The sequence below is a fragment of the Amphiura filiformis genome, chromosome 7 (assembly GCF_039555335.1).
Source record: "Amphiura filiformis chromosome 7, Afil_fr2py, whole genome shotgun sequence".
NCBI lineage: Eukaryota > Metazoa > Echinodermata > Ophiuroidea > Amphilepidida > Amphiuridae > Amphiura > Amphiura filiformis.
The window spans coordinates 5,766,083-5,906,062 of NC_092634.1; the positions used below are offsets into that span (position 1 = coordinate 5,766,083).

At 38.3% G+C, this 139,980-nt stretch overlaps 4 protein-coding genes and 1 long non-coding RNA gene across 6 annotated transcripts; 2 read left to right on the plus strand and 3 right to left on the minus strand.

Moving 5' to 3' along the window:
* Positions 1–1,035: 1,035 nt before the first annotated feature.
* On the minus strand, positions 1,036–15,218 carry LOC140156669 (centrosomal protein of 57 kDa-like). Its single transcript, XM_072179607.1, is given in 9 exon segments — positions 1,036–3,069; positions 3,072–3,210; positions 3,562–3,706; positions 4,605–4,825; positions 6,471–6,698; positions 7,876–7,953; positions 9,036–9,277; positions 9,852–10,031; positions 15,082–15,218. Coding segments are annotated over 9 exon segments (1,473 nt in total). The 5' UTR covers positions 15,206–15,218; the 3' UTR covers positions 1,036–2,953.
* Positions 15,219–21,897: 6,679 nt separating this feature from the next.
* On the plus strand, positions 21,898–49,318 carry LOC140156671 (protein FAM76A-like). 2 transcript variants are annotated; one of them, XM_072179608.1, is made up of 9 exons: positions 21,898–22,021; positions 33,024–33,088; positions 34,093–34,153; positions 35,346–35,504; positions 38,309–38,502; positions 40,469–40,552; positions 41,927–42,083; positions 42,833–42,934; positions 46,422–49,318. In XM_072179608.1, exons 1-9 carry the CDS (start codon positions 21,929–21,931, stop codon positions 46,578–46,580), a joined length of 1,074 nt encoding a protein of 357 aa, XP_072035709.1. In that variant the 5' UTR covers positions 21,898–21,928; the 3' UTR covers positions 46,581–49,318. The 2 variants fall into 2 exon arrangements, with proteins under 2 accessions (XP_072035709.1, XP_072035710.1); XM_072179609.1 differs by having other exon boundaries at positions 35,346–35,498.
* Positions 27,388–30,633, minus strand: LOC140156676 (uncharacterized). The gene is made up of 3 exons (XR_011859576.1): positions 30,423–30,633; positions 28,045–28,132; positions 27,388–27,500 (listed from the first exon to the last, which is right to left on the minus strand). It is a non-coding gene; the product is annotated as an uncharacterized lncRNA (long non-coding RNA).
* A 9,940-nt stretch (positions 49,319–59,258) lies between the features above and the next one.
* LOC140156673 (transmembrane protein 242-like) lies at positions 59,259–63,435 on the minus strand. Its single transcript, XM_072179611.1, has 4 exons — positions 63,307–63,435; positions 61,981–62,081; positions 60,992–61,135; positions 59,259–60,147 (listed from the first exon to the last, which is right to left on the minus strand). Exons 1-4 carry the CDS (start codon positions 63,428–63,430, stop codon positions 60,034–60,036), a joined length of 483 nt encoding a protein of 160 aa, XP_072035712.1. The 5' UTR covers positions 63,431–63,435; the 3' UTR covers positions 59,259–60,033.
* Positions 63,436–63,652: 217 nt separating this feature from the next.
* On the plus strand, positions 63,653–120,233 carry LOC140156582 (palmitoyltransferase ZDHHC9-like). The gene is made up of 9 exons (XM_072179520.1): positions 63,653–64,485; positions 67,299–67,459; positions 96,312–96,467; positions 102,385–102,522; positions 105,244–105,295; positions 110,274–110,376; positions 113,697–113,806; positions 114,914–115,067; positions 119,835–120,233. The coding sequence occupies exons 1-9, from the start codon at positions 64,196–64,198 to the stop codon at positions 120,231–120,233; spliced, it is 1,563 nt and encodes a 520-aa protein (XP_072035621.1). The 5' UTR covers positions 63,653–64,195.
* Positions 120,234–139,980: the final 19,747 nt, after the last annotated feature.

A 139,980-nucleotide genomic window follows, 5' to 3' on the forward strand; every position in this document is an offset into this window, starting at 1 on the left:
ATTTAGGTTACCCCATTTGAAATTCATACTCCCTGTGTAGAATATTAAGGTCATGTCTTTCATAGGGGGTGTATGTATTTCAACTGGAATTGCCCATTACACATTGAAAGCTGAATTGCAATGAGGTAAATAATGGAATGCAGATTGTACTGTAATGATCTAACTCCACCTCTGGGAGTATCCCTGAGAAATTGAGAGGGCATATATAAAGGGTTGTAGCTAGCCCATGTTGAGTGCAGGCTAAGTTTACTACCCAATTTATGCATTACAGCGCAGGCTCAGGGCACTATCTTTTTAGTGAATGTGAGGGATCAGGGAATAGAATATGAGGTATTACCCCCTTTTCAAATAATTTTTTATTTTGATGTCATTTTTTTTTTCATGTTGGTCGGCACCAGCCAGGGTAGCTACAACCCTGCATATACAGCATGTCCCAAAAGTAACTTAACATTGTAAATTTGCCATATCTCAAATATTTCCTACTTCATACCAAAATGGAGAACATATTCACATAGATTGATCTTTTAGAATTATTCTGATACCAAAAACAGCATTATTGATGACCCCTTGACCTTACTGCGTGACTGTACATATGTGTGTATCAAACCCACAAAAGCAAGCTCATATGTTTTTGTTCAAGCACATGAATGATGTGCTTCCCTGAACAATAGAGTTGGTTCACTCAATGCACACGCTACATTTAGGTATGAACATTCATGGATTACACGGCCTGGAGTAAGCGTGACTGCTGTTTCAAATTATAATTAGGATATATTGACAATATTAAACTTTACTTTAAAACAGTTGACGTGTAGATGAATTTCCTATAGATCAACGGATTCAGATCGTATGGTTCTTTGCCGAGACAAAGTTGGACAAACTCACTCAAGCAAAGTTTAAGGAACATTTTAATGTAAATTATGCACCCAGCCAAAATACAATCCAGCTACTAGTGCAGAAATTCCTATCAACTGGATCTGTTCATGATCTACCTCGGGCAGGACGTGGAAGAACAGGAAGATCGGCTACAAAGCCCAAGACGATCAGAACGTCGACTTTCAATGGAGAACAACGTACCGCGTACAACTGTTCATCGAATATTCAGAAAAAATCTTAAGCAATTTCCATATAAAATCCAGATAAAACAGAAAATGAAGATTACGCATTGAAAACAAACAAACAATCAAACAAACACAGCAAAATTAAACAAAACAGATTTTAAAACGATAACACGTTATATCGTGTTATCACGTCTCAAATGACGAGACTTATTTTGCGTTTATAAAAGTAGGTTTTACGGTACGGTAGATATCCATTAATTTCATGCCAAAGGGTCATGACCACATAGGCATGTTTGGTATCATAACATTTCTAAAAGAATTATCTACATACTGTGCAATTTTTGTAACGACACTATTAACCCAACGCAAGTTATGGCAAATTCACAATGTTAAGTTACTTTTGGGACATCCGCTATAAATGGTTCACAAGTTCTTCCCTAATGTATCAAAACGTTTTTTACGAAAAAAAAAAAATTGATAAAAGTTATTGGCAGCCTACTTTGTTTTACACACATGACCAATTTGCAATTTTTAAATAAAAACTGCATTATTTCTCACAAATGACCCATCATGACCAAACGTTACCATGAGTGGCATTGTATATTGGATCAGTTTTGTCAAACAAAATGTGCTACCAATTACTTTAGTCATTTTTAAACTGTAAAAAATGTTTTAATTTATCGGGGGGAGGTGGAGAGCTTGAAACTTGTGGACTCTTTGTACAGTGGAAACTCATTAACACAAAATTTCTGACACAAAATGTTTTTAGTCCCTTATAAATTATAATAACCTGATAACACAAAATCCTATTAACATAACTTAAATCCAAGGCCCTGGGAATTTTGTGCTAACAAGGTACCACTGCATATTATTATTAAAGCTATTATTGCAGTATACACATAATGAACAAACCTGTCTCCGATGTTTTCCTGTGTGCCAATTAATTAATATGTACACTATCAGAGACATAATAGCATGTGTAATGTATACTTGCACTCATTATGATTGCAAACAGTGTATTAAAATCTCACGTGCTGAAACTGTTTGAGCTAACCTAAATAGTCATTACTTGATTACATCTGGTAAAAAAAAGGTTTACTACAAATTAACCCCATGAGAACTACCTGCCGATTGACCAAAAAGAAGTTTTCATTATCAATTGGACCAATCAGCAACATTGTTAGAATAATTTCATCATGCAAAAGAATTGGGGTGAATTATTTGCAAAGCTCCATTCTGATTGGTGATTAAAGTAAAGATATCATATAATTGACCAATCAGAGGCAATGTTAAATCGACAGGTATTGCTCAGAGGGTTAAATTACAGATCAAAAGTACAGCTGCAAGAGCTTGTCCCAACAATTGTTGGTTCTGCAAGTCTGACATGTTAGGGCAAAGGTCACACTGACTGTCAAAATATAATTGAAGCTGACTACCTCAAAAATCATTAAAAAGTCAAGCGATTAAAACATAAAATTTCATTGCACATAAGTTATAGGGACCACAGCCTGATTGTCACAAAGATTATATGTATATACATGCCTAAAACTGGGCTATTTCAGTTGAAATCCACAATGCACACATCCCCTATGGAAGACATGACCTTAATCTCCCACACAGAGGGTGTAGATTTTAAACAAAGTCCCCAATTCAGGTAACCCCATTTTGAAATTCACACTCCCTGTCTCCCTGTGTGGCGAATTGAAATTATGACTCATAGGGGATGTATGGATTTCAACTGCAATATCCCAATAGAGAAACCTGTTATATATAAGACTGTAAAATTATTATTAATGAAACCACTCTCTAATTTTGGTTAATTTTCTACACATTATCTTCATGTCAGGGGAGGGGGATTTTTATGAACAGGAGTATATATTTTGTTGCAACCCTTAATCCCAACTAACATCATCTTTGCGTAGCGAGGTTTGCATGGTCCGCATGTCTCGTAGCACCTGAAAATTGTTCCGACTACCTCCGTCCCTATTATTCGACACCCTGATAGGGGCGCTTTCTTTCCTTTGGATTTGACCGTGGTGATTACTTGTACCTCTGCTGCTGTTGAGTTGGATTCTGATGACCGAGAAGAGGCTGGTCTTTTGGGCACTTTACTCTTTGTGGGTTTTTTATGACTCTTTTTCTTGGAAACCTGAAAGATTGAAAAAAAAAATATTGAAAATTGGTAAATTGGAAGAAATTGTACCTAAGACGTTTGATAAATGAAATGTAATAAGATGGACAGACTAGGGCAGTGCATCTTTGATTCAATAACTTTCTACACTCAGGTGTCGACTGCAGACGACAAGTTTAATTTATTTTTAATTCAAAAGTTTCAAAATTGTTAATTTTCATGACCATATTTGGAATCATCATGAAAAATGCATGAAAATGAGTACAAACAAGCCATAGACCCTAAGATACGATCATATAGTCTGGAGAAATCAGAAGCATCACAGCACTATCACCAAACGGTGTGACTCCTCCAACCCAAATAATTTACCTGTATTTTATGTCTCTTTAACCTGGCGATCTGTTCTCCTTTAGCCTCCATTCTGACCACTAACTCGTCTAACTCCCGCTCTAAATCATCTCTCATCCTGGTGTCCTCTGTCTCCTGTATCTGCTTAGCTAACTCATGATGCTCACTGTGTGAATGGACAAATGGAGAAATGTTTTAACATTGCCTCTGATTGGTCAATTACATGATATCTTCATTTTAATCACCAATCAGAATGGAGCTCTCATCCTGGTGTCTTCTGTCTCCTGTATCTGCTTAGCTAACTCATGATGCTCACTGTGTGAATGGACAAACGGAGAAATGTTTTAACATTGCCTCTGATTGGTCAATTACATGATATCTTCATTTTAATCACCAATCAGAATGGAGCTCTCATCCTGGTGTCTTCTGTCTCCTGTATCTGCTTAGCTAACTCATGGTGCTCACTGTGTGAATGGATAAATGGAGAAATGTTTTAAAACTTGTTCAGGAGGCTAGGATATCACAAGCCTTAAACCTCACTCATTGAGTTCTTCTATGTTCCTGATGTATTTCTTCAGACTCTCAAGTACAAGTTGTTCCAAAATGAACTTTTACATTGAGATGGGAGATTTGGCCCGATGCCAATTGTGACACGATCTGCTCCACGGGGGGCCAAAAGAGGCATTTTTGAAAATTGAGTTACTATAATTACTATCTTGTAGTAACATTAGGCTATCATATACTGAAAACACCAAAGGTCTAGCATATTTGGTTCTAAAGTTATGAGGTTTTGTGATGTGTATTTTATTGTTTTTTACTCCATATTTTTGACTTTATCTCAATTTCAAATTTGCGCCTTTGGCCCCTGTGGACCAGATCGTGGCACAATTTAGCCTGACTGATACCCTGTCATACCCATGCTTTGTGACAAATTACACCACTGTGAGTGCTTCCTGAAATGGAGCTATATATGATGTGGAGAACTAACCTAATAATGCCCTTGGTTACTTGGTATCATTTCATTTTGTTCCTCCATTTTCTTTCCTTCCAACCACAATACTTACAATCCCATTTGTCCAAATTCATCCTGTAATCCCAGTAGTAGTTCTGACAAGTCGCTATCTGACCCAGTGGACGACGACACAGAGTTGGAACGCCTAGGCCTGCTGATAGAGGGCGCTGGTCGTGTTAATGGTCCATTACCACACCAGGCTGGGTGATGTGTTTTCATCATGGCGATGACATTTTGTACGTTGGCTCCTACTGAGTGGCTTGGACTGGTAGACTGAAATGACAAACATTGGGTAATGTACATCACTGTGATTTCTGCATACTGAACCTCCACATATCACTGTGATTTCTGAATACTGTATCAAAAAAATGGCAAATTATGGTATAATTTACTTCAATCATTTCTTTTTTAAAATTTTTTTAATCATTAATATTTTGTACAATAATACTGATTTGAGGGGTCACGTTTTATACAGCAAAATTGGCCGATCAGTTGCGTTGAAAAGATGTGATTTGGTGACTGAATAGAAGGCAGCATTTTTTTATCATTATTTTGGGCAGTAGGTAGATACCTTGATAAACAGATTTTAAACAGTTCTCTCAACAAATATTTGACTTACTTGATATTTCATCCCACATCCATGGGAATTCATCAGAAAGTGATGTAGAGCGGTAAACACCTAGTCATGCGACTTGATGATCGGTATGTAGACACCAGATAGCACATGACTAGGTATTTACCGCTCTACCTCACTTTCTGATGAAATCCCATGGATGTGGGATGAAATATGTGACCATCCACCACGAAGTGTTTATTGCAGATTTTGTAAGAATGTAATTTTAGCTTTAAAATGACACCTCAACCATCGGACATCTGGAAGTGAAGTTATGGTTCATCAAAGGTCAAATTTCTTATATATTTTACATAGAAATCCATATACTGTTTTTGATTGTATTTCAAAATGGAAAATGCCGACTTTACGACCAGTTTGTGGTGGATAGGCACATATCAAGTAAGTCAAATATTTGTTGAGAGAACTGTTTAAAATCTGTTTATCATGGATATACCTCAACAGTTTAACCTTCACAAAAGGTAGATACCTTAATTGAGGCAATCCTAAATTTATGCGAATCAAGGATTCTCGCAAAATTCTCCTGTCCAAATAGATTTGCCAGCACTGTCATGAATTTCTAGGTCTGCTTACTCCCCATTCCTCTCCAAACAATGAGGAGGGATATGGTGCAAGTAACTACTAATTTTAGCACTTAACATTGATGACTAAAAGTAGGGTTAATGGAATGCAAAAAACAAATCCCTCATTTTCACGCCTTGAGATTGAGGCTTTCTTCCAATTGACAGAGACCGGTCAGTTGGCTAATATGTATAGTCAAGGGCCCCCATAATCACATACTTTTTGAAGTGTTATGCTGGTTCCATAACTATTCAAAAAGTAATGAGACCCGCTAACCAGCATCTTGCAAAAGTATCCATCTAATGCTAACTACCACATTGGACTAGTCCAGTTGACATATCGGAAAGATTCACCTAATGGTGCACTTGAGCTCATTTGCCTTGGGGTAAATTTCATGTGCAAATAGAAAGCTCCCTCCTCTGAATCCAAACAAGTATTAAGGTTCTGTGTCCTTATTTTCTGGTGGACATTTTACGGGAGGGCGCTGTTAGGTTGTGCCTAAAATTCCACTTATGTCAAGGGAACCCATAGCACCATTAGGCGAATCTTTACGGTACATACACCTCCTGTGGAAGACATGACTTTAATCTCCCTCACAGGGGGTGTGAAGTTCAAATGGGGCTACCTAGTCAGGTAATCTTATTTGAAATTCTCACTCCCTGTGTGGAGGATTAAACCATGCCTTCCATAAGGCGGTGTATGGATTTCAACTGGACCAGCCCATACCGTTCCAGCCACAAATGGTATCTGTCCCAAGTTGAGTCTGTAATGTCTTCCAGGACTCTGACTCCTACACCTGGACCTCGTTGTCCCTGTCACAGGTGCTGACGCCTTCTTGATGGGTGCTGATGAAGTCTTCCGTTTCTTCCTCTTGGTTTTCTTCGGCTTTTCCGCTGCTGGAATCCTTCCATCTGTGTCCAGGAGTATCCTGTTAGTCTCTGCTGCTGTGTGCAACTGGTGGCAGCAATATTAAAAACAACAATGGAACAATATTTAGGTTGGATGGTATTAAAGTAAATTTGAGGCAACTATCAAAGGCACTGCCAATACGGGATATCTCTTGCCAGGTTTCAGTGGTTGTCATGCAACTCTTGTTGCCACTCTCGCATGTGTACTGTGTAAACACAGAAGTGGGTTTTTGATTGGCTGAAACATCAGTGACGATATCTTTCAATTCCCACAATGCATTTCTTCAATTTCCATTTTCTGTACAGATTTGCTATCTAGTGCAATACGGGACAATAGTGACAAAAAGTACCTCAATGAACAGAGCACATCCAGATCTTGCAAACTGTTTATTTCTTGACTATCGACACATGTTTAGATGTCTATTCTCAACATGAAAACTAAGGGAACCTGTACAAAGTAATAAGAATGCCATTTGATGTAATGAGGCGATGCATCATGAGGACTCTGGGAAGGGTAATATATCATCTTTGATGAAGCAACTCCAAATCCCTCAATCTGTATTCATGGTATTGGAATTTCATAAATTTATTTATTTACAACATTTTTTAATAGAGGGTAGCCATTAATCAGTGCCAAAGCATTGCTTTCCATATGGGCCCTCTCTTGATGTAATTGGGACGGATTGGGCTGTCATGGTTTTGCACCCTACTCTTTTTCGAAACTCACTGTGATATACGTGTAGAGTACACAGGAATGACAGTTTAATGTCCCCTCCAAAGGACAGACTACTGTATAAGTGGTTAATTTTTGCGTAGTTATTTTTTCGCAATTTGAAGTGAGAGACACATTTTCGCGATTGCTCAGTCCTTCCCTATACTTGTAATACATTATTGCATATATTCGCGAGGTGTTATTTTCGCGGTTGGAGCTCTAATCACAAAATTCGCATAAGAACAAGATACAATTTTTGGCGGTGCTGAGCGGCAACATTGGCTATCATAGTCATGCCGCTGCAGCTCAGAGGTGTGCTGCTCCGCTTGCAGAAAAGAACAAGCGGCATGATGAAGCATCACGCTGCTCAATGGCAAGCGGCAGAAAGTATTAAACCAGCATTAGCTTTATTCCGTATCATCCCATAATGCAGTCTTTACCCTTGTTTAACTCTGCATGTCTTGCATGAAGGAAACATCAAAATACTTCACCCCATTTCTTTCATTCTTACCTCAGCCGCCCTATCTTGAAACATTTTCCGTTGGTGGCGCTCTTCTCGCACCTTGTCCTCCAACTGTCTAATTTTACTCTGAAATCAAAACATGGACATTTGTCTTTAAACATTGTATTTCAATTGAATCATCTGCTACTTTTGAAAGTAAAATTAGTATACAAAGCCAGGGTTATCAAAATTAAACTGCTGCAAAGTGGTACATTGTTGTTTTCTTCAATGTTTGCAATTTCTCGTGCACTATTTATAGGTTAGTAACTGTGCATTAATTATTTGGAGGGCACTCTGAAAAATCTAAATATCATTTGCCTTTGGAACTGAGGGTTATAATATTCCAAGGTCCAAAGCAAAATGTTAAGATTTTTCACAATGCCCTTCATATAACTGATGCGAAGTTATTAACCAAATTCATAACCGTTAATTTCAACTGCTCTCTTTTCAAAATTACAACATTATATTTTCAAAAATTGGTAACATTTAAGTCCTGATATTCAAGTACCGTATTGCAAAAGAGACAACCTCCTGCATATATGGGCTGTTCCAGTTGAAATCCATACACCCCTTGTGAAAGATATGACCTTAATCACCCAAGCAGGGAGTATCTCATTTATGTAACCCCATTACAAATTCACACTCCCTGTGTGGAAGATTAAGGTCGGTCATGTCTTCCACAGGGTGTATGGATTAGGCCTGTTATCGACACCTGATTTCTAATTCAACACTTCGTAAGGGAAAAAAATACGACAATCGACACATGTCGAAACTCGTAATGAGATTTAAAAATGCTGAAAAAAGTTGATAGATAAACTTAAAATCACACCGATATGAGTTACAATTGCCGCCTTCCGGTGTAAACATACTATCTGGTTCATACTACTTCCTGGTTTGGGTCAACTTTGGGAGGTAATTTTCAACTTTCTGATGAAAACATGATCGTACGGTAAGCTTATTCGGACAAATTAGCATGGAAATTTCATTTTTTCCCTTTTTGATATGTGTCCTAAAGGGTAGAAAAAGGACAATTTATTTTGACATGTTGGATTTAGGGTCATATCGATGATAATATGACACATACGATAACAGGCTTAGTATGGATTTCAACTGGAATAGCCCAATGAGGAAAGTAGCTGTGTTCCATGCACTAATGAATCTAATTATACCTCAGCAAGAGTCTGTGTAGCTTTCAAGCGGACATGTTCTCTTTCTAGCTCATCTAACTTCTTCATATGATCCTGTGTTTCAATCTCATTGACCTCTCTATCCTTTGTCACTCTCAATTCTTGTTTGTGCAACACCGCTTGCCTGTCCTGCTCCGCACTCTGGACCATTTTGCGCATGTATTCAAGCTGCTTTTCCAGGAGGGCGCACCTACTCTCTGCATTGCTTAACTTGGATTGAACCTCTGTGAGAGATAAGTCAAATATGTTATTATTTTTTTGATTCGGGTACCCCGTTATTAGAATTTTCTTTGTTTGCCGTGCACCTGTACAAGCCATCAGTTATTTGCTTTGGTTTCACTGAATGACCTCTGTTTATAAATCATCAAATGATCCTCCCCTGCCCCCCATGTCTCAGCAACTCGCCAGACTCGTCACCACCGGTATTGAAGTTTTTTTTTTTATGTTACCAGGGAAGATATGTTACACTTCCCACAATGCATTTCTTCCATTTCATTTTTCTGTACTGATTTGCTATCTAGTGCAACATGGATTGATAGTGACAAAAAGTACCTCAATGTACAGAGCACATCCAGATCTTGCACAATATGTTTATTTATATCGACCTATGCTTAGCCAGTCTATCCTCAACATGCATACAAAGGGAACCTGTACAAAGTAATAGGAGTCTCATTTGCTGCAATGAGGTGATGTCATGTTGCAAAGGATTCTGGGAAGGGTACGATACCTTCTCTAAGGCATAACTAAGTTGCTTCATGCTCTTCCCATACTATTGATTTAAAACTTTCATTCATGTACCTTGTGACTGCTTTGAAATTTCTGTCTGTGTAGTCTCTCTCACAGTATTCTGCCTCTGCAATACATCCCTGTAGTGTGTAGTCTCCGTAGCAAGTGACTTCAAGTTGTTCTCTGCCTGAACCCTCTCCAGCTCCAGACTGCGGATCCTGTCCTGCAATCCTCTCAAGGCTGACATTATAGCTGAAATGGAATGTAATATCTCAAAATGAGGTTTATTTTGGTTAAAAGAAACAACCCTAAAAATTATGTAAATTATCTAAAGCTCTTTTTTCTCCCTTTCTGAACTCCTCAAATCGGACAATGAAATGGAGCATTTCGAGGGTTGACAAACAGAAGGCCTTAACTCAAAAAGTGCCTTTTTGAGAAAAATGAATAAAATAATATTTTTCCATTGAGATGTGACCAAGTATTATTGTGCTATAGATGCAATAGGAAGTTGAATTGAGTTAAGGCTTAAATGATTTTAAGAATCTGTGGGTATTACAGATTATTTTGGTACCAAAATCTCAACATGGCCCAAAGTGAGTTAAGGCCTTCTGTTTGTCAACGCTCAATTTTATTCACAGCCTCTGTACTTACTTACCCCTACTTCTACATGTAGGGGTCAAGTTAGCTCAATCGATAAGGCGTTCGACTATGGTGCGAGAGGTTGCGGGTTCGAACCCTGGCGGTGCCTAGTTTGCTCTCGTGGAAAAATTGAGTTAGCTTGAAATTCCCCTGGACAAGGAACTTACTGCTAATTGTCTTGTTGTAACCCGTACGAAACTTGGGGAGCTGATCCTGGTTGCGATGGTTATTTGTGGAATGTCTAGGGTGTGCGCTCTTGAAGCAGCAAAGTCCCTGAATTGTTGTTTAATGGTTTACGGAATGATGTGGGGCCGTAGTGGTCAGCGACAACCTGTAAAGTGTGCTGACGCTTGTGGATCAACGTCTAGGCATTGTGCCTGTGCGTGGCGCACTATAAATCACTGCGCTTTTTTTTTTTAGTCTCTCACACAGCCTTAATGATCCCTGAATTTACCTGGGCTACTTCTAGTCTCTAGCACAGCCTTAATGATCTCTGGACGTATCCCTAGACTAAATCCTCCAGTCTCGAATATACGCACGGCCGCTACACTGTGCTGTATACGAGGACTGAACACCAAACGTGTTCTGAGCGTGGAGGACTTTTGAGCTCATTAATAAAGCGCAGCGTGCGACCAGCGCTTCAGCGTCGCATGGCGCATTGCCATTTAAGGAAATTTCAGCGGGTAAATTATCTTCCGACTAGCCCGTAAATAAAACAACTGTATTAAAGGAATTTTAATGAATTTTAAACTTGTTCTTTTTGTATGATAATTGCTTTCTTTCCTGCGATTTATATTCCCTAGGCCTATCAGTATTATATAATAGTATAAATACTGTTTAGTTTTAAATAAGCCTATTGCTTCAGTTATTGCTATATTTTCCTTTCACCATTCTGATTCTGTTTAATACTCTGACTTCTTCAATTTTCACTCGGCCATTATGTCGGTCCGGTTTTAATTGGGCATATTTTTGCTTTGTTTTCTTTAAACTTAGGCCCACGTTCAATTTTGTGGTTCATCATCGTGTGTAACAAATTTCATGCTAAATAAACAGCCCAAAAACTAACCTGGCGAAGCTTGAACATGAAAACAAATAAAGTGCTTTGTGTGTCGCCGAAGGCTCCATTGTTTTTGTGTTTTTGTTGTTGTTGTGAACTTGTTGTTTTTTAATTACTTCAAAATGGATGGTAGGCTTGTTTCTTATATTTGCTGTTACAGTGAACACTATTTATAACACAGTCCACGCTTATGCCGCGCCGTAGAGAATGTACAGCCGAGTTTTACGGTGCACCCACAGTAAAATAGAAAGTCAAATGAAATGTTTTAAATTCCTGTAGCATAATTGTTGTTGCGTGATGATGCGACTTGATCTAATATTTTATTGTATTTCATTCATACATACAAATTTAATACCGCTACCTGTCAAGACCATCAGAAAAATGCTTAGCCTTCTTTAACAGTAGATTTTAGAGTTTGAAAAAAAAAAAAATCATTTGAGTTTGTTTTGATTAAAATGAAAAGAAATTAGAAATATTTCTATTCCCAGGTACATGTACATCATTTGTACATGGTCGTTATTTATCGGGTAATTCGGGTTGTTTAGGGGGCTGTCATTTTCTTTGAAAGGGGTGGGTCATGAATATACTGGAGGGTGTCATAGCATTTTTGACCAAAAATAGGGGGGTTATAATTTTTTACACCAAAATTAGGGGGGGTTATCGGGTTATAGAATTATTAAGGGCTGGTGACCTAAAATTTTAGGCGTTCTTGTGAGCAATCTTTAACCTCTGATCAAAATGTATGCACAATCTATGATTCAAAATTTTAGTGCGCTCCATGCACCTTTTACACAGTCAAAATTTTAACGCGCTCCACACACTTTCTTCGCATTTAAGTTTTTTCGCTTCATGCCTTGTGGGGGATGTCATTTTCTTGACAGGGGTGGGGTCATGAATATGTCGGTGACTGGAGTCAATTTTTTTACGACCCCCCTATCACGAGCTAAATTTTTTACAACCCCCTATCGCGGGTCAAAATTTTTTATGACCTCCCTTCCGCCTATACAGACTGAAGACAAATTATTCATGTAAGGCGCGGGGCGTACCCAAATTTTAGAGCGGAGTGCGCGAAACACGTTAAAAATTTTGATCGCAAAAATCTTGCATTGTATAACAAAAGATTGCGCACACATTTTGGTTTTGAAGCTAAGGAATGTGGCATAGCCGCAAAAAATGTTGAGTCACCAGCCCTTAATAATTCTATAACCCCCCTATTTTGGTTGTTAAAAAAATTATGGTCTCAAAATTCTATGACCCCCCCCAGTATATTCATGACCCCCCTTCTGAAGAAAATGACAGCCCCCTTAGTTCCAGTGATGAATAATTTGTAGTCAGTCTGTGTAGGCGGAAGGGGGGCGGGCATAAATATTTTCGACCTGAGATAGGGGTTGTAAAATTCAGCCCGCGATAGGCGGGTCATGAAAAAATTTACTCCGGTCACCGACATAATTCATGAGTCATGACCCACCCCCCTTCCGTAGAAAATGACAGCCCCCTAACTTAGGGGGGTCATGAATATACTGGAAGGGGGGTCATACAATTTTATACCAAATATAGGGGGTATAATTTGTTAACACCCAAAATAGGGGGTTATAGAATTATTGAAGGTTGGTGACTAAAAATGTTCGCGCGCTCCGCGTGCATTCTTTTAGGGGGGTCATAAAAAAATTTGCCCGCAATAGGGGGGTCATAAAAAATTTACATAGGCCTATTCATGACCCCCCTGCCGAAGAAAATGACATCTCCCTTATTACGTTTAGCTATCACTGCTATTAAGACAAACAGCAGGGCGTGTTTGATAGGTTAAATTTAAATTTTGATATTAAATTTCCATAAATAGTTGACTTTCTTTTCATGAAAATAATGGAAACAATGTCATGGATGCAGCTCATGCTAGCATACTAACGCTGGGGGGTGGGTGAATATGCTAGGACTTTTAGTAGGCCCTATACTACAGTCATGACTTGCTAGTATATTTTAGGCCAACAGGGGCTAGGGCCTAATTATAGTCCAAACCTCATACGGGAGAGGAGAGGACATCATGTTCAACTACACTAGGCTACAATTGAATTGTTGTCATGTTTTTGCTTACCGTTTTTCTTTCGTAGGCCTGCAGCTTCTGACATGATGACACATATACTCATGCGGTACATGCCATTGGCGGCATTGGTGCTTGTTCAGTCAGATCTCGGCAAATAGTACTCATGTCCATGTCCATGTCACAGTCAGTACACCCGGGCAGTACACAGTCAATAATAATGATGACATGGCCATGGTAACACTGTCAACATCAGCGTAAAACTCCAGTCAGTGCCAGTACCATGTCCATGAGTATACCTCATGACTTTGGACATGTTGGAAGTTGGAACTAGCATGCAACAATCCCGGGCAAAAATCATGACATCAGGCACAGTCTAACAGATAAATTATAAAAGCAAATCAACTGATTTCTCCAGGTTAGCCTCGGGCCTAGGCCTCGCTGTGCTACGGCTATCCGCTAAATGTTTTGTTGGTACAACAATCTGCATGAATGATGGAGAGTCTTGCATGGAAGTCTCGGAATTTTGATCATTACATGATTGCAGTGACACGATATTTTCAAGTAGCAGTATTCTATTTTCAATACCAAGTCAGATGCTAGGCCTGTTATGTCTACAAGTACAATCAATCATTCAATGTGATGCCACATGTATGCCATGACATAGGCTTCATGGCCTAGTTGGTCAGAAGTAACACGGTTTGCATGTATGCACATGGTCATGGTGCATTGAATTGTCCGTTTTTGCACGGCAACTTGAGATGCAGACAGACATGCAGAAAGACACAGTCACTGCCGCAAGAATGAACTTGTTTTATACTAGAATAGAGTTGATTAAAATTGTCGTCAGCTGGGCTCAGACAGTACGTAAAAACAACATCATCACCATGACATGTAATAAAAGTATAGCATAAGCATAGTGTACACACATGCACATTGCGGTTGCACACACATGACACAGCAGCACTCCCGGCAATACTATCCACACAGATTCTTCCAAATCAGATTATGTACAACTCTTTCTTCACTTCTAGTTTAGTCCAAGCGATGTTTGAACACTTGCCGTTCATTATACCTTGTTTATTATTCCACAAATCTGTATATCCTGTCCAAAAATGTGTCTTCCACACGGCGCCGTGGTTGAATGTCGGCATCGGTGTTTAAAATTCCGACGAAATGGCGCTGATTTGAGTGATCTCTGGCTATATTTCATATATGGACTGTATAAGTCCATATATGGATAATAAGCGCTGAGATTTCAACGTACCAATTAGAGTTGCATTTTGCGCGACCCTGTATATACAGGGTCGCGCATGAAAAAGTCCTCCATAAAAATGCACGGATCGTTCTCAGGCCTCGAGCGAGCCGTCGCCATGTTTGTCCGCCATTTTGCGAGTGAGAGGCCGGGGACTCAGGCTAGACGTATCCCTACTTCTAGTCTCTGGCACAGCATGAATGATCAATGCTGTACTTACGGTACTTACCCCAAAGAGCCGTATATACAGCTTTATGACTTACCCCAACTAGAATTCTAGCATGTATCTTATTCTTAATAAGCCAGTACTTACCTCTACTTCTAGTCTCTGGCACAGATTTGATGATCCTTGGTGATTTTCCAGGTGCAGCCTGATCATGCAATAATGGCCTCCTGGTGGGATAGTCATGATATGATGAGGTGGATTCTTGTGGCATCTGAGATGTGTCATCAGCATCTATGGTGCTACCGTAATCGGTGCCAGTCATGCGAGTCGAATACGGTGATCGCAAAGTGCTTCCAGGATATGCTGGCCTTGATGAGTGCTGTGTAAGAAAGATCAAGGGTAAATTTAAAAGCTTAAAATGAACAAAGTTAAAATATAAGGCATGAAATCAGGGCTTGAATTTACAATGTACATGTAGAGCAGGTCTGGTAGCGATTGCCAGCTGAAATTATTATTGTAGCAACATGACATGTCTATGATGTCTAAAGCTGAATTTATACTCCAAAAAAAAAAAAAAAAAAGGTTTGTCTCATAGCTTAAATGCGCACGCATTTGTAAAATCATTTCACACGATTTGAAAAAAAAAAAAAATCCAGAAATTTTTTTATTAAAAAAAAAAAATTTTGTTTATAGTTTTTCCAGAAAAAATTGGGCGAAAATCAGACTTTTTTTCTCAAAATACCGTAAAAATATAGTTCACCACATAAACTTGTATGGCTCAAAATTCAGACCACTCGCCAATAAGTTTACTGTCATTGCGTATTTTGAAATGGTTGATGTTTAAAATGATCCCCGATTTCCGGTCGATTATTTTAGCTGGGAACCAGTCTAGCCTAACTTCAGTAAAAACATGATCACTGATTTCGATGTGATGTGGGACTTGCATAGGATTACACAGAGATATTTCTTGCCAAAATTTGACCATTTTTAGGCACGTTGGCCCTACTTTGTCTGCGTTATGTGAAAAAGGACAGTCTAAAGTAAGTATACGTGCAACGCTTTTGATGTTTTGGGAGACTGTGACTGAGGGATCCGAAGTAGTAGGTGACGGAGCCTATTCTTGATTGTAATATTTCTTCAACACGCTGCCGTACGGTAATCAGTAAATACGATGGACAGATAGTATCAGTTTGTGAATGAGGACATCATATAAGTTCCTTGTACTAGTAAAAATACAAAGTCGGGAATTTAAAAAAAAATAATCGCATTTCGCATTTGTTTATCACACCACTTGAGAGCTTTGAGACAAACCTTTTTTTGTCTTATTGGTCAAATACTAATTGTTTGTTCAAAAACCAATTTTGTTTGATTTCATGTCAATAAAAAGTACATTTTGAAACTGCTATCTTTCTTTCTTTCTTGTGGAATTTCCTCCTCTTGTATTAGGAGCACCTCCAAAGAGTTTGTAAGTGTTAAGCTCAGTTCACATCAACACAGAGTAGCACAATGTTCACCAAAAAGTTCCACATCCACATATAAGTTTACACTGGTAATATCACACTGGTACAAATTCACAAAAATATTCACATATCATGTATCTAGATAGAAAAATTATTTAATTTGTGTATATCGTGGAACATTCAACTACGCTTGTTATTACTCCGCGACTAATCATCGCCCCCATATCTTAACTTTGTAACTTAGATATTATTGTGTAGAGCCTTTTTGAAGCATTATTTCTCTACCAGACAAGCCTATGTAATTACAGGTAAACTAAAATTCGCCTCTCGTTTTAAACTCCTTCTCACACTGCCAAATTACTCAAGTCTTAGGATTCAGTGTAAAACCAATATTTGTAGCTATTTGTAGGTTAAAACTTAGTAAGAGATCCAGGTAAATACAGCTAGCTCCAATTCACGAGTGGCCAATGAATTGATCTTGTATCGATCTATCAAATACGGTATGCAAATGAGCCTAAATTAGGGGCGCACAACCAGAAATTGGCACCAACATATTGGATTCTGAAACTTTTGCTGAGCATGTTTTTCAAAATATTCTTCACTGTACTCATTGTCCTTTGAGTTGAGTTGAGACCAGTTGTAGTAACTACAAATTTCGAACGTTTGAGGACTTGTTCTCAAGTTGTAGAAGGTGCCATAGGGTGTCTTCAGTGTTAATTATTTTCATTATAAGGGAGTGTTCAGAAATACTTTGGTGGGGGGGGGGGCTGGAAATTTTTTTTTTTCATGTCGAAAATTTTTTACCCCCCCCCCCCTCTTCGTGAACCCAAAACTTTTTTGACCCCCCCCCCCTCTTAATGGACCTAAAACTTTTTTGCCCCCCCCCTCATATAGGTTCAAAACTATTTTGACCCCCCCCATCATAATTTATCATTTTGCATCAAATGGCAGAGGAAACATATAATGATACGGTACTAAAATTTGTATTCATGTGCAATTAAATTGTACCCATGTCATTGATATAAAATTATGTGGAATTGTGGAAATGTTTTAAAGTAGCATAAGTATGTTTATGCAACCCAGTATTAATAAACCATACATTTATGATTGGAATCAGTGGCGACTGAAGCATTACAATTTAGGGGGGTCGGGGATGAGTATAACTATTTTGTTCTGGTTTTACTGGCAGTGGCGAAGATTTCATTTTGACAATGAGGGGATGGGGGCAAAAGTATATAATGAATCCAGTACCATTTGACGACAGAATACGTGAATGGTACAAATGCGCGCAAAGCGCGCTAAAATTTTTGCCATTTGGAAGCTAAATGAATGCAATTTGATGCAAAAGTGGATTAAATACGCGCGAAGCGCTCAAAAATTTGTACTTTGGGGGTTAAAATGGCTAAATATGAGCTTAATTTGGTCAGAAACACACATACAGGCGTCAACATTGGGGGAATGATTGTATGGGCCATCCCCTGGGATCTACGGGACTTTTTGTTGCGGCGAAGCGCGCAAAAACAAGACTATTTTAGCCCAAAATACAGGGGCATAGCCAGTTTTCTTGGTGGGGGTGAATAAAATTTCGGGGCACAGGCGAAAAAAGAAATTGCAGTTGCAAATACATATGTGTACCCCGGTTCGCCAAGCTTCCTCCCCCTATAATTGTAATACAACATGATTTAGTTGTATATCAGTGATAATAAATCAATAATCTGTAACATGAAACATAAAAAAAAAAGAGCAAAGATATTGCAGATTTTAGTGATTTAAAGAGCTGACCAGAAAGAACTGACAAAAATCTCAAAATTAATTTATAGATGAAAATTTTGAACACTGGATCAAATGTACTTTTGTTCTGTTTAATATGGGAACATTTTAAATGCGCTCTTGTGAAAATTTTTACACCCCCCTCTACGTGCCGAAAAACTTTTTCTTCTTCTTCTTCCTATACACGTGCATACCTCAAATTGAGTATTGTCGCATGGGCTTAACGTGCATAGTTTTTTTTACCTATGCACGATCCTGGAACCTAGGATTGATTGCAGATATCAGAAGCGGGGATGGTCCCCCTTCTCTTTTCGAATAGCTCTGACACTTAACGTGCACAGGGTTTGACTCTTCCTGTACACGGGACCAGCGGCTTTACGTGACTTCGAATCACGGATGAAGCACATACACTACCTATATCTGCACGTGATAAGCAGTGTGTGGGGCGAGAAGAAATTCTTCAATTAAATTCTGAAATTAATAACTGAACTGAATGGAAGGATAGGAACTTTTTGGGAGGGAAGAGAATTTTCACCTAAGGCAAGCCCAAGGCTCGAACCCTCGTCGATCGTATCTCCCGGCCAGCAGCGCAACGCCTTAACCACTCGGCCATCTCGGCCATTTAACCCCCGTTCAAATACCCAAAAGTTTTTTAACCCCCCCTAATCAGAACTCCTAAAAACAACCTTGCGATTATGAGTCGGAGCCTGTTCCGCTCGGCCATCACGCTCCCAATAATATTCAATAATTATTGGAATTATTGGAATTGGAATTATTCCAATTATTTATTGGAATTGAGTTGAGACTGACTGAGCTGGCTTGTCATGTTGTAAAAATTCAATCTGTATCTGCATCTGTATCTGTCGTCGTCAGCAGAATCTCCTCTTGTACAGTACGACAGCAACTTAGCTCACTTCCGGTAATTTTTACCGGCGTGACCTCTGCTGTTACGTAACGTAATGTTGAAAATCAGGTGGCAAATACAGTTTTTCAGAAAACATCAAAAAATGGAATACACGAGTCGTTTCTCCTTCATTTCCATATTGAGCCCATAGATAAGATATGAAACATGAGTATAAGGCAAACAGTAACGTGTAAAAGTCCAATTATTGTGGAGAAAATGAATGTTTATTGTGCGCGAAGTAGTCTAAAAAATGAGAAAAAATGCTTGTCACGATCACCAAAATGGTTATATCTGCAACTATGAGCCAACGCCGGTCGTATGCTTTTCTGTAATGATAGATATTAGCTAACTTGAGCTTGTATTAAATTTTCAGCGAAAATGATTGGTGGAATAATCGAGTCGTAGGTTGGAAAGTTGCTTTCAAAAGCGGCTTCCCCTCGCAATAAATGCGTGACCATTAGTGACCAGTGTCCAGCAGGAAAATTAACAGCCGGCCTTGTCCATATAATCGATTAATAATTGTCACGATCGTCCAGTTGACTACAGTGATATTAATTTATTCATACAAAATACTGCCCTGTCTTATTAAATATCGAAGTCAATATAAAAGCGTAATTTCAAGCCATTTGACTGAACTTACAAACAGTTTATAAAAGATTATTGTTGAGCGAGACACTGAATTAGAAATAACATTGCAAACGATGCGAGAATAAGTTAGCAGGTTGTGATGGTCTAGTGGCTAAGGCCGTGCCTGAAGTGCGAGAGGTTGGAAGTTCGAACCCTACCATAGCGGGGTTTTTTTGTTGAAAATATTTATGATAGTAGTAAACAACTTTCAGGAAGGGTTTCTGATCATTTGAAGCAGAAAAAATGAGGTAAAATAAAAGAAAGCATTTTTTTTATCTTGACCGCTTATGGTGTTCTATTGAAGATAATTAAAGTTACTCTAGACAACGAAACGCTGATTCCAAGTATGTGTATGTCTGGGTAGGGTGTAAGAACGGTGAAAATTTCAAATAATATTATGCCAAAATATCAGGTTTGAAATTCGTAAATTATGGCTGACGCTATCTTATTTTTTAATATGTAGGCCTACGCATAAAGAAAAACATTGCAAGCGTGTCGCATAGAAATATTTTCAATTGATCATAATACTGACGGGCCTACACACATACACCATAGGCCTAACAGAACAAAAGAAAAAAAAAAAAAAATCGAAATGCTGTACTGAGGATTCGAACCTTCAACCTCTCGCACTTCAAACCACGGCGTCAACCACTAGACCATCACAACCTACTGTACCATACTCGTATCTTTTGTAATCTTATTTCTCATTCAGGGACTCGATCAACAATAAGATTTTTAAAACTGCTTTTAAGTTCAGTCAAATGAGATGATATTACTTTTTATATTGACTTCAATATTTTGTAAGTCAATGCAGTATTTTGCTTGAATAAATAAATATCACTGGAGTCAACTGGACGATTCTGACGATTATTATTTGATATAATGACAAGGCGGCTGCTATTTTGCTAGTGACACTTGTCACTAACGGGACCCGCACGATTGAGACACGGGCCGTTTTGAGAGTAACTTTCCAACCTACGACTAGATTATTCCACCAATCGTTTTCGCTGAAAATTTAATACAAGCTCAAGTTAGTTAATATCTATCATTACAGAAAAGCATACGACCGGCGTTTGCTCATAGTTGTAGATATAACCATTTTGGTGATCGTGACATGCAATTTTTCTCATTTTCCCTGCCACTTTGGACATGTTCAAGCTTCTTTATTTTCAATATTATTCAACTTTTACTCGCTTTTTTTGTTCTTTGCACAAATGTTTGGTATCTTATCCGTGATCATGGTACATAATTTAAGCAAAAAGCGACCTGTGTCTGGACAGTGTCTCCCATTTCTGGAGCTATTTCGCTAAAACATGTTTGCCGGCCAAATTTTCAACATTTAGTTACGTAACCCGTGTTCACCAACCATGCAACCCGTAAAAAATTTCTATCGAACAAAAGAGGTCACGAAGTTGCCGTCGTACTGTGTAGAGGCAACATCGGCTCGCCAACCTTGACTAAAATATTAAATAAAAGTCCTTACCGACAAAAATCGGGTGTCCATTGCACACTCAAAATGCAGTTACACATGAATTGAAGAAAACATACAATCTTCAGAAAGTCACTTTCAAAGTGTAAGCTTACTGCTTACTTCCCACTCGAGTTTTGATGAGACCGAGCCGATTATTATTTCATTTTAGGGCGTGTCATTTCCGGCATTATTTCACATGTAAGCTTATCTGAAAAGTTGATTCTTGTGAATATTCTGTTAAATATCAAACAATTAAACTACTGCGTATGATTAAAACCTGTGAACGGCGAAAACGTAAAACAAATACACGAAATAGCGTTTGCTTATCTTCCGAATTCGGAAATTTGAAAATCGCATTGTTGACTGTTTTACCGCCCTCTGTTGATGACAATTCGACAAGAACAAATTACTGCGCATGTGTGATAGTGTTTTTAAAATAAATATTTTGAATTCAGATTAAAGAAACCTTAGATTTTACATTATTTCAGAAGTTTGTATCAAATGTTTCAAACTTTTCAAAATATAATGATTAAAAATACCAGTTTTAAGTAATAAAATGTGGTAATTTTATGTTTAATTGAAAGTCACAGATCATTTTTATTTCTATAAACACCGTGAAGGTCAAATGAAATCTTTCCGGTCAAAATTTCATTCATAGAATACAATGGGAAACGAAGTAGTAAAAATTGTGTAAATTTGCACTTATATCGAACACAAATCAGTTGTTTTTATATAAATAAAGAGTTATATTTACTTAAGAAGATGTCTATTACAGCAGAAGCGCTTTTTGCTTGTACAAAGTGCAACAGTCGACATCCTTTTGATGAACTTTCTCAGGGACAACAACTTTGCAAGGTAAAAAAACCTGTAAAATGTCATTCAAGTTTTACATGCATGCATGTTTAAAACTAAAACGAACAAAGATTAAAAAGCACTCGCTTGCTCTGTTCAGTGCGAGTGCCTCAACTAGAGTGGTAATGATGATGGATGGTTATTGAGCGATTCATGCCCGCCGAGGGCTGAGGCTTGCCCTTTGTTGACGTGTACATCATGATTCATGACAAAACATGAAACTGCCGATTTGAAATGTAGGTTCATGAGCGCGTGATTGGTCAAGAGCCGGGCATAAACAATCTTCATGCCGGGTGTCACCGATGTACGCTCGCCGGGTAGGGAAAATGCATTTACATGAATTAAACATTACCCAAAAACATGATTATCTAAATTTAGATAATCATCATCATGTTTTTGGGCAACTAATGTTAAATTCTTGTAATTTTTTGTTAATATTATATTGATGATATGAAGAATCACAAAATGTTCTGGTACTGTACTATAGCGTTTTGGGTCAAGCTGGGAGAAAAAAATCCCAGGTCGACCAAAAATAGCGTATCGCGCACGATAGACCACCTAAGTTATCGTAAATCGGTTTCTCCCAGGTCGACCGTAAATTTTGGGTTGCCACATTCGGCCCGCAAACGCCAGGATTTTTAGCCAGGTGGACCCATGACAAGCATGCAAATAGCCCTACATACATACGCAAGCCTTGAAATAAGCAGGCGCGGGGAGCAAATTTACCCTCGTAAAGCCACCAATTGCTCCTGGTCCTTGTAAAATTCACATGAACCAGGAGCAATTTTCTAAAATAAATTGCTCCTGGGTCCTATTTCATAAAACTTAGGATTCATCCTAAGTGGGACTTAGGATGAATTGATTCTTCCTAAGTCTTGAACTCTTCCTAACTTTAGGATTGATCCTATCTTCTATATTATAAAGCAACTTAGGAAGAATATCCTTCCTAAGTTTCTTCCTAACTTAGGAAGGGGTCAGGAGGTATCCAAACTTTAAGGGATTCTTCCTAGAGTCCCTATCTTAGCTAAAAGCGTTAAAAAACATAATTTTTGTGATTTTGATGAAAATCAAGGGGAAAAGGGTTTAAATGAGTCTAACTCCGTTATTTTTTGAAACTTGGATCTGAAACTTTGCAGATATGTCAAGGTTGATATAAACTTACTATCTATAGTAAAATAATGTGAATCTTATATTTTCACTATCTTCTGTTGTCATGGTAACATGTTTAAAATCCACAGATTTGGTAAAAAATGAGTCTAACTCCGTTATTTTTAGGAACTCAAACCTGAAATTTTGCAGGTGTGTCAAGGTTGATCAAAGCTATACATATATTGTCAAAAAAGTGAAACATATATTTTCGCTATCTTCTGTTGCCATGGTAACATGTTTAAAATCCACAGATTTGGTAAAAATTAGTCTAACTCCGTTATTTTTATGAATTGAACCTGAAAATTTGCAGGTGTGTCAAGGTTGATAAAGGATAACCATATATAGTAAAATAAAGTGAAACATAAATTTTTGCTATCTTCTGTTGCCATGGTAACATGTTACAAATCCACAGATTTGGTAAAAAATTAGTCTATCTCCGTTATTTTTAGGAATTCAAATCTGAAACTTTACAGGTATGTCAAGGTTGATAATAGCTAACCATAAACAGTAGAGTAAAGTGAAACATATGTTTTCGTTATCTTCTGTTGCCATGGTAAGCGTGTTTAAAATCCACAAATTTGGTCCAAAATGAGTCTAACTCCGTTATTTTTAGGAACTCGAACCTGAAATTTTGCAGGTGTGTCAAGGTTGATCAAAGCTATACATATATAGTCAAAAAAGTGAAACATATATTTTCGCTATCTTCTGTTGCCATGGTAACATGTTTAAAATCCACAGATTTGGTAAAAAATTAGTCTAACTCCGTTATTTTTAGGAATTCAAATCTGAAAGTTTACAGGTATGTCAAGGTTGATAATAGCTAACCATAAACAGCAGAGTAAAGTGAAACATGTTTTCGTTATCTTCTGTTGCCATGGTAACGTTTAAAATCCACAGATTAGGTAAAAAATGAGTCTAACTCCGTTATTTTTAGAAACTCGATCATGAAACTCTGGTGTATCCAGGTTGATAAAAGCTTACCATATATATGAAAATAAAGTTAAACATATATTTTCGCTATCTTCTGTTGCCATGGTAACATGTATAAAATCCACATGTGTAATCTCCACCATACCCTTAAGCCTAACCTCATCCCTTCTACTTAACCATGTACCCAATATGCGGCGGAATTAGCAGGGGGACATGTCCGTCCCAGTCCGCTAAATGTTTGCAAGGGGAACGACGGGACGCCCCCTAAAAAATCATTTTAGAAGAAAAAATTAAGCAATTATTGCCCTGTGCATCTCCTTTTTAGCACAAAAAAACAAAGTTCCAAGTAGAAATTCTGCTACTTAAAAAATCCTAGCAATGCATACTAATTAAATGTGTCCCTGGCCCTATAGAAGCAAAAGTTATTAAATATACAACTTTATCCAGCTTTGATTTTTTTAGTATAACAAGTAAAATTCAATCCGGTACCCAAGTACATAATTAGCTGTTAGGTGAGAGCCTTACTTTGTGTATAAGGTTTTTTGGTGTTAACAGATTTGGTTATGATGAGAAAACAGGCATTTTGATGAGAAACAGCCAAAATGAAAAGAATTTTTGGATGAAAAAAAAAAGCTGTTTGTGGAGAGATAAAATTTTCTCATCGAGAGAACATAATTGACATGGAGGAACTTGAACACAAAAAGTGGGATGGCTTCTTTAATAGGCCAATCAAATTAAGGAAAATCAGGGTTTAACCCACCACTAACTGCAACAGAAACCATTTAATCACCATCACCATTCATTTCAGAAAAGTATAGGCCTATTATTATTAAAGAAAATATCAAAAGTCCAAGTAGTGGAACAGTGCCTAATTTGCATAAATCCAAAATGGCCGCTTATGCAGGGGTGAAATTTCAAAGTTGGTCAAATCAAATCTTGTAAGAAACCATACCAATGTTTTGCTCTCATCATAAGGATACAGAAAAAGTATAGTTTTTCCAGTGTCTGACATAAAGTTCTTGAGTTATAGGCAAACAGGTCAAAGGTCAAATTTTGGGTCCACAGTCGTTTACAATGGAAATATGCTCCAATTTTAATCCAACTGGTTGAGAGGAATACATTGTTGTTTTTAGCAAGATTTGACCAAATTTGAAATTTCACCCCCCCTGCATAAATGGCCATTTTGGATTTATGCAAATTAGGCAGTGTTCCACTACTTGGATTTTTGGGGACTTTTGATATACTTTTGTGTTATCTTTTGGGAGATGGATGCAATGTTTGCAAAATGGATTCTGTTGCAATTAGTAGTGGGTGATTTGGTCTATAACCTTAAGTAGTTTTTATACCAATTATCAAAAACACTAAAACACACAAAACATAATGCAACTTCAAATCATAAGTACATTTTGGAAATCATTTTATTTATTGCATAAGCGTTCACTACAAACTTGCTTCACATTTTGATTGTTATGATAACCTTTAGAGAAGCCCCACCAGAGCAGTTCTGGGGTGAACCAAATCTGCCATGTTATCAAATTAATCAGTGACAAGGTTATCTCTGAATTTGACAAGGGCTAATTGATGTTTTAATGTTATTGGCAATTGCATCAATTAGCACCTATCAAATTCAGAGATGACCTTGTCGCTGATTAATTTGATAACCAGGCAGCTTTAGTTCACCCAGAAGAACTGCTCTGGCGGGGTTCCTCTTTAAAGAAGTCTCCGACAATCACAACATTATGCCTTATAAGAAAAATAATTATCAAGCATGAATCACATGGTTTTATTTAAAACAAACTCATAGTGACCATAAACACGTCGAGTGCAATGACGTCTCAGTAATACAAGAAGGCGGACGACAATGGAGCACAAGTAACCATTACGTCATTGCACTTAGATAATTTTGGTGCAGGAATTTTGAATATCGCGTGTTGAGAGCCGACTGTTTTTATTCGTTTTTATGGTCAATATGAGTTTGTTTCAAATAAAACCATGTGATTCATGCTTGATAATTATTTTTCTAACATATAAGGCATAATGTTATGATTGCCATGAGACCCGTTTAATAGACATGGACCTTCATGTAGTAATTCTGTGCGAGGATTGGAGGAAGACATACTAATATTCTAATCTTAGTGGCCTTAGTGTTGGATCGGGGACCTCCTACACCAGTGTCAAAGACCAATGGACCCACCTCTCAATTGACTAAGAATGAGAATAAACTATATGAATTTCTGTTTTTACTATCATCAACTGTGTGTAGGAATGTCCAATATTTTGCCTTAATGGATAGGCCTACCGCAAATGTGCCAGCATGATTCAGCATCCACAACTCAAAATATTGAACCTGCCTTACCTCTATCACACCGTTCACACGGCTAGTAAAAACAACAATTCCTCCATCAAAAATGCTATTCAATTTTCAAAATAATACTGAGTGCCATTCTTTTACTCATAGAAAAGATAGGAGTGAAAATAAAATAGATATCATGGTGTTGCTGTATAAAGTGGACAAATTTGCATATTTAAGTGTTTCCATTACTGTTTTTAGGGGCTGTGCAATAATTATGAGCCTTGGTGGGTCAGGTGGGAGGGGGCAACACATTTTTGGTTAGCTGAAAGGGAGGGGGCGTGCAAATTTTGACAAGCCGAGTGGGGGGGAGTAAGCGATTTTGGCATACATTCATGGGGCACCAAAAAGGAAATGGTTGGAAATGCTTAAATATGCAAATTTTCCTGCTCGCTGTGCTCGCAACATGTATCTAGACCAATGAAGGTTTGAACAAGGGGGAGGGGCAAAGATTTTTGGCAGGCTGAGAGGGGCAAGCGATTTTTGGCAGGCCGTGAGGGGGGGGCAAGTGATTTTTGTAGAGCCGTTCGAAATTTCATTGCACATGCACAGCCCCCATGAATGTTAAAATCCCCCCCTTGGCTTGCCAGAAATTTCTACCCCTGGCTGCCAAAAATATCTCCCCAAAAAAAAAATTACTCTCCCACCAGAGCTCATAATTATTGCACAGCCCCTAATTGCTCTGCCACTTGAGAGAATATCACAACAATTTTTCATGTAACCATGGACATGAACAGTGTTATTGCACTTACCTGTAGGTGCATTTTGCAATTGTAAATTATATAACATTTGTAACTTTAAGTTCTAGTCCATCTTAAAGATAGTCAGGTAATATGTATTGCCATTTACTTCCAATTTTAGAGATAACTTTATCCAATCCTTATACTAATATTTATAGTGTCATTTAAAAATTTACTTTGTACCAGTCATGTAGCCGGGACGGGACATGTAGATTGCATAATCATCAAGAATATGATCAGTCTCTTGAGTCACAAATTGTGTTGTTTCTTCTGCAACCATGGCAGCTGTAAGGTTGATTTTTAAATCATGCCCCTGTAAAATAAGACAAAAATAGTAAGAACATATTAAAAAATGTGAATTAAATGGAAAACGTTTTGACATGTTTCTAAATAGGTTAGGTCTCTGGGTCTCAGCTAGCTAGCTATTATGCAATTTGCAATGAATTCTGCCAACGTGAATTTCAATTTATCGAATGAAATTAGTTAATTACCATCTAAAATTATTTTCCAACGCCTAATCTGTGAAACGTACTGCTTAAAATATAACCGACCAACTTTCTAAGTCATGACACAGACACATGTATTATTACATAATTTGTACTGAAGTCTGTTTACCTTTAAAAGATCCCAATTAATTTTATTTTGAATTTCTTTAAATTTTAAAAATAATTTTGATTTAAATCATGGACCTGATACTGAAAAGAAATACAAGGTAAATTTTTACAAGAGATTTTACCCCAATTCTCCAACATTCTTCATATTGTGGATTTCATCATTACATGTAAATAAAGAGTTCTAAATTCTCTGTTATCTTTTATCTGCATGGGTTTGCTGTTTGCATTCATTATTCTACTTACCATTGACAGATCCACTGACCACTGCGTCTTCACAGACTCTTCATAGAAATCAAACCAATCCACTTAACACATTGATAACCAGCATCAACTGCAAATCAAACACACAATTAAGCATTATGATCAGTAAATTTAAAAAAGAAATCAAACTTTATAAGGGGCAGCTTCAAAACTCGACTGCCAGTTGCCCACTGGGTCATTGGGCTCAGCTTCTAATCGCTAGTGTTCACTCATGTGCTGATGTCCACACAGGCACATTTAAAATCAACGGCACATTGAAATCAAGGATTTTTCAAGATTTTAGGCCTAGTAAAGCTTTACGAGGCCTAAAATCTCGATAAAATTCTTGATTTCAATGTGCCGTAGCTTTTACAGAACTTTGAAATCAAGAATTTTATCGAGCTTTTAGGCCTCCTAAAGCTTTGCGTAAAAGCTACGGAACATTGGAATCAATAAAAATTCTCAATTTCAATTTTATTGAGATTTTAGGCCTAATAAAGCTTTACGGGGCCTAAAATCTCAATAAAATTCTTGATTTTACTGATTTTATCAAGATTTTAGGCCTCGTAAAGCGTTTTGCGTAAAAGCTACGGAACATTGGAATCAATTAAAATTCTCAATTTCAATTTTATCAAGATTTTAGGCCTAATAAAGATTTACGAGGCCTAAAATCTCGATAATATTCTTGATTTTACTATTCCGCTAAAGCTACGGCACATTGAAATCAAGGATTTTATCGAGATTTTAGGCCTCCTAAAGCTTTGCATAAAAGCTACGCAACATTGGAATCAATTAAAACTCTCAATTTCAATTTTATCGAGATTTTAGATCTAATAAACCTTTACGAGGCCTAACATCTCGATAAAATCCTTGATTTTACTTTTCCATAAAAGCTACGGCACATTGAAATCAAGGAATTTAGCAAGATTTTAGGCCTCGTAAAGTTTTGTGCAAAAGCTACGGAACATTGAAATCAATTAAAATTCTTAATTTCAATTTTATCAAGATTTTAGGCCTCATAAAGGTTTACAAGTTTAAAATTCTTGATTCTACTGTTGAAAAAATTTAAGTTTAAGAGGCCTAAAAATCTTGATAAAATCCTTGATTTCAATGTGCCGTCTTTTAATTTATGGAACATTGAAATATAAAATCTTATCAAGATTTTTAGGCCTCTTAAACTTAAAGCTTTACACCCGTTACCATTGGGTGTTTTGACAGCATGAAATAAACCAAACAATTATTATTGCAAAATTTCTCCAAATCTATGCTAAGGCTACGCATGAAATAGAACCGAGAACAATATTGATCACGGGATGAGTACAAGTAGGAAACCAAATTTATTCCTGTGATTTATTTATCTGGCCAGCTATCATTCCACTGGATCGGGAGAAAATAATAAGAACCCCTTGGCCTTTATTCAATTTCGCTGACCTTTGTGTGCTAAAACACCCCTATTTTTCCAATTTCACAGACAATTTTGTCCATGGACAAGCCCCAAAAATGACCCCTTTTTCCTCGATTTTGCCCAGGGGGGCCACTTATATGCTCTTATGTGTTGTCATCATCAAGCAGACCCTAAAATTTAACACCCTTAACACGGATCGTAGGTATTTTCACATGCTCGTGAAAAAAGTACCCTTTCCCGTGGATTTCTGCTTGGTGATGACAACACATATGTATTGAGTGGCCCCGGGTGATTTTGGTAACGATCGTACGGTCAGTATTGCAAGTTGAGTAACCCCACCGGGCTTTACAAAGCCTAAACTAAAACTCTCAATAAAATTGAAGTTGACAATTTTAATTGATTTCAATGTTCTGTTGCTTTTACTCAAAGCTAATTACGAGGCCTAAAATCTCGATAACAGTTCTCATTGTATGCGTGTGAACGCTATCGGTGGAACAATAGTCGGGACATGGCAGTACATGCATGATTGAAAAAGGAATCGGGACATGGCAGTACATGCATGATTGAAACAACTTACAAGTACAAAATTATGCATTGCGTGCCTAGCCTATAAATAATATTTTAAATTACTCCCCCCTATTCCCTATCGCAATTTACTGCCTGAAAACTTCACAATTCCTGACCGTGATGTGTATGGTAAACTGTCTAAGCAAAAATAAAGGCCTATTCAATAAATACGAGTCTGCCGTGAAGACATTAAAAAGCTGAAGTTTACCCCTATACATTTGCATAGGGTTTCGTGTGCCTCCACAGAAGCTCACAGACGCTGATTTACTTCCTTTTAAATTTCACGTTTTCTGACATTTTTATGGCCAGACAAAAGCACATAGGTAAAATAATGTCATTTACTAGCAGAAAAATGAAGAAAAATCCTCAAATCATACATATAAGCCATGATTTGAGGCAATTTACTCACCATTTTCACTTTTGTGTGCACATTGAAAAAGCGGCCATCTTGGTTTCTTCTCTAGAGGAGCAAACTCATGAATATGCAAATTAGCTTCTTCCACAAATACATGGCATACTGTTGAACTATTTAGGAAGAATCAAAATAGGATTCTTCCTATCCTAGGATCAATCATAAGTCCTGACTTAGGATGAATTGTATTGGAACTCTTCCTAAATAAGTTAGGAAGAGTCACTTAGGATGAATCCTAAGTTGAGCTTTATGAAATAGGACCCTGGTTACAGTTTTGCACTTGATGCAGTCGTGCTGGTATTCTGTATTGTATATGCAGAAAAGGATTTAATATTGAAAATTGCTCCTGTTTCTTCAGAAATTGCTCCTGGTTCTTGTAAAATCCCAGTGAACCAGGAGCAATGTTCAAAACAAATTGCTCCTGGTTCCTGTCTGCTTATTTCAAGGCTTGTACATACGTGCCCCGACCATGGCGATATACCTGTGATGAGTATAAACCATTGTACGCATGTACGGCACGATTCATTCATAACTTTGTGCAAGCGCCGGTGTGACTTTTACGATATCAGTTTCAGTGTTTGGCATCTAAATTAATTCAGTCATAGGCCTACTCTCATTTTCGTATTTATTTAATAGAGTAGGCCCTATTCCAGGGGCGTAGCCAGCTTTTTTGGTCAGGGGGGGAAAAATAAAAATTTTGGGGGACAGACGAAAAAAATTACTGTTGCATCATACAATACATAGAGACAAAAGGCTTTATTGGGACGGTGTGCGCGCGTAGCGTGCAAAAAATTGATATTTTACACTATTTTCGCCCTTTATCAGGATGGAAAGGGCTTAATTTTTTGCAATATGTGGCGAAGCTGAAAAAATTGTGTATTTTCGGCTGAATTTGGTGAAAAGGGCTCCTTGCCCCTTTTCTTTTCCTTTGCCCTCCTGATTTTCCCTTTTATTTTTTTGTCAGACTGGGGCACTTTTTTCTTTCATTTTTTTTGTCAGGGGGGGCACTCTGCCCCCCTGCCCCCCCCCCTACATACACGCTACATACATGTATGTAACAGCGCGCATGATTGGTCGAGAGCTGGCATAAACTTTTAGTCATGAAAATATGAATGAACCCCTAATTTAGTCATGAAAATAATATTCATGAATGAACCCCTTTGCTTTGTATTTCGCTGGTTGCAATATCGAATCACATGCACTAACCTTAGAATCCCATACACCTGTTTATCGACACACTTGACTTGAGTCACAAGTTCATGTTCAAGGTAAAATACTGACACTTGCTGTGCAAACTTGAGATGAAATTAATATAATTAATAAATACAATTGTGCATTTCAAATTACAAACTTGTATGTGAAATGCATGGATCATTTTATTTTTTACAGAACAATTAATGCATTTACAAAAGTCATGAAATTATCTGATCTTATCCAAATACTGTAAGGTAGATCGCTATATTAAATGTCATCAATGTTTGGTAAAATACAAGCACGCTGGGCAAATCAATCGATCTCCTGAATAGGCAAATTTGCCTTGCCAAATGTTACAAACTGATGGCGATACCTATTCGGTGTCATCTTAGGCCTGAAACTTGTTTTCCTGTTTCTCGTCACTTTTTTCAGCTCTTCTCTTAATGAGGCAACTTTTTCATTATTCATTTTTTTGGCGATTTCCATTTCTCACAAAAATTAACCCCTTTGGCGCAAGGGCTTGTATACAAACAAGACACTTTCAAAAAGCTAGCGAAAAATCATTTTGCGGCCTGTTTTCACTTCGAAGAACACTAAAAGCATTTAGAAAATTTAATATTCTTAAGTACCGGTACCCTTGTTTACTACAATTTTGCCAAATAATGATTTATTTTTTTTAATTTTTGGTTCACAAAGGCGGGTGAAATCACAAAGTCACCCAAATAGCAGGTATAGAAAAAATATTAAATTCGTGGACATCGTGGAACATTCAACTACGCTTGTTACTCGCGACTAATCATGCTAACTACACGAGCGTACAACGCTACTCTATGCGTCCATATAAGTCCAAAACGGAGAATTTGTAAATATTGTAATCTCAATGAAATTGAGGACGAATTTCATTTCATTATGAAATGTTCCTTATATAACGATGTCCGTAATAGATTTATGACGTTAATAGATGATATTTTTGTTACAAACAATTCAACTGAAAATGATAAGTTTCTTCTTATCTTGGGTGCCAATGATTTTGACACCACCAATGCAGTTGCCAATTTCATTTATGCTGCATTTGAAAAGCGGGATTTAAATAATAGGCCTATGCCTAGTTAATTTATATTATATTCTTTATAGTTGTAAACTGTATTGTTCTTGTACTTTATTTGTATTATATATATCGTATTATTATATATGTTTTGACCATATCTTGTTGTAAGATGAATGTCAATAAAATCTGAATCTGAATCTATTAGCGAGGCTATCTGCGTACAACTGCTTACTACGCACAGCCACGCAAAGAGTATGTTCCATGATGTCCACGAATTTGATAATTTTTCTATAGTAACCCTTACTACATGGTACTCTACTTCATTATAAATGTTTGATATTTGTCTTTTAATACAGGAATGTCGAGGAGCATACCCGGTAGTAAAATGTACATATTGTAGAGCAGAATTCCAGCAAGAAAAGTAAGTGTCAGCTTGTCCTTAGGCATAAAATAAATTGCTTGATTGGTGTAACAGACAAAAATAATTGGCTTGTAGCTGTTTTTGTTAACACTAATTAGACCGTACTTTTGTACGCTAAAGATAACAAATTTTAAAATTTTCATGTTTTAAATTTTTTTTCAAATTACTATGAAGATCATAGAACTTCAAAATAGGTCCACAGGTTCCCCAAATCCTCCGAAAAAAATCGTGCAAAGAAAAAAAGAAAAATCGGTGCATCATCTGCTTTGACATGATATGATATTCAGGAGGAACCTTCCAATGGTCAATACATATATTATAACTGTATGTGGATGCCCTTGATTAAAATGCCAAAATAAGTGTCTCAGATTGGTGATTTTTAACCATTGAGAGCCTCAGAACTCAGGAGTTTCAGGGGCCATGACCCTCACCAGGGGCAATAAGATGGCCCCTGGACCCCACCCATTTTATACGCTTTGCACTTGCCTTGATTTTTGGTTAGCATTATCCATTTTTTGGTTTTCCGTTTTTTTTCTTCAAGTAATCGGTGTTGTGTTTTTGTCCAAGGTTGAATGTTGTGTACTTTTTTTTTAAACAGCAGTGTAAAGCGTGTGCATGCAATCTTCTGAATTTTATAAATTACCTGTGTGCTTATCGCCAAGCTACAAGCGTGAAGATTGTTCTACCATTGCAATGAATTATTTAAAATACTTATAATAGTAGCTCTTATGATGTTTAAATTTTGCATGTTTTTTTCCTATACCATTTTTTTAAAGCACCCATTCAGGAAATATGGGTTCATTTTCCCAACCCTTGTACATCTTGGACTGCTTAATAGCCTTTTGAAACCATACTTTGACAAGCTGGCCATGTGATATGTATACTTGAGAAGTGATTCTGAATTCCTTTGGTATAGTCTTAGCTACATTGTATATTAATTAATCATGTTTTTGATTTAGTTGATAACTATTTTATTGTTCTCCTCTTTATTCTTCCATTTGTAGCAAAAGTAGTACAAACACAATCTGCAAAAAGTGTGCTCAGAATGTAAAACTCTATGGAACAGTAAGTAACCCTAATCCTCCCCCAGCTTTTTCATCCAGCATAAAAAGACCATGTTCACACCAAAACGACTTGTTCTATTTTTAGGCCATCTTCTCAAAGCCATTCCCAAGTTGAAAAACAGATTTTACTATTATAATAAACTAGATTTCGCGGTTCTCGGGTTGGGTGGTTCAAATTATAGGGCTATCTCTATTATTACCAAACACCCGTTACCCATATACCCACCGGCACCCTGACTTTTTAAACTACTACATGTATGATATAGGCCTGCGCCTCTTCTTAGTGATCAAGACCCAACTTGGTCCTGATCCGATGAGGTGCACCTGTTAGTCACATGCACACTCTAATGCTTTCCGATGCCGCACTGCGCCCGTCGGTACTTCGCGCACATTCCTGTTGATACTCCGTGTATGCGCTCTGCGAGCACGCGATAGCTCCGTGCGTATGCGCTCTGCGAGCACGCGATAGCTCCTCTTGCACACGGACAGATGGACTAACTCTCAATGATTAGTATTATGATAAGTAGTTTTAACTTTACGTTGATTACAATTATTTTCATCCATTACGCATTCAAAAAGTTGCAGGAATATAAGATGCCATGTAATAAGGTATGCCTGTGTATGAGACTGATGAATATAAATATTGTTTTGAGACCGAGGGCTCCCTTCAGTGATATCATGTCACATGATATTCAGGGTATAATAAAACCAGCGCTCCCAAGCATTCAGTGCTCTTCCATACTCGGTGACCATCGAGGTAGGTTGGTCAAGATTCACCTCTCTACATACACACTACAAGCAACCACCTGCCTCTCCCAAATCCAACACCGGATCAGCTCACAAATCCCAGAAAAATCATTAGAATTCCTCTGAATTACGACAAGTGTGGATTGTTGCACGCCCTTATATCAGCTGAGACGCTCACTACTAGGTTGATTCCGTCACAATATGTTGTGCTAATACATTGTTGTCATTTTATTAACCCTATGAGAATTACCTGCCTATTGGTCAGAAATAAGTTTTCGTTATCAATTGGACCAATCAGCAACATTGTTAGAATAATTTCACCACCCAAAAAAATTGCAGTGAATTATTTGCAAAGCTCCATTCTGATTGGTGATTAAATTTAAGATATCACATAATTGACCAATCAGAGGCAGTATTAGTAATTTTTGTCATTGTTCTCTTTTCAGCCCAAACCCTGTGAATATTGCAGTGTCATAGCAGCTTTTATTGGTAACAAGTGTCAGCGATGCGCAAACTCAGAGAAAAAATATGGTCCCCCTCACACATGTGAACAGTGCAAGCAGAAATGTGCATTCGACCGCAGGGAGGAAAGGAAAAAGGTACATGTACGTAGTGGTGTTTACACACATTTTGTAACGTTGCGTACTTGCTCGAAACGACGTTTCTTGATTTTAAGTTCCATTTTGTTTTTGTTTCATTTTGTCACATTTAGATTTTTTAATTTCAGTTTTATTTCCTTTACATTTTAAGTTTTGTACCCCAAGATGAAAATAGGGGAATCAAATGAACTATTCCAGTTGATTATAAATGCATGGAAAACTAATGCATCTATAATATGTGATAGATGAAGAGTTAAACATTAGTTAATGGTTGCATATTAAGTAAAGGATAACAAACTGCAATTTTTTCAAAAAAAAAAAAAAAAACTGTGAATGATCCTAGCACTTCAAAATAGGTCCAGTGGTTCTCCAAAGTTGCGAAAACTCCCCCAAAAAAAAAACCAATTTTTTTTACCGATATTGGATCGGATATCAGTCTATATTATGAAATCGATATCAGATCGGTAGACAAATTTTGCCATTTTGATTGAACCCTAGAAGGCTAGTTCAGTCTTTCATTTTTTTTGTATTAACAGTTGACACAGAAGTACTTAGTAATAAAGTAACAAGTGTATTCAGAGATTCTATAAATGAAATACTACCATTAGTCTCTCCTGAAACTGTTTCCCACACAAATTAAATTAATATGTCTACAGACATTTGTCAAGTCATAGATTGTACTTGTTTTGTTTCCTACACTGAATTGAACGCAGGTAACAGTAGGCTACAAACTGTGGGTGAGAAGTGTTTTTTTCTCCTTTTCAGAATGATGTATTGCTTTTCATTTTCTTCTTTAAGTTGTCCAATGGTTTTAAAGTTACTTATTGGTTTCATTATGTTTTCAAAGTTACCGGTTGGTTTCATTATATTTTCAAAGTTACCTATTGGTTTCATTATATTAAGTTACCTATTGGTAAATGTTTTCTAAGTTACCAATTGGTTTCATTTTGTTTTCAAAGTTATGTATTAGTATCATTATATTATCAATTAGGTTCATTATATTTTGTAAGTTACCAATTGGTTTCATTATATTATCTTAGTTACCTATGGTTCATTTTACGTTTTCAAAGTTACCAATTGGTTTCATTATACTATCTGAGTTTATACTATTCGTTTCATTATGTTTTCTAGGTTACCTATTATGTTTTCAAAGTTACCTATTGGTTTAATTTTGTATTCAAAGTTACTGATTGGTTTCATTATATTTTCTAAGTTACCAATTGGATTCAGTTTATGTTTTGGTTTCTTTTTATTTTCAAAGTTACCAATTGGTTTCATTTTATTTTCAAAGTTACCTATTGGTTTCATTTTACATTTTCAAAGTTACCAATTGGGTTCATATTTTTTTATGTTACCTATTGGGTTCATTATTTAAGTTACCAATTGGTTTCATTTTATATTTTCAAAGCTACCTGTTGGTTTCATTTTATGTTTTTAAAGTTACCAATTGGGTTCATTATATTAGCATTTGGTTTCATTATATTATCTAAGTTACCAATTCATTTTATGTTCTCATAGTTACCTATTGGTTGCATTATATTTTCAAAGTTACCAATTGGTTTCATTTTATGTTTTCAAATTCAAAGTTACCGATTGGTTTCATTATATTATCAAAGTTACCTATGGGTAAATATTTTCTCAGTTACCGATTGGTTTCATTATATGTTTTCTTACAATGTAGTTACCAATTGGTTTCATTAGGTTTTCAAAGTTGCCTTTTGGTTTCAGTATATTCTTGACATTGCTTAGAAGGACACTACAGAAATTTAACTGTAAAACACTGAGCTGAATAAAAAAGATTTGCTTGCAATTTTGTTCAAACTTTTTATATTCTAATCATCAGTGTTTTTTTTTAAATTTATGTTACTTGCTTTCAAGATATGCATGTGTCACTTTTGTTTACCGAGTCACTAAGAGCGATAACATTCAGGGTTGTAGCTAGCCCAAATTATGTGCCTGCAAATTTGATTTATCCAATTAGAGTGCTGGCTCGGGTTATAATCGTTTTAGCAAACATTAGGAATCAGGTAATAGACTAGGGGTATCATGAACATTTTTGAAATCTTTTTATGATGAAAAAATTGTTTGATAAAAAAAAAGTAAATTGTTTTTATTATTATTATTATTCATACTTGGCAGTGGGGTTTGACCCCCACCCTTTTTATTTTACCCCCACCCTTTTTATTGAGGCACCCTTTATATTGAAAATTCCTGACCCCCACGCTTTATACTGATGAAGGCACCCTTTACACTGAAAATTCTTGACCCCCACCACTTTTTGCTTTTTCCCCTATTTGTATACATTGATGAAGTCACAGGCAATTTGGTTCAAAGTAAATCAAGTACACCAAATTCTGCACCTATCATCACACGATAGCCTAGTGGATGTAAACATGCATCAAATGGAATTTTATCTTGCGATATGGTTTGCTGGCAGTGGTTTGGCACTTTTTGTGGTTTGGCACTTATTCTTGGAAACTACATGTAGGATGATTTTATCATTCAATGAAAATATATTGTAAGCTGGCACTCCCACCCTTTTTATTTTACTCCCACCCTTTATATCAACCCACCCTTTTTACCAACAAAGTTTAAACCCCCACCCTTTCTTGGATTTTCCACATTTCCAAGTGGCACCCTTTAAAAAGGGTGCCCTGCCAACAGTGTTATTATTATTATTATTATTATTATTATTATTATTATTTCTTTTGAGTGCATGTCAGCGCTGATCGGCATAGCTACATCCCTGGCTTGAAAAAAAAAGAAGAAAAAAGAAATTCTAGTTTGTAATTCTTTGATTTTTCTCACAGGTTGATGGGAAGATTCTTTGTTGGCTATGCACCTTATCCTACAAGAGAGTTTTACAGAAAGCAAAGAAGAGGAAGTATGACCTGGTACAAAGTCATCATCGGAGTAGTTCTTCCTCAACCTCAGCTCAATCAAATAAAGAAGAACAAAATAAATCAAAAAGCAAAGAAGAAAAAACCAACACAGAAAAGTCAAGGTATTGTAGTCGTACATTTATTGATATTTTAGTTGTGTCATCAAAGGATCCAGGTTCAAATCCTGGTCACTGATGATAGTTCCTTCTGTGACAGACTAGAATTAAGAATAACACTCTTATCATACCAATAATAGTTGTATGAAAGTCCCATTCAGTGGTCCCAGCAAAAGTGTAAAAAATTAAAATTGTTTAAAAGTTAAGGATAAGTCATTCAAATTGTCATTTTTTAAATAAAATATTTGGCAAAAAATGAAGAAAGCAACATTTAGAGCATTATTGACAAAGTTGAAGCCCCATTTAAATGCATTTATTTACTGTAGTGTCAGTACATAAATTACAGATTCATATAAATGCCTTATTTTTTCTTAAATACACAGCTTTTGGCTGAACCACTAGCAGGCTATGTAATAGTTAGCACATCTATGACAATGACAAATGTACCAAAAAAAATGAATTTTGATGATTTTTACGATCGTCCGGATGAGCAAATCACTGAATGGGCCTTTAAGTCAAGCTAGTCATTTACTTGCATTCATTTAAACATTTCCAATCCATCCATATCACAGAAATAGACTAACAAGGAGAATCAGGACCCATTGCACTGATTGAGTCATTACGCGATGCAAATGAAAATACATCATAAGATTTGAAAAAGAATTCTTTTGTCGGCAAGCACATGAATACCTCAAAATTTTGCCCCCGTAGCTGACATCACCAATGTACAGGACGTTATCATACATAGTAGGGAGTCTGGATTTTCTCTCTCTCTATATCTGTAATCTATAGGGAACATTATGATTCTATAGCCAGTTTGGGCTATTCTAGTTGAAATCCATACAACCCCAGGGCCTAGATTTCAACGAGAATCACAGAATTCTCATAATGATTCTTGTAGGATTTGGTTGCGAGAATCAACATCTCTCATTGTATCATACAGTATGTGCAGTGACTACGATAGATTTGATTCTCGCAAACCCAAGACGAAATCTAGGCCCTGCCCCCTATGGAAGACATGGCCTTAATCCCCCACACAGGAGGGTTCACAGGGGATGTAGATTTCAAATGGAGTCACCCATTCAGATAACCCCATTTGAAATTCACACTCCCTGTGTGGGAGATTCAAGTCATGTCTTCCATAGGGGGTGTATGAATATCAACTTGAATATCCCAATGAAGCTGATCTTGTATTTACCTGAGTGTGACCTTTTTGTGCTCTTCATCTGGGGTGGTCCAATCTACCATAAAGTCCCATTGTTTTCAGACATACAGTAAGCCAAAGAATTAAGGTAGCAGTTGATGTTCATCCCTGTATATTCTAAACAAAGACAAATATGTCAAAATTAAATTGAGCAGTACTCTTTAGCTTTTATTTAAGGCCTTATTTGTTGAAATTGGTTGAGAATTAGATAGATGGTGTTCTACAACCTAAGGAAGAAGCAAAATCAAAAGTTGCACTTTTGTGTTCTAATCAATGGTAGCATGATGCTAGATTTAATGTACTAGTCAATGGAAGCATAAGAACGCTTTGTGTACAAATCAATAGGGCATGCAATGTCTTGAATGATTTCAATGAAGAGGTCTTAAATTTGAGCTAAAAGATGCAGCTATTGGCTGCTGCTGGTTCCAAGTATGACATCTGTCTCTGTTGAGGATATACAGGGGGTGAACATAACTGGCACCTTAATTCTTTAGCTTACTGTATATGCTAAAATATTCCCAAAAGGTTCAAATATTAAAGAAAATTAACAAAAGGTCAAATGTTTTGAGTAACAATGTTAAAAAACAAAACAAAAAACCCAAAAAAGTTCATCTTGGAGGGGTTAAAGTCCACTCAAGCATTTTTCTTGAAAAAATATGTCACCAATTTGTAAGTCTCGCATTGCCCCGCACCAAAAAAGTAATCTACCTGGCTACTATGCTGATCGCCGTATCTCATTTGTTTTTGAATACATTTGATTTATTGTAGGACAACAACTGAAACCGAGAATAAACGATCAAAATCCAGCACAGAAGACAGGCATTCTAGCAATGGTGTTGCTCCATCCTCATTGTGAGTATCATCTACATTACAATTCATGTTGTTCAGACCTCCCAACTGTCCCTCATTTTGAGGGACTCTCCCTCATTTGGGGTTTTCCAAAGTGAAAAAGAGGGACAGTCATTTGGGGTTTTCCAAAGTAAAAAAGAGGGACAGTCCTGCTTTCTGAAAATTTCAGTGATGGCAAATTTATATGTAAGAACAGCAGAAAATGATGCAAATTTCACTTTAAAATTTTGCTATAGCATTCTCTTTAGTCTATTGTGATAAATTTAGACCTGCAAAACCTTCCCTGAATTCTGAAAGTATTGCATACCTCAAGTCTTTGAATTTGTCGGTACCTGGTTTGTGTACATGTACAAGGTTTTGGCCTCAATGTCCCTCTTGTTGACTTCGCTATGTTGGCAGGTCTGGTTACTTATTTAGGCAGCAATTCATTAATACATAATGCAGCATGTTTCTACTGAGCGTTTCTACTGAGTGTGCAGTTTTTTGACCCATTATTTTCTTGGTACAAAATACCGATCATGATCCAATTACTGTTACCCAGCTTGTTTCTAGTTAGACCAGAAAGCAGTATCTCGCATGATGCACAGGATTTTTTTCTTTTTCGGGTAAACCAAATGTACAGCATATCAATTTTTGGCGTAAGCAAGGCATCACGGTCTTATACTAAATTTAAATGTCCAAGAACTGGGGCAGCTGAAACCCTACACTATTTTCGCACTGGCTGACAGCTTGTGCTGATCATTGTGTAAAAATGAACTGTCGCACACGATGCTTTGCAGCTTGTTTGGCAAATGAGGTGCCAATGTGATGATGACATGATTCAATTACCCAATCAGAACCCTACTTAATGAATATGTTGTAAACAGCACCAAATCGGGCAGTGCAACACTTTAGTGTTAACACTTTTTGCAACATGTTATGGGTAGTGCTTAAATTATTCACAGGGATAACACTAAAAAAAAGGTTGATTCAAATAAGGGGTTTGACCATGATTCCAAAGTTGCCTTTCCATTTTAACTCAGCAAATACTGATGCACTAAAAGAAAAGGAATGAGTAAAAATGGCCGTAGTCACAAATTAATTGATTACCAAGCAAATAAGTGGCATTGTAACACTGTGAAATTGCTTGTTCACATGCATTATAACATGGACTGTTCCGTTTGTTTAGAAATCTTTGAAATTTGTTAAGATAATGTATGTTTTTGTGAACAATACCCACTCATATTGGATAGGATTCCATGGGCTGAGTCTTTTCAGGCTGCACATTTTTGTGTTTCCCCATCCATATAAATAGGTAGACATGTTGCTGCCTAAAGCCTTGACCCCAGTGGTTATACTATAGGTAATAATTATACATCTTGTCACTCTTGATTGCAGATTTGCAGATAGAAATAGTTCCAAGTCCGATATGAATTTTGTGGATCCTGGTAACACAGACCACATGGTTGCAATGACACAACTAAGAGAACAGCTAGCATCATTAAAGAAACAACTCACTGAGAAGGAAAAGGTTATACTAGACAGGGATAAAAAGGTGAGAAGAGATAGATACATGTAAGCACCCTACACCCCCCCCCCCACACCCCCACACAAATGCACCAACATACCCTACAACTAGCCTCATTAAAGAAATAGCACACTGGGAAAGAAATTATCATACTAGACAGGGATAAAAAGGTGAGAAAAAGATATGCACAAACATCCTATGTGTAATCACCGGCAACCAAGTGTGTTTTTACTATCCAACCATGGACGCACACATTTATTAAATGATGAACTTAGTAACAATGACTTCCGGTTAACTTCTGGGTTTGCGATAAGATTTACAACGCCATTTTTGACCATGTGTGCACCTTGGTAAGCTTACTACACAAGATAGCATGGAAAATATCAGCATTTTTGAAACATCTTGGTTCAAAAAAGTGGTGGGGCGTTTTAATTGAGATGGGGCGACTATTCAAGGAAATTTGGTATGTTGATTCTGACATCTACTGTAAGCAACATCTATTCTTGAGATTGTTATTATGCTTGAGTTGCTATATCATATACTACACTGGCATTCAGAAAAGTACTGCACTGTTAATGAGCTCTGCACCGACCAACACTTAGACATGTAATCAGCCTATCAGATTTATCAGTCTGTTGTTATAATTGTGAGACAGTTGAATTCGCCAATCAGAACCTGTGTTTGCACAGTATACAAGTGTTGTTCTTCTCTGCCAGCAAATGTAATAATAATACATTTTCATGTATATGTTGTTATCTGTTTTATTTGAATCCCAGATTACAGAGCTTAAAGCAGAACAATTCCAGGTGGAGAAGGATCTTAGAAACAAGTTAACAACATTACAAAAACAGCATTCAGAAATGGTGGAAGATTTACAGGTAAATCAATAATATACCTAGATCACAACTTAACCCCATGAGAACTACCTGTCTATTGGTCAAAGCGCTTTACATTTATTCCGCTGTCGTTAGAATATGTTGGCTGCCATACAATGCCCAAGGCATGCTCATACCTTTGGGTGGCACCCAATGGACAATATTCCTAATAGCTCCCCATTTCACCCCTGGGTAGAGAGAGGCAAGTGAGATAAAGCGCCTTGCCCAAGGGCACAACAAGATGTCACCGCCGGGGCTGGAACTAGCAATCCTCAGATAGCAAGGCAAAGCCACATGTACTGATACATATTACTTCTAATCTACTACTGTAGCAATTTAACTCATTATTATGTTTTCAGGGTTATTAGGAGTTAAGAAAACCTAATAATGATAATATTGGATGGCTTATTTCGCATGATACCATAACATATCGGATTCGTCATACAAATATCGGACGAGCCAACATTTTTATGACTCATCCGATATGTTATGGTATCATGCTCAGCCATCCAATATTATATCAAAACTTGGTTTGTGATAGACCTCTATGTAAGGCAGAAAACATATGAAACAATTGGACCACTAACCTTTAATTGGGCTATTCCATTTAAAATCCACACCACCCCTGTGGAAGATTTAGGAAATATCTTCCACAGGGGGAGTATGGATGTCAAATGGAATGAATACAATCATTACATTAGATTGCTCCAAAGGCATGACATCCATCTCATCCTTGGTGATTTTAATGCCAGAATTGGAACAGATAGTCATCTTTCCCATCCTTGGGTGATTGGTCCATACTGCTACCATGATTCAACCAATGACAATGGTGAGCGTCTGGTCAACATTTGCCAGGAGTACAACCTCAGACCGGCCCAAATGAGATTCCCCCAACCCAGGAATCGTCTCTGGACTTGGACCCATCCAGCTAGATCAACCCATGCACAGTTAGACCACATTCTAATAAACAGCAAGTGGGTAAATTCTCTTCGCAACTGTCGAGCATACAATTCAGTAGAAGTGGACTCCGATCATCGTATTGTGAGCGTCCGTCTAGCTGCCAGTTTGCGAACAAGCAAAGGAAAACCTTGCAAGAGACCAAAATTCAATTGGAAGAAGTTGCAAGATCCCGATACAAAGGAGGAATTTCAGCTGGAACTAACAAACAGATTCCAGGTCTTGAGCATGGATGATGCCACACCCATCTCTGATAGGTATGAGACCTTTGAGACAGCAGTTCGTGAAGTTGCTGAGGAAGTTATTGGAAAGCAAAAGCCATGCGGACTGCCAAGTTGGGTATCAGATGCAACCATCAGACTTAAACTTGAAAGGGATGAGGCCAAAAGCGGTACTCCATTTGAAGTCTCGTCAATCTAGAGAAAGGTGGAGGAACTTGAACACCAGCCTAAACAACTCTTATAAATCTGATGAGCTTGCTACACTCAATAAGCAGATGGAAGACCTGAAGCTGGCCGATGCAATGGGGAATTACACCACCACCTGGAAAATCATACACTCGCTTTCTGGGAAGAACTCAAGGAAAGGGTAAAAGTCAAAAAGAGAGATGGATCAGCCCCAACCAGTGACCATGAACTGCTTGAGGAATGGAAGGAATATTTCAGCTCACTCCTTAACAACGACAGTGGCACAGCAGCTTCAGAACTTCCTGCACCAGCTGTTGAAGATCTTCCTATTATCACTGAGCCCCCAACTCGTGAAGAAGTAGTTGAAGCAATAGCAGCCATGAAGACCAACAAGGCAGCAGCATTGGACTGTGCTATAACTGCTGAAGCACTTCAGGGAGGAGGGGATAGCATAATTGATATGATTCTCAAATTCTGTATGGAAGTATTCTCAACGCTGACACCGCCACGTCAGTGGGTCACAAATGTCATCATTCCTCTACCAAAGAAAGGCGACCTCTCTCTCATGACAAACTACCGTGGTATTTCACTTATGTCCATTGCCGCAAAAGTGTACAACAAGATCCTTCTGAACAGAATCCGACCTCACATTGATCCTTTACTGAGAAGCAACCAGGCTGGCCTTAGATCAGGTCGAAGCTGTGCTCAGCAAATACACATTTTGAGGAGGATCATGGAAGGCTTCAAGGAGTACCAACTTCCCTTGACAGTCACTTTTGTGGACTTCAAAAAAGCCTTTGACTCCATCAACAGGTCCGTCATGTTCTCAGTGCTGCGGCATTATGGAATACCAAAGGTTGTGGTCAATGCCATCCAGGTGCTCTACAAGGACTCCAATAGTGCCGTTATGGTAGATGGAAGTATCTCAGAGCCTTTCCAAGTAACAACTGGAGTGCTTCAGGGTGATGTGTTGGCACCATTCCTGTTCATTATCCTGGTAGACTACCTCCTGAAGAAATCAACTTCTGGAATTGACGCTGGAATTGTTACCTACCCACGTCGGTCAAGCAGGTATCCTGCTAAGATGCTGAATGACCTGGATTTTGCTGATGATATTGCCCTGTTGGAATCTTCTATAGTCCGGGCCCAGTCACAGCTTACTAGGACTGCAACAGCAGCAGCAGATCTAGGCCTTGTCATCAGCGCACCTAAGACAGAATATATGACTGCAAACTGTAACGCCCAGCCAGCACTTGAAGTCTATGGTAGTACCATCAACCATGTCACAGACTTCAAGTACTTGGGTTCCAAGATGGGCTCTAGTGTTGGAGACCTAAAAGAAGAAAAGCACTAGCCTGGGCCGCTTTCTGGAAACTGGGCACGCCTTTGGAGAAGCCCATCCTGCCAATCGGAACAAAAATCAAGCTGTTTGAGACAACTTGTGTCACTATCCTTCTGTACGGGTTTGCAGTCATGGGTAATCACCAAGGACATGGAAAATAAGATCAATGCCTTTGCAACATCTTGCTACAGAATCATGTTAAACATCAAGCGTGTGGATCGGATCCCAAATGAAACCATCTACAATCTGACCAACACCACTCCACTGATTGCCAGAGTCAAGATTCATCAACTCAAATTTCTCGGCCATATACTGCGTCTTGAAGATGACGAGCCTGTGAAAGAATATGCCCTTTATATTCCACCACATGGGAAGAGGAAACCGGGACGACCGGACACTGTACTTACAGTATGTACAGCACCTCCTGGGAGATACTGAAGGGATGCTGCAGCCAAACAAAATTGTTTCGCTTGCCCAAGATCGCAACAGTTGGAGAAAGCTTGTAGTGGCCTGCTCCGCAGCCGACTGATGATGATGATGATGCTCCATTTTAATTTCATACACCCCCTGAGAAAGTTTCAACCTGAATCTTCCACACAGGCAGGGGAGTTTCAAATAGAGTTAGTTAATTTGTTAATTAGATTTCAAATTCATACATGTACTCCCTCTGTCGAAGATATTTCCAAAATCTTTAACAGGGGTAGTGTGGATTTTAAATGGCATAGCCCATTTTTATCATATAATCAAAATTTGAAACCAATATTCAACTTTTTTCATTTACCAGACAAAGAACCGTAGCTTGACCAAACAAGTAGCGCAACTGAGCAAATCCAACTTGAAGAACGAGAAGAAGAAATCCAACAATAGTAAGGACAAGGACAAAGACAAGTCTGAGGACGACAAAGACAGTAATAGTAATAAAGAAGACAGCAGTGTGGAATGAATTACAAGGTAGGCATTGACAGTAGCGTGGACATAACACAATGGACAACAGTGTGGTGTGAGGATATGAACAGAGGACAGCAATGTATTAAAACACAGGAGACGTTGTCAGCGAGGACAGATCAGACCAAGATCTGTATCCTGTGCTACCCGTTGTGGGAATGAGAAGTGACCATGTGTATTATTGAGAACAACTTAATTCAAATTGATATAAGTTAATTCTAAACTTGATTCAATTTTGGTCAGATTTTGAATAATGTGCTCAATTGAAGTGCGAAAGTTGTACGCATCAAGGCAGTATTGCATGCAACTTGTATTGATTGGTATAAATCAATCTTCTGCTTTTATTAAAAAGATATGTGCAGGAGTTGATACTTGGAATTCCAGAAACAAAATTGTTTTATGTGACGAAAACTCACTGAGCAGCAGATTCTGGTCATATGTGGATACAATGCTGTATTTTTACATAGCAACCGAATGTACATTTGAAACTTCTTTATAACAAACATTTTAAAATATTTTAATTCAGGTTGATCACTTAGTTTTGTTTAGAAAAATGATTCAGAAATTTTTAATCTTTTTATAAATTATCTGAATTGTGTCATTTCCTCCATTCAGTCACTGTTAATTATCCGTGTCACAATATATGCCATCCCTTGATGCACAAAGATTGGTTTACATCCATCGGGCTATTCCAGTTGAAATCCATACACCCCCTATGGAAGACATGACATTATCTAACACACAGGGAGTGTGAATTTCAAATAGGTTTGCCTGAATGGGTGACTTTATTTGAAATCTACACTCCCTGTATGGGAGAATAAGGTAATGCCGTCCTTAAGGGGTGTATGGATTTCAACTGGAATAGCCCGATGGAGAAGTGTATGTGACTCAGTCTAGTAAGATGAGGACAATGCCAATAAAGTTAGGAGCTGATTATGAAAAAATATACGCTCTTTATATGATGCAAAATTTAAGAAATTGACTTATAACGTTGTCCACATTTTGTGTGAGGGTCACATCAGAATGCCAGGCCTTTTGGAATAGGACCAACAGCACTTGTTGCTGGTTGTAATGTTTGTGAAAATGTTAGAATATTTAGTATGAAAGTTTTTGTATTGAGCTTCTGATGTCAGTATGCAAAGTATCTTCTTAAGTCATAAAGTAATGCTCTGACTTTGCCTTTCATAAGCTAAGGCTCGGACTTTGCCTGATTATGACAGCCAAAAAATGCATGTCAGTGTTTTCTAAAAACTGTGGTAAGATTGAAATTAAACCAAAAAAATGCAAAATTCATCTCACTTCCAGTTCGTGTATGAAGTATGGCTTAGGTTCAGTTGCCAGGTTGAAATTCAAAATGGTCGCACCCATGGCACCGCATGTTGTCATGATTTATGTGGGAGGAAATTGCACCTGTAAGTACATTTTGATGCAGAAATTTGATTTACTTAGTTATTGAATTTGAACCCAGAAGTGAGACGTATTTCGCACAATTTTTCGCCGATTTTAAGCTTGCTTAATTTTTTGAAATGCAATGGACATAAAAAAAAATGCAATAGATATGGACTATGTGTGTATACATAGGCAGCATGTATATGGACTATGTGTGCATACAGAGGCAGCATTTTGATAGTCATGTGTCAAAGCTCTGACATCACAGACTCTAGGAATGCAAACAAAGAGCAGTAGTGTCTCATGTAGTATCTTCCAGTCAGTATTAGTCATATTATTGGATGTATTAGACAGATAGCATTTTATATTGTTCTTCCCTAAGTGCACAAACTTGGACAAGCAAGCAAAGAGGGACAAGTTTCAGTTAGTGTCCATAGATAAAGACTGTTCAATGTAGGTTTAAAGACACAGGGTTTGATTGGAAAGTTCATCACCACTCCTTGTTTGAGTAGCTCTATGCAGAATTACATAAAGGGGGTTTGACCCTAACGACAGCATCATCACCCATTTTTCTTCATTAAAAATTAAGATTTGGTATTGGTTAGGAACTTACATCGTAACTCTGCTATATGATTTATATGGTAGAGTTATGATGAGTATAATCTTAACCTCCCACACAGGGAATGTAGAGTTCTAATGGAGCCATCCATTCAGGCAACTGCATTTGAAATTCACACTCCCTGTGTGGGAGATTAAGGTTATGTCTTCCATAGGGGTGTATGGATTTCAACTGGAATAGGCCATTTTTATGGGACTAGGGAAAGATTCATGTTATTATACGATCAGGTAATACCAGGGTAAAACAGTTTCATATTTTTCAAAAATGCTGTAAATTTCAATGCTGTATTTTACTTTTTAAATTTTTATTTCAAGAATATGATCTGTTTTTACTATAAACTATAATTTCACCAATTGGACATTATGCAGCTTGTATCTAGTTAGATATATGTTTTAGAATATTATTATTTGGCTCATTTTTAAAAGAGGATTTCAGAAAATGTTGAGCAGCTGTATCAGCCAGAGCAGTATCCAGCATTTTATGTGCATTTTTCTGTAGTGACAAATACTGTGCATTGGGATATTCCAACTGAAATCAATTCACCCCCCTATGGAAGACAAGACCTTAATCTCCCACATAGGGAGTGTGAATTTCATATGGGACTACCTGAATGGATGATTCCATTTGAAATTCACAATTCACACTCCCTGTGTGGGAGATTAAGGTCATGTCTTCCATACATGTAGGGGGTGTAAGGATTTAACTGGAATAGCCCATTTTTGGTTCTGTTCTCTGCAGGGCAAATTATCGGCCCAAAATGTTGCTTTGTTTGCGACTTCATTCTTAACATTTTGAGCAAAAGATGTATGTAACGTAATATGTTGGACTGTATTCTGACCTGTAGTCAGGGAAAACATGGTTTCCAGTAATTTGTCAGTTTTTTATCTTTTATCCTGCCTGAGGGGGGAATCTTTTAGGATTAATTAGAGTAAGTTTCAATTTTTTAAGTAAAGTATTTAAGCTTCCTTCTCTCCTGTTAAAATATTTAATTCACTTGGACCAGTTTCACACAGAGAAATTTCATGTGAAATCAGAACTTATGGGGGGGGGGGAAGAATGAAAATGACCTTTTTTATGCTGTTTCCCTCCAATTAACTGGGACAAACTTCTGTATTACCTAAAGAGTACCGAATGTGTGCCCTGTGTATAAAGACATGGTACATCTGCCAATTTGGTCGGTCGCTCATGGATGGCAAATTGTGCGTTTGTCGGCTAAAGCCTAAAATGGAACGATAATTGTGTCTGTAATGCTCTGCATGCTAGCCATAGGCTTCAACATAAAAAGTCCCTAAGTTTTGAGATATTTTCTCAAAATATCGAGAGCTGTCTTAAGAACCACTGAACCAATGCTAGACTTGTTTGTACTCATTTTAATGTATTTTTCATGCTGATTCTAAATATGGCCATGACAATTTACAATTCTGAAATTGTTACATTTAAAATAAAATTAGGATCATGTCGTCTGCAGTCGACACCAGCATGGAGAGGGCTGAGCTGGAGCATTACAAAAGTGAGACACATTATGAATTAATGTTTGCTTGGAGCATAACAAAATTATCTGAAGGAGCACTATTTTGCTCTCCCTCCATGAGGGACACACAAACCTGGCGGAGTCGGTACACTTTGGTTCTAACTCATTGGTATGGTCAAGTTTCTGTCCCTTGGAAAATGTTGCAAGTTCAGTTGCAAGAGCTTAAATTAAATGGGCTATTCCAGTTGAAATCCATACACACTCGATGGAACACATGACCTTAATCTCCCACACAGGGGTGTAGATTTCAAATGGAGTCGCCCATTCATGGAGTCGCCTGTTTGAAATTCACATTCTCTGTGTGGAAGCTTAAGGTCATGTTTTCCTAAGGAGGTATGTGGATTTCAACTGGAATAAAGTTTTTTTTTTAAAACTTCTGTGGTCCGGGTACGCGCTGGTGAATTGCGATCGCGTAGAAGTGACAAGGTCGCCTACTACTCGCTGCGCCGAAGACCAATGGGTCAGCGGGCTTGTTGTCAAGTGCATTGATCAGCCAATCAGCGTGATTGTTTATTGCTTTTGCGTTTACGCTCGTGTACGCGATACGCACAGGCACGACCACGGAAGTTAAAAAAAAAAAACTTTAGTCAAAAGTCATGTTAGTGCAATAGATGTAGTTAACGCTGGCCATTATGTTTGCAACTTACTGGATATTGATATTGTATACAATGTATTTTTATTTTGATAGTTGTAATCATGATTATTATAGTTTTTTATTATGCAAAGAGCACACAAGTTTGTATGGCTAAGGTGACTGTAATAGTCCTAGTCAATTAGCCGTAGTTGTGAGTCCTGACTGTGAGCTGCTTATACATGTAGTAGAGTAGTAGTAGTGTACAATCTGGCTTTGTCCTCAAAGAGTATTACTAAAGAAAATATATCATAAAATCGGGTGTAAGTTACACAAACCCCTTGTTTTATGTTGGTGTAAATGATGAAATTGTTTATGTGTTGCCAACAGAAGTTGTGCTTCACTCATAAGAGGAGATATTTACCAATGAGTTATTGCATTTGAAATTCATACACCCATGGATGACTTAACCCTAATATTTCACACAGAGAGTTTACATTTTAAATTGATTTAACCTGAATGGGTAACCCCATTCAAAGTTTACACCCTTTGTAAAAGATTAAGGCCATGTCTTCCATAGGGGGTGTTGGATTTCAGATGGAATAGCCTGAAGCTGCTTTCACCATCTGTTCCATTTGGCTTCCTCGAAACTGTAGTGTCACGTGTGATGCACGCACAATCAAAGGCGGTACATATGTAGATACATCACACAACTGCACATCTTTGAGCATCATCAAGAGTCTACTTGGACAAGCATCATGCTTTGTTAGGAGTGTAACAATTGAAGATTGAAGTGATTGTGTCCTACAAATACACCGTCTTTGATCGCGCATGCATCACACGCGGATGTTACTGTCTTAAGGAAGCCAGGTGGACAAGTGATTTTTGTGCGTTTTAAACACTAAGATGCCTTGAGTGTTTATTCTGATTTTGACCTCAAAGTTGTCATATAGTCATCGTAGTTGCAACTATCTGTGGTCGACTAATATAATTGGAGTCAGAGTTAAAAATACTAGTTTGCACCTGATGTTACTTGTTAATCAAACTCAGATTTGTTTACGAGTTGTCGCCTTATGATTGTTAATATTACACCTTCAAACATACAAACCATCTCAGTTAAGTCTTAGTAATGGGAAACTTTTTACCTTGTAGAAGTACCAACATCATCTGCCATTTTGATTCCTTTTCTCTTTTGAAAGCACCAGATGAATCAAACTTTCATTTATATGCTACTAACCAATCAAGAGTCGTAGGAGTTTGATTGACAGTGGCAGCAGATGCAAATATACTAGTCTCAGATTGTAGACAAATGTCATGCAACCCGACAAATTTTGGTTGTTAAAAAAGATGTTAGCGAACTGAGACGACTTGAGTTTGGGCAAGTTGACAAAAAATATCAAGTTTTGAAAACTATAAACCATTTATTATTGCATCAGGATTTGTTTGTCTATTATTTGTATTGGATAAAACTTGATGCTATATATTTAATTTATTATTATTTAAATACACTTTATCATCTAAAATTTTAAATTAACATTACCCTTTGAAAAAGGTTTTGAAATGTTAAATAATTTGGTGCACACATTCCATATATACAACTACACAATTATGACTTAAAGTTCCATGCTGAAAGTTGAGCGGACAATTTCTGTTTATTCGCGTTGTGTTGTAAAGCCAATATTATGATTGTATAGTGTTTAGGTATGTGCTGTAATCATGAAGGTTTGTTGTTATACATATATGTACATCATGGTTGCACATGGCTATTCCAGTTGAAATCCATACACCCCCTATGGAACACATGACCTTAATCTCCACACAGGGGTGTAGATTTCAAATGGAGTCACCCATTCAGGTAGTCTCATTTGAAATTCACACTCCATGTGTGGTTGATTAAGATAATGTCTTCCATAGGGGGTGTATGAATTTCAATTGGAATAACCTATTTTGGAGCAAACAACATGGAATGGGTGGTTCCGTTAGAAAGTCACACTCCCTGTGTGGAAGATTAAGGTCATGTTTTCCATAGGAAGGTGTATGGATTTCAACTGGAATAGCCCATTTTGGAGCAGACGACAATGAATAGGTGACTCCATTTGAAATTCACACTCCCTGTGTGGCGGATTAAGGTCATGTCTTCCATAGGAAGGTGTATGGATTTCAAATGGAATAGCCCATTTTGGAGCAGACGACACTGAATAGGTGACTCCATTTGAAATTCACACTCCCTGTGTGGCAGATTAAGGTCATGTCTTCACAAGGGGTGTATGGATTTCAATTGGATCTGGACTGTAAGTCTACACTGAGATTATCCATTCGTGTTTGTGCAATTCCAAGATAAAATGTTCACACACATTTTAGTGAAGTTTCACCACTACACTAGTGGTTTCATCAGACTGGCAACCCATCACATAGGCAACAGGAACTGCCATAGAGGGCATGGGTTTGTCAAATACATTGTTTAGTATGTATGCTCCCTCGTCCTTGTTTAGAGTCTTATTTCCTTTTTGCGGAACCATGTGGCCCTTTACAACCAGGGCCAGATTTACATTTTGCTGGCCCCTGGGCACAGCAACATGATTGGCTCTCTGGGCTCTTCTCATAAAGTTTTGTAACAGCCCCACCCCAGCCCCCACCACTGTCTGTAATGTAAGTTTTTTCAAAAATTCATGCTTCAAGTTACTTGAGTATCCTCAATGACTTGACCAGAATAAATGCACAAAAAAAATCTGAAATTTTAATGCTAAAATGGAGCAAAATTAGGACAATTGTGGCCTAAAACCAGGCTAAAGGAAGATGCAAATTATTTATTACTTATTCCAACTTCCTCTTTTTTAAATATTTTTTCCGTATCAAAAAATGTGTCCCCTAGATTGTGGTCCCTGGTCCTGGGCCCACTGTGCCCTGTGCTAAATCCGGTCCTGTCTGATAAAACCACTAGTATAGTGGTGAAACATCACTAAAATGTGAATAAACATCATTTTATCTTGGAATTGAACAAAAATAATGGAAAATCAAGATATGATTAGGAACTTGCACACGCTTGATGCATGGCAAATAACTCTGTATAATGGCTTTAAACATAATACGACTTTGATCAATATTGTACAGATGAAATGCTTGATACCAGATAATATTCTGTAGTAGTTCCAGAAAAGAAGACTTTTAGCAGTTGCCATCTAGTGTGTATCGACATGCACACCTTTGTTTTTATGTTTTAATATTTTGTATTATTTTGTATATAAATCTTAAACAATACAAATTTGCGACATTTGATAATTATGAGAAAAGAATTTCCATGTTTTATGTACTTGTATTATAATTTGTAGATATACATGTATAAAGTCACTGGTAGTGATGTCAATAAAGATAGCAATGTAGAAATACTCAAAAAATACTGGACAACTTTGTTTCTTATTTACTGTGTGCTCTTTTTATTTTTTTTCTATAATTGTTTTTATAAATCATACATGCATATCGTTATGAGTTTGACAGAGTAACAAAGATGCAAAATCGATGTTCTGAGCTTAGTAAACAGTGTTTGAAAAATTGAGAACATTTATGATCAATTGTCTGAAATTTATATTATTCACTACTTGCATGGTTCTGCCATTATGTACTATGTGCAAGGAGAGCCTCAAACTGACATCACATGAAAAGAATAATTACATAACTTTAAACAAAATGTAATATGACTGGTTCGCTTCTCAATCGTGTGCTTCCAGTTCGAGGCTCTCCTCGCACATTGTACATAATGGCAGAACCATGCAAGCAGTGAATAGAAGTGAATGTCTGGGGGTTTCAGCTGTATGTAATATACAATAGATCAACCTTTGATTTGTCTCTTGTCGAATTTGTTGATCGCAGTTTGGTGCGATTCATCCAAACCAAAACTTTGATATCTACTTTGGGGAGAAATATTTACCATGAAGTTTTGTTGGAAATTAAAAATCACCTAAAACATAATAATATTAGAAACACTCAATTTGCTCAAAATACTTGATTCATTAATCTGCTGAATTCATGATGATATGGTAACTACTAGAAAATCCAGAAAATCGTAGAACCAAAGAATGGCATATTTATCTTTATTGAGACCTAACTGAGACTGTCAGGCCTGTAACCAGGATTTATTTGGGGGTGATTTTGAAAAAGTGGACTTTTTGTTTCAAAATTTGGACCTTTATGGACTAGATAAGGGTGGGCGGATTTGGAAAAAGCGGACCTTTCCCCCAAAAATTTCGCTACGCTCGCAAATGGGACTTTCGGTCAAAAAGTGGATTTTGGAATGGGGGTATCTGCCCCCCTGGTTACGGGCCTGGGGACTAGTGATACTTAGAGAATAAAGGTATTGTTTTTAGCCCCTGGAGTGCATCTATCGTCTCATATAACACGGGCGACATCATTATTTTAAGTAAAACAATGAGGCGAAGCCGAGTTGTTTTACGCCAAGCACACGATTGAGAAGCGAACCAGTCATATTACATTTTGTGTAAAGTTATGTAATTATTCTTTTCATGTGATGTCAGTTTGAGGCTCTCCTTGCACATAGTACATAATGGCAGAACCGTTAGTCCCAGTTAGGTCTCAATAAAGATAAATATGCTAAAAACAATACCTTTATTCTCATTCTTAAACACTTCAATTCAAATAAAAATATCATACAAATTGTAATCAAATTAAATCTACATTTTGCAAGGAATTACCTAGGGCTTAAAATCGATCAGTCTCGATGTTGCTGTGCGCCTCCGATTGGTCCAAATAGCGAGTATGCGTATAGCGTTGACGCACATGCGCTGTCCCGTGTGATATAGTGTCATATCACACGGGTAAAGCTGGGTAAGAACCAATAAGATTGCAGGAACGTTCTCAAGTGTTTAAGAATTAACAGCGTACGTCTTTTCCCTGTGACAATAATGTACACTGTAGACATTTATTGGCAGAAAACAGCATTTCATAAAAATGCTTTAAAAAGATATACAATCCCAGTTACTGTTAGACCTTAAAAAGGATCATCATCATCCTTGATTTTTAAAAAAAAAGGAAAAAAACAGAAATAAATAAAAATTCCTTTAAAAGGAATAGGGCGGCAAATGAAAAATTGTCAAGAGAAATGAAAGAATGAGTAAATCAAGTTCACAATTAAAAACAGGAAAATATGACAATGGGGAATAACACAAAGCGTATAAACAAAGTTAAAAGAGTTTTTAACTTTATACGCTTGTTATTCTCCTATTGAGGTTGTGTCATATTTTCCTGATTTTAATCTTATCTATTGCTTATCCTTTGTTCTCTGCTGGTCAGTTGGAACAGATTTTCCCTGTTTTTATATTAACCCTTCATATCATATACAGAAGACATTTTATGTTAACATTTTATATAAAACATTGTTATAAAACTTTTGTAGATAATAGTTATTTAAAACATTTTCGTAATCATACCTAGAGTTAGTTTTTTTATCATCAGATAGAAAGACTTCTGCTCATCTCCTCTGGTGAGACAACAGGGCTGGGGTATCTTTCAAGAATCTGTCATATCAATTTCCTATGTTGTTTTGATACAACTTATGAGGGGAAAAGTTTGATTTTACAATATTTCGATATTATTTTTTAACTTTGTAACTTTATTATGATTAACATAACTGTATTTCAAAGCGTCAAACTATATCATTATTTTGTCCCAACAAAAATAATCCAGGGAATAAAATATTCATTCATATGTTTATTTATTTTATTCAACCTGGGCCATTTCTACTGGTGCACATGCATTCTAATAATTTGTCTATAATACCTTATACAAGCATCGCTTAGCCCATCAGCAAGCACTATTTGTCACAAGATTTGAAACGTAAATAGCCTATGTACACACTGAACACAATGCACATACAAGCTATGCCGAAGCTATCAGTATAAAATGATATATGACCTTCACGATGCTATTAATTTAGCCCAAAGATTAGGAAAACTAACAAAACTGGTGAACTGGTACTGTTCAAATAAAAACATCTGCAAATCTTGCTGCAATTTCCAAATAGTATTTCTATTACTTTAATAATTATTTTTGTTATTTCTTTTAATACAAACACATTACTGCCTATGACGACTTTATCGTATTACTTGCATATCAAAATCAAGTAATAATTACAAAACGCGCCGTAAACTATTACCTCTGTGGGTGTTTGGGATATAACCGGCACAAATATTTTCTCAACACTGCGGCATGTGAGAAAGTAGGTCAATAGTCAGAGAATACAGGGCGGGTGCGGCACACCGCACCCGCCCAAAAAGCCAAACAAAACAGATGTTACTAAGAAACTAGCAGAGATGCATATTATCTGTAGACTTTTTCAGTTGGCGTTTTACTAAAATACTTTTACTAGAATGCTATAAATCTACTGAAGAAAACATACATAAATGCTATGTACTGAAGATAACACATGAATGCTATCTGCTGAAGATAACACATGAATGCTATCTGCTGAAGATACTGAAGATAACACATGAATGCTATATCTACTGAAGATAACACCCATAAATGCTATCTACTGAAGATAACACATATGAATGCTATCTACTGAAGATAACACACATGATGCTATCTACTGAAGATAACACACATGATGCTATCTACTGAAGATAACACATGAATGCTATCTACTGAAGATAACACACATGGATGCTATCTACTGAAGATAACACACATGAATGCTATCTACTGAAGACAGCACGTAAATGCTAGCTATAAAAGAACATGTTTTCTCTGCAATGGCTAATTAAAGATGACCTATATATTATTATTTTTAGATCACTGGGCCTAAAAGGCCTTTGAAAATTTTGCCTTATATTTCTACCGTTACCACTGTGTAAAACAGGGATTTTTAAGTGTCATATGATGTGGACCAAAATGACTCATTTGTATGACAAAGTATGACATGTATTTGACAAAGTACATCCATTTTAAGGGGGGGGGGGTAAACATTCCACCCTGCTATCCATGGTTCTGTAGCAGTCTTTTAAGTCATCACCCTACAGAAGTGAGCATGGTGGCAGAGTGGAACAGGCTCTGACTCATAATCAGAAGGTTGAAGGTTTGAGCCCCGGCAACGCCATCGTGTTGTGCCCTTGAGTAAGGCACTTTATCTCGATTACTCCTCTCCACCCAGGTGTATAAATGGGTACCAGCATTCTTAAATGCTGGTAAGGTAACAGACTCGCTGTGGAGGAGATGTCAGCGATCCCCTATAGCAACATTACATGGAGGAGTCTGGCCCAATCGCCAATGAAAGAGAGATGGGCATTCCGATCACTTTTCATACGGGATTGTCTCCTTTACCTTACCTACAGGATAAAGTAACAGGCAGTAACACTAAATCAGAGAAGATGTCTTACACTTCCCACAATGCATTTCTCCCATTTTCATTTTCTGTACTGATCTGCTATCCAGTGCAACATGGGTCGAGAACAATTATGGGAACCTGTACTGGGAGTGTCATTTGTTGTAATAAGGTGATGTATCTTGTTGCAAACTCGGATTCTGAGAAGGTTAAGATATCTTCTCAAGTGTCATCCTATGTATTTGGGGACTCAAACAAAGAAAAAGAGTATAGTATCAAATGGGATATAATCCGTAAATCTCACATAAGAATGAGAAAATCAGGAATTTGCAATCTTTGCTAAGAACAGGGGTGTGAGAGGCCTCAGAAAAAAATATACGGAACTTACTAAAAAAAGCTGAAAAACAGCATAAAATCAGGATAAAAAAGACAAATATGGGCTAAAAATAAAAGAAAACATGTATATTTTGGCATTAAAAAAGCCGAAATCAGCTTAAAAGCTGAACTCTCACACCCCTGTTAGAGGAAAAGATGACAATCCTAACCTCAAAAATGATCAATTCAAGCACCTTGCTTAACGAAAGAAGTGAACTGATAAGTAAATATCATCATAAGAGTAAACCAGCAAGCCGCATGGAGAAAAAAATGTTTATAGGGTATATTAGGCCTTTCCAGATCTATTTTTAACCCCCCCTGCAGCCGCTGGGCGTAACACTTGTGCTAGATGCATTTTACGTAATGCATGCAGCTGGCGAGTGTTGGTGTGCTTTTGCGTGAGGGTGTTTTGATTTATTTTGTTGCTAATGGTTACAGAGTTGATTTGGAATAGTCTTTGTTGTGTGTCCACTCACCTGATGATCGCAAAATGTGTGAAACACAATTAAATGTGTGTTTAAAGCAGTATTCAGACTTTTTATTGTACGTACAATATTGTATGCAGCATATCTACGTTGTTTAATCTATTGCCATTCTATTTCCAGTAATGTTTAAGTTCTAACGAATGTTTGATGACGTAAAATCGATAATATATTTCTACTAGATATTACATGTAACATATTATTGATTTTTCGTCATCAAACATTCGTTAGAACTTAAACATTACTGAAAATAGAATGGCAATAGATTAAATAACGTAGATATGTTGCATACAATATTGTACGTACAATACTCGGAGTCTGTGGAGCGCTTAATATTCTGAAAGTTATCTCACAAGTTAGTTTAGTTTCAATCACCTGATACATTCACCAAATTTGGCTGTCTTTAACTTGGCTCAGAGTATCAGTTGATCAACTCTCACAGTATGAAATTACCTGTAAATTTGTATTCCATGTCACTTATTATGCCTCATTTTAAATGGTTATTTGGCTATTCCAGTTGAAATCCATACACCCCCTATGGAAGACATAACCTTAATCTTCTGCCAGGGAGTGTGTTGGGGTTACCAGAATATGAATGGCTGAATTCAATTTGAAATCTACACTCTCTGTGTGGGCAATTAAGGTCACATCTTCTCTTCTGTGGGGTACATGGCTTTCAAATGGGATAGCCTAAACATATTGTAGACATATCTTAGATATTCACAAGACACTTATTATAGCTTAAGAAGCCATGAAAGAAAAGTCTTTACACATCTTTTTATACCTTGGATGTATTAATTTGTCCTGTTATATCAATTCTCACTTTCAACAAGTCAGTCTGATTTTAACTCAACTATAATAATCCAGCATATCTTGGATATAAATCAAATAAAACGAACGGAGACGGGAAACAGTTATACTTTAGCAAATATAATTTGTAATAACATTATTCATGAATGCATTCATTTGGCCTAATATATCACCTTTCACTTTCACCAAGTCAGTCTGATTTTAACTTGACTTGTTTCGTAACCAAATCCTGGCACAAAGTATGTCCAACTTTAACTTGGCCAGTATAGATACATCTGATGATCTTGGACATATTCATAAAACACATCTTTTTAAAAAGTTCAGTTTCCATCCCATCTGTATCACCTGTCCCCTAGTATATCTGATTTTAACTCTGCTATTACATCCTCTCCATCAGCCTCTTTCCTTTTTATTGCTGGTGTTACTGACTGAAATCTTTCCTTAAATTCCTGTACCTACAATGTTCATGAAGAAAAAGAAAGGAAGAAAATAACATGAATTAAGTTAATTTGCCTGAAAATGTTAGACTTATGGTCCGTATGCACAAAACAGGTTAGAGAGGTTAAACTTTGGGAAGGATCCCTTTACTTCTTTCTTCTCCTCCTTTACTCCTAACAATGTTCAAAAGTTCAATAGCAGCCATCAAATATTAAGCTACGTGTATTTGCTCATAACAGGATCTAAAATAATAAAGAATAAGGTATGTCAATACCAAAGAGTTCCTTCTCCATAGGACTAATCTCCATAGTTAGACCAGATCTAAATTAACCCTGGTCTAACTTGTTTTGTGCATTCGAATGGAGGGCAAATTAGTGTACCTCTATTAACCTCATGGCTCTTAACCCTCTCCACACGGGTGTCCACTGCAGGCGACAAGTTCAAAAATTTCTTTAAATATTCAAAACATTTTAGAATTGTACATTTTTATGACCATATTTGGAATCAACATGAAACATGCATAAAAATGAGTACAAACCTAAGTATTGGTTCAGTAGTTTTTGAGATAGCTCTTGATATTTTGAGAATATACATGTCTCAAATCTGGACTTTTTATGTTGAAGCCTATACGGCTAAAGTTTTTAATTATGTAGTCAAATCCAATGAAATTCTACTCATTTAGACAGTTTAGTCTTCCTGGTCGGAAGACTTCTTCAGTAATGCGATGATCCACTGGTTTTCCCGCGAGACTTCTCATCCCTAGGGTGCACAGTTCTTAGTAGTGGATCATATATGTGATTTAGCATGCTGCTAGCATGCAAAGCATTAAATTGGTATAGTAACATTTTGAACATTACTCACATTTTGAACACCTATAAGTTTGCAAGCACCATAAATTAAAACTCCTACACCAGATACAGCAAATAGTGAGCCCCAGCCAAGGGCTTTAAGAGCTAATGCTGCACCACTCTCATGAAGGTCTGCAGATGGATCTGGTAGTACACCCTGCAATTCAAAATAATTATACAGAGAAAATATTGGTTAATTTTTAATTTGTGATGTGACTAAATAAAATGAGTCAAATATTATTGCAAATTAATTTCAAGATGCAGCTAAAACATGTTTCTTATACAGGAAGTTTGGCCTCTGTTGTAAAAGGAGATATTTTGGTGTATTCCTAAAAAATGTGGCTGATTTGGTTGAGCAATTCTGAAATAACAATTTTCAGGAAGTTTGATTGCTACATTGCAACACTGAGATGAACATGATATATCTTGAGACTGTTTTTCTGTTTGTAAATGTGTTAGGGTTTATCTGGAGCAGTGTCTTAGCTTGGTCCTGGGACAGGCAAATTAAATGGCTTTGACAGATGCTACATTATTGGGAGGGAAAGGTGATTGACCTTTTTAGTAGACCAGCTTTGCAAAACAAGGCCATAGCTTCACATATTGAAATGTATGAACCCCCAATGGGGTGTATAAGTTTGGAGAATGTTTTAAAGGTCAAAATACGACAGGCAATTTTATTCAAATGATGGGCGAACCTCAATAGAGTCTGCCCTGGAGAGAGTCTTGGCTAATGATGGAAAATTATCTAACTTTGAGATATAAACGGATAGTTACAAAAAGTGTCAAGATAGCTACTTACTATTATTTTGAAAATGATTGTATAATCAGGGGGAGGTGAAATCAGAGCATTTCCTAAACTTTGACATATTTTGCCCCAAATTGTAGTATTTTTGTTGTTGTTTTGATGGGATGGAGATGCCCCCCCCCCCCTTGTTACCACTCTGCTCTTGTGGGAAATACAAATGAGCTAATTATATCAGGGATATGAGACAACATACTGACCTTGGCAAACTGAGTTGGACTTCTTCTTTTTGCTCTGGCAATAGTTAACCCAAAACCAGACAACATTCCAAGACCTGCTACGCCAATCAAGAATACAGAACCTGAATGGATCAATAGAGTGGGAAAAACATTTAGTTCTTTAGGATTAATTGCCAATAAAAGGTACGTTTGGGATAATTTACAATACACCAGCGCCAGAGCTGGGAAGATGGTAAATCACAAAATCCCAGTCCAACTTTTGTCACTTGGAGCTCCATTGAAATACTCAGTGTACCGTACATGATTGTATCAAAGAAATTAGGGAGCGATTACCCGGGAGCAATTACCAAATAGGGTGTAACTCTACTATAGTCTTTACTATGAAAGCCCGCACTCTAGCCGCTCAGCACCGCTCCAAATTCGTACTTTGTTCTCATACGTCATAGCGGCACCGCTCCGAGTTGACTTGAATTCAACTCTCAGCGGTGCTCAGTGCCGCTGCGGCAACATATGGAAAAGTTTTCCTGTAAAAGTCTCTTTAAATAAATTATACTCGACTCCAGTGTGTGCACGCTGTGTGTACAGAGGCGTTCGAGGTCAATGCACAATGCATACATTACCACACAACACACTAAGCAGGGTTGTACGGAAGAGGGTATGGTTTTTCCTACAGTACGATGGCACTTTGTAACCAATCAGATTCCTTTTTAGAGAGTAGAATCTGGCAAAGTATTTCTAGGAAATACCGTTTAAGCCAAGTCAATCGGACTTTCTATTATCAAGTGAGGGCCGTCTATAGCACGCTACTTTAATGACACGGGGTGCATGTCAGTGTATTTCGCCGTAAATCGAGTGAGATTTTGGGAATACCTTGCTGTGTTTAGTGCTCCTGTACGACGAGGTCTTTCATCAGATTTTCTTGAAAATCGGGGAAAGTAAAGTTTAATATATACATGAGACAATTAAGAGTGAGCCAAAAAATTAAAGACTTTCCCTTCATAATAATTGAAGTTGAAAGGGAAAAATGACAATTTTCTCCCATTGCTTAACTGTGGGACCCCTTTTATTTGAGCAAAAGAGACTACTTTTCCATATGGCCGTGGAGTGATCGATATATGCCGCTGGCGCTGCACAGCTAGCGTTTCTGGTGAGACTGCGGCACTGATGGCGCAGTGAAGTAAAAATCATCTTCAGAATATATTTTTAAGCTTTCACAACCAGTGACAACACATGTTCAGCATATTCAATGATGTTGATCCACACTGACTGACATGACTGATCACATCATTATGATCATATTAATCACATTCAAACTAACTTCAGAAAAGAAATGAAGCACATATTTACCACGCAATATGAATATTCGGTCTGCGCCCTTCTTGAAATCGTTGTTACTTTGATCTGTACCTTTCTCTTGAAGTGAACTGGAAAGATCTGATGCAGACGCTTTTTCATCCATGGGCGTCGCCATTTTGAATGATTCAACCTTTGACCTTTTATCGAAAATGAGAAAATACAATAATTAGATGTTACTAAAGCTTTTTAAAACTGTAAAATATTAATTTTTGTGATTTTTTGAATACAATATCAAATATACTTGGTGCTAATTTGGCAAATATGTAAAATTTGGAATAAAAAATCGCCCTAATCATTTTTGCGCATGCGCAGATTCATTAGTTGCTCTGCCGTGATACAACAAGGGTGTATTCCGTGTTGACGAAGTGTTGAAAATGTCATGTTTTTGACCAAAATGATGTGACATATCCTTCATATAAGATACTATTTGGAAGGAGAAGAAAAGTATTTTTATATTTGTCATCTTGTCGTTGGAATCACACTGATATTAATGGCTGACTGTTGTGTTTTATTTACGTACGGTAACTAAGTCTACGCTGTCACGGAAGCAATCCAATCATGCCAATGGCAATGCTGCACAATTTTGATGCAGATCAAAACATTGTCATCTGATTGACCAATATCACTGCAGGCAATACATTGATCACTGGAAGTATAACATGCACATGGAATAATAGCACAGAAGAAAGTGTTCTATTTCTAGACGTACCGTAAATTAGTCACCAAAAATTTGGCTCAGTCATAAATTGACAAAAAGTTAAAACTGGTGAAGTTTGTGTTCATGTGTTTGTTGGAATGCATGAATGAAAATCAAGTTATGCAGCTGCAATTGTGGCCAGCAACAATCAGTTTTGAAAGCTAAATTTTCACCTTGTTTCCTATGGTGTCTCCGAGTGGAACAAGCAGGTCTGGATTGAACTCACCAAGCACAAGTTTGACTTCTTCATCAAGTGGTGGCCGATATTCACAATTAGAACTGGATACCACGGCGTCAAACTCTCAAGGGCGGGGAGGGAGTGAGGTGATCATGCCCAAGAAGAAATGGCAGGTGTTTCCAGGAAGGATACATTTCTATTGCGATGGCCGCATCGTAATGGCACGCCAGAAAGGCGCCTTTTATCTGACTTTGTTTTTGCTGGTTGTCACTATAACATTATTTTTTGCTTTTGAGTAAGTTTTGATGAAAAAAGTAAAATTACATGAAAAATTGAAATAGTGTCCTGCAGTGCTGGTAAACACTCAGAATGCTACTGACCACTCTCTATTGTTTAATGCACAGTCGTGCTGGATGTTGGTCGATACATGTTTAAAAACCAATGCTTAAATTCTGAGATGCACCTTAAATTTTACTTCAAGTTCAATGAAATTAATTTTCTCGGTCAAATAAAATGCAATTTTTTTTTTCAGTAATGACAGATAAAACCATAGTGCTTTTGCTATACATTAAAAAAAATTATGGTGTTAAAATAAACATGAATAGTGTCTATTTAGTGTAAGATTTTTGATTTTTGAACTTCGCTAAACAGGTCGCTAAAGAAAGATTTTTCTCGCCTCTGTAAGGCACATCGTATGGGTCTTAGTTTTGTCAGAATTTCTGTTTTGATTTCACCCTTTTTCACTTCAGCAGAAATAATTTCTACTACATACATACGGCTTGCAGAATCATTCATCCATGTAAACATTTGATTTTGAAAATTTTTCAATCTGAAGTGAAAAATGGTTAGATCAAAATAGAAATTCTGACAAAACTATGATTTAGAATGATGTATGTAGATAGCGGGGCCTGCGGGGGAATAGCCCCGATGATGTGCGTTAGAGAGGTCAGAGTTGTGAAAATCCTTCATAATTTGCGAAATTCTATATTACTTTGAAAAGTTGATCCAAAAAACAAAAAAAAACTCATGGGCCAAGTTGAAGGCTGTTAAAATTGTCAAGCATTATGGTTATTGTCTGACATTTACTGGAAAATAAACATTTATTTTAATATTGACTTTACTGGCTAGGAAAATTGATTTTTAAACGTGAAAAGATATTCAATCATTTCAACAAATTGATCGCTTTCAGTGCCTACATGTAATTAGGTGACTGAGTGGGCCTTACATAACAATTTAGTTAGTGAGCGTTCTGAGTACCGTATTACAAATTTTCTCGCCAAGCCTGGAAATAAGCAGACTGGAACCAGGGGCAATTTGTTTTTGAACATTGCTTTGGGATTTTACAAGCACCAGGAGCAGTATTTGAAGAAACAGGAGTAATTTTCAAATTTAGTATTGCATTCCAGCACTACTGTATCAAGTGCAAAAACTGGAACTAGGGGTGTGAATTAACGGTTATTTGTCTAACCGTTTAAACGATCTGTTAACCGTGTAAACGTATGAACTTTTTTCATTTTTCAGGGACTGAGGTTTGAGGCAAGTGGGATCGGACGCCTAAAATGGTGCTGATAAGTGTGATTAATCGCACACCTAAATTTTGGTTCAATAAATGTTCGAAATCAACAACAATCGGGCTAAAAAGTAACAAAAATATGGTCGTCTTACCAGTGTCTGCAATAAGTGTGTAGCAGTAGCAAAAGGCTACACAATTTTCGTCATTTGCTACACAATTTTGGAATGTGTAGCAATTTTATATTCATAAGCATTTGCTCCCAAATTTGTTGAGCAATTTTGGTAAACAAATAAAATTGCTTTTACGGACCCTGCGTCTTACGTCGTAAGATTGTCCACTCCGATCGTTGCAAAATGGTGATTAAATATTCATGACTGAATGATGTCATTGTCTTGGCTGATTTTGGTATGTTTTCGCAGAATGGCTGATTATGTATGCACTTTTATGAATGAAGTTTGTAGTTTACTACATCCGGATTTTGTCGAAGATTAGCGAGTCAACCTTCAGTGGGTAAAACTGGGTATTTTCCTGTGACATGACCCTTGACCGATTCTAGCAAAATTATCCGCGTCCCGGGTCCTTTCCAAAGCAAAATTTCCAATGTTCAGTTGATAAGCAATGAGTGAGATTCCCTTCTGCACTATAATGGGCACAAGGTTAGCTTTTTGTTGACATCCACCAACAGCACGATATATATTATAACAAAATTTTGACATATGCTTTTGCTGTGGGCTATATCAGATTTAAGGAGAGCAGTAGCCTGGGGGGGGGGGTACTCAGTACAAATGACCATACGGGGACGTGCCGCAAACATGGGTAGCATTTTCAGCCTTCTGGTATATCAATGACCCCTTTTTCAAAGCCTAATTTGGTATATGAATGGGTCCTTTTTTCAAAATTTTCTCAATTTTTTCGGAAAACAGCCCAATTTTTCCTTAATCTAGCTAAAATTTTAAAATTTTCCCAAAATTTTGGGAAAATTTGTAAAAACTAAGACAATTTTGGGTAAATTCGGCCGAAAATTTTGACTTTTGGTATATCAATGGGTCCAAATTTCTTGAAAAATTGGTATATTTATGGGTCTACTTCCAAAATCTCAGCGGCACGTCCCTACCAAAACCAAACTTGAGTACCCCCCCGGGAGCAGTAGAGAGCGATTGCTCTCGCTCTCTTCAAAAGGCAGTCCCTGCTTGAAGATAAATTTTTAGCAAAAGGTAATTAATGTTATCTTAGAGGACGTATTGCACATTGTATCCAAAGGTTGTAGAAGCATTAGGAATGAAATAAATTTAGTCTATTTTAAAGAAATGGACTTAATTTATCAAGATTTTTGTTAAGTTTTTTGTTATTGTTATTCAGGACATAAATTATTATGACAATATTTTTGCTAGCAAATAAATTTGCAAAAATGTTTTTGCACACAAACATTTTGTAGCCAGGGGTTTCTGATGGTATAAAAACCTCACCCTCTTTATTCCGGAAAGTGGGGAGGATGAGGCTGTGGATCACAAAATGCCCCTTTAATTTTGCATTCTCCGTGTTATTTCCTACATTCCTACATAATATAATAACGTACCTTTGATTGTATTTTACAGCTCACCATATTTAGCCAGGAAACTTTCAGCGGCCATACCAGTAGTAGGGGCTGTGATGTTTTTATTCACTATGGCAGCACTTCTTAGATGTAGTTTTAGTGATCCTGGAATCATACCTCGAGCTACTGCTGATGAAGCTGCCGACTTGGAACGACAAATAGGTAAGGTTTAATAGAGCAAATTAGACCTGTTATCGACACTTGATTTCTAATTCAACACTGTGTCGGGGGAAACATATATGACAATCGACATGTGTCGAAACTCGTAATGAGATAAAAAAAAATCCTGAAAAAGTCGATAGATAAGCTTAAAATCACACCGATATGAATTACGATCATGGTTTGTTCTACTTCCGGGTGCGGGTCAACTTCGGGGGGTAATTTTTGACGTTCCAATGAAAACATGATTGTACGGTAAGCTTATTTGGACAAAATAGCATGGAAATTTCTTCTTTTTTTTCATTTTTGATGAGTGTCGTAAAGTGTCGAAAAAGTGCAATTTCTTTTGAAGTGTCGGATTTAGGGCCAAATCAACGATAATACGACACATACATGTACGACAATTACAGGTCTAGAGCAAATAGAGGTAGTCATTGTGACGTCACCTCCTCCATCTTGTGGTTACGGAGTGCCTTGTTGCTATGATCACTGCGTTGATGCTTGACTGAAGAGGTGCGTCATGCGCTGCGACTTCCGCGTAATCGGGGGCGTAATGTCTAATGCAGAACGGCAGTACCCACAAGATGGCGTATCCCGCGGAAGGCTGACGGCCTCTATAGTCTGGAACTAGAAAAGACATCTTATGCTTCACATAATGCAGTTCTCCCATTTCAAGTTTCTGTACTGTACTGATTTGATAGTGCAACATCATGGCCAACATGGGTCGATTGTGACGGCATGTACCCCAATGAGAGCACATCCAGGTTTTGCAAAATGTTTATTTCTATCAACCCATCTTTCATTATTGATTCATTTGTCACCAGTATTTTGGGAAATGTAAACCAAACCAAGTACGGTACACATTACATATGACTATGTTCACACAAAAAAAAGAAGATTCGTTATCAAAGAAACAAACTTTGCTTTTAAAACTGCACCGTAAAATGCTTAAATTGTCATATACTTGACCAAGTCTTTTTGACATGCTTAGGACAGTAAATTAATTATCAATGAAAATTCATGTAGGACTAGACCTAAATTATTAAGTTATGAGGGGTGTATAACATGTTATTGTTTGAAAGCTTTTATTATATCATGTGGTTAACTACTTTATACAGTTAAAACATGTACTTTATAAGTGAATCATCAAAAAACAAAAATTCATGTAGGTCTATACCAAAATTGTAGTGTAGCAGCCAAGTGAAATTTCATATGAAAATCAGCTGTGGTGGTCGGAGGTTTGTAAAAATATTAAGCCACATGTTTGTAGTCAATATCAGGTTTTATTTTGTAAAAGTAATGCTGAAAAAATTACAAAATTTTTGCAAGCTTTTGCACATGAAATCTGTTAGATTTTTCATTTTTGACATCGATTGAAAATGGAATCGTCCAACGTTCGATTCATGGAAATTGTTGAGGTGAATGATCACGGCAAACATGTGAAGTTCATCAAAACAATCATGTCAAAGTTTGTAAAAATTGTGATTGTAGAGTGCAGTGTAACTTAAAGTAAGCTTGTTAGTGCACTAAACTGGAAAATGAAACAAATTATATGCAAAGAAATTGCTATGTACATTAGAAAATTGCTATGCAAAATTTTATTTAACTTGTGTAGCAATTTTGCTATACAAGAATTTGGGACTAAGTTATGCCCTGAGTTTGGATCTGTGGTTTGCCAACTATGGAAAGTGGTGCCATGTGCTACATGGGATTCATTATATACTAGCTATTTAAACACAGTGATAAACATCAAAGAAACCACCATAAGTTATCAGCATGATCAGTGCATTTGTTGCAGGGTGGATTTTACCCATGGGGGCCAGGGGGGAGGTGACATACAAAGCAATGGTTGAATAGGTCTATGTGGGTTTCTGTGACTTGTCAGCCGAGTGGGAGGGAGGTCTATACTCAAGACTACACACATAGTCCAAACATTATTATGCATTTATTTAGACCCTTCTCTACGCCATAATTTAAAATTTGTGGTCAAATTTCATACAATTTGCAATTAGGGTAAAGTGCCTACATGTAAATAAGTACTGTAAAAGTGAAAATTGTCACGTTTCATTTATTTTTGTCCTCTTTTTGCATTCCATGCAGCTACATGTACCCGTACTGCAAAATATTCCTTTTGTGCTAAAAAAGGAGATTAGAATTACAAATTCAAATTTTTTTGACAAAGCAGTAGAATTTACCAGTGTAACAAATTCCACAATCATAAACTGTCTGTGGTACAGTGCACAAAACAATCAAATTTGCTGTGTCATGGGGCATTGATCACCAAATCAAATTGTGTTTATAAATAGATATCTGACTGTTTGTTCAGTCCCTAATTATTGCACAGTACATATAATATTATGTAGGCCTAGGGGCTGCGCAATAAGTATGAGCCATTGAGCCTTGTGGGAGGGTAAAATTGGGGGGAGAAATTTTTGGCAATGCAAAGGGGGGAGGGGCCTTTTCAATAAAACGCTCAAAAAAGGCATAGAAAAACAGTAGGAAACGCTTATGCAAATTTTCATTTTCCTGCTCGCTGCTCTCAACATATATCTACACATGTAGACCATTTAAGGTTTGCAAATTGGGATCCCAAAAATTTGGCATGTGCAAAGAGGGGGGTGGGTTGCCAAGATTTTTTGGCAGGCGGAGGGGCAAGCAATTTTTAGCAGGCCGAGAGGGAGGCAAGCAATTTTTTCCTTTTTTTGAGAGGGGAGCAAGTAATTTTTGGCACGCCATTTGGAAATTTTACCCCTTGGGTAGGGTGCATCAAACGTCACTTATGTCATGAAGATTTTTTCTACTTAGTGGCAAAATGTTCGTTTGGGCTAGAAAACACCCTGTGTAAAATTTGAAAAAAATTGGAGGTGGTCTAGGGTGGCCTCGGCAGCGTTGAAGTTGCGAGGTATTGAAATTGCTTTCTTACATACGGCAGCTATTAGTGACACCTTTGTTACCACAGGATAGTATAGCTGCCATTTGTTTTATTGCTTAGAGTGATACTGAGGGGTGGCTTCCATAAATCAAAACATTGTGTACAACTTGGACAGACTCTGATCGAAGCGTTAAACAAATTGTCAGTTCCTATCTCATTTTCCCTATAGAGCCAAAATTGTCATGATACTGTATACGCCAATATTTTCGCGTACAGATATTTTCGCGGTTTCAAGTATCCCTGACAATTTCGCGAGGTGCTAAATTTGCAGTTGTTGGCAACTTATATAATAAGATACTTAAGAATTTTTTTCATTTCAACATATTCGCGGGTTATTATTTTCGCGGGCACATATTAATCCGCAAAATTCGCGAAAATAAAACCACCGCGAAAATTTCAGCATATACAGTAGTCAGTCGGCAGAGAAGATATCTTAACATTCCCAGAATCCTTTGCAACATGATGAATCACCTCACTATAATGAAAGAGATAAAAAGACTAGTTTGCATCTGACGTCACTGTCAATCAAATTCCCTACGACCCTTGATTGGTTAATACCGCTTGAAAGGAAGGTCAATTCATCTGGTGCCGATCGGAGAAGAGGAATTGCAGAAAACTTGAATTAAAGTCAGGCTTACGCTCTCCACATTGTGCATTGTGGGTAAATGAACCCTACCAGTGCTCTGCGATTTTGAACCTTGGAGATTTTAAGCGGTTGGTTTGTGTGCTTGTGATTGGCACTGAATCAATATTCATACATACTCACGATATAACGACGTTTCTGATTGGATTTGCGCTCTTTTTTGCTGGTCATAAATACCGTTTATGACCAGCACTCAGGGCATAAACAAGCTGCGTCACGCAGCGTTGGAACCCAATTAACACGATCCACGATTTGCTAGTGTTGCGATCACGCGATGTCACCGCGCCCGCCTCACGCTGGCGAAAAGATGACGCCAGATCACGCGTTGACTCCGCCGTTGACCTCATGAGCCGAGCTGCTCCTGCAAGTAGGCCTACTCATTTTCTTCCAATTTATGAAGGAAAACGGTATGGAAATGTTATTTTAACTCGTAAACCCTTATTATTTTCATCTGTATTGAATTGCTAAGAATGTTGGGTATGTATGAACAGGGTTCATTCATAGGATTTCGGGCATGATCGCTGTTTATGCCCTCGGCTCATGCCTCGGGCATAAACAGCGATCATGCCCTCAATCCTATGAATGAACCCCTAATTATATTATATGGAAGTGAGTTAAGACACAATATTGAAGGCAGCTTATGGGGGAGAGAATACTAAAGCTGGTATACAAATGTCTCTTTAATGTTTAATGTTGAAAGTACAGCAGCTACGTGAACATAAACCTATACTCAGCACACTACTAGTGAATGAGTGATGAGTTTGATACATAATATGTCAGATGAAAATGCCCACTACATCATCCAGACTAAAGGATTTAAAAGTGATCAATTGAATGTGCTGCTGTGAATAGGTTTATGATGCGTGTAATTCAAGTCTAGGCCCTATAAGCAATGCCACCGATTATGTAGTCTGTTCCACAGCCTGGAATTGAATATTTTATTAATACCATGTTTTACCTGATTTGTGCCACTGGTGCTTACTTGTCAGTCACTTTTAGGGGCGCTTATTAAAACAACAAGATGAACGTCAAATACACATTAACAAACAAACAAACAAAAGTGTATCTGAACTCAAAATCATAATCCCCCGGCATAATCCTAAGCCAGTGAAGTTTAGATTATAATTTTATTTGGACATTAATTAATAGACGAAATTTAGACAGGTGTCACTTGAAATATTCTAGACAGGCATACCTTTGTTTCTTATCCACTAAGGTTTTATAGGACTTTTTTTGTTTTGGCTATTGCCCCCTATCTCGCCTTGTCAGGAATTAATCGTTGGACGTGGGCCTTGCGGAACTTACGCTGACCATCGTTCACACTGCCACACTACTCCTGGCAGCGCCTACCGCTACTCCTGACCAAGTTCGTCTGACATACGTCCGACAATGTGAACACAGCTTAGTGCTTTACATAGATTTTCAACTGTTAGGAACTAGTTTTGAACCCCCATAACAATTGCTTTAATGCATTCCTAATGCCCCTGCTCCATTATTATTTGCATGGTAATCTAGTTATAGACTGCACACCTTTAACTCTTTCATCTATTAGGCTATTCCATTTAAAATCCATATACCCCTATGGAACACATTACCTTACTCTCCCACACAGGGGGTGTAGGTTTTAAATGAAGTCACCCATTCAGGTAATTCCATTTGAAATTCACACTCCCTACATGTATATGTGTGTGGAAGATTAAGGTGATGTCTTCCACAGGGGTGTATGGATTTCACCTGGAATAGCCCATCCAGTTTGAATGCAAAGCAAGATGATGATTAGATTTACTTTCCTTGGTGGTACAAATTGATTGCCAAATCTGAATACTGAATACTTACACATGAATAGTGCATCAATTGGCGATTCTATATTTGTAGTTAAGGGTATACGAGGTATTGTTGGTCGAAGCAGCCAAAAAATCCATTTTCATTATCTGAATCAATATATTATTGAAAAATAACACTTTGGTGTTTTGCAAAAGTTCATTCTACAAATCATATACTTTGAAAACTTGCTTAATTTATTGTTGTTTTATGAGTTATGTACGTTTTACAAAAGTGTTGTTGTTTCAGCTGGATCAGCCCTCTTTACAACATAACCCAAGAACCACAGGACCTACAAAAGTATATTTTGATATTTAAATTCTTCTACACGCTGCAAACTACTCTTTTTTTTTTGGCTTTTTCGACCAACAATACATCGTATACCCTTAAATTGGTACATCAATTGGATCATTTCAATTTTTCGATGGGCAGAATTTTTGTTTTCAGACCCAAAACTTTCCTCATTTTACCTGATTTCCTCTTTTTTTATTCCAGAAATTTACACATTATTTGTTATTTTCAGCCCCCCCCCAAAAAAAACATTTTGAGTTTGTTTTTTTAGCATGATTTTGCGCTGTTTTCCTCTTTTTATAGCATTTTCCTCTTTTTTCATAAATGGTCAGTTTCAGTTCTGTGTTTTATTTATAGATAGCCTGATGTTGAACAAATGCATGGAGAGGTGATATATCATTATTACAGAGCTGCCAACTTGTATGGATTTTCAATATTTTTTACTGATTTTAATTTAAATAATATTTAAATAATAGAATACTGGAAATATAAGGTTGACAGCCAGATGAGTCATATGTGATTTAGGGGTTCATTCATATATTTTCATGACTAAACGGTTGTTTATGCCCGAGGGGCCGCTATGCCCGAGGGCATAAACAACCGCTTAGTCATGAAAATATATGAATGCACCCCGTTCATACATACCAGAACATTTTGTGATTCTTATTTCATCAAAATAATAACAAAAAATAACAATTAACATCATTAAAAACCCCGAATTTCCTTCGTTTTTCCTACCCCGTGATCGCACATCAGACACCGGCATAAACGTTGTTTATGCCCGCTCTCGACTCAATCACGCGCTACCGTTATATAGCGCGTATGTATGAACTTAAAATTAATTCTGCTGTTGTAATAGCTAGATGTAAGTTTAATGTTAAAGGAAGTGTCCAGCAATCACAACATTGTGTCTTAATGTTAGGAAAATAATTATCAAACACGAATCACATGGTTTTATTTAAAACAAACTCATATTAACCATAAAAATAAAAACAAATAAAAACAGCAATCTCTCAACACACGATATTCAAAATTCCCGCGCTGAAATGTTCTAGAGCAATGACGTCATGGTTATTTGTGCTTATTTGTCGTCAGGCTTCATTGAATTATTGGGACGTCATTGCTTTAGACATTTTCGGCGCGGGAATTTTGAATATCGCGTTTATTCGTTTTTAAGGTTAATATGAGTTTGTTTTAAATAAAACCATGTGATTCGTGCTTGATAATTATTTTTCTAACATAGAAGACATAATGTTGTGATTGCTGGACACTTCCTTCAATGTAAAATTTCACTAAGTTTTTTGCATGTCCTGAAAGTGTGACATACATGTACATGTACACAATGTAGGCCTATACTTGAAAGCCATGACTATGAAGACATTCTGATATGATTCAGCCATTGCCTGGGACCTGTCTTGAATGTGTGTGTGAAAAAAGTAGCATTACATCATGGACAAAGATGGCCACTTTTCAGGTTTTAGCCCACAGAATTAGAGGAGAACCGGGACTCCCTATACCGCCACGTACAATCGCACCGTCAGCTATGTGGAGAAAATTGGGGTATTCGGGTCCTTGCCGACGGTGCGCGGAGACGAACGAAAACAATTCTGCGTCTCATCTTTAGTGGTATTGCGTGCAGGTCGCATCAAGTGCGTCTCTCAAGTGCGCCCATCATCCATGTCTCTCTTGCATGACAACGATTGTCTCAAGCGCATTCCGAGGGAAACCGAATACCATGCCTGTATCAAGATGGCGATCGAGTCCTGGTTCTATGGTTTTAATTCTGTGTTTTAGCCTTAATTCAGGTTTTATTGAGTTCAAATTCCTGTGTTTTTATTTATTTTCAGCCTGTTTGGGGCTTTTTGGCCTGCATTCACATGCTTTGTCAGGTTTTCTCACCATATTCAGGTTTTTTGATTACAAGGGTGATTATGAATTAATCGGGGTGTTTAGAGCAAGAAAGGCCTATCTGCAATAGCTTTGCCAATAGATATGGCAGCTAAGGCAGATAGGCTTTTCTTGCACCAAACCCTCAAAATAGCCTACATTTACTTGGTGAGGGAAATATTGCAAATTAACTGTCCATGGTCCATCTGTCATGCATGAATGCTAATAAATGTGCCACTTGGTTGAGTTGATGATATTAATCATGTTACATGAATATGCCTAGAGGGGCTTACGTGCTACATGCTGCGGTCAGTGCTTGGACTAGACAAGTGACAGGCCCTGCAATCTGTTTCTGTTGCTATTATGGTACTCCGGCAGAGAAATGAATAGGAAAATAGCTGATAAAGTGTTTTATACTGCGATAAAAATTTTGATGTTTTGAAATTAAGTGGAAAGATTTGCACAATTAAATTTTTGCGCTTGAACTTGTACCCTTGCTTTTAAATTCACGATTCTAAGTTTCCTTACATTGACCTATACACAAAAGGAATATTATTTGTGTGTTGTTGTTTTCATGGTAGAAGCTTGGAACACGAAAAGTGCGAAAATAAATGTAGTGTGCCTTAAACTTGTACAGTAAATTGATCTCCTGGCAGCATCCATCTCTATTCAGTCACACTGCTCATATTATAGTCCAGTCCACCTAGACTATGCCATAGTCAAATTTTGATAAAAAAATATGTTATTATTAATAATGATGAACGCATTCCGTAATTTCTGTTGAACTCAAAATTATACTGATGTTTATTAGAATTAAAGTGTTCAATAGTAAAATGGTCATAAAGAGTTTATATAATTAGATGATTACTGACAATAAAAGTAATATTGAATGCAACTTGCATAATTATAATTGCGCACTTAATATTGAGCAATTCTGATTTTGGAATCTACCAGTTTATTGATCGCGAAAGCCCGAGTAACAAATCCGACTATGTACTTTGACTTTTAAGCAGAACTTTACCCCGGGACTTTGGTCTCTAAAACACACTGTCAATCATACTTGTTTATCAATCCAATTTAACCGCAAGTACCAAGCATGATAGTAAGACGAGCTAAATGTACGTCCATACACACCACTGAGAGTTTAACTTTCGCGCCAGATCAAACGTGCGGCAAATTCCACAGATTGTTGTGTACGATGTAGTTAATGGTAATAGCACATGCCCGCAGGGTTTTCTTTAACGCACAAAACACGCGTATTTACGCGTCCAGGCACTTTTCTGACTCCTTCAAATACCTAGTTCCAAAGTCCAATGCGTACAAAATCTTGAAAACGTACGCGTTCAGATATTGCAAGAATTGAATAGAGAAACACCTGATAGTGTGTATTTATTCTCGGATTTTGGCATTTAGGACCTATACTCCCGATATGTAGGACAACGAAAGGCTTTATGGACCGGCATTTCACAATTTTCAGCTTTTCAACTGTTCAAATTTAAATTTTACATAGTAATAGTGCCAAAATGGTCCACCAAATCGCTTCAATTAGGTCTTCATTTTGCAAAATTTTCCAAGTTCTAAGGGGGAACATCACCCTGCGTAGTAGATAAACAAATGGCCACTTTCACTTCTGCTTTCGACATTTTCCAATTTAGGTTTAACACAATTTATAGGCCTACCATAATAGGGAAAACTTGCCGTCCACGAAAGACTCCATGGACTGCTCATTTCACAAATGTTCGGTTTTTTTAAACTAAAATTTTACACATTAATATTGCCAAAATGATCCACCAAATTGCTTCAATTAGGTCTTCATTTTGCAAAAGTTTCTTACTTCTCAGGGGGCATCTTTAAATATTATTTTCTTCTAAAATTGCCCCCACCCCATTCTGACTGCTCTAGATCCGCCACTACCCCAAACAGTGGCGTAGATTTCTTGTTGACTCGGGGGGTGTCTTGAAGTATAGTGAATCCAGCACCTTTTGGAGAAAGAATAAGTTTATGGTACAACAAATTTTGCCATTTTGAAGCTTAACTGTTGAAATATGGTGCAAAAGTGGGATAAATTCGCGAGAAGCGCACAAAAATGTGCACTTTTGGGGCTAAAATTGCCAAATATGAGGTTAATTTGGTCAGAAACCCACATACAGGCGTCAACATATTGGGGGATGATTGTATGGACCACCCCCTGGCAAAATATTGGGGGAGACCACCCCCCACCACCCCAATCCGGATCTACGCCTATGGCTCCAAAAACACACATATTGTTAAAAATGTCTTCAAAAATATTATAAAAATACCCCTTGGGCAATGTTTTGACTCCTTCAGAGGAAAAATTCACAATTGAAAGGGTCAAACATTTTTGAAAATACCCCTTCAGCAAAATGCTTAAAGAAAACCCTGCATGCCCGGAGGATTTAAACCATAGCGAGATCTGGGCGACCAATCACAAGCCAGATCCATTTAAAGATGCATTACATCATGGCCAATTTTAGTTAGGCCTAACTCTCCATAGAGTCCTGTGTTAAAAATTTTAACCGCAAGTCAAAGTGAGTAGTCCACTTGGGAAGCTAACAAACAGAGGGAGTACGGTGACTGAAAATATCAGATGTGAAAATCTATCAATTGCACACAAATTAATACAAATCGGCGTTTTATGCTTAAGAGCCAGTCTCCCTTATTATGTACCCAAATCAGGGGGTTGTGATACAAAAAAAAATAGAATTTTCTCTAAAAATAATTTTGGTACATATTAGCACCAACAACTCACATGTAAAATATGGCGTGCACAGCGCCCTCGTTCAGCTTGAAAAAATTCTTGAAATTTCAGCCTCTCTGAGCCTTACTTGCAAATGGTAAACTTTGGAGGAGCATAACATCATGCGCCATCATCATCCCAACCTGCATTTTGCATTTTTTAAAGTACCAAATGGTTACATTACAAAAACCAAGAAAACAAATTGGGATCTTGATGGCGCACAAAATCAGCAAATCCAATGATTTGATGAAAAGCGCCCTCGTGCAAACTTCAAAGCATCATAACGGGCTGCGCCATCAAGATCCCAAGTCCGAACAAGTTTGAAATTAAAGACCTCCATGGCAAGTTTCATTTTTCAGCAAAAATTTTTGGGATTTCGTTGGCGCACAGAGTTAACAGAGGTCAAAGGTCAAAATTTCCTATTTTCGCACATTTTTGCACGCCTGTATTATTGCGCGCCAACGTCACCTGACTCTCCGAATAGGATTTCATCAAAGAAGAGGTAATTCTCTGCAAGAACTGAAAAAATTAGCTTGGGATCTCTTGATCTTCATATTTTTCTGATTTTTTGAAAATGGACTTAGCCTCATTTTGGAGGTCAATTTGACCTCTTTTTCCCACTCGCTGCACAATGTGGGCTTTTTACTGCATCACAAAAAGATGCCCCAACAAGATCCCAATTTTATTTTTCATCGTCTAGCTTCTTTGGCGACCAGTAGACAAAAAACAAGCAACAGCTAATTGGGATCATGTGGGCGCACTAATATAAAAGAGGTCAAAGGTCACGCTTTGTGCCAAAGTGATGCATATTTGCCTATGTGCAGCATTTAAAGTGGAACTTTGACCATAATAAAAATGTGCGCCAACAAGATCCCATCTTACTTTTTGGATGATTGGATAAAGGGGCTTATGTATAACTGATAACAAGTAAAAAAAAAGTGGGATCATGTGGGCGCACTAATTCAATAGAGGTCAAAGTTCATACTTTGTGCCGAATTGGCATTACATTGCCTATGTGCAGCACAAAAATAGAACTTTGACCGCAATAAACAGCTGCGCCAACAAGATCCCATCTTACTTTTTGGATGATTGGATAAAGGGGCTTATGTATAACTGATAACAAGTAAAAAAAAAGTGGGATCATGTGGGCGCACTAATTCATTAGAGGTCAAAGTTCATACTTCATACAAAATTAAACGATTTTTAGCCTAAAGTTGCCGAAGTCAGCAACCTTTCACTCAAATTTTGCAAAATATGACTAAGTATTTTGACAAAATTTTTTTTTACTCTCACCAACTACCATGATGGAATCAGCATCATCTGAAATGCACTCACACAAGTTTCTGGTGATCCCCATTGAAAAAAAAATTCGGCACAAAGTATGAACTTTGACCTCTATTGAATTAGTGCGCCCACATGATCCCACTTTTTTTTTACTTGTTATTACTTATACATAAGCCCCTTTATCCAATCATCCAAAAAGTAAGATGGGATCTTGTTGGCGCACATTTATATTGCAGGTCAAAGTTCCACTTTTGTGCTGCACATAGGCAAAATAATGCCAATTCGGCACAAAGTATGAACTTTGACCTCTATTGAATTAGTGCGCCCACATGATCCCACTTTTTTTTACTTGTTATTAGTTATACATAAGCCCTTTATCCAATCATCCAAAAAGTAAGATGGGATCTTGTTGGCGACATTTATATTGCAGGTCAAAGTTCCACTTTTGTGCTGCACATAGGCAAAATAATGCCAATTCGGCACAAAGTATGAACTTTGACCTCTATTGAATTAGTGCGCCCACGCCGCACCCACCCAAAAAGAGGTCAAATTGACCTCCAAAATGAGGCTAAGTCCATTTTCAAAAAATCAGAAAAATATGAAGATCAGGAGATCCCAAGCTAATTTTTTTCAGTTCTTGCAGAGAACTACTTCTTATTTGATGAAATGCTATTCTGAGAGTCAGGTGGCGTTGGCGCGCAATAATACAGGCGTGTAAAAATGTGCGAAAATAGGAAATTTTGACCTTTGACCTCTGTTAACTCTGTGCGCCAAACGAAATCCCAAAAAATTTTTGCTGAAAAATGAAACTTGCCATGGAGGTCTTTAATTTCAAACTTGTTCGGACTTGGGATCTTGATGGCGCAGCCCGTTATGATGCTTTGAAGTTTGCACGCGGGCGCTTTTCATCAAATCATTGGATTTGCTGATTTTGTGCGCCATCAAGATCCCAATTTTTTTTCTTGGTTTTTGTAATGTAACCATTTGGTACTTTAAAAAAATGCAAAATGCAGGTTGGGATGATGATGGCGCACAATGTTATGCACCTCCAAAGTTTACCATTTGCAAGTAAGGCTCAGAGAGGCTGAAATTTCAAGAATTTTTTAAGCTGAACGAGGCGCTGTGCACGCTCATATTTTACATGTGAGTTGTTGGTGCTAATATGTACCAAAATTATTTTTTAGAGAAATTTCTATTTTTTTTTGTATCACAGATGGGTACATAATAAGGGAGATTGGCTCTTAAATGTAATAGCCAGAGTAAAATGGGCAAGTGGACTACGGAGAAGTCTAAGTCCACTCATTCTACTATAAATAGTTGAAGCCATACATCTTATATTTCTCCTAACAATAGCAAGGGGAAACCTATCACAGACGGATTATTCCCACTTGGTCCAATCCCATTTGGTCCAATCCCACTTCGTCCAATCCCATTTGGTCCAATCCCACTTGGTCCATTCCCACTTGGTCCAGTTCCCACTTGGTCCAATCCCATTTGGTCCAATCCCACTTTGGCCAATCCCACTAGGGCCATGTCCCACTTGGTCCATGTCCCACTAGGGCCATGTCCCACTTGGTCCATGTCCCACTAGGGCCATGTCCCACTTAGTCCATGTCCCACTAGGTCCATGTCCCACTAGGGCCATGTTCCACTAGGTCCATGTCCCACTAGGGCCATGTCCCACTAGGTCCATGTCCCACTAGGGCCATGTCCCACTAGGTCCATGTCCCACTTAGGCCATGTCCCACTAGGGCCATGTCCCACTTAGGCCATGTCCCACTTAGGCCATATCCCATTTGGACCCGTACATAGGCCTAGATGTACGGTACATAAAAAGATGAAAAGGTTTAGAAGAACAGAAAGGAAAAAATGAGATGATGTAGAAGGAGCAGAATAAGGTGGATGAAAAAGTTGAAGAATAGACAGAGGAAGGAAAAGAGAAGGAATCAGTAGGACAAAGGAAGGAGATGGAGACTGAAGGAGAAGAAGGGATTGTTTGCCAACATAATGCCGGAGACTATGAACAGAAATGACCCATAAATGATGATCTTTGGCTTGTATAATAATTATGTGCATAATCATACGAAAGTGGCATTTTATCATAGGCCTATGTAATTTGCATAGTTCGCATTATATTATATATACCATTTAAGGTTTGTAAATTGTGTGAATGCACATTGTCACACACCAATTTTGCAAGAAAAATGAGAGTATCTTCTATCATGCACGATAAGTTGACGAAAAAAAGATACCCTGTTCTACGTCGGTCGGCCTTTTTTTTTCTTCTTTTTTTTAATGAAACAAAAAATCACCAAAATTTGTAAATAATTTGCAATTTGAGAAAATACAAATAAAAATGTTTTTCCCAATTTGTTCAAACTCTGGGTCGGTCGGGCCCGTAGGACAGGGTTTTCTTTTTTCGTTGCCTAAAAACAAAAACAAAATTGCTCCTTTCAGACTCAAATCAAAATGGGTACCATTAGACTCTGAAAACCAAAAATGAAATTTGTCATCTAAGATTCACATGACCACAACCAAATCTTGCAACAAAAGAAAGAACTGCTCTATTACAATAAACTCTATAACATCCACGATATAGTCATCAAAACCCCAAAAATGCATGATAAAGCTCAACATGTACATAACACACTCAGAGATATGTACAACTCCAAATATATCAAGGAAGATGGGCCTTTCTTGACCCATATAACAAACTACACATGCCTTTTACCAGAAGTCCATAAACCACCTCCAGATAACTTACTCTTCCATGCACATCCTATTATATAAGCCTACTAATTATTAGTCATAATGGACCTACATCCAAAATATCCACATGTTATGACTATTTCTTAAAACTTATAACCTCAAAACAATCTATATAATTATGTGAACGATGCTTCTGTAATCATAAACAAACTAGAGGCTAACAAACCAGTCCCACTCTAATATCTCACTAGAAATAATAGTTGGCACAGCTATATATACTGAAACATTATTAATCTGAAGCAATAGGTATAGCATGCAAAGCCTTTGAAAACTCCAGGTTAATAATATGTTTTAACAAACCACCAACTGAACAATTTAGAAATCTTTTAAGTCTCGTTCTTGAATACAACACCTTTTTTTAAAAGAAAAATGGCATGGTCATGCATGGGACCCACTCTCAGTGCAACTTTATCCAATCTTACATTATATTCTCAATTACTGGATATACTTAGACGACTGTGATCCTAAACCAAAGAACAGAAGAACTTAGACAGACATTGACTATCTTTCCGTTCACAAACACTTGTTAGGGGACCTAAAATTATTTTCAGGGCCCCCTTTTGGCCATGAAAAATGTATGTCAACCCCATAGAAAATATAGTGTAAACTCATGTTCTGCGAGAAAATATTTTGGTGATTTTTTAATGAGCCTCTACAGACAGATTAAAATATTTAGCACCCACTTTTTGCATCAGCTCCCACCCCCTTACAACTATAGGCCCTACTATGAAAACTAAAACAAGTACTGAAAATTACCAAAAACAAATATTATAACCATAGTGGGACATGGCCCTAGTGGGATATGGATCAAGTGGGACATGGCCCAAGTGGGACATGGACCTAGTGGGACATGGCCCTAGTGGGACATGGCCCAAGTGGGACATGGCCCTAGTGGGACATGGCCTAAGTGGGACATGGCCCTAGTGGGACATGGACCTAGTGGGACATGGACCTAGTGGGACATGGCCTAAGTGGGACATGGCCCTAGTGGGACATGGACCTAGTGGGACATGGCCTAAGTGGGACATGGCCTAAGTGGGACATGGCCTAAGTGGGACATGGCCTAAGTGGGACATGGCCCTAGTGGGAATGACCTAAGTGGGACATGGCTAAGTGGGACATGGACTAAGTGGGACATGGCTCAAGTGGGACATGGACTAAGTGAGATTGGACTAACTGGGTCTGGACAAAGTGGGATTTGGACCAAATGGGATTGGACTAAGTGGGATTGGACCAAATGGGATTGGACCAAGTGGGAATAGCCCTCACAGACCTATCTACTGATTCTGTTTTCCCCTGTTGTTGTTTTTATACCAATCTAACCATTTTTTAAGGCCTAAGGCTAAAAAAATGGTTCATTTCCACGTAGGTGGCCTGAAACTCAAATGTGAAACATTTATTTTTAGAGTCAGGATTTTTTGACATGCAAATTACAAACATTTAATGTCAAATCAGTGCAGAATATGTACATTGTAAGAAAATGTAAGATAAAAAACTTTTAGAAAATAGGATTTATTGCTTGTAAAAAGCTTTTGAAAAAATTTGTTCTTTCATTTTTTGTCTGGATTTCTGTAATATAAAAAGGAAGAAATGCTGTAGACTCAGTACACCGGTCGATCTTACCGTTTCCGATGTTGATTAAGATACTTCTTGCATCGATCCCGAGATGCGGAAAAACCAATAGTCATTTTGTCCCACATAAATGAATAAATAACAAAACCCCCGATCCCCGGTGGACTCACCCAAAAGGTGACGTCACACCATATGATAAATCCTTATCCTCCTTGGTCTCCGACTGACACAGGCGTGCCTATCGATTGTTCATAGCACTGTGTATCAATTTCTCGATTAAGGCGAGATATACGGTTGTAGTTTCACACCTTAGGTAAAACCAAACCGGTATTGTTCGGCTGAGGATAGTTTTGACGGCATTTTCTGGCGAAAAAGTGACAAAAAGCGATCCAAAACTTAGCTACATATCGTGCCTCCGTTTGTATACGGGACACACGAGCAATTCAAAATGGCCGCTCGTTGGCGCCATTCATTTTGTTTCCCACGTAAAACAACCATTGCAGCCTGTAAGTTACAATAGATGTTTGTACATACACATTGTATTTCATGTACGGTAGGTTATTGTTGCTATGTTAGGGTGATTACTCTATCGTTATGTCTTCATTACCGTCCAATAAAGACGAGTTAATCAGATATTCATACGGTGGGGATTGGTAGGGACCCGTCTGACATTTTAGTAATAAAGTTAGCCAGTCCTTACTTTACCACTAACGTTAGCGACCAGCCTCCGTGCTCAGGTTTGCTTAATGGGCTTGAGTCGCGCGTGTTGGGGGGGTAGTGCCCCCTCCTTTTCTCCTCGCTTCGCCTCGGCCCTGTCGGGCTTGCCCTTCCCTGGTGACGGAGCGGGACCCACACCCGCTCTGTTTCCCCCACAGGGAGTGCTCCCGATCTTCTAGATGTCTTTCTTTTGCTTAGGACTCTCCGAGTTCCAGCTTGACGATTGGGATAGGCTCCGTCATCGCCATAAGACGAAGAAGAAATCTACCAAGGGCACTGGTAAGGTCGACACGGTGGATTCTGCTGTGACAGCCCCTATGGGTCATGGCAGGTCTGCTTAAGGGGCTCCGGTCCCGGACAAGCAGCGGTTCTTCGGGACTGCTAAGCGCGTCCAAAGGCTCAGCAGCCAGCGAAAGCACTGACTATACGCCGGAGCAAAGTAGCAGGCAGCAGAGCGGTAACCACCAGCGAAAACCCTAGCGGGTTTTGCAGCAGGAGGATACCAGTCGACACGGTAGATTCTGCTGTGACAGCCCCTATGGGTCATGGCAGGTCTGCTTAAGGGGCTCCGGTCCCCGGACAAGCAGGCGGTTCCTTCGGGACTGCTAAGCGGCGTCCAAAGGCTCAGCAGCCAGCGAAAGCACTGACTATACGTCGGAGCAAAGTAGCAGGCAGCAGAGCGGTAACCACCAGCGAAAACCCTAGCGGGTTTTGTAGCAGGAGGATACCAGTCCTCTAGCGAAAATCCTCACGGGTTTTTAGCAGGAGGACACCCGTCTGTTGCAGGCATATCTACGGGCTCAAACAGCCACAGTAGTAGCCAGCGACGGGCAGCATGCAAGGGTCCCCCGGGCTTGCCTGGGTTGAACCCTAGCATGCATGGGTTCAGCAGAGACGATACCGCGGCTAACGCTGTGGGTGTAGTCTTAGCAGAACCAACTGGGGTTGTCACACGGCAGCGTTCCATGGCGGGACCGCCGAGTGATACCCTGGGCCCTAGAATAGCTGCTGGCTGTCCACAGGGACTGGCTGGCGATTATTCAGGGGTTGGGCTCGCAGTCTCTCACGGGACAGCGACCCAGGTGCATTCGGTGGCAGCTACAAAGACGAGCACGGCTTGACTTCAGTGGTAGCCGCTATGCACCCGCCCATAGCTGCCGTGAGTGGTCCGCCACACACAGCGACCTTGGGCGAAGCTCTAGAGGGTACAGTAAGTAGCTTGAACAGCCTAGCTGATCAACAACCCACTTATGTCCTCGAGAGCCAGCGGAGCGTGGGTGATCCATTACCGTCAATGGGTCAATTACCTCTCTTGATCGATCACTGTCAAATCAACAGGGCATAGCTCCATTGATTGGCGCTGCCTATTCAGGTGGCGAGGTGATTGATCGGGGGTATGCACGCTCAGCTACCCGTGGTACTAGGCAAGCTCCCTCTAGCCAAGGGACAGCCGGTATAGCGGGGTACCCATACACACGGCTTGATCCCCTTGCGGGGAACGCAGTGAGGCATGGGTACAGTGGTACACAGCCGGGAGCCCTCACGGGCACCTACGCTGGAACCACGCATACAGCGGTACACAACCGGGAACCCTCACGGGTACCCATGCTAGTATCGCGCCGGTACCACGCCAGCACACAGCTTGATCCCCAAACAGGGAACGCAGTGTGGCGAGGGTACAGCGGTCCACAGTTGGGAACCCTCACGGTACCACGCTGATACCGCACCGGTACCGCAGCACCGCCTTAGTCGCCACAGTCTCTGTGGCAACAAGGGGGGGGGAGGCGGTGCTGGTACTGCAGTACCATGGGGTTACCCTGGTGGCGGATCCTTTCAGGGTCAGCTGCCGGCTGGGTATGCCCCGTGGTACCCGCCGCAGGGTGTTTCTTCCGCGGCCCAGCACCGTGGCAAGTGTCGCCTCGCGATGGCCACGCAGTACCAACATCAGCTGTTGACCAGGCCAGCCGGCATGGGGCTAACCCAGATCTTGATCAGGGTAGGCCCCGTGCTGCTAAGCGCTAGGGACGACGGCTGCGAGAGCATGCGGACCCAGTGGTGCCATGGCGGATACCTCAGGGTCTTGCGGGAGTACTCCCTCTTCTGCTGGCAGGTAGTCGGCGAGCCACACAGTGGTTATGCCTTCTTACCCGCTTTCAGATGCCCGTCCTCAGTTACCGTCATCATCGGAGCATGATACGGATACTGTGGGCGAGGGAAAGGAGTCGGAAGCTGAGTCGGTAGTGACATCACTACAATCTCCTTCCCCGCTGCCCCGCGAGGGGAGCAACAGCACTGATCTTCCTCCGGACACCCCCTAAGGGGAGTCCATGGAGGAGGACCAGGGATCCTTTCAGTAGGATGCTCAGCTGCTGCTTCCTCACAGGGGACGCCTGCACTCTCATTCCCGGCAAACCTCACGGGTAGATATCGAGGGCTGTCGAGCTCAGTAGAGCTATGACGCCGCGTGCTTTGCACGCTTCCTCTGCGTGTAGCAGGGAGGACCACGGGACCTACCTGAGGGGATCCGAGAGGGACCCAGATGTCGTCAAGCGTATCACGCTCAGACAACATCTGAGCTCTTCCGCGAGGTGAGCCTATTAGCGGTGCTAACAGCTAGCCTCAACGAGAGCTCCATGGGCCTAGCCCATAGGGTGTCCACTCAGCGCCGGGGAGGGGCCTGCCACTCCAATCGCTCAACGCGATGGAAAGGCAGGGTCCTTTTTCTCTTTGGATGCTTCTGCGCCACGGTGGAGGACCGTGCAAAGAAGCTACCAACGGAGCACTCTGAAGAGGTCGGAAACTGCCCTTACCATGGGTAGGAGCTCCGACTTCAGCAGGCCGTGCACCACCAACAGTACCCGAGCCCACTACCTCTGCAGCACCCATTTCTGGGAGGCGCAAGGGTAGCACAGGAACAGCTGGCAAGCCCGAAGGAGAGCAAGCGCTCTTCCAAGGGAAGCTAGGCAGAGCATTCCTGGGGGGCTCAGCGGTTTTTCCACAGGGGGATCTCCCAGTGGACGACCGCTTATGGCTTTCACCCAGAGGTGGGAAACCATCTCTTTGAGCGCCTGGGTATGGTCAGTGGTGAGTGGGGGTTACAGACTGGCAACCCAGTCTCCCCACATTCGTCTGGACATTTCAGAGGTCCACAGTAGTGCCGTCAGACGGCCCCCAGCGTCGGGCACTACTGACAGGGATCACACAGCTTCTCACGAAGCGGGCGATTGTCCCGGTCTACCCCCCGTTCTACGGGTGATCTTGGAGCCATTTCCAAGGAAGACCGGCGACGGGAGCCCCATCCGGAACCGCAGGCTGTTGAACACGTTCTTCAGGCCCAAGAGGTTCAGAATGGGGACTCTCGCCTCGGTGCTAGCCTGCCCCATCAGGGGCATGGGAACAGCATCGCTAGATCTCTCGGACGCCTATCTGCATATGCCAATCGCCTCTCAAGATCGGAGGCATCTGCGCTTCTAGGTACAGGATCAAAATTACCAGTTTTGATACCGCCATCCGCCTGTCCATCTCTCCCAGGGTGTTTAACACTCTTGGTCAGAGCGGTGGCAGCGTACCTGAAGCACAGGGGTGTCAACATCAGTTGCTACCTGGACGTTTGGCTCATATCGGACGCACTCCACTGAAGACTACGGGTCTCATGGGGTTGATAGTCCAGGGTGCGGGACCCTGGATTTTTGATCAGCTCAAAAAGTCCAGCGTGGTCCCGACGCAGACACCACTATTTGTAGGGGCCCAGATCACCCTCACGGAGGGGTTCAGTGCGGTGCTCTCACCCGAGCGGGTGGCGAACATGGTGCGGTGTGCCTGACTCTTGGCGAGTCTCGGGCAAAACCCGCTGTGGCATGGATGAAGGTGGTAGGCCTAATGGCCAGTATGGTAGACCTCGTACTGTACTGCCGTTTCTACGTTAGGCTTACCCAACTACACCTTCTAGCCTGCTTGCAGGCCCAGTCGTCACCAATATCCCTCGCGGTTCCGTTGTCGGAGATCGCGCGAGAGGAACTCTGGTGGTGGACCCATCAGCCCAATTTGACCCAGGGGTCAGGTTTCCTGCACCCCGGTATGTCACGTAGTGACGACCATAGCGTCAAAAGCGGGGCTGGGGGTCCACATCACGGAGACTCCGTCTCGGGCCTATGGGGGCCATAGAGACAGAGTTTCACATCAACCTCCCTCGCTTACGAGGAGGTGATCGTGGAATCACATACCGTTGTCCTGACGGATAACACAACCGTGGTAGCCTACCCCAACAGACAAGGGGACTCCGGGCCACCACGATTGAGCCTGCATGCACGACACCTGATAGGGTGGTGCAAGTTCAGGCAGATTACGATGAGAGCGATACACATCGCTGGCGTCACCAGCATCCTCGCGCACAATCTGTCACGAGGAAGGGTGTCGGGACCAGCAGAATGGTCCCTTGCTCGCAGGTCGCTCAGACGATCTTCAAGGGATGTACCACCCCTCGAAAGATCTGTTCGCATCTCATCGCAATCAACCACTGCCGTGTACTGCTCAAGGGTCGCGGACCCCCAAGCATTCACCGTGGACGCTCTGTCCATAGACTGGGGAGGATGACAGCTTATGCAGTCCCTCCGATCTCACTACTCATGAGGGTGGTGGCCAAGATCGGGTGGGAAGACTGCATTGTCATTCTGCTAGCAGCAAGGCCGCTGGCACTCCCCGAGGTACCAGATCTACTCCGGATGCCCGGAGCGGAGGTACCAGTCTATCACTAGAGCACCTGCAGTTAGCTGCATGGCCCTTACCAGGAACACGAGCGGAGGGATACTTTTCATCAGAAGCTGTTTTTCTCATCGCCGGGCTAGGGCGGAAGTCTACCCTCGTGCACGTATAGCCAGAGTCTGGCTCCATACTACGCTTGGTGCAATGAGACAAATAGCTCTCCCGCTAGAGCCTCTGTGCTGCTAGTTCCGGAGTTTCTGACAGAAAAGTTCCAAGCAAGACTTCAGCGGGCTACTGGGGCCAGCTATAAGTCAGCTGTCCTCTCCATTCACCGAGGTTTCGAGACGGGTCGACTATCATAGCCGATGGTTACCTTATTAGTCTACGCCTCGACGGTATGTTCAACGAGTGTCTACCAAAAAGGAAAGTGATCCTCCTAAGGGATCCCAACACAGTCTTAGATTACTTTAAGGGTCACCCTTTTGACCTTCCGTCAAAAGCGACGCTTAAATACGTAACTCTCAAGATGGCTTTCCGGTTTGGCGTTGGCTTCGGCCGGCGGTGCTGAGTTGCACACGGTCTCGAGGTTAGCTTCCGTGTTCACAAACACTGGAGCGACACTGTTTCGGGCGCTCTGTTCTCGTGACTACGACGGGCGCGGTGCATACCGACATTCGCCCCTCTCCAATCCCCAGGGTTGGGCAAGGTTGGCTGAAGCCAAAGATAGGCTGGGGTGTCCGATAAGGCGCTGCAGCACTATTTCTTCCGAACACAAGCCTTGCGAGGACTCACGACCGCATTCATCACCCTTACAGAGCCTTTCGGTCCAGCCGCTGTCGCAATGGCTGGTCCAGGTGTTGGTGGGGTCCGGGGATCGCGAAGGTTTCGCGTCCCACGACCCACTCGACACGAGCTATCTCATCATCTTGGGTATACCGTTCGGTTGTCCCTTGAGGAGATCTAGCAGGCGGTGTCCCGGAAGCCACCTTCGCCCTTCTCTACGATACTTCCGTTTACGTTAGTAATCAGAGACGGGGCGGGAGGTTTACCGGGACATTGTTCGGGCGATCATAATACGGTGGTGTACGGGTACCAGGTTTTCAGACTATACAGAATACTCAGCATGGTAAGAACCAGTGTCGCTATTCTTAACCACCAAACTTATTAAGTAAGGAGGTTTATGTCTGTGATCGCGTGGTCTTTTTGTTTCCCGACCGTTGGGGAAAATATTTTCTGACCTCGCGAAAACCATCGTTACCGCCCGATCCCTGATCAGATGCTGACCAATCTTGTACCTCCATCCGTCGGTTACTTGCTAGATCGATCTTTCAGATGTTGATGCCAGAAGTATCTTAATCACCATCGGCATTCGTAAGATCGACCGGTGTACTGAGTCTAGTCCCAAACAGAAATGTTTGGTAGACTCATAACCGGTGCGATCTTACCTTTCCGATGTTGATTATCCCGACCCCGCCACCCCTACAAGTTTGGTCCGAGTAGGGGATCCCAAGTCGGATAAGGGGCGATCATATGGTGTGCGTCACCTTTTGGGTGAGTCCACCGGGGATCGGGGGTTTTGTTATTTATTCATTTATGTGGGACAAAATGACTATTGGTTTTTCCGCATCTCGGGATCGATGCAAGAAGTATCTTAATCAACATCGGCAAGGTAAGATCGCACCGGTCATGAGTCTACCAAACATTTCTGTTTGGGACTAATATTGCTCCACAACGAAATGCACATGGCCTACACCCGGGGGGGGGGGGGGCACTTGTATTTCAAGGTGGACACCATGCTCGTGTTTCGTGAACAAAAACAAGTAAAAGGTTTTTTTTCCCCAGCATTGGGCAAGTACAGCGCTGTACCTGTTTGTCAAAAATGCCAAAAAATCAGGAAAAAGGGTATACTTTTCCAAGTAAAGTACTTGCTTACGGTACCAAAGTTTAATGGCAAAATAAATAAAGGTGAAATAGGCTATGTTTGGCTTTTATCAGAACACAACGTAGGTTAAAATATTAAGAAACATCAAACGACTAATATTAAACACAAGAACCTGAATATGACTTTTTACTTTCTTAGTGTTAAAAAATGGAAAAAATACTTGTTTAGGGTATGTTTTGCACATGCTGAGTAATACTCGTTTAGGGTGCGTTTCAAGAGTCTATACATTAGCATGGTGTCCATCACGTAATGTAAGTGCCCCCGGCCTGCAGGAAACTTTTCAGGCTAAAGTAGCATAAATGGGGTACTTGTTTTTATTGATGAGAGGTTGCCATGGTAATTAGGCCAGATTCATGGTATAGTAATCAGACATGTATACTGCATGATGAAGTCAATGAAAACATAATAAATTGTACCTTCAATAATCAATACCGTACCCAAGATTGTCATTTGACCAGAACCTTTTAATTAGCATATAAAGCACTTCTCTGCTATGAATTTAATCAACAGTACATTAAGCACATGTGGCCTCTAAAGGCCAAAAAAATATGCACTTGTCAAGGACTGTCTTTTGGAATTTGCAGGAGAGCATTAAATAGTTCTTCTGGAGCATTCAAGGAGAGTGGATTAGAGCATTTACAATAGAATGTAAGAGAATCTATATAAATAAAAGGAAGTCGCTAAATCTTGTCCAGAAGCAGGCGCCGAGATGCTTTCACTTTCAGCTCTGATTTTTGCGTACATTGATCGGGTACATATTGCCATTAAACCATCTGACGTTCATTTTTGCAAAACTATTCAATCACTATGGAAATAACAAAAAAATGGTTGGTTGCTGGGCCGTTGAGGTCAATAACCTTATGGATTAGGTCATGACAGCAAACGCGTCAAATGCAGTAAGTGGCGAGTCACGCACCTGCGCGTACACGGCACCATAGTTTCACGCGCATTGCAGCGCATGGTATGGGCGCATTTAATGTTGGCTTCCGCGAGTAGGCCTGAGACAGTGGCGAAGGGGGTGGCACACTCGAAGTTTTTGCCGCCACCTTTTGAATGACCACGAAGCACCATTGTGTCGCGCACGTGCAGGGGTTGTGTCCCCTCAGAATTGAAAACTTGGTGAGTAAAGGCCTTGAAGCCATTTCGGGGGATCATGGGTGTAAGCTGATGAAAAGGGGTTCATTGGGTGACAGATTTGCAAGAAAGTCCACTTTTCAGAGGGAATGTTAAAATGTAGCCAACAGGGACATAACTGTTCAGTATAGCCCGAAAAGGTTAAATGTTAGGGTGTGGGTGAATGTCCACATTTTGGAAATTCTGCGGCCCCCGCCTCGAAATTAAATCCTGGCTAGAATATAGGCCTTGCTATTCACAACACGGAATCGATTAAAATGTTTTGCAGCAACTTTTAATGTTGCTTACGATTATAACCGAAATTGAAACGTTTTCTAGCAACCTCTTCTAACCTTAATGTTTTATGTTTGTAGGGATAAAGTTAAAATCAATCATTTTGTCACGAGCTGTTTCAAAAGTAATCTGATGGATTGAATGAGTAACAGCATTATCACAGGTCTGGATATTTATGATTATCAAGCTAACATGATCATTGCTATACTGGATGATTAAGATGATCTACACCAAGACACCATGATTATCATCACCGTTTACCATGTTTACTAACCACTCCCGTTTACTAACCGCTCCCGTTTACTCAACTAGCGGGGACCCGCGCGAAGCGCGGGTCTCCCGCTAGTGATTAATAAAGGAGAGCTATTTCAGATTTAAGGAGAGCAGTAGAGAGCGAATGCCTCGTACTCCTCTAAAAAGGCAGTCCCTGACGTGTGGCTTGATAAGGCCAAAATATATTACGTCGCAATGCAGAATATGTTTTTGTTCCCTGCTGTTTTTTTTTTTTTGCTTTTGCAAACTCTGTCAAAATAATGCTCAGATTTTTCAAAAGTTACATTCTGTTATTTCAATAGATGTATAGTGTTCATTATGCATTTCTTCCAACATATGCTTTGAAAAAGAAACTCGGTGAAAAAAATTTAAATTTGTCAATTTCTCAGAGACACATCACATGGTATTGCAAAACAAGTGCACGCTGCAGCTTTGAGACATAATTTTTTTAGCCTAATGAATTTTGTACATTTCAAAGAGAGTACCATTTTGAAAATTTACAGATAATCTGAACAATAGAGTAAGTTTAGCATGCAAAAGAATGGGAAAATGGGAAAAGGTTAACATTTAGTGCATTAAAGTGTTTGAATGCCCAATTTTCTTACATATTTTTATTTTTCAAGTATTTTACACAATGGTTTGACATTAGAATGCTGCATCATTCAGAGTAAAAACCACCATAGTGTAATTTTAGGAACTGATCATTTCGAAGTGATTGAATGATTGCGTCTGTTCGCATGAGTACAAATTGTATTGCAAAGATCAGTTATCACAGTTGTTCTATTTTTATCACCAAATGAACAACGAATCGAGGGATTAGTGCCAGAATGTCCTATCTGCAATAGCTGCCCTATAAACATTAACAATTCCTGCATTCTATATTGTACACATATTTGAAATTCTATTACCCCCACGACCCATTATTCAAAATCGCGCACTGTGATTTGTTGAAACGTGACGTGTCATGTGAAAGACCATTAATTAGCAATAAAGTGGCCAGGGCAACGAACTTGATGTTCTTCTTGCATCACAGCGCACAGCAAAGCGCGATGCAGTATATTAGCGCCGTTACGCACTCTACGCAAAGCATTACGCTTGGTTACGCGTTCTGCAATACTCGCTATCACTTACGCTTTGGCTACGTATAGACGCTCCACCTTGAGGTAAACAACTTGAAATATTTGAACAAAAAATGTGATATTTTCTCTTTAAATCGCACTATTTTGTGGTAATAGAATAGAAATAAAGGGTGCAGCATTCTCCTTTACACGCAAATAATGTGTCCTCGGCCGTAAAAATGTTTAAATAATGGTTTTGCTGTGCCTCTTCCATTATTTACGTTTTTACTGTTTCGGACACATTATTTGCGTGTAAAGGATAATGCATTACCCTTTATTTCTTAAATATGAAACCTGGCAGCTATTGCAGATAGGACAATCTTTCTCTACACTCTTGGAAATTGTGATTTTCGTTTGAAAGCAAGCATAAACTTCATTCATCGATTGTCTGATCTTTGATGACTTTCATATGGCTTGGATGTCAACAGGATTTTTATTTCCCACCTGGTTATTTGTGCATGTGCCACACACACAAAAATAATGACAATTTCCAAGTACTTGTCAATGTAAAATTATGAAACATGAACTTCATCCATGGCATTTTCTTTTTAAAAGACAACTCTTGTTTATGGTATTGAGTCCTATGATTTGATAGTCAATAAAATCCCCAACCGTGCAGGTGTTTGAAGTGTTTTCGAATATACTGTGATATTGATAATGTTTAGCAGACTTGTAGTACCCGTACTGCGTACCTGTACCCGTGCTCGAGTCCCAATTTCGCATACCGCATTACCCGTACCCATGGCTCCGCACCATTACCATTACCTGTACTCATGCATTATTTTGACTTGGACCCGTGCCCGTGCCGTGCTCATGGACTGGGACCCGTACCCGTGGACTGGGACCCGGACCCGTACCGTACTCATGGCTTCGGACCCGTGCCGCATACCCGCACTCATGGACTGGGACCCGTACCCGTACTCATGGACCGGGACCCGTACCCGTACCCGTACCCATGGGTACGGGTACCATACAGTACCGTGCTAAATGCATGCAGGAAAGTGAGAGTCAGAGTAGATCTACTCATGAATCTCACTGCACTGTGAGTCCTATGATCATAATCAAAGCAAATCTAGGTTACATGGGATGGGGATGGGTGGGGAGTAACACATTGAGCCAGATAGCAAGTACCCTAAATTTTAGCCATGAAAAAGGTAAATATGGCCCTGGTGATGTGCACACTTTTATGCCACCCATATACATGTATTACAATACTACATGTTGCATTCACCATGTTCACAATCTGACTGATACAGAAAATAAGCAGCAAACTGGAAAAACATTTCAAGAAACTGTCTTTTGTGGTGAATTTCAAGTTATCGTGTTCATAGCTTTTATTCATTGTTTTAATATTCCCCATCCTAATACACTCCCTACATGCACAAGTGCATGAAGAACTACACTTATAATGTGACTGGTGTGAGCAGTGAACACTTTCCGCCATGCACATGTACTTGGGATAGTGCATCGGAGTCACATAAATAGAAGAGTTCCTTCACCGCACCTGTAAACACTGAGAAATTTAGGATTTATAGGAGCACACATACAACTTAAAATGTATGTTGTATGATTATGACGTAATAAATTTCTCTAATATTTTGGGTGCTGAATGTACTTTTATTTATTTGTTGTGGCATAAATGACATCAAGGAGTGTATAATACAGCAAAATTTTGCTAATAAATTATGTTTAAATACCAATAACAATAGCTTTGTTTATACCCATACCCATAATAGGACCCATGTACCCGTACCCATGGCCCGTACCAGTACCCATACTGGGACCTGTACCCGTGCACTCGAGTCCCAATTTCCGTACCCGTACTCATGGCTGCACCCGCACCCTGCATCGCACTCCTATTTTGGGTTGGGACCCATACCGCATACCCGCACTCATGGACTGGGACCCGTACCCGTACCCGTGGTCTGGGACCCGCACCTGTACCCATGGCATGGGACCTGCACCCTGCACTCCATGGCTTGGACCTGCACTGCACCCGCACTCATGACGGGTCCCAATACTACAAGTCTGATATTGTTTAGCATGTGATTTATTTTCATTAGATAGTAGTAGTAATAATTATTTAGCAGGTGACTTTTATGGGACATTTAACTTATAAAGCACTTAAGCTATGAGAAGTCAAACAGCAGTGATGTGTACAGCCTTTCAAGAATCTAACTGTCACCAACTCTCTTTTTATATATTTTTTAAGAAGAAAAACTATGGATGGCAAAAGCAAATGACAGGAATCTTTGGTGCCAACCAGGGGTAGCGCTAGGCTGCATTTTGGGGTCCCGGACTCACCAAAATACAGTTCAGACCCCCTATTTTTTATTTTTCTGTGAATTCAGGGGTTCATGCAGACCCCCACAATCTAGCGCTACTGCATACATACTATTTATGCTGCATTTGTGCATCTCTGACTCACCAAACTCTACTACGGACCTCCTACTTTCAGATTTTCTGCAAGTTCGGGGGTCCCTGCGGACTCTGGAGCGTTTTGCCCTGCAGTGGGCTGAATATGGCTGATGATGATTTATTTATTTATTTATTTATTTATTTATTTATTTTATTTCTTATTTAACCTGGGGTGACCAATCAATGCACTGGCACTTCTCCCTTGGTTCCATGATGCATGCTGATGATGATGATGCTGATGATGATGATGAATTCAGTGTACAAAAATCACACAATCTAGATGCCATATCTAAAGCATTTTGTTTTATGTTTTATTTTGCAGAAGTTCCAAACCCAGATAACCCAACCTATAGACCGCCACCTAGAGTGAGAGAAGTGAACATTAATGGTCAACCAATCAAACTTAAGTACTGTTATACATGCAAGATATTCAGACCTCCTAGAGCGTCACATTGTAGTCTATGTGACAACTGTGTAGGTGAGTATCAAACTTAAGTACTGTTATACATGCAAGATATTCAGACCTCCTAGAGCGTCACATTGTAGTCTATGTGACAACTGTGTAGGTGAGTAGAATTGCTCTTTTTTTTACCTAACCGTTACATGGCTAGGTCTTGAAATCCAAATTGTTCCTTCTTTCTTCTTCTAGATTCCTTTATTCTTTCTTAGATATGCCACTTTTCACCAGTTTTATGTTTTTTGAGTGAAACTGAGTGGCATCTCTGTTTCTGGCAACAGGTACACGACACCAATATGCGGCGGCCAATTTTGACATTATGTGATGGAAAAAAATCCTGTTCTTATGGTGGGCGGATCTTTCAAGTAGGGTGGTTGGTCAGGCCAATATTTATTGGTCTCGCTATGAATTTTAAAATATTATTAGACCCAACTACATCTTATCCAAACTCATAGCTTGACCAATAAATATGGGCTCAATTGATCCAATTTTATATCAAACTTGGGCCATATCTGCTCAATGGGAACTTTCCTGTAATAGTGATGTTCAAGGCGGCACACTGAGGTCAAAGGTCATATGAGGTCAACTTACGCTGAAATGAAAAACAAAATTATCTCAAACGTCCTATTTGGGGTTGTCTACAAAAGGGAGTCATTGATAATACCAAGTGGCGAAAAATGTGACCATTGTCAGGAGCATATCCATTTTTTAATCGGGTATGGTCATTTGAGTACCCCACCCCCAGCATCTAAATATTAAAAAGATATGTAACAAAAATGTTTATGAGTACCCCTTTTAAGTGCTGGGATAGAGACGTTTGCACAGTATTTTGTGGGACCTGGGAGCACATCAGACACACCAAATTGCATTCTGAAAGCGAGGAATATCCTTCTGATATCAAATTTTGATTTTTTTTTTTTAATTTGCGATATAATGCAAATTTTATGACAAATTATTAAAAAATGATATTTTTGACATTTAACAATCCTCATAGTAAACTTTATAAATCTAATGATATGTACTTGAAGTGTAAGTAGCTTGGATGAATAGTTTAGGTGGCTGGGAAAAACATCTCTTTAATACGAAAGGTCAAAATTTTCATATGATAGATGTCCTTTCCTCCCAGCTACATACATAATTGAGTACACATCATTAGAGGACTGTTGAATGTCAAAAATATAAATTTTTAATAATTTGCCAAAAAGTCAAAATTATTTGATAACAGAAGGACAAACCTTGTATTCAGAATGCAATTTGGTGCGTCTGATGTGCTCTCAGGTCACACAAAAAATACTGTGCGAACGTTGCTATCCAATTCTTTAACATATATACATGCTAGACTTTATTGTTCCCTAAATTAATTATTTTTATTTAATCTTCCTTGGATCCTGTTGAAACTAAGAATTTCTTTCCAAAACACAAGATTCTTCTCCAAAAGAGGTGAAAATTATTCCCCCCTTTGGGGGCAAATAACAGAAAAATAGAGGCCCCTGCAGCTGATGTACCCCTTTAAGATGTGTATTAAAGGGGCATTGAGAGATTTCACAAAAAGTGCACCCTCAATTTTGATCAAAGTCCAGTTTTTCACATGTACGCAATATTGCCCATACACTAAACCAGCATCTGTAATACATAGTTAGGCTTAAATCAGTAACTTTCATGTAAAATTGTACGATTTTGTAATTAATGTTTGGATCCAGACATTAATTCCCTCACACAGTTCTATAGGAGAATAAATAACGCAGCGCTCACAATTTGTCACTTATTTTAAATTTTATTTACAGCTTGGTAGGTTCTCTGGGAATCCAATCGTATCAAAATAAAGCGAAATTTTCTGATTTGATTTGCCCAAGAAATCTCTCTGAGCCCCTATAAGGTGGTACTACACCCCTTGATAAATTTGTGACTATTTTTTCATTTTTCTCAAAAAATAATAACATACTGGTAACAAAAGTTATGTATATTATAGGGCAAGGAATCCAGTTACTACACTGGAATTTCAGTGACTCAAGACAAGCGGTACATTATTTATGATAAGAAAAGAGGTACTGCTAGAATGTACCTCATTTCTTAACATATATAACAAACCACTTGTCTTGAATCACTGACATTTCAGTGAAGTAACTGGATTCCTTGCCCCTATAATATACATAACGTTTGTTACCATTTTGTTGTTATTTTTTGAGAAAAATGCAAAATTAGTCATAAAATTGATCAGGGGGTATAGTACCACCTTAAAGCCACACTGTGTCTTGTGACTTGTAGTGTTTATTTATAAATAACACAGCACTGAAGATTTCCTTTCATTTTGTCTTGCTGTAATATAACTTGAACAGTAATTTGCTATTCACTTCTTTCTTTTCATTGTGCCATTTGGAAATCTCAAGTTTATTTTTAGTGTGAGCACTGTTGCTGATTTTTTTTTATTTACAAGTAAAAAATTTAAAAAATTGGATTTGTTTGATTTGAATCGGGTTTTTTTTGTAGGTTTTTTAAATTTTTTTAACATCTGTCAAAGTGGCTCAACATAATGCCAAAGAGTTGGCAAAATTCCAATTTTGAAATAAAAATCAAAGAAATTATCACTCAAATGCAAAAAAATGCAAAGCAATTGACCAAATTTTCCCCCTGAATTTTATTGGAAGAATTAGTGAATGTGTTTTGGATGTAAGTTCTGAAAGTTCTGAACATCTCAACTTTTTTCAAGGCTTATTTTGTCTAAGAAGTTTGACTTTGAAGGAAAAAACATATTCTGCATTAAGACTTAAAAATCTTTGCAATCTTTGAAGACATACTAATATTTAGTTTGGCCTAAGTGTTCAAATTCCTCTCCCTCCGCAATCTATAAAAATGTATCTGTTATAGCTTGTGTTGTGTCTGACTCCCAATTCCAGAAAAATACATTGTTTCTCCTAAATGCAGGGCAATTGTTTTTCTAAATACAGATTACAGGTCACTTGTTTTTCTTTTATTTCAAAAAATATCCTTCTGTTTGACTCATTATAGTGCATCCATTTGAATCCTTAATTAATTTGACCTAACTAGGAATAAACATACACCTGCACATTATTGACCTGTATTGCAAGGGGGAGTTCCGATATGTGTAAAACTTGTGTGCAGGTGTGTAGCCAAGGGAAGGGGACAAAGATGCATGAATTCATTTTATGGGGCACCTTAAGGGCTGGGGTATGAACGTTTGGACAGTATTTATTGTGGGACATTAGAGCACATCAGACATATCGAATTGCATTCTGAATACGAAGAATGTCATTCTGATATCAAATAATTTTGATTTTCTGAAATTGCAATTTAATACACATTTTATGGCAAATCATTAAAATTGATATTTTTGATATTTAACAGTACTTGAAGTAAACTTTATAAATCTGATGATTTATACTTAAAGTGTATGTAGGTGGGATGAAAAGACGACGATCAATTGAAAATTTTGACCTTTCGTATTGAAGATATGGATTTTTTTTAAAAAAAAAAAAAAAAAAATTAGGTCTTTTTGGGAAAAATGTCCATATCTTCAATATGAAAGGTCAAAATTCTCAATTGACCGTCGGCTTTTCCTCCCTGCTACATACACTTTAAGAATATATATGTCATTAGATTTATATCATTTACTTCGAGGACTGTTATATATCAAAAATTTGAAAAATATCAATTTTTTATAATTTGTCATAAAATTTGTATTATATTGTGATTTTCAAAAATGAAAATTATTTGATATCAGAAAGACATGCTTCCATTATTCAGAATGCAATTCGATAGGTCTGAGGTGCTCTCATGTCCCACAAAAAATACTGTCTAAAACGCAATAAACGCTCATTTTAGATCCCTTAACGCACTTAAAAGAAACACACTCTTTAGGCAGTAATTTTCGGATGCGGGTTCAAGTGCCATGTAGGGACTTTCTATTATGGATGCGCATCTCAGGAGATTGCATTGAAATGTTTTAATGCAAAGCAAGCTCTTCTGTGGAGTCACCCCCCGGTGGGTTCAGTTTGTATTTAAAGGTAGGACGTATGACCGTTCCAGGATTTGAAAATGACCCCCTATTTCACAGGGAATCAAGGACATTTGAGCAATTTTACCCCCTATTTTGCGTGAAATCAAGGAAAATTTGCCCCCAAATACCTCCCCTATTTTTAGCATTTTGAGGACGCATTTTTATTTCACCCCCTTATCACGAGGAATCGAGGACATTTTTCCGAAATAAATACCCCTATTTTTACCATTTCAAGGATGCTTTTGATTTTTTCCACTATTTCACCGGAAAATGAGGACAATTTTTTCAGAAAAATACCCAATCAATTTTTGTGTGTAACTGCTAAAAAATGGACAGCAAAAATACAAAAAAACGAAAACTGTAGCGGTAAAGCGCGGACGAAAGTCCAAGAAATACACCCTATTTTTCATTTCAAGGACAATTTTGCTCCAAAACACCCCTAATTTGGACAATCGCGAACAATTTTGTCCTCGAAAATTCCGCGGACATTTCTTGAAAAGTACCCCTAATTGGAACCATCATGCGTACACATCGTCAGTGAAGACTGAACCCACCGGGTCACCCCCTTTAATGGCTCATCTTCTTGTGTACATAGCAGCAAATGGCTGATGCCTGTCAATGCAGTAAAGCTACATGGTGTAGTAATTAAGACCTTGTCATAGCTAATTAACCTGCTGGTTATCATACATGTAGGAGGGTCATTTATTGGAGCAATTAATTAATGGCACAGCTCGGGGTTTATACATCGTGCATATGACCTTAATCTTCCACACAGGGAGTGTGAATACTCCCCATGTGTGGAAGAATAAGGTCATGTCTTCCATAGGGGGTGTATAAAGTTCAACTGGAATAGTTTTAAATGGACCTGTGGGAGCTAGCAGTATCATACCAACTTGTCTATATTTCTGGATTAAAGTCTGTTTTTTGCTTTCGCCATGGTGAAATACAAGGGTCTGTCCAGATTTTTGTAGCAGTTTTTATAGTGGAAAAGGTCGATATTTACAAGTTCTGCACTTTGCTACAGAAAATCCTGGCACCTCGCCTGCCTCTGTATAATATTAATAAGGCTCATCTTTTTGTGTACATAGCAGCAAATGGCTGAGGCTCTAATATGCAGTAAAGCTACATGGTGTAGTAATTAAGACCTTAGGGCTTCACATTTAACTTGTCATAGCTAATTAACCTACTGGTTATCATAAGAGGAGGAGTTGGATCATAATTGGAGCAATTAATTAATGGGCACAGCTCCGGTTTATACATTGTGCATATATGATGACCTTAATTTTCCACACAGGGAGTATGAATATCAAATGGGGTGAATGGGTGATTCCATTTGAAATCTACTCCCCATGGGAGATTAAGGTCATGTCTTGCATGGGGGGTGTATCTATTTCAACTGGAACTGCCCAAAAGGAAAGGTCTAGTTTAAACTGGATCTATGGGAGCTACCAGGGAGTGTGAATATCAAATGGGGTTACCTGAATGGGTGACTACATTTTAAATCTACTTCCCCTGTGTGGGAGATTAAGGTAATGTTCTATGTGGATATCCAGTATGCTCTTCTAGCTAATCCCTGAAAGAGCAGCTTTAGTATAAATACATGTAGGCCCTATAGTATACGGCAGGGTTCTCAAGTAAAGTGTCTGAAGCTCCACTTTTAAAAAATAGAATAATTTGCTCAAGCGCCACCATCCTAGTGAGCGAGTGTAGCGTCACAGCGTAGGATCCAGCGGTTAAACAGATTCCTTCTTTCCCTTTACAAAAAGTAAAGGAAAAGGTGTTTTTTTTTTCAGGATTTCATTTGCTCTCAGGAATATGTTGATAAAAGTAATACCCAGGCAGTGTTTTAACTAAGAGCAGTATCGAAAGATATTTTCATGATTAACAATAATTTTTGTTTTTCGTTTCTTTTCTCTGTTGCAGAAAATTTTGATCATCACTGTCCGTGGGTAGGGAACTGTGTGGGGAAGCGCAACTATCGTTACTTTTATCTATTTATAGTATCAACGTGTGTATTGTCAATCTACGTATTTGCGTGTAATATCACTACTATTGTATTATGTAAGTATGGTACTGAATGCAGGATTACATTTCAAGGAGAGGGGTTTATCACTCTCCAGAGATGTAAGACTTCTGGAAATTTCTGGAATTCCGGAAATGTAAAAAAAAAAATGTAAAAAATTTTTGTGAGCGGGGTGAACCCCCATTGCATGCCTCGCCTTCGGCTCGCATGATTTTCAGGAAGTGGATCATTACCTCACTTACATCTCTGACTGTCTTAAAGGTTCACCTCAAACTGCGAGCATTAATTAGCTCTTCTGGCACCTTCAAGCAAGGAGAGCTGTTTAGACCATTTACAATAGAATGTAAGAAGAGAATGGTCAACTAAGAAGAGCTCAAAATCACTCTATATCAGATTTAAGGAGAGCAGTAGAGAGTGATTGCTCTCGCTCTCCTCAAAAGGCAGTCCCTGTAGTTCAATCTACATGTATTGCTCTTCATACCGCTCACCTCAATTCACCAGCGAAGTGTTACGTGTAATCTGATTATCACCATGTCAACTGACTCACGCTTTTGAGTTCTGCACCACGATCAAAATGATCGCAACACAAAGTCTATGGCATGTACTACCAATTCCAAAAGGTGCGTGATCCAGTTACCAGGGAGTTCTGTAACCACTTCGCTGGCGAATTACTGGCAAAAAGTTATGAAGAATGTATTGCTTTCTTAGCAGCTCTCCTAGATTCTTCTCAAGTGTAATGTTACTTTATAGCCGACAGCCTAAGTCTCGTTTGATAGTCAACAATTAGGTTGGCCTGGTACTGAAGTGTAAACAAAGAACCCCCCCACACACAAATTAAAATTCAATTCAGAAAACATAAACCATGGCTTTGATATTATTTTTTTCAGCTTTTATTTTCTGTAAATTTCCCAGGGAAATCAAATTTGTTGGTCATTAAGAACTACTTTACTCATACAAGATTGAGGTCAAGTTTTTATTATTGTCATGTGTGAGAATAGTCCCCACAATTTAGCACAGCACATGAGGCAGACAAACTTCTGAGATACAACTTCTGAGATTCAGACCTATAAACGATATACATGTACCATCAGAGATTTCATCAAACTTCTGAAATTGTGCTTTTAGTGTTGGGTGTCATACTGAATATTGTCAAGTTTGTTGATTTGTGGGTTGGGGTGGGTCCGTAGGTGGATGTGTGTGGTATATGTAAGCACCGGTAAACAAGGACACATTGCCAGTACAGGGCGAGTCCACACTTACATAATAACAATTTGATTACATCCACGGTAAGGCAAAAATAAACCTGCATGAGTGTCCCCGGTTGGATAATAAAAACTCTATTGTATACTGCCTCATTTGCTGGTGGTTACAGGTAGGGGGGTCCATGTGTGTGTGAGTGACTGGAGCTGGGATATCTATAGACCACTTGACATCATTGTTTATCAGCAAAGGCGAGGGACTGGTCTATTAATATGCTTGAACGAACCGCTACACTGTTCAATGGCTTTCTTGTACTATATGAAATGTGGTGGGCAATTTAAAATGCACATGCCCGGAGAAAATTATGATGTGTATGCACACTACAGGGCAAAGAACTATGGAAATTGCCATAATGCGCGTGCATACTGCAGGGCAATGACGTCATGTGTCAAGTGGTCTATATCTTGATCTAGATACACACACTGATAGTAAAGGTACTCATTTGATCACTTAAACTTATATTTATACACTACAACCATGTCCAGACTTGGAGAAGATACTGTGCCCTTCCCAGAATCCTTTGCAATATGATGCATCACCATATTACATTTTAAAAATGACACTCCTGTACTTTGTACAGATTCCCTTTGTTTTCGTGTTTAGTGTAGACTTGCTAAACATGAGTCGATAATCAAATAATAAACACATTTTGCAAAATCTAGATATGCTCTGTTCATTACGGTGACTTTTGGTCACTATTGACCAATGTTGCACTAGATAGCAAATCAGTACAGAAAATTGAAATGGAAGAAATGCATTGTGGGAAGTGTTAGATATCTTCTCTGGTTCGACTGATCCTATCAATAGTAGGAAGTCTTTAATTACCAATAGTTTCCTAATACAAATTGTATTTGTGGCATTCGTTATATTGTAAACAATATAACTAATGCCACAAATAACACATGAGAAGAATGGCAGTCTTTTACTTTGATTGAAGCGAGCGCCCTGTTAATGAGCAACATACGCTGAGCTTTGTGTATCCTTCAAGGGTGCCGCCAGAGGTGTAATTGAGGTAGCGATCCACTCCCTGAAAAACATGCGATCCTAAGGCGAGCACCTCACCAAATTGCCGGAATTCCGGGATGCAAGGGGGCTTGTCTGGGGAATAGGCTGCTGGGAATCACCCCCCTCTTAAAAAAGTTTTTTTGCTCTTTTTATGACAAATTATCATCATCCCAATTCCAGAAATGTAAAAAAAACTTTTTTAGAGGGGGGTGAAACATACATTTCCGGATTTTTTTTTGGTCACATTTCTGGAATTCTGGGAATTTCTGGAAGACGTACATCTCTGGGTGCCGCTTTACACGGACCAATGTTTTGATGCGTAATTGTCCATCAGATTATCGGTTTGTTGACCGACGATTGAATCGGCCAACCAGATCCCACTCCAGTGTTTACGTTGTGCACACACTCAAAATGTGAACAACTGCTGTTCTTATCTGCCAGAAACTGTAATATACTCAATAATGAAGTAATATATTGTTTGTTTTCTCCTACAGTAAGCAACGATCAAGGCGGCTTTCTTGAGGCCATCAAGAAGACACCAGCTAGATATCCTTTTCCATTTTACTTGACTCCAATCGCCAGATATCCTTTCTATGCATCACTCAAGGCTCATATATAGTTCCATGTCTTGCAGTTGTTTTTTGTTGCGACAGACGGCAGCAATATGTTGCAGCTGTTTTTTCACTGCAGCAAACCTTTTCCGCAGTGACAGATGTTGAGAAGAACCAAAGCTTGCAGTGGAGAATGTAAAATCACATCTGAACTGAGAACCAAAAATTTGTTGCAGCAGGAAAAAAATGCCTGGAAAAACATGGGACTATAATAGCCTTTAGCTAGCTCTACTATGACAAGTTTTACCACATTTTATTAAAAAAGAGAACCAGATAGCTCATAAATGTGCCAAGTCTCACCAGTGTATCTGTTTACTAATAAGGAACAACTCTTGGTGCAATAATTACCACTGCTTTTTACTTTAAGAGCTCTATCAAAATGATTGTTGCCAACCTATTTTTAATTTTTGTGATTTGTGTTACCCATGTTGTTGAAGCTAATTTGCTGACTTGTTCCAATATTTAGATTTTTAAGAATGCCAACATTCATTGTAGATCATTGGAATGATGTGTTCTGTTTAAAAAGTTTGTGCACTTTTTAGAAAAGGACTTATTTTTTAAATGAAAAAAATATGGTTTGAAAGCAAAATGTACAAATGTAGTTTGTTTTGTAATTATCAAGTGGTCAAGAAGGAATTAGTAATAGTATAAGTATAGTTCATTATCCTAGAATGGTTTGTATAAATTAGGACAAAGGCCATAATACAATCTGAATACAAAACCCACCCAAGTCCATGGAAAGTGATTTTGAGAAAACTGAAAAACAAATGTGTATCATTCGTGCTGGGTATGCATACTTGCTGAATTTCACATGCTCAATAGACGCACGTAGAGGGTGGATTTGGGTTCAACTTTTATACACATGATAGGCCTATGTATAAGCAACAATTTCCCATGCTTGACTCAAGTTGGTCAAAGTATGGATTTGGGTGTGTTTTGTATTTCATGTATTCAATTGTTTCTATTTTACTTAGCACAGTGGACACACTGGTGTAATATATCCTGCATCAGTGAACCAGTTTTCTTGGGCTTTAAGTGAAATTCACAATAATTTCTTTGTTAAAATAACAATACCTAATTGCAATGTTCAGCATATTTCCATAAAATGAACAGACAAAGTAGTAGTTCATAATACCACCAAAAACCTGTATTTTTGAAATTTTGAACCTGTGTTTTTTTAATGAACCACCCTGTGCTGGTACCAATCATTTTGATAGAGCCTATACATGAGCAAGACTCTGTTTGAAGTGATTATTTCCCCTGTATTATGGTCTATGAGCAAGTGATTATGTTTGATGTGATATTTTCCCCTGTATTATGATCTATGAGCAGATGTTTCATGCTTGATGTGATAATTTCTACTTTATTAGGATCCAATAACATGTTGATATGATTAGCACTGATTACCATCATGCTCTATTGCATGTTACATGTGGTTGAGAGAATTCATAATCAAGACTGTATTTATGTGGTGTGGTGGTGTGCGGCTATCTTTTCATGCTTTCACTATAGCACTGTCGGTTCTAGACTAATTTGTTATTACTTTGGTTCTTTGTACTTTTGTTTTTAAATAAGTGGATTATGGTACTAAATTTCTGATCGGTTTAACTTGATGAGCCTTGCAACTTAATTACATCATTTTTGTATGCCTCCACCGGACACATATTATAAATTTCTCAAAACTGGTGGGAGGAGAGATTAGAAATACCACTATTTAAACCTCAAGATATACTTTATGCGCTCATAGTTTGGTAATAACAATGTTACTTGTGAAAATAAACATTTTATGGTTATTGGGGCAAATATACTTTATAAATATACTAAAAAAATAATGTATATAATATTTGTGTTATATTTATAAAGCCAGTAGGTACACCTAGCTATACAACGTAATTGATCAATTACTCAATGAAACTATTTTAACCCCATGAGAACTACCTGCTGATTGGCCAAAATGAATATTGTGTCCAATTTTGAACCAATCAAAGAGGGTATTAATAAGATCTTCTGCAAATGCAATTTAGACCATAAATAGTTTAAAGCCTAGTCATAATTGGCAATTGAAATGAGTATTTAAAGACATCAACCAATCAGAAATGCTGTTAGATGACCAGTAGTGACCAGGGGGCTAATGCAATAAATGTGCGGGAGGCAATATCTTTCACTTTAGCTTTCTAGCATGAAAATACACTTTAGTACATGCTTTTCAACTAAACATCTAAAAATAGAACCTTTGATCGGTCCACAATAAGGAATGTCACTGAAACTTGCTTGAAATCCCTCTCATGTGAAACCCATGATGAATAAAACTTTCTATAAAAACAAAACATTTCTGAAATAATCTTGGGGTAAAACTTGTCATAATGCATGATCACTTCCATATCTCCTTGTAATGCACTTCTAATAAACTTTTTACTACTTCTGTGGTCTGAGTACGGGCTGGCTGGCGCGCTGGTGATTGGTGATCGCATAGGAGAGGCAAGGTCTCCTCCCCTTTTATGCACCGATGATCAATGGGTTAGCTGTCTTGTTGTCAAAACCATTGATCAGCCAATTAGTGTGATTCTTCATCACTTCTGTATTTACGCTAGTGTATGCCAGATGCAGCTCAGACCAGGAAAGTACTAAAATATCTACTTTACTTGCAAAATTAAAAGATCAGAATCTGACAATCCTAATTTGGATACTATATATACTGAAATTTTCACGGTGGTTTTATTTATTATGTTAAAATGAAAAAATTTCTTACGTATTTTGCCAACAACCGCAAATTTAACACCGTACAAAATTACTTGTAACCATAAAAGTATCTGTACACAAAAATATTGGCGTATACAGAACTTTTTTTCTTCTATTTTTGTGATGCTAACCAAAGTGTTTTTAAGGGTCATGTGACTTCAGTACTCGGTAGTGCAAGTGTTCTGTTGCGTGAACATTACTGAATGAAATGACACTCATCCAAATTTTTGACAATGTTAATGGTATTTTTGAAAAATGTCTGATCTTTAAATTTGTTTGAGTAGTTTACATTACACTTTTGGGATTTAATTGTCGAATACGTACACTGAACACACATAAAAAAATCTTTAAACATTGAATGAAAATGTTATCTTCATTCCATTGTCACTTCATTAGCAGCAGCCTAATACTGCATGTGTGCAATATACTTGGGCTGTGTCTAGTGTGTTTCTCAATTCCTCTGACCTGTAATTTGCATGGTTCTATCGGTAAGTAGTTCAGGAGAATTGTTGCGAGAATTGATTTTCTGATTCTTGCTTAATTTGAAGCCATGTTCTTGTTTTTTTTAGGATGAACTAAAATGGTCTAGTCTATCCTTGTTTGTCTGATGATGAAGAATCCTTGAAGTAAACATCTCAAAAAAAGTAACTAACCCCCCTAAAATAATGGCCATTATTCAAAAAGGGGCTATTGTATTACAAATCTGTAAAATGCGTTGGAAGCATAATTTATTTCTGCGCATTTTAACATCTCATTTGATACGATAGCCCAGAAAACAACAAAACTCCGGTCAATTAAATGTAGTAATGTCCAGATTTGAAAGTTGCACTTACATACAAATTTTTACAATACAAAAACACTCAGATATCATTCCACAGATTTCCTTCCATTACACTGAATGCAAAATCAATAGAATTTGCTGCAACTTTCAAATCTTGGGCTACATTGATTTAAATGTAAGCTGTGACGTCAATATTTGGTCAATTGCTACAAATGAGGTGTCAAAATGTGCAGAATTAAATTCTGCTTCCAACGCATTTTACAGATTTGTAATACAATCACCCGTTTTTGAATAATGGTTATTATTTAAGGGGGGTTAGTTACTTTTTTTGAGATGTTTACTTGCATGTGCACATTTAATAAGCATGTTAGCCTTTTTAGAGGCATGGAACATACTCCTGGCCTGCAGTAAATGCACCATTTGAAGTGCTTCTAGTGTACAATAATGGGCTATGCCAGTTGATATCCTTACACCCCCTGTGGAAGACATGACCTTAATCTCCCACACAGGGTGTGTGCATTTCAAATGGAGTCACCCATTCAGGTAACCCCATTTGAAATTCACTCTTCCTGTGTAGAAGATTAAGGTCATGTCTTACATACGGGGTGTATGGATTTCAACTGGAACAGCCCAATTATAGCATGTGAAACCTTTGTAAGATGCAAGAAATCATACAATATTCCAAAGTCAAACATACCATAATGATGTTCTATGCATGGTTCATAATAATGGTATTTCTAATTAAAGAGAATGAGAAAGATAGAATAATTAAGACTAGCAACTCATCATATTACTGTACTGTCTGTAATAAATACCCCAGGGGCATACAATTTTGCGAAAAGGAGGCGTTTATTAGAAGCAAATTAGCATTTGTGACAGCCAGTACTCTCACTCGATATGGCATTGACATTTTTGCATGTCTGTCACATTTTCATTGAAAATCGCAGGGGTAGTGGCATTTATTATATGTATTTGCATCGTAACATGTTTTTTCATTAGTCTCTCTTTAAATATTAATCAATTTTTTGATGCATCTTAACAGTTCAGGTTTAAATTGGCTCGAAACATAACAATTTACATGGTGCCTGCCAAAAAGTTGAAATCCATACACCCCCTATGGAAGACATGACCTTATCTTCCACACAGGAAGTGTGAATTTCAAATGGGGTTACCTGAATGGGTGACTCCAGTTAAAATTTACACTCCCTGTGTGGCAGATTAAGGTTGTGTGTTCCATAAGGGGTATGTGGATTTCAACTGGAAGAACCCATTCCCTATAGGTTGTATATAATATTGTGTGTTAGGAGCTTCTTTGAACCTGAACTTACATTACTACCAGCATATTAACATTAAACTAGATGAAGCTGTTATTTTTTCCTTGACACCATTGCACTATAATAGAAGCGTTGATATGTTTTATATCTATATGGTCTGTCTTGGGTTTAGCTGGTTTCCATACATATTTGGTGGCATCAAGTCAAACAACAAATGAAGATGTAAGTAAATTATATTTTGTTGTCTTTTTTTATTTGTTTCCTTTTGTTTTAAAACGTCTCGATATATAACTCAAAATAAATGTGTGTGTTAGCTTCTCGATAGATAACTCAAAATAAATGTGTGGGTTTCTTTGTTTTTGTTTTTTAAATGTGTTTTAATGAATAATTTCCCTATATGTTATACTTTTATGTTTATAATTTGACCAAGAAGAAATATTTTCCTTTGTTAACTTTCAAGAATATTTGTTTTAGAATTTTTGTTTGAGGCTTATTCATCAGGACATTGATAACAATTTTTTATTAATAATAATTTTTATTTTTATTTAAACTATATTTTTGACACCGCAAAGGCCCAGAATCAGCAAAATGCTATTCTTCCATTGGGCTGTGTTACATAAACATATATTACTGTACATTATAATGCAACAAGTATTGATATAAAATTGTCAATACAAAAGAATAAGAGTATTACACAAAACAATATCATATTTTAAGAAGTGTTTTGAAAAAGCACTTTTGGTATTATTAGAAAGGGAGTTCCATGAAACTGCACCTCTATAAAAAAAAAAGACTTCCTTTCATGAATTCTGTTCGTGGAAAGAGTGTGTTAACATGTAGATTCTGATTGTTACGGCGCAAATTCTAATATAAGACCACTCACTGAGAGAATAAATCATTGAGATAGCGAGGTTACATTTCATTACTTTAAATATAAAATCAGTATGATGATCTTGTCTTTCAGGAAGTGTCTTCCAATTGAGTTCAGATAAAATGCTATCACTGGGTGCATGCTTTAATTGTAACATGTTATTTAACAACATGTTATTAAACAACATGTTAAATAGCATTTTCCGTTGAATTATAAAATGACTTTAAGAAGCACGGGCAAACTGAAATATAATAAATTGAGAGAGCAAAATAAATCAGGACTCACAGTTGGTACACAGGTAGTCTCACCTACAATCCCGGACAAAAGTAGTTCAAACACTTGTGTCAAAGTAGGACTGTTTGAGACCGTATTTCCGATATTCTTGACATATTAAAATTTCGCTTTCTTTGACGTGAAGTTTGAACCATTTCCTACTACTACAACCCTCCCCCTGCCCCACCAATCAATGTTGGATGTTTCAATGGGTTCATGACCAAAAAACAACAACTAACAACATTGATCGGTGGATTGGGGGCATATTTGAAGTACTCATGTTAAAGGTGAACCTCATTGAAAATAAAGTTATATATCAATGGAAAGCTTATGATGTCAGGATATTAAAAATTATTTTTTCCGATTTTTTTGATGGCCAATAAAGCTGAAAAATTAAAAAAATGATTGAATTTTTGGTCTTTTTTAATGCCCAAAAAGCACCCAAATCAATCGTCTATGACCTTGGGAATGCTCGTGGACGTAAGCTCAGGGTTCGTGAAGTCACGTGATCTTACTCGGAAGCGATGTAAACAAGACTTGCTTCCTGTACTTTGCAAGCTGCCCGGCAAGTCTAATTTTCACAATAAAGCTTGAAATTAGAGGAATCTTCAAGTTGCTGGTTCCTTCTATATATTAGAAATAATATAATTATTGTCAACACATAAATTTTCCGTAAATTTTTGACAAAATTAGTCATAACTGGCTGGGTATAACTGGGTAATTGAGTTTGAATTTCGCTGGGATCAATCCCATGCGCAAATGCTTGCTGCTACCGATGTCATGGACTGAATAAACATGATCGAATAACAAATTAAATACTTGTTTGTGACATTCCCTATATATTCTTGATTCATTGTAAAATGTCTGATTAAAAAAAAATATCGCCTTGCAGTAATCCAAAATTAATAAAAACCGCCGATTTCATCAAATCCAGCCCATATAAAGGTTTTCATATTTAGCATATTGCGGCCATGCGGTAATACATTCTTTCCACACAATCGCGATTGAAAGAAACAGATACTCGGGCAGATACTTTATTATAAAATAAATACAATTTAGGCTTAGTAGACCGTTATTTGATGGAATTCTGAAATCTGAATAAAATTAAAATATTGTCACTTGTGTCATGATTCTTTAATGATAGTACAATCAGTGTACGGTACTGAAAAAGTAAAACATTAATGTTTTATGGATTACCGAACACGATGCGTAAATTGCTGCTGAAGTGCAGGGACGGATATGCACAAACACAGCGACTCGCTTCGGGGCTTCGTCCTCTGTGTTTCATGGGGTGTTTCAGCAAATTTGATCAATCGTTCCCTTATATTTGGAACATTTACAGGAATAAATTTTGCTGATGAAGTAGCAATAAGTTGGAAATATCAGAATGTGAATATCAAATTGGTCATTTTGTCTGCAAGTACAGTACAGTCGCGGATACTGAACACTCGGCGTAGTGAGACTCAGTCAGTCACTGAGCTCATCCCGTATGTATCTATATACTGAAGTTCGCTTATCATACATGACCGGCTATGACCGGTTGTAAAGCTAAGAAATAATTAAAAATCCTGTACATGTACCTTATTCTATTCCTTCATTTTCTCATTGTGATAAGTTCATCTCAACTTGGTGTGACGATCTGAACTGGTAGCACTAGCAGTTATTTTTTTTGTAATCTGTTTTCATTCCGGTTCTTCGGCGAATCTTCGCTCTTCGTGCTTTACTGTAATATTCCCTATGCATATCGTGGATGGCTTGGCCTATCCCAAATCACTCCGGCCAGCACTTTTCCGTTTTAAAATCCACACACTTTATTCAGGAACTTCATTCTTAATTTGATCATGATATTTCCTTCATATTATTCTTATTTTATTGAAGATATTTTTCATGTCAAGTAAGTTGACAATGACTGAATTCGTGCATTGGCCCGATGCATGCCACAGTAATACACGGACATTGTGTTTACAATCAAACCCGGAAGTAACTGTGTGTCCCTGGCTGCGCCATCAACGAAAAGCGCCCAATTTGAACGATTTCGTTTTGTAATTTAGGGGGGGGTGCCAAAATCCAATCTTTGCATGGAGATTATGTCTAGCCTGGTACGCTATGCAAATAAAAAATATTATTTTCTGCTTCCTGACATCATAAGCTTTCCACTGATATATAACTTTATTTTCAATGAGGTTCACCTTTAAAGTGTTTGAACAATTATGACCGGGATTGTAGTCATGATTGCATACTCTCTCACTGCGTCTAATGGCCAACTATATATTAATATAAATAATAAAAAAAGGAAAAATTGTCTTGTATTGTCTTACACCCTGCTAGGGTGAAGAATATAGGCCACCTCCTTTCTTCATTATGAATTATAAATGAATTCCTTATTGTGTCTTTTCAGATCAAAGGAACATGGTCATCTAAGAGATCTCAAGATAACTTCAATCCATATAGTTTTGGTTCAATAGTCACCAACTGCTGTGCAGTACTATGTGGGTCTTTTTACCCAAGGTAAGGGCTATTCCAGTTGAAATCCATACACCCCCTGTGGAAGACACAACCTTAATCTCCCACACAGGGAGTGTGAATTTCAAATGGAGTATCATTGTCTGCTCCAAAATGTTATTCCAGTTGAAATCCATACACCATGTATGGAAGACACAACCTAAATCTGCAACACAGGGGTGTAGATTTCAAATGTAGTCACCCATTTAGTGTCCTCTTCTGCTACAAAATGGGCTATTCCATTTGAAATTCATGCACCCCCTATGGAAGGCATGCCCTTAATTTCCCACACAGGGGGTGTAGATTTTAAATGGAGCCACCCATTCAGTATTGTCTGTTCCAAAACGCACTATTCCAGTTGAAATTTATACACCCCCTATGGAAGACACAACCTTAATCTCCCACACAGGGGGTGTAGATTTTAATTAGTTATCCATTCAGGTAACCCCATTTGAAATTCACACGCACAGTGTGGAATATCAAGATCATGTCTTCTATAGGGGGTGTATAATTTTCAAATGGTTTAGCCCAATCAGCTTTGATGTTTCTTCCCCCAACAAATAAGCACAATTCCTGTAATAATTGGTACCTCATGACCTTCCCGCTGTTGATGGGTGAACAAGGATCAATATCGCCGGGGGCAGGGGGTACTCAAGATTGATTTGGGTAGGGGTGTGCCACTGAGAATTTGAAAGTGGACCCATCAATATACCAATTTTTCAAAAAATTTGACCCATCGATATACCAAAATTTTCGGCTAAGTTTAACACAAATTGTATTTTACAAGTTTTTCCCTAAATTGTTGGGAAATTTCTAATGTTTTGTCTACAGTGAGGCATAATTGGGCTATTTTTTGAAAAAAATTTGAAAATTTTGAAAAAAGGACCAAAATTGGCCTAGAAAAAGGGGTCATTGATATACCAAAAGGCATGCTTCCCGTTTTTGCGGCACGTCCCTGTATGGTCATTTGTACTGAGTATTATCATGTATTACAGGGTAGTGAAATTGAGGTCAAGAAGGTTATGTGGATAGTACTAAGGATAGTACGTTTTAAATCTTCTTTTCAATCCAAGATTTACATCTCAAAACATGTTGTGTATTTTGTATTTACAGTGTAATAGACAGCAGAGGTTATGCTGTACCAGAAACTCAAGTTATACCACAGCCTCCAAGACCTAGCAACCCATATCCAAGTCCCCTGCCTCCTACACCGACACATCCATATCCTAGACAAGCGCCACCACAACAGCCTTATAATGCTACATCAGTAAGTATGTCACATCTAGAACTAGACCAGAGAAATCAGACTTAAATTGTTTCAGGGGTTTGATTTCTCAGAATTTTCCCAAAATCAGGATTTTTTTTGTTCTCCAATAGTACGGTATATGAAAGAGCTGCAGCTTCACCAAGTTTTATAACTACTAACTCATCAGAATATAAATCTCACCGCTAATGGGTTTGAAATAAAATTCCATATAGCTACCTGTGTCTTTGTAACTGGAAATTGATCAAAGACCCAAGCATTGATAAAAGTGCTACAGATATACTGTGGCTCGCTTCAAAATTTGGTAGCGACGTCAGTGCTTTTTAGCGTTGCGCCGCAAGCATGCTATCCTTGTATACATGCTTTTACGCTGTATGTGATTAACTTAAAGCCGTTTGCCGGTTGCGAAATACGCACCTACGTCACTACTGAACTTGAGGTGAACCACATTATAGTGCCCCAACAGGTGAAGTCAATGCTTGGAAATAAGGACTATTTCGTGGAAAAATATTGCCCCTGGTGACTAGATTTACATGGGAACCAGGGGCTATTTCATACTCTACAGGATCTATATAGTCCCCAGCTCCTGCTTATTTCCAAGCCTGTTAGTATATTTATGAGGGCCGATCATTCTATCGCCCATGTCTTGTAAATCGTTCATGGCATTGTGTGCCTGCACTTTAAAAAAATATACAGGGGGCAGAGTGAGCTTGACCTTTTGTCTCTCGCACTTTATAGAACGATTGCTCCTCATTAACAATGATACTGGACTTTGCCAGTTGGGATAGAGTCTGTGTATTTATCAGTCTATGGACCAAAGTCACAGGGAATCAGTAAAGAATATATTGGAATACTCTAAATACTGTACATAGGGTATGAAGGTTATTCCAGAGTTATGCCATAATATCATCTGTATTTGTATTATGTTTAATCATATTATTTTACTGTAGTGTGCTGTACGTAACATTATGTTGATTACTCACATTGTTTGTTGTTCGTATGAATGCAGGTCGTGGCTACGTATCCCCCATCTAACATGAATTCACATTGACGTTGACTGATTGCTGGTGCTAATCCCTTGCTGATCCCAATCACCCGTAGGTAACCCAAAATGGCTCAAATGCAAAAGAGAATGTAATGCTAATTGAATGCTGATTGAATGCTAAGAGAATGTTATGCCAAGAGAATGCTATTTATATCACTATGAGTTCGGCAGACAGCTAAATCTGTATTCATCTTTTAAAAAATTCATGTTAGGCGACAAAAAAAACCTGTTGTACGGGCTGGCGGATGGACCTTTCAAGTAGGATCGGTCAGGCTTTTTTTTTTTGGAAATGACCCCCAAAAAATCACCAAAATATTTAAATATTTTGCGATTTGAGAAAATACCTAAAATAAATTTTGTTCCTGAAATTTCGGTTGGTGTTCTTTTGTACAGGGAAAATTTTTTCCCAATTTATTCAAAATCTGGGTCGGTCGAGCCCGTAGAACAGGGTTTTCTTTTTTCGTTGCCTTACGCATGATTCTTTAAAAAATTAGAGAGCAAGGGACCAACGCTTTAGTTCAGAGGGCAGCATATCAATTTTCTAACGGTGATCATCATCAATTGTACTGCACTGCACCATTGGCTAACCCTGTATGCGCCCTCTTTTGCGCACATATTACACTGATCACTGTTAAAAAGTGATATGCCGCCCTCTATTATCTAAATTGTTGATCCCTTGTCGCTAATTCAAAAATAATTCATGTGTAACATGAATTTACCAAAAGATGAAAACGGATTAGGCTGTTTGCCAATTCATTGTGATATATACTTTGTACACAAAGTACTGTTACACTTTAAATAAGGCAGTTTCGTAGAGAAATAAACACTTTATGAGCAGACAGTGGTGGACATGTGTCATGTGATGTACAAGGTTGGCAGAACTACCAGGCTGAGAGCCTGTTCAAAATGTTCGGTTATCAATTAAAAATTGAAAAACAAAATACTTGCACTGGAGTTTGTTTCGGGACAAGTTTCAAATAGAGTTGGATAATGTGCTAATTCCATTCGAAATTTATACTCATACTGTGGCCAATATTTCCAAAATTTTCCACAGAGATAATGTGGATTTTAAGTGGAATAGCCCAATTTTAATTCTCCAGAAGGCTTCTCCGCCCTTTCAAAATGGGCATAAAATATATGTGGACTATGTGCGATTAGCCCTGCAGATCCAAAGAGTAGCCCCTATGAAAAATAGTTATTAATAACAAAACTACACAAGAGGGCAACTTTTTATAGAACTTTTCAAATAGCCATCATACTCATTGAAGTGTTTTGAGCCCTGCTTTGTTCTGTAATTATTAGAAAGGTCAAAACTATTCCTTTTTGGAACCCTTATGAGAGGAATACATTGGTTTTAACCAGATTTGAACAATTTGTAAATTTGGTCCCTGCATAAGCAGCCATTTTGATTTTATGGAGATTTGGCATCTTTCCCCTACGGGGATTTCTTGGAACTTTTAGTACATGTATAATAGGAACCTCATAGAAATGCATTTTGGTGAAATAAATTGTGTTGCAATTAGTTCCAAGTGATATTATATTTTGCTTGGGCTAAAAGAACAATGGAAATTAAATCATTATTGAAATTCTACCAAATGTAATGTACATGTAAAGTTAAAAATTGCAAAGAATTAATGTGTCCATGTGAATTAGTTTTCATTCGGTTTTCTTATATCTTCAAGAAATTGCCACTGTTTTAAGTGTAACAATGTTTTTTTGTGTAAGAATGCTTAAGGAATGCAATGTAAAAAATGTAGAGTCACAAGAATGCTCAATGAATGCTAGGTGAATGCTTATTGAATACATGAATGCTAATATAAGAGGTATTCACATGGATATCAATCATGCGCATCTATCAGGGCACAGTTCTTTAACCCCAATATGTTTATATAGTCATAGTATGACCTTGGAATGTGTTGGGTATCAAAATTCATCCCCCACAACCTGAGGTCAAATTTAGAGCTATCATTATTACATGGGGTTACTGAACTGGGCCATTGGAGATAAGATCATTTTGGCTCTTAGTTACTGGGCAGGGGAAAACCTATGTACTTATGGCCCTTGAACATGTTTAAAACAAAACTGCCAAGCAGTTACATGGAAGGATTTGCTTTCAACATGTTCAGGGGCCAATTACACATACGAGGATTTTCTTGCCCAACAACAAATTTTGCATCATGAGTGAATGCTGCTTGCACATTCAGTAAATGCTGCACATTGCATGCAGGCATGTCATCTTGCATGTTTTAAGATATTTTAACACTAAAACTAAGTGAATCAGTTGGAATTATTTGAGAAAGAGAGTATAAACAGAGAAAAGACCGGGAGAAAAGAGTGCCTTTTTAACACTTAAACTATTATTGATATCAATTTTTTTACTAAACATTTAAAGTAAATATGATGATTTAAAAAGGATAAGGATACCATTGGTAAACCTCCATACATAGTGTTTCTGAGGTTCAATTTGCATATTAATCATTACAATTAAACAAAGGAACACAACAAGCTCCAGTACTAATGTTCTATTCCAGTTGAAATCCATACACCCCGTATGGAAGACATACCTTAATCTCCCACACAGGGTATGTAGATTTCAAATGGGGTTACCTGAATGGACGACCCCATTTGAAATCTACACTCCCTGTGAGGGAGATTAAGGTTATGTCTTCATTCTAGGGGGTGTAAGGATTTCAACTGGAATAGCACAATGTTCCAGAAATCCCTTGTATCATGAAGTGGTTAATTTTAGCAGGAATATGCATGATAATTTTGTTGAAAGCATGTTGAATGATTAATTGCATGTTTATCGGCATGGTTTGATTACACATTGTATAACAAGCAAAGCTCTCACTGCCCACACCATAATTACATGAGCTGAATCCTACTAATCACTGATGGACCCTACAACCTGTCATCACACACGTCAATGTCTGTGTCACATAGGTGTGTAAATTGAGTCTATGTATCACATGTTGGATTTGAGTTTGCAAGGTATTATATGGTATGTTTGGAATTGCCCATCTACATCAATTACCTTATGGTGATATGAAATGTTCTAATAGGTTTTAAATTTGATTGGCCCATGTGGTTGTCTTTTGTAGTGCCTAGGTGCCTATTTAAGTTCTTGACCTGTTTCACTCCTCATGCGTTATTTTTCACTCCCACTCTAGCATTTTAAAAAAATCATTGGCACATTTGAGACAAAATTGTTGGGAAATTTACTAGATTTTTGGTTATGTTTACGTACATAATGTGGTGATAAATGTGTAAGAAACATTGAAATAAATATTTTTCTGATTCATTTGTTTGGTTTTTTTTGCTTTAATATGTGAACTTGCAAGTAGTACATATTGTTAACAGACTGGGGGTAAATCAATCAGTTAATTAAGCAACAATCAATTAGTCAATCAATTGATCATGCAATCAATAAACCAATCGTACAACTTACAAATAAATTTTTTTCAAATAATTTCAATTTAGCCAGTTCCAGAGTTGTCAAGAAGTAGTATTAATAAAAATTGGCTAGTATCGCGTAACTAGGGAAGACACTACTCAAGCGCCACCCTAGGTACAGAATACTAACCAATCATAGGCTATGCTGGAGTTTGATTGAAGAAATTGTTACACACAAACTATTTTTTTAATTCTGACTTTTATTATATGCATACCTATGCCCATGAACCACTTCACCATTATTTTGTTGATTCCCTGCCTTCTTTTCACAGGATTTTTCAGACAGTGAATACTCCAGCTCACCTAGCTCTTCCATTGAGTCGTCCAAACACTGGTACCCACTGCACGCACTCAACAGGCGTGTCTGTGATGTACAAACATCCAACCATTCCTCGGGTGCATTTCTTCCTGTCGCCAGATGCAGCAACACGGTGACGGTATCACCGATGTCGGACAAGTCGCTGCGAATCACTGGGACCAATTCCATCCACCCCTCCCCCTCCCCATCTACACGCAGGGAAAGGGCACCCTTGTTGCTGCCCAATGATGCAAGGGGAGAAGAGAAGAAGGAAGAAGGGGGGTCTTCACCAGAGGATGGGGCAGGGGTGGTAAACCATGATGCCTTGCAGGGGATGAATAATTGGGGATTATTAAAATTAAGCTCTGTGTGATCAGTGTTTAATGTATTTGTATTGTAGGTAGGGGATGTTATAGTAGTACCATATTTGATCTGATAAGCACCATGGGCACTTAAATTTTGGATTTGATGGAGGGGGAGTATCTATTATATTATGAAAGTCAAACTGGACCGTTTCTTGGTAAACAATGTTTGAATTCAGGAAAATAGAAAAAATATAATTGTATACAATTACAAATCAATCCTGACATGATTCTCCTGATATTTAACATTTGTTAACCAATTTCATTGCACAGAAAGGGTGTTCAATCAAGGAGTGCTTTTCAGGGAATGGGTGCTTATTAAGTTGAAAATGGTTGTTACCATACAATTTTTCATCTTAGCGAGTCAGTGACCAGGGTTGTACCAGTGCTGTACTAATGCTGTTACTTTCCTATTCGATGCGGATGTCGATTTGTACATCCTTGTCTGTTTACAAATAGAGAGGTAGACAAAAGACCTGTCAAAACTGTTCCGGTTATCCACACACTTGAGTATCAGAAGGATGGTCCACAATAGAGTGATTCACGCAACATGAATAGGGATTAAAAAGTTGAAGTAGAACCATGTGCTTCTTTTGTCCAGTTTGCCATCAAGATTTTGAATGCAAACAGTTCAGACCCAGAACACGATCATGGCAGTATATGAATATTTTGTTCTGGGGCTGATTATTCGGACTAAGTTGTAGCTAGCGCAAGTTGAGTGCTAGCTTGAAACACAATCACTTTAGTGAATGCATACAACCAGCATAGCTGCAACCCTGTCAGTGACGTCAACATGTTCAGGCACCTGTTACATGTGCGTATCTATGCAGCATCTTTTAACACTTGCGTGTGTGGTAGCCATCACTTCAATTGAATGCTCACGGTTGATGAAGCTGCGCCCAATGAAATGCACATTGTTACTGACTTGCCAAGATGAAAAATAGTAGAATTGCTTTCCTTTGTTGGTGAGTGCTCTACTTAGGGCTGTTCCAGTTGAAATCCATACACCCCCTACTGAAGACATTATCTTAATCTCCCACACAGGGAGATTAGATTTCAAATGGAGTCACACATTCAGGTAACCCCATTTGAAATTCACACTCCCTGTGTGGAAGATTAAGGTCATGTCTTCTATAGAGGGTGTAATGTATGGATTTCAACTGGAATAGCCCTTTGTTGTTTCATTCTTGATTTGATTTTGATTGACAAATGACATTAATAGAAGACTACAATGTACAAGTTTGTAGTCAGTGTGATGGTAGATAGGGAAATGGGAAATATTGAAAATTGTAGAAATCGTGGTTATAAAGAAGCAAGTTATTTTCATATTTTTGTAAACATAGAAAACAAGATATTCGCCATTGTAATTATTGTGGTATGTAAATCACACATTGTTATTTATGCATAATGCCCGCCCGGTATATAGTTTTGTACGTCTTTTGCAGCTGTACTGGGGTCCATTTTACTTAACTTTAACCCCTGGTAAAGTTACAAATACCCAATACTGGACGTAACTTTACGAAGGGTTCCTGTAGTAAATCCCAATTACTTATGAAGAGTATCATTCATTAATAAGTTTAGTTTATGAACGATTTTGAGACTTGCAAAGCTGTGTAAAATTTAGTGAAATGGACCACTGGTGCATGTGAATGCATGAATGCATTCTATAGTCTGCATTGTACAGTCCAGTAGGATGTACTATGCATTTTACATGCACCTGGGGCAAAACCCATACAAAACATGAAACTATATGCTGGTACTCAACCTAGGTCACACATTGTGGACAGCATGTTAAGCATATATAGGAAGTGTTAGGATACAAACCAAAACTGCCAATCTGCATCTCAAATTTAGCTAAATTATTAATGCTGTTAAATGTATACGTTTCTAACTAAATATTATTTTATATTTCCTTTTTGGCTAATCATGTTAACTTATATCTCAAATTTGGTCGTGATGTTGGTGCATATTTTGCTAATCACGCAGAGTGTACATGCACATGTACAAGAGCAGTTTGTAGGCTCGTTTATGGGCGCAACCACAAAAAAACCATTGACATCACTACCAAACTTGAGGTCAACCAAAGGATAGTAGTTATTTACCAGGGTCAGTCTTCTAAAAACTAGTGTGAGCATTTTCAAGACCCAAAAGAGGCTGTTTGATGTCAACAACATAATGTTGTTTTCAAATTGCAAAATTTAAATGTATGTTGAATAATATCTTTATATCCACTCGGATTTCCAGGAATCTGGACAGACCCTGTATCCAAATTAAATCTACATGGTTGGAATGATACTGGTAGCAGCCACATGTCCATTTTTGAACCAGACCTATTATTGAAATATCTTCCCTCTCAGTACAGTTTGTCCACTTTGAAGTACAATGTAAAGTACGCAGTAAATTACACAGTTTCAGCACGCCGTAATGTCAAAAGGAATTAACACACTGATAGATATTGCTTTTAGCAACGTTATTGAGTATTTTGTAGATTTTGTAGGCACACACAAATGCATGAGCGTCTTAATACGCGACGCATGATACGCTTACGCAAAATGTGTGTACCTTACTTCGTACTTCAAAGTGGACAAACTGTAGAGTGGACCATTAAATATATCAGTGGCAGCACCAGAGAGGCCCAATCTTGGGTCTTTTTTTGTATGTCTGGCTTATCTAAGCATTAACAGCTGAAATCAGGGAGGTAATGAAACTCCAACCAGGCCAAGTGACCTCATGAAGTGGCTCGTCATAGATAGCTGGTTGGGGCATTTTTACAGGACAGGCAAGTGTAGCCAGCAATCGGGTGTTGCCTTGATCGGAACCGCTGTATTTATCATGGATCGTCTGCCCGACCTTTTCCAAATGAGCCACTGTGAGTGTGGATTTGATTTTGATTTTATTTGGTCCTGCAGAGATTTGAACCCGAGACCTCTCGCACCAAAGGCAAAGACCTTAACCAGTGTGCCACACTGCTATCACCCATTTACTTTATAGTCCCCCATTTACTCATGCCCCTCCCCATATGTGTGTGTGCTGCCACTGAATTACATTATGAGTACATTCATATCAAAAGGATGCAATTGCCGGCTGCTACTTGTGTCTCTTATGTAATAGCTATGAATAAATACAATACTCATGCTTTCGGAATGTTCTCTGTATTCTTAAAGTGACTACCACTTGGGATGAATCTGGTATTTATTCCAAGCTATTACGTAAAAAGAGACGCATGCAGCTGACAAGTGCAGCCCTTTGATATGAATGTACACATAATCCAGCTGCTGTATTGGCTATTAATAGCATCTATGCATTTGTACATTATGGGTGAGAATTATGCGATATTGTATGTGTGTGAAATGGGAATATCTTAGGAAAGATGTATTCAAATGGATTCAATACACAGATTTATAAGAATGTGATGCAGTTGGGTTATTCCAGTTGAAATCCATGCACTCCGTATGAAAGACGTGACCTTAATCTTCTATTTGAAATCTACACCTCCTGTGTGCTATATTAAGGTCATGTCTTCCATGGAGTGTATGGATTTCAACTGGAATGGTACATTACAGACAATGTGGTTTATTACAGAAATAATTCAGGACTACTGGAGAAGAAATTATCACAGTGTAGATAAACCCTTAACTCTGGAAAACCTAGCTGGCATCCCTGTAGCCAGTCAATTTGTACTTGTTTGTTTTTGAAGTTAATGGCCAATTCTGACTTTGCACTATACATACAGGTACATTAAGTCATTATAAAGGCTGCACAAAAAGTAACGCAGCTGGTATAAATACGCCTATAGCGTCAGAACTAATACTTGTGTTCACAATATTTCAACATAAAAAGAAGGATGATTTATTTGCGCGCATTTTGATACCCCATTTGTCCAATTTCGTTCATTATTATTTATATCAGGCTTTTGAGCGATACAATAAAACTGTATATTGTACAATATTTTTCAAAATACCCGGATGCAATACAATATTTCTTGAATATTGTACGCAGATCGCGTGACGCGTCTGCACGCTGCTAGCGTTACCATGGTGACGGCACCAACACGCCATGATATTTACAGCACAACAATACAATACATACATCGTAACGGCTCACAGGATATTTCGTACTGTATAAACAAGTAAAATCACAAACTTAATTCGCGGCAATTCTGGATGATAATAACCTTAGGAAATATAATCCACATCTACAAATAAACCTATATAGGCCTATAATTATTCCGAAATTGTCTTTGGAGAGTAAAGAGCAGAAAACAAGAAGGTCAAAAGGTAAGCTTACATTACAATACACATTGGTTAAACCCGTGGCTAGGTAAGCTTAAATTTTCATTTTACCGCATAGCAAAAGCCTGATATAATAATAATAATAATATTGAATGGCTTATTTTGCGTGTGATACAAGAATATATTGCACTCGATAGAAAAATATTCTTGTATCACACTCAAAGCCATTCAATATTATATAAATATTAACAATACAGCAGTGTTTTGAAAGAAAAAATGCCAGAATTTAAAAGTTGCCGCTATTTGTATTGATTTGAGGTCAGCGCAAAGATAATGGAGGGTTTTACGTGCCACAATGTTTGCGTAATACAGGCATGAGAATTTTCAGGTTTAAGCCTGAATTCAGGCTTTTTTGTTATCCGAATTTCCGCACTTTCTTTTAATTTCAGCCCGTTTTTGGCCTTTTTAGCCCAATTTCTCGCACTTTTTCAGGCTTTTTCAAACACTTCAGGTTTTTTCATGGATAATCATTCTCATGCCTGGTAATAACCATTGATCGCTGTAAACTGCAGCTTTTAAATTTGGGTATTTTTCTTTAAAAGCACTGCTGTATTGTTAATATTGAACACCATTTGACAAATGGGGTATCAAAATGCGCGTGAATAAATCATCCTTCTTTCTATGTAGAAATATTATGGAAACAATTATTAGTTCTGAAGCTATAGGCGTATTTATAACAGCTGCGTTACTTTTTGTGCAGACTTTACAAGTCATATATATGTAAATAACATGTACTGCATTAGACCTGTTTGTCATTTTGTGTATCAATTCTTGCATATTCTGTGAGTGATAATTTTTTGCATCTGTGTAATGGCAAAACAAATTGTTAATGTTGCTTTCCTCTGACAAAAAATGGGCTGTTCCAGTTGAAATCCATATATCCCATATGAAGACATGGCCTTAATATTCCACACAAAGAGTGTGAATTTCAAATGGGTTACCTGTGTGGGTGACTTCATTTGAAATCTACACTCCCTATGTGGGAGATTAAGGTCATGTCTTTCATAGGGGGTGTAAGGATTTCAAGTGGAATGACCCAATTGAATTTCTATAGACAGCCCTAACCTTGAAACATGTGTGGTTTTTTTTTTAATTTGTCACAATTAACCCCCTGGATACTACTGGTTATCTAACAGCATTTCTGATTGGTTGATAACTTGAAATGCTCATTTCAATTGCCAATTATGACTTAAACTATTTATGGTCAAACTTGCATTTGCAGATGATTTTATTATGACCCTCCTTGATTGGTTCAAAATTGGACACAATATTCATTTTGGCCAATCAGCAGGTAGTTTTCATGGGGTTAAAGTAAAGGTCACAACCCGTCTCTCCCAAATTGTTTCATTGGAAAGCAGCATTTTTTTCATATTGTGGGATTCATACAGTGCCTTGAAATGGGATGCAATGTGATGTGTAAGATAGGCTGCAAAAACTTATGGGATCGTTTGATCACATTTTTATTTGAAAATTTGTTTTGTACGTTTTTATTTGTATTCTGTTGGTATGTGGTAACAATGGAACTTTCAACTACATGTCGTTGGAAAATTTAAATTTTCAACCAAATAATGAAAATATACATTGTAACATTATATTGTACATGTAAAATTCTAACCTTATTCAAACATCTGTAAAACTGCAAAAGTTAGTCAAATTGGAAAAACTTAACTAGATGGCTGCCACCCAACACTAACCCTAACTCTTCTCAAATTCAAAATCTCTGAAGCCTTACTCAAATTCAAACCGTAATCCTAATCTTTACTCAAATTCTAATGGTATGAATTGTACTTAAGATTTGATCAAATGATTATAAGTTGCATTATTTGATAGAGTTGCATGAAGGAGTGTTGTATACAGCTATTCCAAATCTATACACCCCTATGGAAGACATGACCTTAATCTTCCACTTATGGAGTGTGAATTTCAAATGGGAATACCTAAATGGGCAACCCCATTTGAAATCTACACTCCCTGTGCGGGAGATTAGGGTCAAGTCTTTCATAGGGGGCGTGTGGATTTCAACTAGAATAAGTCTATTTCAGTTTTGCAGTCTATTGTAATATGTCACATATTGTATGTGTATATACTAACTGTAAATATTGTTTTTTGATTCAGCAAAAAGTGATAAAAATAAATATATTCTCACTACTAGGGAACAATTCACTGAGGCACTACTATACAAGAAATATCAAAACATGGTTGATATGATGCTAACTTCAGGCATGAACATTTTCCAAGACCAGTTTTCATGCCTGTAACTTAATTAGACTGGTAATTCGTGGGATAGTATCCAAGTTTGTACACATTTTCATCTTTTTGTAATTATTTATTAGTAAAAATTGGTTCCAAAAAGTTATGATGATGAGTCGAGCTTGGTTGTTGTGGTTTGTGCACCACATTTGGCTCTAGTTTAGCTTTCCTAAAGTCTGCAGTTCTTGTGCAGTTTTTCTAGAAATTGTGCAGCATTGACTTCAAGTAACATTACAAATTGATCAGTATCTAGAAACACTGCAACTTCCTGTACTACCAACAGCCCTGCTAAACTGAATCCTGCATCATCTACACTGGGCATGTATTATGTAGTGATGACCGAAAACCTTACTGCAAGTATTGTATCAGACCCATGAAAATAATCTTGTGCGACTTTGGATAGTCAGTATCTAGAAACACTGCTACTTCATGAAGTACCAACAGTGCTGCTAGACTAAATCCATTGTCGTCTACACTGCAAATGTATTTGTATTATGCTTGTAATATCAACTGAAAAACTTACTGCTACAGTCAGTCTACTCTGAAGTACAAAGTACTGACGCGGACGCACACATTGTGCCGACTTTGAAGGCACACACACCTGCAGCAGAGACGCTGCACTATGCACTGTATACGCGCATTTTCACTTTGTACTTCAGAGTGGACAAACTGTAGTATTGTGTCGGACTCTTGAAAATATTCTTGCGTGATTTTGGTTGTGCACCTTAGTGTGACTGCATATCGGCGCACCGTTGTTATGTGCCGTTGTGGCAAGATCATGCTCTGAAGTTCTGTGTTGAAAAACAGACATGGTCAAAGGGTCAATTTGGTCACAACTGCACAGTCTCAGATATCCAGATACTGGTGGTAAGTCAGACACTTTTCTAATGCATATGTGACGTGTCATGTCAAGGAGACACTTTTGGGCAGGTTATCAATTTTGAGGTTTTTACCTATCTTAAATATAGAGATATTTTGCTCCACAACACCGTATTCCCCAATGAAATCGGGCATTCCTAAGCGAAGATATTGAGTTCGTAAGTTATGGTATCATAAAATTGGAAATTGAGATATCAGCCTTGAAAAATATTATTAACAATGTTGAGAGTAGGAATTACCTTGAAAAAATGTCTCAAAAAATACAAGAAGCCAGTTACATTCCGGTCTGGAACTATCAGACAATATTTTTAACATTAATAGCATCACAAATTCGCAAAAAAACCAAATTGTAAAAAAATCACCCCCGGACAGATTTTTGGCTATTTCTCCATTTACGATCCTGCCCAAAAGTGTCTCCTTTTGACATGACACGTCACATATGTTTCTCGTCGTCAACCCAAAAAGTTGATGAATGAAGGTGGCAGTCTATAGTGCTGCTAAAGACAGCTATTGCCAAGGGCAAAGAAGTGAATTAATATTGAATTGTTTCCTGGAACTGTTAATAGTGTACATAAACATAAAGTTATCATTATAATAACTGTACAATACAATAAATACACAAACCTATTTTCTCATTGATTACATTGATCCAATCAAGATAAAATTTTAGAAACAAAAAAGAATTATGGATGTATATATTGCAGATATCATTGTATAACTATTGTTGTTTATATTATTTACTATTACACATTCAAAATATGAATATTCATAGCATATTTTGTGGCGTTATTAATGAATAGTTACGAGGCATTTGGAATTCTCACTCCCTGGAATAGTCCGTTGTTGGTCTGGTAATTCATACACACATAGCCTGGGAAGTTTTTAGCATAACCAAGCTTGGGTCAGAAAATCAAGGTACAGCCCTAAAGCTGTGAGTGGGTAGTGGGCTATTCAAATTGAAATCCATACACCCCCTATGGAACACATGACCTTAATCTCACACGCAGGGGGTGTGAATTTCAAATACAGTTACCCGAATGGGAGAGTCCGTTTGAAATGCACACCCCCTGTGGGGGAGTTAAGGTTATGTCTTCCATAGGGGGTGTATGGATTTCAACTGGAACAGCCCAATGATGATATATTACTACCTATTGGCTTTATCTCAATACAGTCAGTTTATTGTGTATTTTTTATTGAAGTCATACTTGTTAAGAACATTGAAGGATATATTTTGTATTTAAACTTTCGTATGCCCATTGAGGAACTCACAGATTGTGTGATAATCAGAATTACAGTGGCAACAGTTTGGACTGTGTTACTTGTTGGTCATGTGGAATTGATCACGTAGCATTTTGTATAAATAATTTAATCAGAAGCTTTATTCCTAGTCATTTAACCCCTGAGCACTACCTGCTGATCTAACATTGCCCCTGATTGGTCAATTACATGATATTTTCACTTTAATCACCAATCAGAATGGGGTTTAGAAAATAATTCACCCCAATTTTTTTTGCGTGGTGAAATTATTCCAACAATGTTGCTGATTGGGCCAATTGATAATGAAAACTTCTTTTCGGCCAATCGGCAGGTAGTTCTCATGGAGTTAAAGTTTGAATAATTCATTAGGTAGAGATTTGTTTATATATTCACATGTGAATCTTTCAAAAGCATGTTGGGAGCTTGCTCGGAATAAATACCAATGCAAATGTGATGTCACCTGAAGCCCAATAGATAAAAAGCCATAATGTACGATCTTATGAACATAAAATTGGTTAATTGTTTTTCATACTGTACCTGATTTTTTGGCATATTTGTGATGTTTACACATGTACCAACTTACACCTATTATGGAATCAGCCAAATTTATTATGTTTGCAGGTCCCCACGGAACTCCCATGTTAAACAGCCAAAATAGCCAGTTGTGTTTCTTTCACTTCACCTTGTTATTTCAGCTTAAAATCAACAGAACCCCTTCCTGACAGTTATTACTAATATTATTTCAACATTTTGAGTAAAGAATAACAAAATTAAAATGTTACAGAAATTGTACATTATGGCTTTAAGGTAGACGAAGAAAGACATTTTTGAAAAATAAATAAAGTAAAATTTGATTTTAATTTTAAGTTGGTGAAGAAATCTTTCTTTTTATTATTAATTTTTAATTTATATTTTAATTTACTGACCAATTTAATTTTCTACAGGTCACAGCACAATCCTATCAAACAGATATCACATAAACTTGCTATTTGTTATGTAATAATCAAGGCATGTTGGTAGCAAATGTGAAAGGATTGTGACGTGACATGTACAGTAAGCCAAAGAATTAAGGTACCAGTTATGTTCACCCCCTGTATATCCTAAATAAAGACAGATATGTCATAATTGGGACCAGCAGCCAATTGCTGCTTCTTTTAGCTCAAATTTAAAATTCCATTCATTGAAATTGTTTAAGAAATAAAGCCACAACGATCCAAAAACCCAAGAAAGATGCCAATTTAAAAGTTGCAGTTTGCTCCATTGCATGCCCTATTTATTTGTACACAAAGCATTCACGGTAAGGGAACTAGCACAGTGCTTCCGTTGATTAGCACGTTAAAACTAGCTTTCATGCTTTCATTAATTAAAACCTTTTGATTTTGTCTCTTCAGTAGGTTTTAGATCACCGTTTCATTAATTGACATATCTGTCTTTATTTAGGATATACAGGGGTGAACACACCTGGTACCTTAATTCTTTGACTTGCTGTAGTTCTTATTCTATAGTACATGTAAATCAGTTTGTAATTTTAGCTGTGATGCAAATGACTGATTAATTGTACCTTGTGTGCTGTCTTAAGTTATCCATTTCATTTTCTAGCGCTTATTTTCATCTTTAGTGAACAACCAAATGTTTATGAAGCTCTATAAACGTATCTATAGTATACAAGTAATATAAGGCTTAAAGAACCTGTCTTTCAATAAGTACTTGCATCCTGGAGCATTGTGAGATTTCACAAAATTTGCACCCTGAATTTTGGTCAATGTCCAGTTTTTTAACATGTACACAATGTTTGTCTGTATGCATAAAATTCGCAAATGTTTTGCCTGTTTGTAATTCGTATTGCACAGTTCTGATGGATTAAAAAACGAGCCTGACGAACCTTATAAATCATTGTTTACCATCAAATTTTGAGTATTGTATGTGGCAAAATATAAAAAATAAAGTTAATCGACCAACCAACCTTGTCTTTGAAGCTGTAAGGACAATACAGGCCTAATCAACATTTGTAACCTCTTCATACCTAATACTTTTGTTCGTAGGGCTTCAGTCATTTGGTTTGTTCCTTCAATTCAACTTTGCTATACATTTCTTCACATGAATCAACATTGTATTGAGTTCTTTTGTGATGGCTTGCTTTGTTAACCCCCTGAGCACTACCTGCCGATCTAACATTGCCTCTGATTGGCCAATTACATGATATCTTCATATTGATCACCAATCAGAATGGAGCCTTGCAAATAATTACCCCAATTTTTTTGTGTGGTGAAATTTTTCTAAAAATGTTGCTGATTGGTCCAATTGATAATGAAAACTTTTTTTTGGCCAATCGGCAGGTAGTACTCATTGGGTTAAAGATTACCACAATCCTAAATGATTTGTTCTTTTTGTAGACTGATATGAAATAGTGTTATATGATTTTTTTCTTCAATAAAATGAATGAAAGAACATAAGTGTTTGTCTGTGTGTTACAAGTCTGCCTGTTTCTACTGGCCTGGAACATGTTTACAAATAGGAAATAAAAAGAGTAAGGTAAAGTTAATTTTTTATTACTTATGTGGTCCAAGCTGTGTGCCAAGCGTAGACGAGCGTACACACAGAAGAAATAAACAATCATGCTGATTGGCTGATCAACGCACTTGACAACAAGCCGGTTGACCCATTGGTCGTCAGCGCGGCGCGTAGTAGGCGGACACTTCAACGCGATCGCAATTCACCAGCGCGTACCCGGACCACATAAGTAATAAAAATTAACTTTACATTAACTTTACGTGGGGAAATAAGTAAAATACAGACTAGACAGTACGCAGAGGGAGGACAAAGCAGCAAATGTAGGCATTAGAAGTAGGTAAAGTTCGATAGCGAAAAATGACCAGTTCCTTGTATCTATCCCTGATAGCACAGTATGTATGGTACAGTGTGTGTTGTATCTACCCCTGATGGCACACTATGTATAGTACAGTGTGTGTTATATCTACCCCTGATAGTACAGTATGTATGGTACAGTGTGTGTTGTATCTATCCCTGATAGCACAGTATGTATGGTACAGTGTGTGTTGTATCTACCCCTGATAGCACAGTATGTATGGTACAGTGTGTGTTGTATCTACCCCTGATGGCACACTATGTATAGTACAGTGTGTGTTATATCTACCCCTGATAGTACAGTATGTATGGTACAGTGTGTGTTGTATCTATCCCTGATAGCACAGTATGTATGGTACAGTGTGCGTTGTATCTACCCCTGATAGTACAGCATGTATGGTACAGTGTGTGTTGTATCTATCCCTGATGGCACAGTATGTATAGTACAGTGTGTGTTGTATCTACCCCTGATAGTACAGCATGTATGGTACAGTGTGTGTTGTATCTATCCCTGATAGCACAGTATGTATGGTACAGTGTGTGTTGTATCTACCCCTGATAGTACAGCATGTATGGTACAGTGTGTGTTGTATCTATCCCTGATAGCACAGTATGTATGGTACAGTGTGTGTTGTATGTTCCCCTGATAGCACACTATGTATAGTACAGTGTGTGTTGTATCTATCCCTGATAGCACAGTATGTATGGTACAGTGTGTGTTGTATCTACCCCTGATGGCACACTATGTATAGTACAGTGTGTGTTATATCTACCCCTGATAGTACAGTATGTATGGTACAGTGTGTGTTGCTATCTAACCCTGATAGCACAGTATGTATGGTACAGTGTGTGTTGTATCTATCCCTGATAGCACAGTATGTATGGTACAGTGTGTGTTGTATCTATCCCTGATAGCACAGTATGTATAGTACAGTGTGTGTTGTATCTATCCCTGATAGCACAGTATGTATGGTACAGTGTGTGTTGTATCTATCCCTGATAGCACAGTGTGTATGGTACAGTGTGTGTTGTATCTACCCCTGATAGCACAGTATGTATGGTACAGTGTGTGTTGTATGTTCCCCTGATAGCACAGTATGTATGGTACAGTGTGTGTTGTATCTACCCCTGATAGCACAGTATGTATGGTACAGTGTGTGTTGTATCTACCCCTGATAGTACAGTATGCATGGTATGTGTATTGCTATCTACCCTTGAGAACACAGTGTACACTGTACAGTGTGTGATAGTATATACACTTGATAGCACAGTATGTATGCATGGTATAATGTGTATTGCTATCTACCTGTGAGAACAAGGGTGCACTGGGGTGTGTGTTGGTATCTACACCTGATAGCACACAGTATGCATGGTATGTGTATTGCTATCTACCCTTGAGAACACAGTGTACACTGTACAGTGTGTGTTAGTATATACACTTGATAGCACAGTATGTATGCATGGTATAATGTGTATTGCTATCTACCTGTGAGAACATGGGGTGCACTGGGGAGTGTGTTGGTATCTACACCTGATAGCACAGTATGCATCAACGCTCTGCAGGGTCTATTGTTCTATTGTTTCCGATTAGAGTGCTGACATATTGGAAAATGTTGCCAATCAATATTCATGAGAGTGTACATTCAACATCCAGTTTGCGAAATTGGGTGAGTTGTGTTTGGTAGGTGTGAAATACATCTGACTGGGCGTTTTATTTACGTGAATCTAATAAAGGCATTGACATCATCGAATGGCTGCCCAGTGCTGTTATGTGTTTAGTTATTATATAGGCCTAATAATTGTTATTAAAGGTATTCATCATTCCTTTCTTTTCCCTTCTCTGTACTTATTCTTTCCTAGGCCTACACTTTATCACTATATACATATATATATACATACAAAATATTTTTATAACGCGCTTCCCTCGCTCTCATTGTCCCCTCTCACCCTCCCTCTCTCATTCCCATCATTTTCCTTATATTTCTATTTATCTACTTGTCTTTATTATATCTTTTTATTTCTCCCTTCCTCCAGCCCTCTCTCATTCTCCATATTCCCTCCTCCCCTCTTCCTCCCTCCACCCCTCCCAAGACTTCTCACAGAGGTGAATCTGCCCCTCCCCAACCCCCTTCCCTCTTTGGGTACGCCACTATTTCTATACCAATCTCCTTCTTTAAATAAAATTAAATGGAAATTTCTTAAAACAACCTTTATAGGCCTATACTTATACTTGCATGTATACGTATAGCTATTACCATTATAGTGTAATATAGATATATGGACTGGACATGGCAGCCTTCATACATTCTAATGTGTAATCGATCAGCGAGAGCATTCAATTTAATTAAATGAAACGCCTAACGTCAGGTGGGTGGTAAAGATGATTGCATCAACAGCTAAAGCCTCCTTATATACTTCAGACCCACACAAGCACACATTTGGGATACGCCAGTACAATGGTACCACTTTACACATGACTGCCCTTACACGACTGTAGTGTGGTCACTTATTGATACTCGCCTGTTGTGTAGAGCGTTAATATGATGCCGGATCAGTGACCAATTTAATGGCGGAACCCCTTTATTCAAAACAATGGTACCACTTTTATGAATAGCCTGTCGCAACTTCTAATCGGCATGAAACGAACAAAAGATTATATAATCTATTGCGACTCTATTTCTATTTAAAACCTCTTTGGTATGCATGGTATGTGTATTGCTATCTACCCTTGAGAACACAGTGTACACTGTACAGTGTGTGTTATATACACTTGATAGCACAGTATGTATGCATGGTATAATGTGTATTGCTATCTACCCATGAGAACATGGGGTGCACTGGGGTGTGTGTTGGTATCTACACCTGATAGCACAGTATGCATGGTATGTGTATTGCTATCTACCCTTGAGAACACAGTGTACACTGTACAGTGTGTGTTAGTATATACACTTGATAGCACAGTATGTATGCATGGTATAATGTGTATTGCTATCTACCCGTGAGAACATGGGGTGCACTGGGGTGTGTGTTGGTATCTACCCCTGATAGCACAGTATGCATGGTATGTGTATTGCTATCTACCCTTGATGGAACACAGTGTACACTGTACAGTGTGTGTTAGTATATACACTTGATAGCACAGTATGTATGCATGGTATAATGTGTATTGCTATCTACCTGTGAGAACATGGGGTGCACTGGGGTGTGTGTTGGTATCTACACCTGATAGCACAGTATGCATGGTATGTGTATTGCTATCTACCCTTGAGAACACAGTGTACACTGTACAGTGTGTGTTAGTATATACACTTGATAGCACAGTATGTATGCATGGTATAATGTGTATTGCTATCTACCTGTGAGAACAAGGGGTGCACTGGGGTGTGTGTTGGTATCTACACCTGATAGCACAGTATGAATGGTATGTGTATTGCTATCTACCCTTGAGAACACAGTGTACACTGTACAGTGTGTGTTATTAGTATATACACTTGATAGCACAGTATGTATGCATGGTATAATGTGTATTGCTATCTACCTGTGAGAACAAGGGGTGCACTGGGGTGTGTGTTGGTATCTACACCTGATAGCACAGTATGAATGGTATGTGTATTGCTATCTACCCTTGAGAACACAGTGTACACTGTACAGTGTGTGTTGGTATATACACTTGATAGCACAGTATGTATGCATGGTATAATGTGTATTGCTATCTACCCATGAGAACATGGGGTGCACTGGGGTGTGTGTTGGTATCTACACCTGATAGCACAGTATGCATGGTATGTGTATTGCTATCTACCCTTGAGAACACAGTGTACACTGTACAGTGTGAGTTAGTATATACACTTGATAGCACAGTATGTATGCATGGTATAATGTGTATTGCTATCTACCCGTGAGAACATGGGGTGCACTGGGGTGTGTGTTGGTATCTACACCTGATAGCACAGTATGAATGGTATGTGTATTGCTATCTACCCTTGAGAACACAGTGTACACTGTACAGTGTGTGTTAGTATATACACTTGATAGCACAGTATGTATGCATGGTATAATGTGTATTGCTATCTACCCGTGAGAACATGGGGTGCACTGGGGTGTGTGTTGGTATCTACACCTGATAGCACAGTATGAATGGTATGTGTATTGCTATCTACCCTTGAGAACACAGTGTACACTGTACAGTGTGTGTTAGTATATACACTTGATAGCACAGTATGTATGCATGGTATAATGTGTATTAATTGCTATCTACCCGTGAGAACATGGGGTGCACTGGGGTGTGTGTTGGTATCTACACCTGATAGCACAGTATGCATGGTATGTGTATTGCTATCTACCCTTGAGAACACAGTGTACACTGTACAGTGTGTGTTGGTATATACAATTCAATCTTTCTACTGTGCAGGGCATAGGCGTGACCTTTGTCCCACGAACGTCTATTAATTTGGGTTAATCGCGACCTTCCATGATATACCAGGTTCAACAGCAACTTAACCGAAGGACGACCTTGCTACCATTTACTATCCATTCAGACTGTACCATTATTCACACGAGTAGGTGGTTGGTATTACAAATAGTAGACAAATATATAGTTTTTATGCGCTGAAATGTAAAGTGTAATAACTGATATGTTTTCTGTAGTTCATCCAAAGACAAATATAAGTAAGAATAATCATTATTTATTAAAGTAAACAAAAAAGCAGCATATAAAATCATGCCACGTAGTAAAAAAAATATAAAATCATACCCGCTGAAAACTGCAACCATCCAAAATATCCTATGTGGAGAACAGCGTTCAATAACCTTGAGTGAACGTGACCTGATATGCAGAGAAATTTTGACCTAAAAACTTACTGAAATATCTGACCGTTATCAATTTGAAACTGATGGTCGGGTCTTATAGTTTACTTGTTGAAGTAAACTAGGGTAAATTTAGTTAATATAAACCGTTAACTAGGTTCAGACACCTTAGCATATTTGCTGCGATGCTACAGTACTTTTCCAGGGCAGTTTTTCTGCAGAGACCTGCTGGTGCATTGCGAGACTAGCTCAGTCCTATGCAAGGTCGCATACAAAAAAAAATCGGGCGGTGTGTATAACAGCCATCAAAATTCACGAAAAAAATACACAAAGTGTACAAATGTATATGAAATCCATATATACACCTTAGCATAAATTGTGACTATTACAATTTTCCCGATTTTAACACTAAACCGCCGACGGCTGTTGCTGGTCCTATATCGTAGCACACAGGGGTTTGTAGAGGTCATCTGGTTTAATACGCAGTAGAATAGGAAAAGTGGACCGATAGTTTGTATTGACACTTGATAGCACAGTATGCATGCATGGTATAATGTGTATTGCTATCTACCCTTGAGAACACAGTGTACACTGTACAGTGTGTGTTGGTATATACACTTGATAGCACAGTATGTATGCATGGTATAATGTGTATTGCTATCTACCCATGAGAACATGGGGTGCACTGGGGTGTGTGTTGGTATCTACACCTGATAGCACAGTATGCATGGTATGTGTATTGCTATCTACCCTTGAGAACACAGTGTACACTGTACAGTGTGTGTTAGTATATACACTTGATAGCACAGTATGTATGCATGGTATAATGTGTATTGCTATCTACCTGTGAGAACAAGGGGTGCACTGGGGTGTGTGTTGGTATCTACACCTGATAGCACAGTATGAATGGTATGTGTATTGCTATCTACCCTTGAGAACACAGTGTACACTGTACAGTGTGTGTTAGTATATACACTTGATAGCACAGTATGTATGCATGGTATAATGTGTATTGCTATCTACCTGTGAGAACAAGGGGTGCACTGGGGTGTGTGTTGGTATCTACACCTGATAGCACAGTATGAATGGTATGTGTATTGCTATCTACCCTTGAGAACACAGTGTACACTGTACAGTGTGTGTTAGTATATACACTTGATAGCACAGTATGTATGCATGGTATAATGTGTATTGCTATCTACCTGTGAGAACAAGGGGTGCACTGGGGTGTGTGTTGGTATCTACACCTGATAGCACAGTATGAATGGTATGTGTATTGCTATCTCACCCTTGAGAACACAGTGTACACTGTACAGTGTGTGTTGGTATATACACTTGATAGCACAGTATGTATGCATGGTATAATGTGTATTGCTATCTACCCATGAGAACATGGGGTGCACTGGGGTGTGTGTTGGTATCTACACCTGATAGCACAGTATGAATGGTATGTGTATTGCTATCTACCCTTGAGAACACAGTGTACACTGTACAGTGTGTGTTGGTATATACACTTGATAGCACAGTATGTATGCATGGTATAATGTGTATTGCTATCTACCCATGAGAACATGGGGTGCACTGGGGTGTGTGTTGGTATCTACACCTGATAGCACAGTATGCATGGTATGTGTATTGCTATCTACCCTTGAGAACACAGTGTACACTGTACAGTGTGTGTTAGTATATACACTTGATAGCACAGTATGTATGCATGGTATAATGTGTATTGCTATCTACCTGTGAGAACATGGGGTGCACTGGGGTGTGTGTTGGTATCTACACCTGATAGCACAGTATGCATGGTATGTGTATTGCTATCTACCCTTGAGAACACAGTGTACACTGTACAGTGTGTGTTGGTATATACACTTGATAGCACAGTATGCATGCATGGTATAATGTGTATTGCTATCTACCCTTGAGAACACAGTGTACACTGTACAGTGTGTGTTAGTATATACACTTGATAGCACAGTATGTATGCATGGTATAATGTGTATTGCTATCTACCTGTGAGAACATGGGGTGCACTGGGGTGTGTGTTGGTATCTACACATGATAGCACAGTATGCATGGTATGTGTATTGCTATCTACCCTTGAGAACACAGTGTACACTGTACAGTGTGTGTTAGTATATACACTTGATAGCACAGTATGTATGCATGGTATAATGTGTATTGCTATCTACCCTTGAGAACATGGGGTGCACTGGGGTGTGTGTTGGTATCTACACCTGATAGCACAGTATGAATGGTATGTGTATTAATGCTATGTACCCCTGATCAGGCGGATGTGAGTTCATAAGGGCAATGTCGGGGATTATAGGTCACAATCGATGGGGAGAGATGAGGTCCGACCGAGTCTCCTACACAGGTTACGCTCCCTGTGGAGAGGCGGAACCAAACTGGCTGATGTGGAGACTAAGCCAGTTTGCGTCGGTCTGATACTCGTCTATCCTCGTCTTTGACCATGCGCAGATCTGGCTAGTCAGGAAGATATTTAATATCCCAAATTTATAATATGGGTCTTTAATTGTTAGTATCATTGGGCTGTTCCAGTTCCAATCTTCCAAACATGGAGTGTGAGTTACCTGAATGGATGGCTCCTTTTGGTGAGTGTATTAAAACTTGTATATTGTAATTTTAACCTAATTTTAAATATGTGAGCTATCATATACTGAAAACACCAGAGGTATTATTGGTTTTAAAGTTATGAAGTTTTATGATGCCCATTTTCTTATGTATTTTATTGTTTTTACCCCATATTTTTGCCTTTATTTCAATTTCAAATTTGCCGCCTTTGGCCCCCATGGACCAGATTGTGTCACATATAGAACAAAATAAAACATAACACAAGTTTTCTTCATTGTCATTTTATTTCATTGGCATGTAACTTTCCATAATATGGGCTATTCCAGTTAAAATCCCTCCACCCCCAATGGAAGATGTGACATTAATCTCCCACACAGGGGGTGTAGATTTCAAATGGAGTCACCCATTCAGGTAATCCCATATAAGATTCACACCCTTTGTGTAGCAGATTAAGGTCATATCTTCCACAGGGGGTGATGGATTTCAACTGCAATATTCCAATATGTACCTTTTGTTTTAGGCACTATTATCAATACATACATCCAATTATATTATATTTAGATGATTTATTTTAATACAAAGATGCTTTTACCAAGAAGTGTTGTAAATTTGATGAATATCTTAATATCCTAGTAAATGTCTGAGACGATAAGAGTGTTAGAATAGAAACAGATCCATATGTGATGTGATCAAGCAAAATCAGTCAGAAGTCAGAAATGTTGATTTTGAGATATAGCCAAACAAAGAAAGTATTTCCTTATGTTTCCTATTGTTTTGGAAACTCTTAACTGCTCACATCTTTTGAACTGGTTGT

Bases quoted from the DNA above. Each gene is read 5' to 3' on its own strand.
- LOC140156673 (XM_072179611.1), bottom strand. From the start codon at position 63,430: ATGGCGACGCCCATGGATGAAAAAGCGTCTGCATCAGATCTTTCCAGT. The intron at 61,136-61,980 runs GTCAGTATGTTG...TTTGAATTGCAG, and splicing joins GTCCAACTCAGTTTGCCAAG to GGTGTACTACCAGATCCATC. The intron at 60,148-60,991 runs GTGAGTAATGTT...TGAACATTGTAG, and splicing joins AACTTATAGGTGTTCAAAAT to GTACAGGAATTTAAGGAAAG.
- LOC140156671 (XM_072179608.1), top strand. From the start codon at position 21,929: ATGTCTATTACAGCAGAAGCGCTTTTTGCTTGTACAAAGTGCAACAGT. The intron at 33,089-34,092 runs GTAAGTGTCAGC...TTCCATTTGTAG, and splicing joins GCAGAATTCCAGCAAGAAAA to CAAAAGTAGTACAAACACAA. The intron at 34,154-35,345 runs GTAAGTAACCCT...TTCTCTTTTCAG, and splicing joins ATGTAAAACTCTATGGAACA to CCCAAACCCTGTGAATATTG.
- LOC140156582 (XM_072179520.1), top strand. From the start codon at position 64,196: ATGGTGTCTCCGAGTGGAACAAGCAGGTCTGGATTGAACTCACCAAGC. The intron at 67,460-96,311 runs GTAAGGTTTAAT...TTTATTTTGCAG, and splicing joins CGACTTGGAACGACAAATAG to AAGTTCCAAACCCAGATAAC. The intron at 110,377-113,696 runs GTAAGTAAATTA...GTGTCTTTTCAG, and splicing joins GTCAAACAACAAATGAAGAT to ATCAAAGGAACATGGTCATC.